Raw genomic sequence first — 144,179 nt, forward strand, 5'->3', positions numbered from 1 at the left:
CTCTATATAGTTGCTAGTTGCTATGCTTCCCTTAAAGATGTAGAATGATGGAATAGCTTGACCTGCAGCATTAACACGACATAACACAATCATCCACTCTCTAGAGTCACACGTAATTCCGTACAACTTTTGAACCCTTTCTTGCAAGAACTTTCATCCCCTTGTCCCTAGACCCTTGAAAGCGTTGTCGTGCTATGACACATACATAGTGGGAACGCATGCTACAAGATCTATCTTGTATTTTTTTAGATACATAATTATATTTCCTATAGTGTACATATGCATATTTAAGTATAATGATAATACTTCTATCTCATCCTATTATTTTTCTCAAGGGTAACATATCCTTACTTTACCATCAGAAAATACTATGGGAAAAGCATCAATAGCTCCGCCTCTTTAACTTGGGGCAAAAAGCATTGATTCTTTATTTCTACTATTTCATTATCAAGGGTAACATATCCTTACTTTACCATCAGAAAATACTATGGGAAAAGCATCAATAGCTCCGCCTCTTTAACTTGGGGCAAAAAGCATTGATTCTTTATTTCTACTATTTCATTATCATCTCACACCCTAGCTAGATCCTATATCTAGGGTAAACTCCAATATATATATATTCTATGTATTTTTTATACTTTTCTTATATATTTTTTTAAATAGCTACTAGGAGAGAATCAAATCCTAGTGGGACACTAGGTGGCATGATTTCAAAGGTACACTTATTTTAATGCATTATTGCAAGCATGATTACAAAACTTTGTCAAGGAGCAATGTCATGCTTTCATATGGCATGAGGTGTCCTTTGGAATTAAATGAAAGTTTAGGCTAAGGAGACCACATGAAGACTTTTGTTGCCATAAATGGACCCTATTTTGATGAATTTTTTACACAAGGTTCCAATCCGAATTGGAAAACGATTTTCAAATGAAAATCGTAGCTAATGAGCTGAAGTTTTTGCCCATATTTTTACTTTTTTATTTGGAGCCACGGTTGAGGAGATATGATCAAAATACTGGACCCCAGTCTGCCCACATCATGCAGGGGCGGCTCATTTCCAACTTTTCCAATTCCTGTTCACACTAGCTCCTCTCTTCTTGTGTAAACCCTTGGGGGTTCCCTTCACCTATAAAAGGGGACCTCTTCTTCCTTGGAAGGAACTCAAGCATTCAAGCCATTGATGAGAGGAATTCTTGAGGGAGTGAGTAGTAATGCTTAATTGTACTTAGCCATTAACATAAGCCCAAGCCTACACTTTCTCCTAGAGGGAGACTAGCCATTCTTGCAACAAGCTAACCTTGGAAGATCAACTCTAATCAAAGAAGGTCTTGCACTTGGTGTATCAATCAAAGTGGAATTATCCACTCTTCTTCTCTCTCCCATCAATAATGGTGCCGAAGGGTTTCAAGTAAGATGTGTTCTACATTGATGTTTTCTTGATTTCTTGTTGTTTTCATTTTCATCTCTAATCCAACATATATATATATATATATGTATGTATCTAATCTCATCTCCTTAACCAAACCTATCTCTCTCATTCTTAGTAATTCATCCTCTCTAGGTTCTCTTGCTACAGGTACATCTCTCCCCACAATATCCTTATTACCTACGGGCAAGAATAGGGCTTGGGAGGGAAACTTCTCATCTCTTCACTTCTCTCATATCTACATTTCTCACATACTATCCTAGATGAATAACCCACATGATGATCATTTCTATCGCTTTCACTCTGTACGATCTATTAGAATTAACGTATGGATTAGCCGTAAAATACACTTTCAACAACGTATAGTGTTTCTCTTCGGCCCTGAAAGGCTCAATGAAATACTTCTATCACCGGATCCCATTATACTACCTCTCATAGACTATAATTTTTCTTTTGATGTAAGCGTAGTTATCTTGCTATGAACCAAGAGGATTTGTACACACAATTAATCCCAATCACTAGACAAAATATATATATTATGGTAAGCACAAAACTACAATTCCAAAGAACAATTCGTAGCCTATTTGGTCAGCCAAGATTGAATGCCATTAACTCATCCATTAACCCTTTCATATTACCCATGATACGATATGACCATAGCCTTGATGTTTTCATCTTCGTATTGTTTTGACATTCTCTTTTGCGTTCTTTCTTTGTGTGTGTGAATGCAAGAGAGAAAGAGTGAGTCTTCTTTGATTGCACTTCTTTCCAAACCCTAGTTTTCATGGCATCTATGGTTTAACTCCTTCATATAGTTTTTGTTGAGTTCTCTCACAAACTCTCACAGTCATAAGCCCGGTGCTTTCCTGGCAAGACCGCAAATTTCTCGACAGCGTGTCTCGTCTGCATTCCAAATATTGGTTGGCAGATAGTTATGCTCGTTGTACAATTTTTGAAGATTTTCATGAAGTGACTTAACTATCTCTGGTCTAAAGCATGTTGCTCTTGATTGATCGAGCCCCTCTGAAACACGAAAAGCCAATTTTGGATGGCGTTTTCAAAAGCTATCCCACCAGCTTTTACCTGGAATTCCGTTTGAAAATAGTGTGTGCTTGGTTTGACATATTTCTGCCACTTTGAGTTTCACATCTAGAACGGATACACCATGGCCTGACTCACACTTCATGAATATCCACTTAATGCATCCTCCTCTTCTGTTGTCAATTGACTTGGGGGGGCCTTCTTCTTGGTTTGAGTTCTCCCCTCTTCCCAAATTGGAAATGGCTGTTCGACTTATGCCAAATTGAAGGGAACATTTGTTTAGGGAGAGACCATTATCCCGTGCCTTGAGAGATTTTGCCATGTCTTCCTTCGTCCATGTGAGTTGTGTGCGCTTTGTAGGCTGCTTCGATGGTGGTTTTTGTGCTTTATATGGAGGAGTACTTTCTAGTGTAGGGGTTCCGATTGTTGCAATCCTTGGCTTTGGAAACGTAGGCTTTGCCAAGAGAGCTAGTGGAGGTTGCTTGATTTTCTTGCGACTTTCTAATCTGGCCTTCGAAGATGTCTTTGTTGAAGTATCATCATTGCATTATGACTCCCTTGAGAACAACTTTGTTGGCGTTTGCATACCAAGTCTGTGACTCCTGCTTGTTCTTGTGCCTCTAGGTGACAAGATGGTTTGTTTCCTCTTTGCCATCTTGCTGTATACAATAGCAGGTCTGAATTAGAACAAGGCTTCGTCAATAAGCATGTAAGTCCGGACAAGCTGTAATTTTTAGGATGGGTTTGCTGATTAGCATACATGAGCTGAGCTGATTGAATATTATAACTCGATGAGATGGAAATAATCTCTAGATAAGATGGAAATGATGCAACCAATAAACATCTATTTTGTTGAATTACACTCTTTTGTTAATATCATATGATAGGATGCTTGAGAAATGAAACAGCTCACAATATGAAGTGGTTTTAAAAATACTTGACAAATATTTGCAAATGGTTCAAATACCTGGGAAAGCTGAGCGCACTACTTAGGTATGTCTTCGAGTAAACGTGAGTAGTCCTTCACTGATAATTTTCTTTTTGGGGTAGGCTTTTGTGGGCTGGTTTTAGGACTTGGTGCCTTTGCAGAAGTGATTGTAGTGTCTACTTTGGGGAAATGAATGGAGATTTCTTGCGAGGGATTTTGCACATAAAGCAGGTATCACATGTACTCGGCCACAACAACAAACTCGTCCACCTCCCCTGTGTAGTAAGGGAGATGTGCAAAGCAGCCCTTCAAGCATAGGATGTCGTTCTATAAGGCAAGACTTGCACTTACATGGAGGGATGTTAGCCATAAGATAGACTGGGGCATTCTTTGAGGGAAGTTGTGTAAGCTCTGTGTATCTGATGGGGGGCTGCAAGCGTAGTTGTATGCAGACCTTTGGTGTGTGAGGTTAAGTGATGACTATGGTTGTGTGCACCCTTCAGTGCAGTCTACTGTGTGATATATGCTGAGATGGGTGTTAAGATAAGCATGTGTGTAGGCATTCTTTGAGGTAAGTTATGTAAGCTCTGTGTTTCTGATGGGATACATGAGGTAAGAAGAGGATTTTGGTTGTGTGTAGACTCCTTAGTGCAGCCTACTGTGCTTTATATGTTGAGAGGGGTGTAAAGCTGAGGATAAATGCAGGCGTGCATAGATGTCTAGTTGTTTTGTGTAGGACCGGTGTTAAACTAATGCTATGACAATTGATAAGTTGTGTGGTTATGATCTGCAGCAGCTGATACTTCTTAATTGCTGAGGAATTTGTTTCTGTGCAGGAAGTGGATTGTTAATGAATAGCACACTGCCATGATGAGGATGACTCGATCTGGATATAGAGGGCGATCGTGAAGTTATTTTGAGGGGACTCCTATTGTATGATGAATTTGATGTCATTGGTTTTAGTGACGCACAAGACCCAGAAGTGTGCACTTGGGATTTGTAATTTGGAAAATTTGCCGCATTTTAGTAACCTTGTTTTGGTCTCTTAAATGTCTTGTTGTGGTCTTTATTTGTTTCTAACAAGTGTCCTTGTAGTGGTACCCTGGGCCCCTTTACCCTATTGCCTTTGCCTCTTGTGAACAAGGGCAGAGGTGACAGATTAGTGCCCGCTTTCCCGGCCCGCCACGAGACCATTTTCAAATCGCATTTGTAAGCACCAAAAGTTGTACACTTATTTTATTTTCCAAGCCGAAGCCGAGGGTTTAGAAGTGAGGTCGAAGAATGGCGGGAGGGAAGAGTACCGCAGGGGGAAACCGAAGGAAGTTGAGCGCATCAGCAGCAGCAGGAAACGAAGGGGTGCTATCCAGAGTCGGAAACACCGTTCGACAATCAGAGGTCTTCCATAAGGGCAAACGTGTTGCTTCTAACACAGCCCGCTTTAGCAAGAAGCTTCTGTGGAGCACGGGCAAAGCTGCTTGGATTGCCGGTACTACCTTCCTCATTCTCGTGGTTCCCCTTATTATTGAGATGGATCGCGAAGCACAGCTGGCTGAGCTTGAAGGTCACCAGGCCAGTCTCCTTGGAGCCCCATCTCAACCCCCTGGCCTTGCTGCGATGACGTGACTGTGTAAGTTCTCACGATTCTTGTTTATCTTACATTGAGAGAGAGAGAGAGAGAGAGAGAGAGAGAGAGAGAGAGAGAGAGAGATCAGATTGCAATCCACTATGATTATCATGCCATGTAGGTTATGTAAAAGAGGAAGGTAAAATTGACTCTCTAAAAGTGTTTATGACTTGTACGTTATATGTAGAGAGACCTTAGAGTGACTGTGTAAGTTCTCACGATTCTTGTTTATCTTACATTGAGAGAGAGAGAGAGAGAGAGAGAGAGAGAGAGAGAGAGAGAGAGAGAGAGAGAGAGAGAGAGAGAGAGAGAGAGAGAGAGAGAGAGAGAGTTAGAGAGATCAGATTGCAATCCACTATGATTATCATGCCATGTAGGTTATGTAAAAGAGGAAGGTAAAATTGACTCTCTAAAAGTGTACGTTATATGTAGAGAGACCTTATGTCAAGTAGTGATTAAAATCAATGATTCTCCATTAGGTACCTGTTTCAGAAAAAGAAAACAATCATTGATAAGAGTGTCCAGCTTTTGATCTTGTGGAAACAATGGCAAAACCAAAACTTTCCTCTCAGAGAACTCCTGCAATTCCTCGTTATGAGCAGACCTTCGCAAACGCTCCAAAGAATCATCAAATTCTTTCTTTTTCTTTGTCATCCATAGCACGAGAACTCTTTGAACATCCTTCCTTGGTGCCATTGTGAAGACACTTTAATGTCACAAGGAAATCCTCCACAGATAGGTACAAACTGGGTTCCAAGGTTGCAAGCAACCACCCTTTGAGAGAATCTCCAACCTCCTTAGCAAGTGCAATTGCATTGGTTGAAATTGAGGCCCCCTCTGTTGCACAAGAATCTCGAATTGGCTGGCTGAAAATTTGCAAAGGTATCGGACACGAATTGTTGCATTCAAGTTCCCTCTTGCTTTCAAATTGAAGACCCAATCTCTTTGTGACGGGATGGCACCATGTGCCAAGTGAAGAGAGCAGATTGAACAGACTTTAAGCACTTCAAACCAACATTAGAAATCAATAGTAACACACGCAGATAGAGTCAGAATTCAGCAGATACAAGATTTGTAGTTTTCAGCCATTAGCGTTTTCGAATTTCAGCCCGTCTCGTCGTCGTTCTCATCGTCGGCAAGTCCAAAGCATTGTAGAGATTTGTGTAATCAATAGTAGACCGCTCTCGCCATAGAGAGTGGGGCCTTCAGCGGAGGGTTTGACAACATTCTGGTGTCGTATTCTTCTCTCTCTATCTCTCAGTCTCAGCACCTTCATTCACAATGTTTAACCACTTTGTCTGTGTCCATTGAACTCTCTCACTAAAGGAACGGAAGGCTCTCCCTTCCGTAAGTAAAAGGAACCTTGAGCACAGTTTGGAGCAATCATTTTGAGCAAAGTTCCACATTCACATCCATTGCACCTTACATATCAGAGCTTTGGGAGTGTTCTGTATCACTCAAGGAAAGAACTACAAGAACCACAAGATTTCTTTTTTGCTTGTTGTGGTCACACGTAACCCAAGTCCTCTTGGGCGTGTCGATTCCTATTCGTGTTTTTGAAGAGTGGCAGGAATCCCAAGAAAGAAGGGCTTGTCCAGTCTCCCCTTGTGCCTCTTTTCACTCATGGAGAGCGGACAGTGCACTTAGCGGCCGGCCGATCGACGTCAGGTGGGAAAAAGCTACCTTGGTGTGAGCGCAAGGCCGCAAAGGGGTGCGCCCGCGGAAAAGAGAAGAACTCGGGTAAAGAGAAGATTCTTCTCTAGCACAGATTGCAAGCTAAAGAAGAACCTCAAGAACCTCAAGAACCCAAGACCCCAAGACCCCAAGACCCACAAGAACCCAAGTTCCTCGTGAACTTAAGAACCCACGACTTGAGTGTATGGTCATCACCCGAAGCGGAATGGATACTTTGCATGAAGGTGATGAGCATGAAGAAGGCGAAGAAGAATTTTCCCCACCAGGAGGTTTTTTTGACCCTCCTCCTTCCCCATCTACGCCACGGTTTGCACCAAATCCTATGGAGGCTTTGGTCAAGTCGATGATGGACATGATGGCACGACAAGAAGCGATTCGCGTTGCCTTAAGAAGCGAGCGCGATGAACGAAAAGAAAGAAAAGCAAAAAGAAAGGCAGCTATTGAGCGTGAGCGTGAGCAAGCGTGCTTGGCGATTCAAGACAGTCAGCTATTGAGCTTGAGCGTGAGCAAGCACGCTTGGCGGCCGAAGATAGACGAGCGGCCTTGGAGGCAGACCGTGAGGTGCAGAGAGACCTACGCATGCAAGAGTTGGTCCGACAGGCTCTCACCTTGAAACCCGAGCCGGCCAAAGATGTTGGTAGTTTATCAAGTGTATATTGGCCAAGGGGCCTAAAACCCCTTGAATTAGTGTCGTGTTTGAATACAAGTAGTATTAGAGTCCTTTGACTCTAATACTCGCAAAAAACATGATTTGAAGACCATTCCACCTTATTATGGCTTGATTGCATCGTGTGGTGATGCGTGGTCATAGTACATTCACAACAGACACAGTGCATGCTTGAGATAGAGAGCTTGAGAGAGGCTTCACTTCTTGAGACCATGGGAGAGAGCTTGAAGCTTTGAAAGTTGAGGGCAAGCCCAAGAGAGAGCTTGAGAGCTTGAGGTCCGAGCCCGAGGGTAGAGCTTGAGAGCAAGGAAGAGGGAGAGAGCCTTGAGGCTTGTTGCATTTGTGAAGGAAAGGGGTGAGGGGGGAGCAATTTATAAGGAAACACACACCCAAAATTTGTCCCTTTATGCTTTCTTACCATTGTTGTCGTTCCGGGACGTTCCTGCCCTGTTCCTCCCTGCCGTTCCGGTGATGCGAGGTCTGTTAGAACGCCCTGCCATTTCGGGGTGCTCCGGGCACTTGCAGTCGGCCGGAACGTCATTCCGGCGTTCCAGGCCTTGGTAGGGGCGTTCCTCGGTAACTCTGGATTAGAGGCCTTTTACAACGAAACGCTCTCCAGATTGCAGAGTGCGTCGCTTGAAGGTTCCAAGAGTACAAGTAAATGTTCTCAAGATTGCAACCATTTTTTTTTCAATACTCCTCCCAGGAAAGCCCTAGCCATGAGTAAAGCACAATTTTTTCAATCACCATATCTGTTATAGGCTTGGACACTCCAAGCGAGAAATAAATAGTAACACACGCAGAAACTGCAAAATCAGAGAGAGAGAGAGAGAGAGAGAGAGAGAGAGAGAGAGAGAGAGAGAGAGAGAGAGAGAGCACGGTGGAGTTCTGAGCCAAGACGCACAGCCCCCAAAGACTAGCGCCCCTTTTCGTATCTTTTTATTATTGCTTCGCAAAGGTACAACTCCTTGAGGGTCCACTCTCTCCCATGTCCAGATGCACTATGAAGAGTGGCCCTCTGGGCACTGATAAACTTACAAGGGATGCCCAAAAGCAGAGCTCCAAAAGCATGAGATTCAAAAGCTCTTAAACCCAAGAGCATCCACAAAAGTTGGCGTCAAAAGCTACTTTGAACAGCCAACGCAAAACACGAAAATACGCACAACAGTGCAACGTGGCAGCCAACGCGATTTACGGAAATCAGCCCGAGATGTCAAGCTTTTGAATTTTAGGTTTTAGGCTCCTCGATCGGTGCTTTATAAGTTCTTTCAAGTTGGTGGGTTAGGTTTTTAAAGTCCTAATCCCCTTTTTAGGCCCCTCAGCCACAAAAACTTCTGGTTTCAGTTTCTTCTTGTCCTCTTGACCATTTTCCTTCGAGTTGGGCATGCCACGTCCTCACTTTGTGACATTCCCCTCTCTTGAAAGTGTCACGTGCACATCTAACCTTATGTGTACGTGGACAAGCTACTTCATGGCAAGGGTTCAATTCAGTTCAGTTAGCCTAGATTAGGAAGTGTTCTGGCACTTTTGTGAGTGTTCGTAGACCGTGCATGTCCACGCACTTAGAGTAGATGCATATCCTTTGGTTGCACACAACATGATCATCAGATTTCCATTATAACCCATTAGGAGCATTTTTACAGTGCATAGACCTATTTTCCCTATTTTAGCCAATTTTTACTTATTATTTTTAAGTGACTTTTGTTGGGAAACTGGGTAGGGCAAACTGACCAAGCAAGTATATAAGTAAACCTAGTGCTAGCACTTTTGGGCAGAAGAGGTAGCAGGGACTTGATATCCAGCAGTGCACCTTCTCAAGCAAGACCCCCCCCCTTCCCCCGGCAAGAAGACCAAATTTCAGTCCGTCTCGTCGTCGTCGACATCGTCGGCAAGTCCAAATCATTGTAGAGATTTGTGTAATCAATAGTAGACCGCTCTCGCCATAGAGATTGGGGCCTTCGGAGGAGGGTTTGACAACATTCTAGTGTCGTATTCTTCTCTCTCTCTCTCTCTTAGTCTCAACACCTTCATTCACAATGTTTAACCACTTTGTTTGTGTCCATTGAACTCTCTCACTAAAGGAACAGAAGGCTCTTCCTTCCGTAAGTAAAAGGAGCCCTTGAGCACAGTTTGGAGCAATCATTTTGAGCAAAGTTCAATATTCACATCCGTTGCACCTTACATATCAGAGCTTTGGCAGTGTTCTGTATCACTCAAGGAAAGAACTACAAGAATTCTTTTTGTTGTGGTCGCACGTAACCCAAGTCCTCTTGGGCGTGTCGATTCCTAATCGTGTTTTTGAAGAGTGGCAGGAATCTTAAGAAAGAAGGGCTTGTCCAGCCTCCCCTTGTGCTTCTTTTCACTCATGGGGAGCGGACAATGTACTTAGCGGCCGGCCAATCGACGTCAGGTGGGAAAAAGCAACCTTGGTGTGAGCGCAAGGCCGCTAAGGGGTGCACCCGCGGAAAAGAGAAGAACTCGGGTGAAGATAAGATCCTTCTCTAACACAGATTGCAAGCTAAAGAAGAACCTCAAGACCCTCAAGAACCTCAAAACCCTCAAGACCCTCAAGAACCTTAAGAACCCAAGAACCCAAGACCCAAGACCCACAAGAACCCAAGTTCCTCGTGAACTTAAGAACCCACGACTTCAGTGTATGGTCATGACTCTGACTATCACCCGAAGCGGAATGGATACTTTGCATGAAGGTGATGAGCATGAAGAAGGTGAAGAAGAATTTTCCCCACCAGGAGGTTTTTTTGACCCTCCCTGTTAGGTGCAGCGGAATGAATGTTTGCGCTTTGCTCAAGATGAGTGCTCCGAACTGTGCTCAAGGTTCCTTTTTGTTCTTATGGAAGGTAGAGCCTTCCGTTCTTAATGAGAGTGTGCTATGATCACAAACAAAGTGAATGGACATTGTGCGTGCAAATGTATGAGACTGAGAGATAGAGAGAGAAGAGAGATACGACACCAGAGACGTAAAACCCTCCTCCGAAGGCCCCAATCTCGTCGGCGAGAATGGTCTACTATTGATTGCACAAAGTGGTACAATGATGATGCATGGAAACTGATGCAACTTGGGACTATGCCGATGACGACGACGGGGATGGCGACGACGACTTAAGGGCTGAAATCTGCGGTCTTCTATCTGCTGTCGATAAAAACACTATGGCTGAAATCTGGGACTGATTCGGGGCTGCTGAAAACGCTGTTTTGGCTGCGTTTTTGAAGGCTGAAAATGACAATCTCTTGCATGCATCTAGGGCTGAATCTGTTGGTTTCCTAATGACTGAAAACGCTGGTCCATCTGTTGCACATGAGGCTGAAAATGGAAAACGCTGGTAGCTCTTGATAGCGTTAGTAAAAACGCTAGGGATCTGGGCATGTGGGCGATGATTGCAAAGCTGAAAACGCCAGCTTGGGGGAGGTGGTGACGATGTCCAAAAACGCTAGGCTGATGGAAGAGGGGCTCGCCAAGGGAAGCTTGGAGAGGTCTTGTTGAGAGAGAGGGAGTGCTGCTGCCTGGGGCCTGTTGTGCTCCTTGCTCATCTGCCAAAGAGTGCTAGCTTTGATTTGCTTATATATTTTCTTAGCAGAATTGCCCTACCTACTTTTGTTGGGAAGTCACTTAAAAATAATAAGTGAAAAATGTCAAAAATAGGGAAAATAGGCTAAATGTACTGGAAAATTTTCCTAACTGATTCTAATGGATTCTGATGATCATTCTGTGTGCAACCAGAGGATATGCATCTATACCAAGTGATTGGGCATGCACGGTCTACGAATAGACTCACAAAAGTGCTAGATCACTTCTAATCTAGACTGACTGGACTTGACGGAAACCCTGTTATGGTGTAGCTTGTCCTGTTATGGTGTAGCTTGTCCACGGACACATAGGGTTGGATGTGTCACGTGACACTCCCCCTTCCCCATCTACGCCACGGTTTGCACCAAATCCTATGGAGGCTTTGGTCAAGTTGATGATGGATATGATGGCACGACAAGAAGCGGTTCGCGTTGCCTTAAGAAGCGAGCGCGATGAAGGAAAAGAAAGAAAAGCAGCTATTGAGCGTGAGCGTGAGCAAGCGCGCTTGGCGGCTTGAAACAAGACAGTCAGCTATTGAGCTTGAGCGTGAGCAAGCGTGCTTGGCGGCCGAAGACAGACGAGCGGCCTTGGAGGCAGAGCGTGAGGTGCAGAGAGACCTACGCATGCAAGAGTTGGTCTGACAGGCTCTCACCTTGAAACCCGAGCCGACCAAAGACGTTGATAGTTTATCAAGTGGCGCAAGCCGAGATTCGAACTCCAACAACCTCGTCACAGAGAAGATCACATTTAGTAAGTGTGATGGTAAGATGGATGCTACGATTATTCATTCTTGGCTGCATCAATCTAATGCTTATTTTGCGACAACTAAGAAGAGAGGAAATAACAAGGTTTTGACGGCAACTATGTATCTTGCCGGTGATGCCATTAATTGGTACCACGCATGGCAAGAGGCACAGTTGACCGCGCACCTAGAGGAAGCCGAGGAAGGCACGGCCCTTTCCTTCAATTGGATCGACTTCCAAGACAAGCTTAAGGCGCGATTTATGCCACCCCAACACCGCGCACGATTGAAGGATGATTGGCGTGGTCTCATGCAAAATGGTATACCAGTCATGTTTTTTTCTAATCGTGTTTTGCAGCTCGGCACTCAATAATGCAAATCGGATGTTGAGCGCAAAGAGGCATTCCTTTATGTATTGGACGAGTATATCAAGTTTGATGTCGAGGTACTTGATCCAATCGATCTCAACAAGGCGGTAGCGTTTTCTCTCGCATAAGAGATGAAGGACAACAAGGGAAAGCATAAGGAAAACAAGACTTCCATAAGTACCTCTCAGACTTCTCATAACCCTCAGAACGGTAAGATTGGTAAGAACGGTAACTCTTCTAACCAATTTTCCAATAGTCTCTTAGAAAAGAACTCTCCAAATGAACCTAAGGGTAAAGCTAACACAATTGCTAGACCTAAGCTCACTCCAGATGAAAAGGCAGAACAAGGCATTTTAGGAGGATACATCATGTCGGAAGAACAAAGCATTTATTCTAAGGAAGGTCGTTGTTTTCATTGTCACATCAAGGGTCACGTAAAAAGGATATGTCCTAAGCTTGAATCTAATGTGTCACGTGACACATCCAACCCTTTGTGTCTGTGGACAAGCTACATGATCAGGGTTCAATTAGTCCAATCAGTGTAGATTAGAAGTGATCTGGTACTTTTGTGAGTCTATTCGTAGACCGTGCATGCTCAATCACTTAGTATAGATGCATATCCTCTGGTTGCACACAACATGATCATCAGTATTCCCTTCAGAATCCATCAGATTCAGTCAGGGGAATTTTCCAGTGCATTTAGCCTATTTTTCCTATTTTTGGTATTTTTCACTTATTATTTTTAAGTGACTTTCCAACAAAAGTAGGTAGGGCAATTTTGCTAAGTTAATATATAAGCAAACCCAAGTTAGCACTTTCTGGCAGAAGAGGCAACAGGAGCACATGCTCAACAGACACCTTCTCAGCAGGACCCCAAGGACTTCTAGCGTTTTTGCTCCACAACAACTTGGCTAGCGTTTTTGGACAAGACACAGTAGATCAGCCAGCGTTTTGCCCTTGCAGATCCCCGGCGACAAGACCACAACAGATCAGCCTAGCGTTTTTGCATTTGCAGAACCTCGGCGACAGAAACACCATTTTCAGCCCTAGCGTTTTTGCATCTGCCAGCAACCTCAGCGTTTACAGATCTATCTCAGGCAGTTAGACTTCGCAGATCAAGTCCCGAACCTCGCAGATCTCACCTTCCCGCAGCAGTTCCTCGCCGCACGGTCAGTTTTCGCAAGGTTTACAGTTTCAGCCCGGAAAACGCAGATTTCAGCATCTGCGTTTTCAGCGCGTCATCGTCGCATCGTCGTCATCGACATAGAGTCAGAATTCAGTAGATAGAAGATTTGCAGATTTCAACCCATAGCGTTTTTGGACAGCAGTAGAAAGATTGTAGATTTCAGTCCTTAGGTTGACTTCGTCATCACCGTCGTCATCGTTGACATAGCCTAGACTTGCATCAGTCTCATGCATACCATTTGTACCAGATTGTGCAATCATAAGTAGACCACTCTTGCCGACGTGAGTGGGGCCTTCGGAGGAGGGTTTTACAATGTCTCTGGTGTCGTATCTCTCTTCTCTCTTTATCTCTCAGTCTCATACACTTGCACACACAGTGTCCATTCACTTTGTTGTGATCATAGCACTTTCCATTAAGAACGGAAGGCTCTCCCTTCCATAAGAACTAAAAGGAACCTTGAGCATAGTTCGGAGCACACATCTGGAGCAAAGCGCAAACATTCATTCCGTTGCACCTAACATAATGACTCTAAAGAACCCACATAACCCACTTCCTCTGTCAATGCAATAAATGAGAACATGAGTGTGACCCGTCTCTCATGATCCTCCCATTGATGAGTCTCATTAAGTGTTATGGTCATGTGAAGGGTCAGTGTTTTGTCATATTGTTTGACCCAGGCAATATGCATGATTTGATTAGTGACTCTCTTGTCGAAAGAGCCCGCTTTGAGGTTCGCAAGACCTCTTCTTTTGAGGTGTCAGGCTTCTCTCTTGGTATGGACTCTCTCATCACGCAAGAGTGCCTTGATGTTTTGTTCCTTGTTCCATAAGTGTCCTTCCGCAGAAAATTTGTAGTCTCTCCTCTTTAAGGACGTGATATGCTTTTGGGCATTCAATGGTTTTGTGAGCATAGCCCTCATATTGATTGGGCGGAAAATACGTTCACTTTCAATGCCAAAAGTGACTCTCTCCTTGTCATTCGTGGAGAGCAAGTTGTTCATTCTTCATCTCTCATTTCTAATGTGCAGGCGAAGATTGCAAAGAATCCGGAAAAGGAGACTCTCTAAGTCTCTTCTTTTCCAAAGCATGACACACATGATTTGCATGATAATGATAAGCATGATGATTTGCATGATCAAGATGTGATTACTCACAAGCATGATGATTTGCGAGAAAAAGATGTGATTGTTCACAAGGATGATGGTTTAGTTGATGCTTTTTCTAGCGAAGCTAACCTCGTTGCAGATTCGATCAATCACGAAGAACCGATCTTGGCTCTCGAGTCGAGGTCCAAAGAACCCCCAGAGGAAGTATTATGTGTTCGAATGATTAGTGAGCACGCATTGTTCGAGTGTTTCATTCGTGATGCTTTCTTGTATTTTAGTCATCGTCCTTATGTGATCCCTTTTAATAGGCATGACATATTGTAAGATGAACACAATTCATTCATGAATGAGCACGAATATATGCGGATTACTCATGAAAAGATGAAATGTTTGCACCCAAGGAATTCACATTCCATGTCTCTTTCCTTGGCATGACACAGTATCCGAAAGAGCACAAGAAGGATTGAACATCAAGCATCGGCATTTCCATTGTGTTTTGCCACAGTTGATTGATTTAGATTAGAAAGTCACGATTCTACCCCATCGTTTGCGTGTGTTTGATGAACGGTTTGGCACTTCGTCTGTAATTCAGCCCTAGCGTTTTTGGTTTGCAGATCAGCCTCGGCATTTTGCAGATTCATCGCGCTAGATCAGCCCATAGCCTCAGTCCATAGCCTCAGCGTTTCCAGTTTTCAGCATTCAGACACCGTACCACAGCCCCCAAACCTCGCAGATCTCACCTTTCCGCAGCAGATTCTCACCGTACGGTCAGATTCATCGAAGTTTGCAGATTCAGCCCGGAAAACGCAGATTTCAGCATCTGCGTTTTCAACGCGTCGTCGTTGCATCGTCGCCATCGCTGTCGTCACCGACATAGAGTCAGAATTCAGCAGATACAAGATTTGCAGTTTTCAGCCATTAGCGTTTTCAGATTTCAGCGTGTCTCGTCGTCGTCCTCATCGTCGTCGACATCGTCGGCAAGTCCAAAGCATTGTAGAGATTTGTGGAATCAATAGTACACCGCTCTTGCCATAGAGAGTGGGGCCTTCGGAGGAGGGTTTGACAACATTCTGGTGTTGTATTCTTCTCTCTCTATCTCTCAGTCTCAACACCTTCATTCACAGTGTTTAACCAATTTGTTTGTGTCCATTGCACTCTCTCACTAAAGGAACAGAAGGCTCTCCCTTCCGTAAGTAAAAGGAACCCTTGAGCATAGTTCGGAGCACTCATCTTGATTCTTGAGCAAAGTTCAACATTCACATCCGCTACAGTTGCAACACAGTCAATAGACAAAAACTTTTTTCAGTAGACATCGACTCTATGTACCCATGCTCTAGACTCCACACATCTAGCACTTCTACCAAGACAAACTGTTCAATCACATTTTTGTGGAGGGTTTCAGATACAAATCATGATTATTGTAACCATTTAGCAGTCACATCCAAACTGTGCAGATCTTTTCACGGATATCGTGATCTCTTAAATCAGATTTATATCCTTTCTTTTCACATTTCACTCAAGCAAACCATGGCCATGACCATTCTCAGACAGTACATCCACATTGCATGCAATTCACAAAATGACACACGTAGTTCACAGTGAACTCTATGTTTCAGTTATTTAATCTAGCCATCTCATCCCCTTCATAACTCTTGATGCACCTAGATCATTGTGTAGCCATCTCATCCTTTCGAAGCAAAATGACGCTTGTGAGTGGCAGAGGAGCAAAATGAAGCTTCCTACAAATGATTTGAACCCATGTGTTGGAGTTAAGTTATCGGTGTTTGAACCTGTGGGTTGGAGTCCAAGGCACTTGCATCAGACAAGGAACCAATCAGACGTATCTAAAGCACATGAGTGCACCAATCCATTGTTGTTGACCGGATTATGGAGAGGATGTGTTTCAAAGCTCATTGTTTGGAAAGTTTGGACGTGATGTGTTCATAGTTCATGAATGGGGATTCTTGGACATAGTGTGTCTATAGTTCAATTTTCTAGAAGGCAATTGATGCTCAAGACGGCATTCTTCCAAGGTAAAAAGTTGAGGGTAGCAATACGAAGGTGTACCCAATTGGAGGCCTCTTCTAGGGTGTCCATCGTAGCTTCTTCATCGACTTGGTCTCACTATTTATGTCCACTATAATCTGCAGAGAGGGTGTTAAAGTTACGGCATCTCAAGTGAACGGTCCTATGTGACCCCAATATTTATTTTGGCTTCATTTATTTGTTTTACTTATTTGTCACATCCGTGCTCATTCACGAGTGAATCATGTGCATCGTACAATACGGCATGCCTTTGGAAAGGGAACGCATAAAGTGTCAAAGTCGACGATGCGGAAGCGTAGAGACCAAGGGGAGTGAGCACGAGAGAGAGAGTCTCCTGAACCAATCAACCTTGGCAATGAATAACTGAATGTGTATACAATGGAGGCAAGGGGTTGCTTATATAGCACCCTCAGTAAATTGCCCTACCTTGGCAATGAATAACTGAATGTGTATACAATGGAGGCAAGGGGTTGCTTATATAGCACCCTCAGTAAATTGCCCTACCCAAGACTTTGACAAATAAGTAAAATAAATACCTAAAAGCCAAACTAAAGAATGGGATCACATCGAGCACTTCACTTGAGATGTCTAAACTTTAACACCCTCTCTGCAGCTCACAGTGGACATCAATAGTGAGACCAAGTCGATGAAGAAGCTACCATGGACACCCCAGCACTAGCCGGAATACCGGATACACCTCGGGGTTGCTCTCCTCAACTTTGTACTTGAAAGTAATGCCATCTTGAGCATCGGTTGCCTTTGTAGAAACTTTGAACTGTAGGCCATACTACATCTAATAATCCCCATTCGTGAACTGTGATCACATCACGTCCAAAATATAATAACTCCAAGATAATGAACTGTTGGAACACATCTTGTCCATAATCTTATCAACAACAATGAATTGGCTAGCCCATCCATAGTGTTTTAGACGTCTGATTGGTTCCCTACCATATGCATGTGCATTGAACTCCGACCTACGGGTCCAAACACCAATAACTTGAACTCCAACACAAGGGTCCAAATTAATTATAGGGAGCATGTGGTTGCCCCTCTTTGCCACTCACAAGCCTCTTTCTGGCTGAAGCTAGTGGTGACACCGGTTTGCATGTGACTAGAAGGCGAGAGTCCGTGCTAGTGTAGTCACCACCACACCAGCAGCCTTCTTTTTGTCCTTCCCTCAGTCGCTATCATTGCTTTCCTCCTGTTGCTTGCTTTTACCTTTGTCCTTTGTAGAATTTTTGTCTTTGACTTTGGATTTGCAATCCTTGGCCAAATGACCTCGCTTTCCACATTAGTAACAAGGGTACTTTGTCCTCTTTCTGGAATCCGAAGCAGCAAGTGCTTCACCATGTGCTTCCATTGTCTCAAAAATCTGAATTTTGCCTTGAGTTACCAACACGGCTTCCTCCTCAATGAGAAAAGAGTTAAGATCATCAAATTCCAGCTTTTCCTTCGTGACTTGTAGCTGTAGTGTCCTAGCCACTGTTTCATACTCTTGAGGCAACTTCATGAGAACCAAAGCAGCTAACTGGGTACTCGTCAGTGCACTCTTCATAGTTGATAGTTGATCATGAATAACTTTAGTCTTCATAAGAAATGATTGCTTGGAACTTCCTCGGATCAATGAGAGGATTATGCTCACAAAACCATCGAATGCCTAGAATCATATCACATCTTGAAAGAGGAGACACTACAAATTTTCAGCGGAAGGACGCTTGTTGAACAGTGGATAACACATCAAGGCTGTAAGGTGCAGCGGAATGAATGTTGAACTTTGCTCAAGATGAGTGCTCCAAACTGTGCTCAAGGTTCCTTTTACTTATGGAAGGGAGAGCCTTCCGTTCTTAATGAGAGAGTGCAATGGACACAAACAAAGTGAATGGACACTGTGAATGGAAAATGCATGACACTGAGAGATAGAGAAGAGAATACGACTATTGATTGCACAATCTGGTACAATGGCTAAATGCAAGTCTAAGGCTATGTCGATGTCGACGGAGTGGACGACGAGGACGATGCTAAGGGTGAAAACTGTGTATTTCGATAACCTGTGGTACTGCTGTCCAAAAACGCCAAGGAGGCTGAAATTTGCTGATGCAAAAACGCAGCCTGCTGTAGCATGAAAACGCTGCTTTACTGCTGTAATTCAGTGCTTTCCTGCTGCCTTGAAAACGCTGATTTGTTGGCCTTCTTAGACTTCCAAAAACGCTGATGTTGTTGGTCTAAAACGCTGATTTGCTGAAGCTTAAAATGCTGGCTGTGGAGACTATGTCTTGCTGAATTTGCTGGTTGAAAAACGTTGCAGATTGAGGCTATGGCAATGAGGCTAATGGCTGAAAACGCTAGGGGGAGTGTGGTGTAGGTCGTGGGTCTTGCTGGGGAAAATCGCCACCAAGAAGGGGGAGTCTTGCTTGAGAGAGAGAGGGGGAATCTGCTTCCCTTGGCCCGTGTTCTCCTTGCTCTCCTGCCAAATAGTGCTAGCCTAGGTTTGCTTAAATATTATCTTACCCAATTTGCCCTACTCAGTTCCCAACAAAAGTCACTTAAAATAATAAGTGAAAAATGTCAAAAATAGGGAAAATAGGTTTAATGCATTGGAAAATTCCCTTGATGGATTCTAATGGGAATGCTTATGATCATGCTGTGTGCAATCGGAGAATATGCATCTAATCTAAGTGACTGGTCATGCATGGTCTGTGAACAGACTCACAAAAGTGCCAGATCACTTCCTATTCTAGACTTGACTGATTGAACCTTGGTCATGCTGTAGCTTGTCCACGGACACATAGGGTTGGATGTGTCATGTGACAAAGGCACTCTCGTATACTGAGAGAGTCCATACCGGGAGCGAAGCCCGACACCTCGAAAGGAGATGTCTTGTGAACCTCCAAGCGGGCTCTTTCGACAAGAGAGTCTGTAAGGATTCTAGGTATTAATCCTTAATTAAGTACTTAAACTCATGATTAAGACTTAGGAAACTTAAACTGAACTCAGAAACAAGACTCAGAAGACTTTGTGTTGATTGATTGATGATCGCTTGAAACTGAGTACAATAGGCTCCTTATATAGGAGACTAAGAGACAAATGAAAAGACACCTCTCTTGGTGAAGAGACATGACTTTAGACGTAAAGACTCATCCTTTCGGCGAAGAGCTGCAACCATTGGGCGAAGAGTCGCACCCGTAAAGCGAAGGGGTGTGACCAGTCATCGAAGGAGTGTGGCTTTTGGTGAAGAGGCACGTCTCTTGGGCGAAGGGTCGTGACTATCCAAGCGCAGGGGTTCTCTTTGGCATGGCACTTTGCGTATCTGTAACTAGGAGTGTATGTAATACTGCAACAGAGCCACAATCGTGACATTTCCTCCCTCTTTAAATAAAACCTAGGGTAGTTGTAGAAACTCTGGGAGAAGGAAATGTATTGTTGTTGTGCTTCTGCATCCAAAGCTCTTTCTGTTAAGTCCCATGTCATGGCACTGTTATTGATCATGACTATTTTGCCAAATTGAAAACTGATCGTATCTGCAACTTGATAAGTCCCTTTGTCAAAGTCATTTGTAACTTCGAGCTTTGTTCAATAAAAGATTGAATCTGTATTTGCTTCGAGTGAAATTATTGGTAAATTGACTTGAGTTTTCTGTTGAGTGATGACCACCGGTTGGAAATTTGTAAGGTATTCCATTGGTTTATTTGGAATAGTAAAATCCTCGTGAAGGGATGTCGTAGATTGAGACAGAGTAGTGTTTGGAGGTATATCCATCTGTAAAGGTTTATCAATAGAACAAGTTGTGTCCAAAGATTCATTTGCAGCGACTAAAGTCGTGTTGCAAGAGTCTGTATCTGCTTTATCCTTTGCACCGCTTAAGGTAAGGACTCGAGTCTTCAAGTTTGAAGGATTATCATTCACCACTGCATTTGGTATCTGTTCAGAGAAAAAGACTTTATTTTGCAAGGGCGGTGATGAGGCGACTTTTTCTGCTTGGATCACGGCCATAAAAGGGTTTATGTGCTTGTCCGTTGTCACACAAGAACTGGAATCTTTTGAATCTTCAGCTGTTTCAGTGGGTATTAAGGCTTCCAATTGACAAGGGGGAGGTCGAGGGAGTTGTTGCCTCTTAGACCTCTGAAGGATCCTCTTGCACAAGGAAAGGATCAACAAATCTTCGATTGTACCACCATCAGATAAGAAAGACTTAAATATAGGGCATGGCTCGCGAGGGGGAACTTGTCCAGCGTCGCGGCATTCACGACCGAGTACTTGACTAGGGTCGGATATATGTGCCACTAAGTAAAGCCCATCTTGATATTGTTGATGATTCTTTGGAAGCTTCATATTGCTGCTTCTGTTGTTGACGATTCCGATAAGAAGTAGGTTGCTTAGAATTGTAACATTTCCAAGAATATTCATGTTGAGACTTTTGCTGCTCACATGAAGGTACTTTGTGTCTAGTTGTCTCTGAGAAACCATGCTTTGGGTGAGAAAATTTAAGTTTCGAAGGCTTTGATTTGAGTGGTTCTTCCAGGTCGACCATTGAAGCGTCGGAAGAAGATGGTGGAGAAGCAATATTTGTAGTTCGAGAAGTAATAATATGACTCCGGGAAGAGGTTTGCATTTGCATTTGATCCAAGCGAGTGTGAATCGATGCAAGGCTTATTGAAATTGCTGCCTGTGCGCTCCTTGCCGCACTGTCGAAGCAAGGGACTTGCCAATACACCGTGTGCGAGCCACAAACGGCTCCAAGCACACAACAAGCCTAAACTAGCAAGCTCAAGAGAGCAAAGGATGTGTCACTCACCGCTCTACGCTCGCCTTCGTGGTGGATTCCTCGCCGCGATGAAGAAGAAGCTGCAGTCGTGCCGCGCTCAACCGCTTCGCCGCCGTCGTGCCTTCGTAATGCTCGATCGCACACACACTCTCCCTCTCTCTCTCTCTCTCACACACACACACACACACGAGGAGGTGAAGAAGAAGAAGATGGAGATGGAGCAAGAGCACTCTTCTATTGCACAAATGAGAGAATGAGTAAAAATTAGGTTTAGTTGGCTTTTATATGAGTTCACCCCATTCACACTTGGGCGTCCATGCTTAACCAACTAATCCCTTGAATGTCCCAGTTAGAGTGCGCCTCTCATCGGCGATCACTCTACCTTTCCCTATTGGTCCGACAAGCCCGGTACCTGACTCTACCAAATACATAATACGCGTCCATCGTAGGTGATGGGGTGTCCGTGAGCCGTGAGGGTTAACATGCCCCCCTTCTTGATGTAGATTCCGTCCTCGGAATCTATTGAGTTGAAGCTGGTTCGTCGAGGTGGAAGAGCATTTGAGATGAATGTCCTTAGCCTTCTTCAGTCACTGCAAAATCAAACAACATTGGCACAGTAATTGCATTCTCTTAAAAAGCATATGCAGTTTAGGTAGACAAATTGATTGGTCAAAGAATTTCAAACAATTTGGTAGCAATGAACATTAAATTGCAATGTAATCAAATGCATAAACAGATGTAAAGGTAAAAAATTAAACAAGTCTGGGGTCGCTAATTTAACGGTCGAAAGGCACTAGAGATCGAATATTAATACCATGGGTAAGCTTCTTAATTTTCTGTGGTCAATTAAGTTGTTTAATCGCGAGAGCCAAGTATTCATGTTCGAGGGCTGACTAGAGGCTATATCTAGAAAACCTTGTAGTTAAGCTACCATAAAAGGAATTTCTCATGAAATCATCGCCTGACTGATTACTTTTTCTTTGACCCCCCAAGGTCTTTTCACATTGATTCAATTATGATGTGTGTGCTTATTTTGTATGCCTTGGGTTTTTTGCTTTTCAAGGAAAAGCGCCCACACTGGGAACCTCTATGGCTCTAGTACCATAGGCGATACATGTGAGTGAAGTACCAATTTAAGCAGGGATTTCTCTTCCAGCTTAAAATTTTACATTGTGGCACTTTGATTTTTTGTTTGTTCATTTTCAGCATTTTAATTTTGGAACTTTGGGGGGTCATATAACACTGTTACACTCCCCAGGCTCATCACATTAGTAAACTCCCTTTATAATACTTAAGCTAAAGGTCAATAGGGTTAAGCCCACTAGAAAGCCCTAGTACATTTCATACAATGCTGCCTAAATCGGATTAAGAACCTAAGTAACCATTGCTTATTAGGAAGGCATTCCCCATGGTATTAAGAGAAGATTTCTAATACCTAGCTTGGTCAAACTAGCTTAGTCGGACTGCTTGATTTTTAAACCTAGACAAGTGATTATGACAAAACATTACATTGAATTAAATGTTTGATACTAAGCCAATGCGCTGAGTATTATGCTACCAATCACAATCAAAGCAGACAAACATGGATGCAAAAAGATAAGGGCAATGCTAATGGACAAGAAACACCTGTTTATGTTGATGGTCGCGCTTGATTTGAAGTGTGAACGAGAGAAAGGTTCCATGAAGGTCCAAATCCTATCAATAGCAACACGCTCCTGTACACACTAGGAAACAAAAGGAATACCTCCAGGAGGCACATCAGTGGGAAAAGAGAACTTTGCTAATCACTCAACTCTAAAACAGAAACACTCCTATCGTACTAATCTTACCTACCCTCCATCACTCAAGTGATGAGGATCGAAGGTGTTTTATGGCATAGGTTTCTGTTTCACTGTACCAATTGTGACATGTGCAGGTCTGAGTCAATGTCTTGACTTTTATTGTGCATACTTATTTGCTAATTGCTCTTGCTCTTTATTTTTTTGTTTTTTGTGAGTATAAAGCTTTATATGTACATTCCCTAAGATTGGGAGATATAGAGGTCAGGAAAAAAGGTTGAGAGGGAAACAAGTGAATGATGGATATCCACAAACACTCTCCCCTTCCTTGGGTAGATCATACCGTTTGAAATGAGCTTGTCACCCTTTGAAACCAATTGTTCCAGTTGGTAATAGGTGAGGATTTTTTCCAGTAGTTTTCTATTACCCTAGGTGTCTCGTCAAGTTGCAAGGGTGGTAAGGTACTCTCCCAGGATCGAACTTGAAGTGGTTCATCAGGTGATTCTTGAACACTGGGAGGTGTGGATTCTTTTGTAGCTTCATGGAGGTCCACTACTATAGATGGAGGCTGTGTAGAAGCTTTTACCTCTATGGATGTATTACATGAGGAGCTAGAAGCTTCATGGGACTCCCCCCTTCCTGAGCTAGGTGGAACAAATCGTTCTTTCTTTGGTACCCAAACTAGCTCGGGAGCGGGTGTGTAGCATTCTGTGATTTTTTTCTTTCCACGATCATTGATTCGTTTTGGAGCTACGGGATGGGGCTCACTTGGGTCAGGTGATAGGTAAGAGCACAATCTACGTTTCGGCACCCAGATTTGATCATTTCCTTGATAGTAGCCTTGGGCTTCCAATAGTCGTTTAGGGATCCATCGCAACATTTTCTTACTTTTCTTGGAGCGAGTGGTACGTTTCTTACAAGGCTTCTGTTTTTTAGCACTAGATATGGTCACTAAAGAAGCTTTAGGGACCCCACTTGTATGTTTTCTTCGTTACATTAGGATGAGTCTTGTCAGAAGCGATATGCATTGCTTGTAGCATATTTAAGGGTATAGGCATTTCATCCCCCTCAGGTGTTACCCAGGTCGTCCCTCTATTTCCCCAAGTGTCTATGGTTGATGCTAGATGGACCCAATCCACATTGTCCGACTCAGTTATCCCAGGTAGGATATCCATATAAGGAGAATCTTGGCCAATGTCTGTATCCTTCTTACAAGTGTAACAATATTGTAGTGGGGCCGAGTGAATTGTGGTGTCAGAGCGATGATCAATAATGGTTTTACTTCCTAAGGGGTGTACCTTACCAGTCACCAAATCCACTCTAAGGACAGAGTCTTGGAATTGCAAATAGACATGATTTTTAAACCAATCATGAACCATTTGTGCTTCCCTCATGAATGGTCGTTCTAAAATCATTTCATATGACATAAGGTGTTTAGAGAAATCCATTACAATGAACGTATGTCGTACCTTGTGTCCTAGAACTTTGATCTTAAGATCCTTGAGCATCCCCATAGGTTTGGCTCTGGTACCATTTGCCATCTTTACCACAATGTTAGTAACACTGAGGCGGGGTTTTCCCATGGATTCCCAACAATCTTTTGTAACGATGCTAACTCCCGCGCCACCATCAAGAATTCCCTTTATAGTTAATCCCTTGGTAGTGATGGGTAGGGTCGCATTAGACTCGTCGCCTTCAAAATACTGCCCTAATTCGTTAATGGGTACCTCGATCACAGACTCGTGTCCATCTAAGTCAAGTGATTGCACATGATTTTCCTCATCAATCATAATCGAGTCAGGCCTATTTGGTTGCGCAAACTGCGGTAATCCCGTTCGTAGCTCTCCGTTAAGGAATGCTCGAAGTGCAAGGAATAACTTAGGATCTTCATACAGCTTTGCTATGATCGTGGTTCGGACCTCAGAAGACATGAAGTCCACTAGTTTAGCAACATTCATTGGCGTTTTGCAGGGTGTAGGTCCTTGACTAGGAACTGGTGAGGATGGAATCTCATATTCCTCAATGGGATCAGGTATTCCTTCGTTAAACATCATTTCCAACAAGAAGGATGTATGCTCACTTTCTGATGTCCCGTCCTCACTCCCTTCTTGGATGATACTAGATATGGCTAACGGTCTATGGTTCATGTGGGGTGGATGAACTTGCGTGGGAAACAGTGTCATGAATTTTGACATGCATGGGTTCTGGTTCTAGTTTCCTTTGAGTCTCCTCCACTAAACCTCTTAGATGTTTCACCTGCTTAATCTCGTCTACAGGGTTTGGGTACGTCCCAATCTTCTTTTTACGATTCTTCCCTTTTTGCCTTGCGGTTTATCTTGGGGGTCTTGGATTGGATTTGGAAACACTTGTGGTGTTTTCAGAGGCTCTTTATGATTTTCTCTTATTCGGTTTTCATTTGGTTCCATGTTACGGTTTTCTTTGTCGGTCTTTCTCTTTGTGGTATTGGTTCTAGTTTCCATTGTCTCGACTGAATCTGAATCATCCTCAAGGTCATTCATATACACGGGGTCATCTTCTGTTCCTATGTTTGTTTTGGAACTTGGCTTTGAATTTTCCGTATTCTGCGACTTCTTCCTTCGTGTCTTCTTTTTCTTTGCTTGGATAATTGACGCGGTATCTCTCTCTTCGAGTATATGGCCTGGCCCTTGAAGCATGGACCGTGTAATCGCATAAGCGGGTGCGACGGGTGGTATTGGCGATGTTACACTAGCAATTTCGACCAAATTCAAGGGTGTGATTTTAGGCGCATTTGGGTTATAGGGGCATCGGGCAATCAAGTGATCTATGCCACAACGATTACATGTGAGTATTGGCATTGCAGACGTGCTCCCTTGATTCATTTGCATCTGTGCAACATTCTTTTGCAGCCTAATAGGGCACTCCGCTGCTCGATGTGGTCCACCACACTCGTAGCATTGAAGAGGTGGCCTCCTAGCCTGGGTGTTGATATTTTGACCTCTGGATGCGAGAGCAGCAGCTTGATAAACCGGCTTGACTTGCCCCCAACAATCTTCCATGTAGTATATAGGACACTCTTCCAATGTATCAAGTCCGTAGGCAATACTAGTGTCTATTTCCTCCTCACAGCCATCTGGATAAGCATTTGATGGCTCGCAACCCACTTGGTTCATAGGGGCGACTCTTGGATGCGGGGGCTGCGGTCCTAGCACAGGAGGTGGTAGCGGTGTAGCTTGTACAACATTTTGAGATCTAGGGACCATGTGTTGCGGTAGTTGCTCAACAGGTGGAGTAGGCATCAATACAGGAGCTCGAGGCGCATCCGTCCAGGCTACAGGTGTTCTATTTGCCATCGTACGTTTGATCATTAAACAATCCTTAGCTTGGTGACCATACCTACCACATGCGTTGCAAGTTCCATTAAATTTTACTCTAAACGTAGGGCACTCACTAGTGCTATGTGGACCTAAGCAAATGGAACACCATTGTTGCTCCCTTCTTGGATACATGTGACTATTTTGAGGGGGTCGATTATCCTTAAGAGACTCTTGGATTGCCTTGGTGAGGTCTGTCAAGAATGTCTCAAATACCTTTGGCTCATTGGCAATGGGCTTTGCAGTCATGGGTTCATACTCAATGGCTTGTGAGCTAGTGGATCTCGTGTCAGTAGACACCCTCATGCCTGCTATCATCAAGTTGTCCTCTAATTGGATTGCATTGGCAGTGACATCTTCTCAGGTTGTGATACCTCTAATCACTAGTCCATTATAGATTCCTTCATTCCTCAACCCTCGAATGAATCGATCAAGCAGTTGGTTATTGTTGAAGCGCTCATTTACAGGGCAACGAGAGTTTAGGTGCTTTAAACGACTAATGAAGTCCCTTACTGACTCTCCTTCTTTACGTTCGGCCTTCTGTAGCTGAGATGCTACACCCCAAAGCACACCTTCTCGTATGTACTCCTTTAGAAACAACCTTCGAAGGGTAGGGTAGATTGTTTTCTCGTCCACCCTTAGGGTCCTATACCAATCTCCAGTCTTCCCACTTAATGTCAAGCTTAAGGCATTGCACTTATGTAGTTGGTTGCGTTCCCCTAAGGAATCACATACTTGTTCAAACACTTCAATGTGTTTCCTAGCATCTTCGTCCCCATTGAATTTTTGCGTGAGTTTGGCAATTTGTACTGCCTTACTTCTAGGCTCTCTATCAGATGCGTGACGCATATTTTCTGCGATAGATCGACCTATGGTTTGAGCAAACGTTGCCAAGTCACCTATGTGAGGAGGCAGGGCCGGTGGAGGTACTCTTGGAATCATATGTGGGAGAGGGACGGGTGCCGGTCTTGGCATATGTGTGGATGATGCAGGATATGGAACATAACCGGGCATAGGTCCACTCGGATAAGAGCTAGGGAGCGGCACTCGAGGAGCATAAGCAAGTGGTACAATTGGAGGTGTGGGGGCCATGTGTGCATAAGGGGCTAGAGGCACATATGGTCGAGGCCCCATATTAGGTACTACGACACTAGGTAGTGGCACTGCGCTAACCGTAGATGTCATCGGTACATTCTCTGTCAGGCTTATCCCTGGAGTGAGCACTGTGTTTTCCTTAATAGAGGGTTGAGCCAAGTTAGGGAAGCTAAAGTTTTCGCTCGGAGGCTCAGATTGCATAGAGACCCCAGGTGAAATGACGGAAGATGGGTCCATGGGGCTCATTAGAGGAGTCTCCATTTGTGATAGAGTACGCTGTTGAGCCTTGCTCGTATCCAGAAATCTCATGGGGCCAGTTGAGAGTATATCTACCCCTCGGTTTTGCCTTTCTGATTGAATAATGCCATGGATAACATTACAAATCATTTTCTGTTGATCTTCGATGCTCGTGGCACTAGAGGTGGATTGTACAATCTCTATCCATCCTACATGGTAGGCGTGGCCAGAGTGTAGATCCGTCAACACCTCAGTGTGGAGGTCGTATGTCCAATGATCATTAATGAACAATCCTTCTAGAGTCGACGTGTTAACGGTTTCTTGTGAGGTAGAAGCAATGTTGCTCCCCGTGGTTTTACTTGTCACCAACGGTACTCTAGAGGGAACTTCTGAAGGAGGCAGCTCAACAAGGCCTTCTTGGTAAGAAGTTGGTAGGATATCCACATGGACACTCTTTGGGGGTGTGGGGTCCACGTGCGATGTGAAAGGAGAGTCCACTTCCCCACCCCCTTCGTGTGCTTCATTTGCATCAGGTTCCGAGCGAGTAGCTCTACCTAATGTTTCCATGAAACGGCTAAACATACTAGTACTAGGCTGTGGAGCTTCGGGAGGTGCATGGCCTTCTCTCTCAGTGTTTTGGGTAGGGTATGCTTCCATGATTTCTGAGTCGGAGGAGGAATCACTAGCGGCTATTTTAGGGTCTTGGGTGGTGCTACCTTGTGTCCCCGCTGAGGGTCTAGATCCTATCGTGGATGGGTAATGGGTGTCCGTATGAACAGAGGCACCCTCAATATGCTCGTGTTCTAGCACCCGCCCAGAGCGTAAGTGCATGTGCTTTTGATACCCTAAGGTGTCAAAAAGCTGCTCTAGGAGGCCTTGTGACTAGTTTTTAGCGTGTTTTTTGTTTGTTTTTTTGCTAGATTTTTTAAAGCGTGTCGTGGAATGGGCCGTGTGATAGCTCGAAACGAGCGTATCGGTCAGAGGGTCGTGCTGTGCTTTACAGCCCTCCGTTTGGTCACTCTATGTCCTCGGAATCCCTAAAACTGTCAATTTCCAGTAGGGAACTAGGCCCCAACTAGAAAGTCTAAGGGTGCAAGTGGGAAGAGAAAGGAGGAGAGTGGAGGACTTGTCCCACATGCTCTCATTCTCTCTTGAGGGAGTAGGGTATATATATAAGAGTGAGTCTAGTATATATCATAAGACTGAGGACTGAGGCCTGGGCCTGAGCTTGGGCTTGGGGAAATGATCCCGATCCCGATCTATCTTTTATACAAACCAACCCGTCTGTTTTAAGAGTCACGTTTTTTATTTTCGAAAAATTTAACCGTCCGCTCACTCGCGTTTTTATTTTCCGAATTTTATTTTTTTTTTCAGAAAATTTTCTTTTCGGATTTTTTTTTTGCCGGAAAATACAGAAATTGAAAACGCAGAAATTGAAAATGCAGAAATGCAGAAAATTGAAAAAACGCAGAAAATTGCAAAAATTGAAAACGCAGAAATTGAAAATGCAGAAATGCAGAAATTGCAGAAATTGAAAAAACGCAAGAAATGCAGAAAATTGAAAAAAACACAGAAAACGCAGAAATTGCAGAAATTGAAACTTGACAGAACCAGAAAACGTAGAAAACGCAAAAAACAGAATTCTCCACACAACTACACACACTCCTTCCCTGCCTTTCCTATGATAGAGATTGCACCACAAGAAAGCGTAAAGTGCTAACCGAGCTTTGTGTAGGGCATATCCCCGGCAACGGCGCCAAAAATGTGCACTCCTTGCCGCACTGTCGAAGCAAGGGACTTGCCAATACACCGTGTGCGAGCCACAAACGGCTCCAAGCACACAACAAGCCTAAACTAGCAAGCTCAAGAGAGCAAAGGGTGTGTCACTCACCGCTCTACGCTCGCCTTCGTGGTGGATTCCTCGCCGCGATAAAGAAGAAGCTGCAGTCGTGCCGTGCTCAACCGCTTCGCCGCCGTCGTGCCTTCGTAATGCTCGATCGCACACACTCTCCCTCTCTCTCTCTCTCACACACACACACACACACACACATGAGGAGGTGAAGAAGAAGAAGATGGAGATGGAGCAAGAGCACTCTTCTATTGCACAAATGAGAGAATGAGTAAAAATTAGGTTTAGTTGGCTTTTATATGAGTTCACCCCATTCACACTTGGGCGCCCATGCTTAACCAACTAATCCCTTGAATGTCCCAGTTAGAGTGCGCCTCTCATCGGCGATCACTCTACCTTTCCCTATTGGTCCGACAAGCCCGGTACCTGACTCTACCAAATACATAATACGCGTCCATCGTAGGTGATGGGGTGTCCGTGAGCCGTGAGGGTTAACACTGCCATTTGCTTTTGGAAAACTGCTATTGAATCTTGGGGTAAAATATTGTCGTTGCCATCTTGTGATTCGGCCATGCTGACTGCTCAACAGAAACTGATACTTCGAGAGCGGAAACTGCATCTGGAACAGGTTTCGGCTTTGGAGTATCGGAAATGACGATTATTTCGGTTACAGGAGGATGATTTTCCGGGAAGAGTTCTTCAGGTACCTCGTCTATGTAAAAGAGATATAGAGAGTAGGTGTAGGCAATCCGTCATCAGCCATTGTGGGCACACCAAGAGAATGCCAGAAACTTCAGCGTTGGAATTTTGCAGAAGAACATTCGGCAGAGAGCACCAACGGTGGTGTTTCTTCATTGCATTGAATTGTGTGGGTTTTTTCTTTAAAATATGGGTAAGCTGTACCAAAGGGTGCCCACGTTTAGTTGTTGAGCGGCCTGCCAAACCACTTACTGGTTGGCCACTTAATAATTGAAGCGCTAGCTGAAAAAAACGCCACGTTGTTGTGTATTCCGTAAAACGTTTTAACGAAGAGTTGCCAGCGTGGGTTGCATCGCATGGGGTGCCAGGTGAAGAGGCACGCTAGGGGCACAAGCCAAGGCCGGATACCACAAGGGGGTGCGACTCTTTATCGGCAAAAGGTGCAACCCATCCACGTGAAGAGACATCACTTGATGGAGAGGCATACGTCCATAATTGCAGCCGGTATGCCTCAACACACATCTCTTGCTCTTGCTTTATTTATGTATTTAGAAGAGAAGGTTTCGGATTACCTCATACTGGTATGTGTGTATTCCATCTTTCTTCTGCTTCCATGCAACTCTCGGAAGGGGGGGAGAGGGTAGCGGTGAGGGTGAGAGGCTCACAACTTTCGGGTCTTGGGAAAAAAATTTGCTCTGATACCACTGTAAGGATTCTAGGTACTAATCCTTAATTAAGTACTTAAACTCATGATTAAGACTTAGGAAACTGAAACTGAACTCAGAAACAAGACTCAGAAGACTCTGTGTTAATTGATTGATGATTGCTTGAAACTGAGTACAATAGGCTCCTTATATAGGAGACGAAGAGACATAAAGGAAAAGACACGTCTCTTGGTGAAGAGACATGACTTTAGACGTAAAGACACATCCTTTCGGCGAAGAGCTGTAACCATTCGGCGAAGAGTCGCACTCGTAGAGCGAAGGGGTGTGATCAGTCGTCGAAGGGTGTGGCTTTTGGCGAAGAGGCACGTCTCTTGGGCGAAGGGTCATGACTGTCCAAGTGCAGGGGTTCTCTTTGGCATGGCACTTTGCGTATCTGTAACTAGGAGTGTGTAATACTACAACATAGTCACAATCGTGACAGAGTCACCAATCACATCATGCATACTACCAGAATCAAACAAGACCATGTGTTGACCATTCACATGACCATAACATTTCATGAGAGACTCATCAATGAGAGGATCATGAGAAACTTGGGACACACGAGTGTTCTCATTTATGGCATTAATAGAGAATGTGGGTTGTGTGGGTTCTTTAGATTTCTTAGATTTAATCTTAGGACATGTTTTCTTTATATGACCCTTGACATGACAGTGATAACATCGACCTTCCTTAGAATAAATGAAGTTCTTCTGCCGTTATGTATCCTCCTATGATTCCTTGTGCAACTTTTTCATATGGGGTGAGCTTAGGTTTGGCAAGTGTGTTAGCTTTACCCTTAGATTCATTTTGAGTGTTCTTTTTCAAAAGACTAGAGGAAGATTGGCAAGAAGAGTTACCATTCTTACCGTTCTGAGGAGTTTGAGAGGTACTATGAGAAGACTTGTTCTCCTTAGGCTCTCTTATTGTGCTTTATCTCCTGTGCGAGAGCAATCGCTACCGCCTTGTTGAGATCGATTGGATCGAGTACCTCGACATCATACTTGATATACTCGTCCAATCCATAAAGGAATGCCTCTTTGCGTTCATCATCCGATTTGCGTAATTGGGTGACGAGCTGCAAAATACGATTAGAGAAAGACATAATTGGCATGTAAGGTGCAGTGGAAATGAATGTTGAACTTTGCGCAAGATGAGTGCTCCAAACTGTGTTCAAGGGTTCCTTTTACTTACGGAAGGGAGAGCCTTCCGTTCCTTTAGTGAGAGAGTGCAAATGATCACAAACAAAGTGGTAAACACTGTGAATGAAGGTGTTGAGACTGAGAGATAGAGAGAGAAGAATACGACACCAGAATGTTGTCAAACCCTCCTCCAAAGGCCCCACTCTCTATGGGGAGAGCGGTCTACTATTGATTGCACAAATCTCTACAATGCAATGGACTTGCCGACGGTGAGGACGGCGACGAGACGGGTTGAAATCTGAAAACGCTAAGGGCTTAAATCTGCAAATCTTGTATCTGTTGAATTCTGACTCTATGTCGGTGACGATGGCGATGACGACGATGCGATGACAACGTGCTGAAAAAGCAGATTTCGACCTTTGCGTTTTCCGGGCTGAATCTGCAAACTTTGGCTGATCTAACCGTGCAGCGAGGATCTGCTGCGGGAAGGTGATATTTGCAAAGTTCGGGGCTGTTCTGTGGTGTCTTGATGTTGAAAATGCAAAACGCTAATGCATGCGTTGGTTCTGTCGCGGTGAATCTGCAAAACGCTAAGGGTTTTGCTGTCCAAAAACGCTAGGGCTGATCTGGGGTCTACTGCAAAAACCCGGGGGGATCTGTTGTGTCTACTGTCGCCACGCTGCTGCAAATGCAAAACGTTGAGCTGATCTGCAAATCTGAAAACGTTGGGCTTGTTCTTTGCTGAAAACGCTATATTATCTGCGGCGGGGGGGTCTTGCTGAGAAGGTGCTCTGTTGGATGTCAGGTCCCTGCTGCCTCTACTGCCAGAAAGTGCTAGCGCTAGGGTTTCTTATATACTTGCTTGTCAAAATTGCCCTATCCAGTTTCCCAACAAAGTCACTTATTGATAATAAGTGAAAAATGGCTAAAATAGGGAAAATAGGTCTGTGCATTATAAAAATGTTCCTGATGGGTTCTGATGGTAATCTAATGATCATGCTGTGTGCAACCAGAGAATACGTATCTACTCTAAGTGCCTGGACATGCACGGTTTGCGAACAGACTCACAAAAGTGCCAAAACACTTCCTAAGCTAGGCTAACTGAACTGAACTGAACCCATGTCATGAAATAGCTTGTCCACGTACACATAGGGTTAGATGTGCACGTGACATACCCTCTTTTTCAAAGTGAGGTATTGGTACCGAACTGTATGGCGTCGAGGGAGATCGCCAATAGCGTGTGGAATCCTAGAAAGGACTCTTCGGCGGCCCACTCTGATGCGTGGGTCATGCGATACTTGAACTTCATGAAAGTTTGCAATGCTTGCTTCTTTAGGCCGCGCCGAAAGCGACACAAACTCATCTGTGGCTCCTTCGATGCTTCAACTACGTTGATAGTCATGCATCTACCTTCTTCAAAAATCTCTGAGAATGAAAATTCTTGAAACCACTTTCAACACAAAAATATGAACATACCCATTCCATGTAAAGTGACTGGAAAAGTTTTAGTCGCCTCTAAAGATTGTGCATGCAATGTAGATGAACAAAGAGACGGAGTGCCAAACCATTTATCAAACACACGCAAACAGTGGGGTCGAATCTTGACTTTCTGATTTGAATCAATCAACTGTGGCAAATCACAATGGAAATGCCGATGCTTGATGCTCAATCGTTCGTGTGCTCTTTCGGATACTGTGTCATGCCAAGGAAGAGACATGGAATGTGAATTCCTTGGGTGCAAAAGTTTCTTTTTTTCAAGAGTAATCCGCATACATCCGTGCTCATTCATGAGTGAATCGTGTTCATCGTACAATATGGCATGCCTATGAAAAGGGATCACATAAAGACGATGATTAAAGTATAGGAAAACATCATGAATGAAACACTCGAACAATGCGTGTTGACTAATCATTCGAACACATAATACTTCTTGTGAGGGGTTCACAGGATTAGTTAACACGCATTGTTTGAGGGTTTTATTCGTGATCGTTTCCTATATTTTAGTCAGTGTCTTTATGTGATCTCTTTTCTTAGGCATGATGACATATTGTACGTTGAGCACGATTCACTCGTGAATGAGCACGGATGTATGCGGATGATTCATGAAAAGATGAAATGTTTGCATCCAAGGAATTCACATCCCATGTTTCTTTCTTGGCACGACACAGTTGTAGAAAGAGCACAAGAAAGTATGAGCACCAAGCATGGGCATTTCCGTTGTGAATTGCCACAGTTGATTGATTTAGGTCAGAAGAGAAAGATTCGATCTCACTGTTTGCGTGTGTATGGTGAACGGTTTGGCACTCCGTCTATTTGTTCATCTACATTGCATGCACAGTCTTTTAGGAAGACTAGAATTTTTCGAGTCACTGTACATCGAATGAGTATGTTCATGTTTTTGTGTTGGCAGTGGTTTCAGGAATTTTCATCCTCGGAGATTCTTGAAGACGGTAGATGCATGATTATCGACGAAGTTGAAGCATTGAAGGAGCCACATAAGACTTTATGTCACTTTCGGCGCGGCCCAAAGAAGCAAACGTTGCAGACCTTTATGAAGTTCAAGTATCGCACAACCCACACATCAGAGTGGGCCGGTGAAGAGTCCTTTCGAGGATTCCGGATGTTGCTGGCGATCTCCCTCGACACTATACAGTTCGGTACCAGTACCTCACTTTGAAAAGGAGGGGATGTCACGTGACACATCCAACCCTATGTGTCCGTGGACAAGGTACAGCATGACCAGGGTTCAGTTGAGTCAAGTCAGTCTAGAATAGGAAGTGATCTGGCACTTTTGTGAGTCTGTTCGTAGATCATGCATGTTCAGACACTTAGGTTAGATGCATATCCTCTGGCTGCACACAACATGATCATAAGATTTCCATCAGAACCCATCAGAAGAATTTTTACAGTGCATAGACCTATTTTCTCTATTTTTAACATTTTTCACTTATTATTTTTAAGTGACTTTTGTTGGGTACTAGGTAGGGCAAATTTGATAAGCTTGTATATATAGAAACCTAGCACTAGCACTTTCTGGCAGAAGAGGCAGCAGGAACTCAGTTCAACAGGCACCTTCTCAGCAGGACCCCAAGAGGCCTAGCGTTTTTGCATCAGAAGCAAGACCTAGTGTTTTTGTAAGGTGCAGCGGAAGTGAATGTTAAACTTTGCTCAAGATGAGTGCTCCAAACTGTGCTCAAGGGTTTCTTTTACTTACGGAAGGGAGAGCCTTCCGTTCCTTTAGTGAGAGAGTGCAATGGACACAAACAAAGTGAGTAAACACTGTGAATGAAGGTGCTGAGACTGAGAGATAGAGAGAGAAGAGAATTCGACACCAGAATGTTGTCAAACCCTCCTCCGAAGGCCCCACTCTCTTTGGCGAGAGCGGTGTACTATTGATTGCACAAATCTCTACAATGCTTGGACTTGCCGACGATGTCGACGATGATGAGGACGACGAGAGATGGGCTGAAATCTGAAAATGTCAAGCTTGAAATCTGCAAATCTTTATCTGCTGAATTTTGACTCTATGTCGGTGACGACAGCGATGATGGCGATGCAACGACGGTGCGGTGAAAACGCAGATGCTGAAATTTGCGTTTTCCGAGCTGAATCTGCAAACTTCGCAGGATCTGACCGTATGGAGAGGATCTGTTGCGGGAAGGTGAGATCTGCGAGGTTCAGGATCTTTCCTGCGGTGTGCCTATGCTGAAAACTGAAAACGCTGGTCCTCTTTATTGATCTGCCGTGGAAGAGAACTGCAAACGCTAGGTTGATATGTTGCTCCCAAAACGCTAGGCTGATCTGGGGTCAATCTGCAAAAACGCCAGGTGTCTTGCTGTGCTGATGCAAACGCTAGGTGTCTTGCTTGGTCATGTGGTCGCCGGGTTGCTCTTGATGAAAAACGCTGGGTTGCCCTTGGGTCTATTGCTGAAAATGCAAGTGTTTACCGCCGGTAGGGGGTCTTGTTGAGAAGGTGCCTGTTGAACGCGAAGTTCTTGCTGCCTCTTATGCTAGAAAGTGCTAGCGCTAGGTTTGCTTATATACAAACTTAGCAAAATTGCCCTACATACTTTCCAACAAAAGTCACTTTAAAATAATAAGTAAAAAATGTCAAAAATAGGAAAAATAGGTCTATGCATTGTAAAAATGCTCCTTCTGATGAAAATATGATGATCATGCTGTGTGCAACCGGAGGATATGCATCTAATCTAAGTGTCTGGACATGCACGGTCTGCGAACAGACTCACAATACACTTACTATTCTAGACCGACTTGATTGAACTGAACTCTGGTCATGCTGTACCCTGGTCATGCTGTAGCTTGTCCACGGACACAGGGTTGGATGTGTCACGTGACAGTTTTGCACCAAGACCAGCCAGTGTTTCCTTCAATCTGCAGATCAGCCGAGCGTTTTGCAATTGCAGTAGCATGGCGACAACAAATCAGCCCTAGCGTTAGCAGATTATTCCCGCATGACACCAAATCAGCCTAGCGTTTTTGGAGCAGCATAACAGTCAACGTTTTTGCAAGTTCCGTTGCGACAAGACAACAAGAAGACCAGCGTTTTCAGTTTTCAGGAGTCAGACTCTGTAGTAGAACCCCCGAACCTCGCAGATCTCACCTTCTTGCAGCAGATCCTCGTTGCACGGTTCGATCCAGCGTCGTTCACAGTTTCAGCCCGGAAAACACAGATTTCAGCATCTGCGTTTTCAGCGTGTCGTCGTCGCATCGTCGTCATCGACATAGAGTCAAAATTCAACAGATAAAGATTTGCAGATTTCAGCCCTTAGCGTTTTCAGATTTCAGCCCGTCTCGTCATCGTCCTCATTGTCATCGACATCGTTGGCAAGTCCAAGCATTGTAGAGATTTGTGCAATCAATAGTAGACCGCTCTCGCCAAAGAGAGTGGGGCCTTTGGAGGAGAGTCTGACAACATTTTGGTGTCGTATTCTCTTCTCTCTATCTCTCAATCTCATGCACCTTCATTCACAATGTCTACTCACTTTGTTTGTGTCCATTGCACTCTCTCACTAAAGGAATGGAAGGCTCTCCCTTCCGTAAGTAAAAGGAACCCTTGAGCACAGTTCGGAGCAGTTATCTTGAGCAAAGTTCAATATTCATTCCGTTGCACCTTACACAACCGCAACAAGCAAAAAATTTTCTGTGGTTCTTTCCATGAGTGCCACAAAACATTGCCAAAGCTCTGATACCAATGTAAGGTGCAACGGAAGTGAATGTTGAACTTTGCTCAAGATGAGTGCTCCGAATTGTGCTGAAGGGTTCCTTTTACTTACGGAAGGGAGAGCCTTCCGTTCCTTCATGAGAGAGTGCAAATGATCACAAATAAAGTGGAAAAACATTGTGAATGAAGGTACTGAGAGAGAGAGAGAGAAAGAAAGAAAGAAAGAAAGAAAGATTTTTAACGTCTATGTCAGGCCGAAATCGGCCTATGAGAGAGAGAGAGAGAGAGAGAGAGAGAGAGAGAGAGAGAGAGAGAGAGAGAGAGAGAGAGAAGAATGCGACACGAGAATGTTGTCAAACCCTCCTCCAAGGGGCTCCACTCTCTATGGCGAGAGATGTCTATGCTATTGATTGCACAAATCTGGTATAACGGTCTAGATGCAAGTTGCTGACGATGTCGACGACAATGATGACGGCAACAAGACGGGCTGAAAACTGAAAACGCTAGGGGCGGAAATTTGCAAATCTGCTATCTGCTGAATTTTGACATTGTGTTGGCGAGGACGGCGATGACGACGATGCGATGACGATGCGTTGAAAACGCAGATGTTGGAATTTGCGAACAACGGGTTGAAACTGAAAACGTTGGTTGATCTGAACGCGCGGCGAGGATCTGCTGGAAGGTGAGATCTGCAAGGTTAGGGGCTGTACGTGCGGAGTCTAAGTGCTGAAATTTGGAAATGCTGATGCTAAGGCTGATTCTATCGCCATGAATCTGCAGAACGTTGATGTTGATTTGCAATTGCAAAAACGCCAGGATGTTGTCACAAGGCTGGCACCACGTGCCAATAGAAAAGAACAGACTGAACAAACTTCAAACACTTCAATATCAATTGAACTGAAAGAGAGAGACGACACGCGACATGGAGTGGCATAATTTCACCCCAGAGAGTATTGGCCCCAAAACTTTGCGCCCCTTTCGGTATTTCTTTATATTGCATCAACACAGTACAAACCGGTACTCCAGACTCTACACCTTCTCCAGGAAGCATGCCAGAGAATGAGTCCTAGCCCCATATTTAAAGGCCCTTGGCCTAAAAAGCAATTACAGTGAAAAGCCTTTAAACTTAAAAGCATCTGGTCCAAAAGCAAAGCCAAAAAGTTTCGAGCGTAAATCACGGAAATCCGTACAGCCTGCCACGTCATCAGCTAGTGCAAAACGCGGAAATCCGTACAGCTTGCCACGTCATCATGTCATTGCAAATTTCGGAAATCTACCTACTGTCCTTAGGGTTAGGGTTAGGGTTTCCAAAATTAGGGTTTCAGCAATTAGGGTTTTTGGCAAAAATTAGGGTTAGGGTTTTTGCTCTCGGGCAACCACGTCATCACTTTGTGACACTTCTTCTGTTACTTGTTCTTCTTAGGGTTTAGGCCCCTCGGCCAGTAGCTCTGGTCTTCAGGAGGTTGACACGTCAGCAGTTTGTTACAGCTGCTCTTGTATTTGCAAAAAGGCTAGGGTGATTCTGTGATCTGCTAATGCCAAGCTCTCTGTTGCAGAAACGCCAAGGCTGATCTGTTGTAGAAAACGCTGGCTGGTCTTGATGGTTGAAAACGCTAAGGAATTCTGCCGGTCCTGCTGAGAAGGTGCACTGCAAGTGTAGGAACTTCTGCTGCCTCTTTTGCCAGAAAGTGCTAGCGCTAGGTTTCTTTTATAGAACTTAACAAATTTGCCCTACCCAGTTTCTCAACAAAGGCACTTATTAATAATAAGGGAAAAATGGATAAAATGGGAAAAATGGGTTCTGCGCACTGTAAATGCTCATGATGGATACCGACTGTAATGCTGATGATCATGCTGTGTGCAACCAGAGGATATGCAACTACTATAAGTGCTTGGACATGCACGGCGTGCGAACAGACTCACAAAGGTGCCAGAACACTTCCTGAGCTGACCTTAATCTTGGACCTGAAGTAGCTTGTCCACATGTACATAGGGTTAGATGTGCACGTGACATTCACTTGGGGACCTTAGATTGCAGCGTTTGACATACTCAAGTAGAAGCTTTACTATCATTAGATATGAGTGCGTCAAGCTTTGCCAAGTGAACTTCCACAAGGCAAACTTAACTTTGTCATAGTTTTTGTCTTTGTTCGGCAGACACAATGGTGTCGAGCTCACGTGAGGTTGCTCCACGTAGTAGGTCACTCCCAACAATGATAGGTGAGGGGGTTCTCTTGAGTGTGGCAAGGTAGAATTTGTACGTCGTACGGATCTGTATGGTATCGTATTGTTTGGTCGTATGTGTAAAACGATTCTTTTTAACAATTTTGTATTTTGGCCTTGCGGCACCGTTCAAGGGTTATAAGTGTTAGCTTTACACCACTCTGTTGCTTCACACAGGTCTAGGGCACTTCCTTGTACAACTAGTGTCTCTGAGCTGGCCACCCATAGCATAGGTTGTACCTTGTCCGGCCGCCTTAGTTTGGGGCTGGCCGTCCGCTTGAGTTCGGGGCCCACCTTGGGCACTTATATATATGGGGCCAGGGGGGTACACATTTCATTATCATCTGATCATTGTACAGGTCTTCTACTCTGGTAGTCAGTGGGGGACTGATCGCCCCCTCTTCCTTGTATCAGCGTTTTGTGTTTCTCTCTCTCTCTCTCTCTCTCTCTCTCTCTCTCTCTCTCTCTCTCTCTCTCTCTCTCTCTCTCTCTCTTCGGGGTAGTCCATGCCCCGTGTGAGCGGATACAGATGGGAGACAACTTGCAGACAAGAGACTAGATCAGAGCACAGAGGACGAGGTTCAGGAGGAGTGGTAGTCTTATTCAAGGAGGAGCTACAGTCTCTGATACATATAGCTCGGAGGGATGAGCATGCTAGGTACATGTGGGTGAGATTGAAGGCAGAGACATGCATATATCTCTACATCGCTATTTGCTATTTCCCTCCTAGTACGTCAGTATATGCATCACCTACAGAACAATCCCCCTTCTCTATTTTGGATGATGATATATGGGAGTTTTCCAAAGATGGCGACATTATTATCTTGGGGGATTTCAATGTTAAGACTGCCCATCACGAGACAGTACTCTATGATACCTTAGAGGAGTTGATGCGAGAGCTTGATATTACAGAAATGGGTCTATCTAGATTATTACAGGATGAGGAGCACACTGAGTATGGCAGATACTTGATCGATATGGTGACTGCACATGGATTGGCCATTTTGAATGGCCTACAGAGATTCCTTGCAGCAGGTGGTTTTACATGTTTTCCACATCGTCATGGCGCTAGTACAGTGGATTATGTAATGGCTCCGCCAAGACTCATTCCTTCCTTTCAGGATTTCATGGTGGGAACTAGGCCAGTTGGGGTAGCAGTCGATCATGCTATCTTGTCTTCCACTCTATCGTTCTAGTTCAACACAACTCCATTAGGAGAGGCCTCCACACATACTCGATATACTTTCACGAGGGAGACGGATCACGTGTACACTGATGAGATATACAGGCAGCTATGCACTCAGGAGCTAGGACGACCACTAGATGAGCTCACCTAGATTCTGACAGAGACGCTCCATGATGCAGCATCAGAGGCATATCCCCATAGCCAGCCTACACGCAGACGATGGGGGAGCATGCCTCAGAATAGTTGGTATTATGAGGAGTGTAGAGAGACGAGGATGAGATTACAAAGAGAGGTGCTCATGGATACTACTACACATAGACAATCACGGATTATCTTCCGCCGCCTAGTGCGACGAAAGAAAGGGGCTTACCTATCTCAATTAGAGCGTGATCTGTATGAGTTGTTTATGAGTCAGGACTCTAGTGAGGCATGGAGGCTTTTCGATGAGCACTCTCCACCGCGAGCCATCACTTCCACAGAGACGTGGGGGGAATATGCTACATCTCTCTATACAACATCTTTGCCTGACCCTCCAGAGGCATGCCCAGAAACATGTACTTTCTTTACTGCTGAGGGGGTAAGGGAAAGCCATTTACAAGATGAAGACATGAAGAGCACAGGATTATGATGGTCTGGTAGCAGAGCACTTTATCCATGCCCGAGTTATGCTTGCAGAGCCTCTTGCTATGATGTTTAATAGAGCCATGTACGAGGGTTTCCGTGAGGCTTGGAGTGTGTCTACTATTGTGCCTATCTTCAAGTTGGAAGACCCTATGTTTCCCAGGAATCACCGAACCATCATGGTTGGTCACACTCTGGCTAGGCTATACGCATCAATTCTTGAGCATGAGTTGAGTGGATGGGCAGAGAGAGAGGGCATACGGGCAACATGACAGGTAGGGTTCATGAGAGGTTTCTCCACTCTTGACCAGATTTTGACACTCAGAGCCATTATTGAGGAGGGTAGACACCATGGCAGGAGGATATATTGTAGCTTTGTGGATTTCCGCAAAGCCTTTGATACAGTGCCACGAGCCAGACTCATACGCAAATTGCAAGACATTGGGGTGCCCACAGAGCTGATCTGGGGGATCTTAGCTTTATACAGGACAGTGGTAGGACAAGTACACACTACTCAAGGCATGTCCGACATGGTTCACTCCATTGGGGTGAAGCAGGGTTGCCCCCTATCTCCGGCTCTCTTTGGGATATATGTAGATGAGTTTTCAGATTCTGTGCAGGCAGAGGGTGATAGAGGTGCTCAGCTTGCAGGGACATGGATTCCGTTGCTCTTATATGCTGATGGTATTGTGCTGATCTCAAATTCTCCAGAGGGGAAGCAGTGTCATTTGGATGCGTTGCATGTATTTGCACGAGACAATGGATTGTCTGTGAACCTTGGTAAGACCAAGGTAATGGTGTTTAACACCACAACGCAATGGGTAAGGAGGTCCGCCCCCACTTTTACATATGGTTGAGAGACTGTGGAGTATGCAGATACATACACTTACCTTGGGGCGGTTTTCAGTGGTCCAGTATTTTCCCCTGAGGCGTACATCAGATACGCGATTGACCAGAGCCTATGCAGCATTGGGGAGACTTGAGACGATTTGTTTGCAGGTTCAGTTCCAAGAACCTCGGACAAAGCTTTGGCTCTTTGACACTTTGGTCACTTCGGCCATGCTGTATGGAGTGGAGATATGGGGTCCCTCAGTTGATCATCATAGCAGAGCTGGCAATATTGATGGATGGAGATGTATGAAGAAGCCCTTGGTGTCTATGATTTCTCGGATGATTAGGGCCAAGGCCTCAATACCACATGACATTATTAGGGCGGAGCTCGCTGCTCCCCCATTGGTAGTGGAGGCACTCACTCGATCAGTTTCATTTATGCATAGCATTTGGGCTCTCCCTAGAGACAGATATGCTTGATTAGCACTAGAGTCTTCGCGACAATTGGCATTGCAGGGAGATAGATCATGTTGGTATGCAGAGATGGCATCTTGGTTTCAGTTACATGGCTTTAGTATGGATCAGCTACTCCCATTTCAGTACTCTCTGGATGCACCCTCCATCTCCCTCACTAGGGCAGAGATTACCAGGCTCATCAGACAGGACTTGATTCAATTGGATACAAAGAGGACATGGATACAACCTACGCATGAGCTAGGTACAAAGATGACTTTCTATAGAGAGCATCTTCTCCAACTCACGAAGGATGGTTTTGTGATCAAACCAGGATACATGGACACTCATCTATCCCACGGGATACGATGTGCTATTGGTCAGATACGCACATCCCCACATCAGCTAGAGATCGAGACAGACAGATTTAGAGGAGTACCCGTTGAGTCCAGGATTTGTCAGGTGTGCCATATAGAGCCAGAGACAGAGCTACATTACGTATGTCACTACCCAGTATACTATGAGATACGAGGCCGCTTTCATTGTCTATTCAGAGAGGGTTTTTGGCCACTTTCTAGAGTCATGAGATACCAGGATCAGAGATGCCTCTGATTATACTTACTGGAGACTCGCAAACACAGAGAGGACCTCTTGAAGAGGGGCACAATGAGAGATCCAGCAACAGCGGAAGATTACAGATTTCTTTCAGTCATAGACAGAGGAGTTCGAGCAGCCGCAACAACATAACAACACCAGAGGCATATTGCTTGATCGGGCGATAAGAGTTGGGGCGGTCACGTCGCCCACGGATGAGGGGGCCCTCTCGACGTCGACGTAGACTGCGACATAGGAGCCGTCCCGACAAAGTGCCTACCTTGGAGGACATTGAATCTCTATAGCCTTTTGGATACTGATGTATATGTATATCATGCCTCGACTGTCAGAGAGCTCCATTGTATCCCCCCCCCCCCCCCCCCCCTTCCTTTTGTATTCCCTTTGTACCCCACCCCTACCCACTATTTTCTTTTCAGTTCTTTGTACTTTTTGTACCCAAACCTGGTATTAGATTCACCACACGTAACCTTTTGGTCTCATAGGTCATTTTGGCCTTTTGAAGACGTTAATATTACATTTCATTTCATTCATTTTCATCTCTCTCTCTCTCTCTCTCTCTCTCTCTCTCTCTCTCCCGCACACGTGCACTCTCACATGGTATCAGAGCTCAGGCTCTTCATGTTTTAGGTGCATCACCTTTCTGCATGAGGTTCTCCTTTGGAGGATATCCATCGTGAAGACCTCATCCTTCCCCTAGTGTTGTTGTTGGAGAACACCAGATCTCTACCCTCCCCCATTAGTGCTAGCCACAGAGGCCTGTTTTATCCGCGGAACTACTTGTGCTCCATCTCTGTTTTTGGGAGTATCTGCGTTTCAGCCAGCAGCTGCGTATTCAGCAGAGGGGAGCGCTTGGCCACACCCTCTATGGATCTTGCCTACCCCACCCGGCCTTGCATCCAGTGCATTGCCGTCCCGATTCCTCTTCATCTGCTACATATTTCAGCCATATACCACTGCTGTTTTTTTTCTCTGTTTTCAGCCCTTTGACGGCTGTGGACACAAGGATAAACCCTCCCTACACCCTCTGCACCGCTCCGGACCATGCCGGGAGCATACGAGCACGCTGAAAATCGCTGGACAGCAGCGTTTTCATCACCTCGTAGTTGCGTTTTTGGGTGGACAGCAGCCTCTTGGCTTGTGTTTTTCATAGAGGATGAAGCTACCTCTTATCAGGACACCATCTGATGGTGATCCGTGCGGTCTCTCAGTGACTGCTGTAGTACACAGTATCTTTGACAATCGGCTTGATCATCTACGGGCGTATGATCCTTGGGGAGATTCATTCATTCCAGCCATCATTCGGCGGTTGCGCACTCCAGAGGGGGTGGTGATTTGTGGTTTGGCTATGGACACACCTATGCACTCATCAGAGGAGTTCACACGAGATAAGGCCATGCTCATGGCATATGGGATCATGACATTCCCAGAGAAGACACCACCATCTTGCGTGGACAGACACTTACCACTTGACCTTGACACTTCAGATCACTTGCTTACACAAAAGCTTCTACATGGACTTAGGGAGAGGATCTTGGATCTCTTCTTGGACAGGTTCATTGCTTGGATCTACAGATTGGAGTGGGGCTTTAGTGGTTTGGACTCTCTTGGAGAGTTTACCCGCAAGATGCGGGAGATCAGGCATCCTTCGACTACATCCGGAGTCACTTGGAGCTTGGCTTGGATGATAGTGCAGTTGCTCTTCTACACTCCTGATCATTTGGATTGCTACCTTTAGAGTTGCTTACACTCACCCTCGGTAACCTTACATGTAAGGTGCAAGTTGCAACGGAAGTGAATGTTGAACTTTGCTCAAGATGAGTGCTCCGAATTGTGCTCAAGGTTCCTTTTTACTTAGGGAAGGGAGAACCTTCCGTTCCTTTAGTGAGAGAGTGCAATGGACACAAACAAAGTGATGAACACTATGAATGAAGGTGCATGAGACCGAGAGATAGAGAGAGAAGAATACGACACCAAAATGTTGTCAAACCTTTCGTCGAAGGCCCCACTCTCTATGGCGAGAGCGGTCTATGGAACCGGCCCGTGGGGCGGTAGGCGTTGGCTTTCACCCGAAATTCTTTACTTTAGACACACACAGAGAGAATGTGCAAAGGAAACGTGCTACGGGAATTAACACTTGAATACACACACGCCTCGGAAGCTAGAATGCCCCGAGCAGACGCCGACAACCTGTAGGCCCCAAAATTGGCACCCCTTTCGGTATTTCTTTATTCTTTAGGAGGGTAAATTACAAAGATGAGTCCCAGGAATCTTTTACCTGTATCCCGCAAGATACTACCTGATTTGGCCAAATTTCGACAGCATAACAGCCCCAAAACTTGCACGAAATCAATTCCCCTGCTAGAACTCGCTTCTATTGGCGTATACCCTCTGATTCTTGTCTAAAAACAGTAAATTCAGCACGCTGTATTTACTGGTTTTTGCCCTGTTTTCAGCCCCAAAGAGTCTCCTAGTTGTCCTCGGCCAGTGGGGCACAATTCCCAATGGTCCTGGCGTTCGTATGGCTGAAAAAACAATCAATTTACAGCGCATACACAACGCTGATCTTGCACCTGTACGGTGAGGTTATGACCCTCACCGGTGCCTGCTTTGGAGTAGCAGTCAGCTACCCCTGTTCCTGCTCAAGGAGGCTCTTGCCTCAGCACAAAAGCATGAACCCACACAGCTGTACATCAGTCAAATGAGGAGCCCTCTTGTGGGGCATCACATAACTGCACGTAGGGGAAAGAGAGAGCAGTGTGTAGCGTGCAGGGCATCACTCCTAGCACCATACTGTGAGAATGGCGATGGAGAGAGAGAAAGTGCCAACGTTGGAATAGAGAGGGAGTGGGTAAACGGGTTCCCAATGGAACCTCTCTACTATCGTAAGTGTACAAAGATGTCAAATGCATGTGGGGTAGGCCTAGCATATATACTAGGCCCCAAGGCCCCCACGACCTCATGAGATAACAACCCACGACCCAACAATGGGATAAATACCCTAAGGTATAAAACCATCCGAAGTGGTGTGATGAATGAAAAATAAGTGACCATGTGCAATGTGCACATGTGACCCTAGGCTTTAGATGTGACATGGGTGGCCAACTCGGACCATACTAGCCGTACATAAAGTGTGTGATATGCAGTCGGAGATGTAATCTCTAACACCCCCTCTCAGCACCGGATGTTGAACAAACAGAAAGAATGCGGTGAATAGAAGCCAAAATCTACTGGGAAACAGCCTTGGTGAAGATGTCTGCAGCATTGTCCACCGTACGGACGTACTCCAATTGCAAATCTCCAGCCAGAATCCTCTCGCGTACATAGTGATACTGCACCTCGATGTGCTTGGTCCTTGCATGGAAGACCGGATTCTTGGCGATGGCGATGCAACTCTGGTTGTCGCAGGAAAGAAGTGTCGCTGCAGTTTGTGGGAACCCTAGCTCCCCCAGAAGTCTCCGTAGCCAAATGCCCTCGCACGCAGTGTAGCAAGCTGCGCGGTACTCCGCCTCTGTAGATGAGAGCGCAACGGTAGGTTGCCTCTTGCTGCTCCATGAGATAGATCCTGAGCCAAGTGTGAAAACGACTCCAGTAGTCGAGCGTCGAGTGTCGGGATTGCCAGCCCAATCCGAATCGCACCATCCACGAAGTGTGGAACTGCCTGAGCGACGATAGAAGATCCCCAGATCAACCGTGCCAGAAATGTACCTCATCGTACGAAGAGCACACTTCCAGTGTCGCTCTCGAGGCTTGGAGGAAAAAGAACCGAGTATGGAAACAGCGTAGCAGATGTCTGGGCGTGAATAGGTAAGCCACACTAAACAGCCTATGACATTGCGGTACTGTGTCTGGTCAACCCGAGCCAAGGGATCATGGATAGAAAGGTTCTCCCCGGGCTCAAGTGGAGTGCCTATAGGTTTGCACTGTCCCATTCTGTGTCGGTCAAGTGTCACGAGGACGTGGCAACTGCTAACCTTAGTTGTTGGTTTCTTTCCAATGATTTTTGTTTAATTTTTGAGACCCTCTTTTTGAAGTTGCAAATGGTCGGACATTGTATGGCCAATGTGAACGGTAGTTTCACCCGCAGACGGAAAGTTGGTCAGCACTGGAACTTGTAAAGTAAAAGGATGTCTAGGCTCAGTTCAAGATCATGTAGGTTCCCCCGTCACACTTAGCAAGTTGGTGGATACTAGGAAGTGAACTCAATAAAGGCCTAAAGTCAAGGTGTGACTACCAACAGAAAGTATCCGATAGTTGGGCCACATTGCACTTTTGGATGCGGTCCCAATGAGGATAGATGGTCATATGACCACAGGGAGCCCAACGAAATCATTTCCTAAAATTTAGGGAACTGCTATTTTGGGCCGTGAAATGTGTTCGCGTCATTACCTTCGGTATGACCAGGGGAACATTTTATTACGTTGCTGCAAAGTCAACTGATGCACCAGTTGAGAGATTTTTAAGCAGGAACCCCAATGCGGGGAAATTGCATGTATGAGTGCCAAGTGGCACTTTTTGGTCAATTTACCAAGTTTGGGAGAAGAGAATCCGTAACTGACTTTTTGGAGCAGTTTTGGAAGCTGATAATTGTGATTTTCAGCCATTTCTCTCCATTTTTTATCTTCCCATGACTTTACCTAAGACTAAGGAGCTCATTTTCAGCATTGGAAGGCATTAGATGCGTGTTTACAGGGCTGTTTTACTGCGTTTTCAGCGATACGCAGGTTTTGGCAGCCATGGAAATCTTCTCCTTTTTGCATCTATTTGTTCACAGATGCATTACAGGTCAAGGGCAGAAGAGAGGGTGCTCGATTTATGCTGGGGGGATGCTTCATTGAGAACCTGTCAGGTTAAGAGCTATGGAGTGCTTGCTTTCCTCTATGTACAATGTGGTGCTAGGAGTGATGCCCTGCACGCTACACGCTGCTCTCTCTCTCCCCTACGTGCAGTTATGTGATGCCCCATAAGAGGGCTCTTCATTTGACTAATGTACAGTTGTGTGGTTCATGCTTTCGTGCTGAGGCAAGAGCCTCCTTGAGCAGGAACAGGGGTAGCTAATTGCTACTCCAAAGCAGGCACTAGTGAGGGTCATAACCTCACTATACAGGTGCATTTTCAGCGCTGTGTATGCGTTGTAAATTGACTGTTTTTCAGCTATATGGATGCCAGAACCATTGGGAATAGTGCCCCATTGGCAGAGGACAGTTAGGGGACTGTTTGGGGCTGAAAACAGGCCAAAAACCAGTAAATACAACGTGCTGAATTTATTGTTTTTTGGCAGGAATCAGAGGGTTTATGCCAGTGGAAGTGAGTTCCAGCAGGGAAATTGGTTTCGCGCAAGTTTTGGGGTTGTTATGCTACCGAAATTTGGCCAAATCAAGTGGTATCTAGTTGGATACAGGTAAAGGATTCCGAGGACTCTACTTTTTAAATTTACCCTCTCAAAGTATAAAGAAATACCGAAAGGGGCGCCAATTTTGGGGCCTACAGGTTGTCGGCGTCTGCTCGGAGCATTCTAGCTTCCGAGCCGTGTGTGTGCTTAAGTGTTAATTCCCGTCGCAGGTTCTCTTTGCAAAGTGCTCTGTGTGTGTGTCTAAAGTAAAGAATTTTGGGTGAAAGCCAACGTTTACCGCTCCTCCACGGGCTGGTTTCATCAAGTATATCCGTAGCATACTTCCGCTGAGAGAAGAAGATGTCGTGAGGTGTCTGGTAAATCTCAAAACCCAGGAAGAAGTGTAGCAAGCCCAGATCCGTCATCTCAAATGTCTTTTCCAAAGACTGTATGATGGAGCGGATCCTAACTGTCCAAGAACCTGAAAAGATCAAGTCATCAACATATACAATAACAATAGCAACCAAACCGCCCTCTGATGCTACATAGCAGTTCGCGTTACCATGTGTACGCTTCAAACCGAGACTAATGAAAAACTCATCAATCCTCTGATACCAGGCCCTGGAAGCCTGCTTCAGGCCGTATAGCACTTTGTACAGTCGACAGACGTAGTCCTCGAAGCCAGGTTTCGCAAAACCCGGCGGCTGCTCAACATAAATCTCCCCTGTAAGAGTACCGTTGAGGAAGGCACTCTTGACGTCCATCTGATAGATAGGCCAGCTGTAGTGGGCTGCTAATGAGAGTAACATCCGTATAGTAGTCATCCGAGCGGTCGGAGCGAAAGTCTCGTCGAAGTCAACGCCAGGGCGCTGTGCATAGCCCTTGGCCACAAGTCTCGCCTTGTGCTTCTCGATGGAACCGTCAGCTTTGAACTTCGTCTTGAAGATCCAACGCGTCCCAACAATCTTCCGCTTCGTAGGTCGAGGAACAATCTTCCAAGTACCATGCCGCTCAATAGCGTCGAGCTCCATAAGCATCGCACGCTTCTAAGAGTTAGACTCAAGGGCCTCTTTCACTGGAGAGGGCTCTGGGGCCGCAGAAGAAATCCGCGTCATGAGAGCAAAGTTCTCGAACTCGTTGCCCTCGTATACCTGCCTTCGCTGCTGAAGGCGTGCTGAGCGTCTAGGTTGTCCAGGCTCCTGCGGCTGTGGTAACTCCGTCAATCCAGAAGAAGAAACTGTCGAATAAAGCCAACCAGGTACAAGTCGCTCCCGAGGTGCTGCCGCTACGTCCTCTGGAGGGTCCTCAGCACCATCTGCAGACTGGATAGAGTCGGTGTCAGAATCAGCATGATCCAAGGTAGGTACTGGCTGCTGTGGTAGAGGTCTAGGTAGTGGTGGAGGTGGAGGTGGAGGCCCGATTGGTGCGGGAAGGGAGAGAGGTGTCGATGTAGAAGGCTCCGATGTAGACGCCCCCTCTGAAAAGCCGATGAACTGCTCATCAAAGACAACATCACGACTCACTGTAGTGGCCCTGGTGACCGGATCATGAAGGTGAAATCCACTGGACTCTTGATTGTATCCAACGAAGATCATCTTCTTGGACTTAGGATCTAGCTTCGTTCGCTTCTCCTTCGGCACATGCACGAAGGCCGGACACCCAAACACGCGTAGGTGTGCCACAGAGGGCTTGCGCCCATAGTAAGCCTGATAAGGGGTCATAGATGCTACTACTGATGTAGGCGACCTGTTCTGAAGGTAGACCGCCGTGGAACAAGCTTCTGCCCAGAAAACCCGAGCCAGAGAAGCATGCTCGAGCATCGTCCGAGCCATCTCAACAATAGTCCGATTCTTCCGCTCGACCACTCCATTCTGAGATGGAGTGTAAGGAGTAGTCAGCTTGCGCTGTATGCCCTCCGACTTGCAGAACTGCGCGAACTCCTTGGAAGTGAACTCACCTCCGTTGTCTGAGCGAAGAGAGACAATCTTTAAGTCCTCCTTCTCCACCATAGTCTTCCAATCCTTGAAGTAGGATAGGCACTCCGACTTGAGTTTCAAGAAGTAAACCCAAGTGTATCTCGTAAAATCATCCACTAGCACCAACATGTAGAGGGGTCCGCTGAAGGAAGGAGTGGCTTGAGGGCCACAAATGTCGGTGTGGATCAAGGCTAGTGGTCTCGAAGCTCTGGTTTCGGCCTGCTTCGGAAAGGCGTCACGATGTTGCTTGCCCATTTGGCAAGCTGTGCAAACACCCGTAGGAGAGCGAATGCTAGGAAGCCCATCAACCAAGGACTCCCTGGATGCCTGTTGCATGTAGGAATAGTTCAAGTGGCCATATCTGGCGTGCCACAATGAAGAAGATACCGAGCCATGTGATAGTAGTGCTGTGAGCTTGAAGAGGGCGCCGTCTCGCTCACAATGGGCTAGCACTGTGCCAATAGCAGAGTCGGAGATAACAACCTTACCTCCTCCAAATAGTACTTGTGCCCCCTGTGAATCAAGTGAAGCCACTGAAAGAAGGTTGAAGGCTAAGTCAGGTACATACAAAGCCTCCAAAGCACTGTATCGTGGGTCAGTCGAAGATCTGAAAATGGGTATGTGGCCTGTACCAGAGACCGGTACCGTGTGGGAATCACCAAGAGTGATAGTCTGATCTGACGTAGCTGTAAGGAAAGTGAACCAATCCCTCATAGGAGTCATGTGGGCGGTAGCACCGCTGTCCACAATCCATGCTCCAGACTGAGTAGAAGTCAATGCCGCACCGGTAGCAGCAACAAGAGAAATCCCCTCAGATGGCTTGGCAGTCGTCACCGCCGTGGAAGCTATGTTCTTCTTAGCTTTGTCAGCCTCGTCCCGCTTCTTCTTCCGACACTCTGCTTGCTTGTGCCCTTTTTTCTTGCAATAATGGCACTCGATGTCTTTGTTGTTGTTGTTGTTCTTCTTCTTGTCGTTTGACGTAGAAGGTTCGCCCGAATCTGATGTCTGGGCCTTCTTTCCCTTGTCCTTGCCCTTAGCCAGCAATGCACCATCCGCGCCAACAGCTCCTCCTGCCCGAAACTCGGAGTGGCTCTGAGCTCGGGAAGAACCTCTTCCCAGGTAGGCGGGGCTGCAGGGCGTGAGCGTATGATCCCCTGGTAGTAGGAATCAAATCGAAGAGGGAGTTTGAAGAGCAAGTGCTTGGCCATCTGTTGTGTGGTCATGCTGCCTCCAGAGGCGACGAGGTCGTCCCAGATCTCCCGCATCTTGCGAGTCAACCCCAGAAGTGAGTTGAACTGGCTGAACTGTAGGAGGTAAAGCTCCTGCTCTAGCCGAAGACACCTGGCGACAGATTTGTCCTCAAACAATTCCGTAATGCGTTGCCAAAGCTTGTGTGCGTGCTCCTCCGCTTTAACTTCCTGTAGAACCGTGTCAGAGAGGTTCATAAGAAGAAAAGTGTACACCCGACGATCATTGTCGACCCATGAATCAATATCTGCCTGTGAAACAAATCCTGGAGTAAGAACTGGCTTCGTAGCCAATGTGCTGTCCTGAAGCCAATCCTAGAATCCATTGTAGGTGATCAGGGTCTTCACCTTCGTCTTCCAAACACTGTAGTTGGAATTATCCATCTTGGAGGTCTCTGTGAAGACCGTAAAACCATATGCTGCAGGGGCAGCCATGTCTCGTCAATCTCCGTGCAGAAGCGTATGCCCCAAAAAGCAGAGAGATCAAGTCGATGTGAGGGTACCGTGATCAACTGTGCTAGGGATAAGTGCCAGGCAAGCTGTCTACCCAAGAGCAACTGCTAAGGTGCTGAAAATCACTGCTGAACAGTAAAAAACAGCAAGCTTGTACGTCTCCGAACAAGATGGAAACGCTGCAGAAGCGGATGTTGAGTAACTCTGTGTATCTCAGCCTATGAAGGCGCTGAAATGAGAGAAAAAAACAGCAAGGAAACTGGTCCAGGAACTGCACCGGAAGAGGGGTAAAAACACCCGAAGTAGAGGGTACCGGGGAACCAACAAGATCGCTGAACCTCACCTCGTGTGTGCGAAAAAACGCAGCAAACCTGTAAAAAATAGCAGGCTGAAAATCGCTGAAACAGGGAGGTAAATGCCCGGCTAGAATAGGGCAATGAGGGTAAGTGGTAGGGATAGAGAGGGAACTCTGCTGCAAGGTCAACAGACGATTGGGCCTCTCCACTGTGTAACAAGTAAACACAAGCACCGTTAGCAAAGTAGGGAATAGGATAAAAAACTCTGTAGTTAATCCTGTGTGGAGTGGACCAAGGAGGAAAAAAAACGCTGAATGGTAATCCCCCTGTAAGTGTAGATGGCCTGAGGCCTCAAAAACCGAATAGCCTCTGAAAACGCAGATGCTTTAGCACAAAACGCAATGTGTCCAGATTCTGAAAACGCTGGTCTAACTGAAACGCAGCAACTTCAAAAAAACGCAGCCTCTTAAATGGTGTTTCCTCGCGATGGAATGTTGAAGGAAGAAGAGCGCTGCTGCCAGATCCCTGAATTCGCTGTTGGAAGGTAAATGGGCTCTGATACCATGTGAGAATATGGCGATGGAGAGAGAGAGAAAGTGCCAACGCTGGAATAGAGAGAGAGTGGGTAAACGGGTTCCCAATGGAACCTCTCTACTATCATAAATGTACAAAGATGTCAAATACATGTGGGGTGGGCCTAGCATATATACTAGGCCCCAAGGCCCCCACGACCTCATGAGATAACAACCCACGACCCAACAATGGGATAAATACCCTAAGATATAAAACCATCCAAAGTGGGTGTGATGAATGAAAAAGAAGTGACCATGTGCAATGTGCACATGTGACCCTAGGCTCTAGATGTGACATGGGTGGCCAACCCGGACCATACTAGCCGTACATAAAGTGTGTGATATGCAGCCGGAGATGTAATCTCTAACACATACTGTACATAAGAGGGAAAGGAAGCACTCCGTAGCTCTTAACCTGTGACAAAATGCAAATGAAGCCCTCTCCAAGCTTAAAATTCAGCGCATTTTTTCCTGTAGGAGGCAAGTCCATGAAAAACTGACACGGCCCATTTACAAGCATTTGCCCGTTTCGGGTTTGCCGCTTAAAAATATCTCAACTGACGCGTCAATTGACTTCGCGGCAGAGTTGTAAAATGTTCCCCTAGTCATACCGGAGGTAATGAAGCGAACACATTTCACGGCCCAAAATAGCAGTTCCCTAAATTTTAGGAAATGATTCCGTTGGGCTCCCTGTGGTCATCTGACCATCTATCCTCATTGGGATCACATCCAAAAGTGCAATGTGGCCCAATTGTCGGATACTTTCTGTTGGTAGTCACACCTTGACTTTAGGCCTTTATTGAGTTCACTTCCTAGTATCCACCAACTTGCTAAGTGCGACGGGGGGACCTATATGATCTTGCTCTGAGCCTAGACATCCTCTTACCATACGGATTCCAGTGCGGACCACTACTCATCTGCGGGTGAAACTACCGTTCACATTGGCCATGCAATGTCCGACCGTTTGCTACTTCAAGAAGAGGGTCTCAAAAATAAAACAAAACCCCTTGGAAAGAAACCAACAGCTGAAGTTAGCAGTTGCCACGTCCTCGTGACATAGTTAACAGTTGCCACGTCCCCGTGATAGTCTACTTATGATTGCACAAATCTCTACAATGCTTGGACTTGCCGACGATGTTGACGATGATGAGGAGGACGACGAGACGGGCTGAAATCTGAAACTGCTAATGGCTGAAATCTGCAAATCTTTATCTGTCGAATTCTGACTCTATGTCGGTGACGATGTCGATGGCGACGATGCGACGACGACACGCTGAAAACGCAGATGCTGAAATCTGCGTTTTTCGTGCTGAATCTGCAAACTATGTGGGATCTGACCATGCGGCGAGGATCTACTGTGGGAAGGTGAGATCTGCGAGGTTCGGGGGTTCTACTGCGGGTACTGACAGCTGAAAACTGAAAATGCTGATGTTCTTGATGTCCTTGTCGTGAAGGTTTGCAAAAACGCTAGGGCTGAAAATGGTCAGGTTGTGGAGAATCTGCTAACGCTGGTGTTTTCGCTTGGTCTGCTCATTGTTAGCCTGTGGAGAAGCTGCTAACGCTGGGGTTTCTGCTTGGTTTGCTATCGCCAGAAATCTGCAAGGACAAAAACGTTGGTTGATCTGGTCCAAAATGGCCATCTTTCTGCTGTGAAGTAAAAACGCTAGGCCTCTTGGGGGTTCTGCTGAGAATTTACCTGTTGAGTGAGTGCTCCTGCTGCCTCTTCTGCCAGAAAGTGCTAACTCTGGTTTGCTTATATATTATCTTAGCAAAATTACCCTACCTAGTTCCCAACAAAAGTCACTTAATAAATAAGTGAAAAATGTCAAAAATAGGGAAAATAGGTTTAATGCATTGGAAAATTCCCTTGATGGATTCTGATGGGAATGTTGATGATCATGCTGTGTGCAACCGGAGGATATGTATCTAATCTAAGTGCCTGGACATGCACGTTCTACGAACAGACTCACAAAAGTGCCAGATCACTTCCTATTTTAGACTGACTTGACTGAATTGAACCCTTGTCATGCTGTAGCTTGTCCACGGACTCACGTGACATTACAAAAGACTTATCCCCCGACCTGGGCAGTAAGCCACTCCCTGCTCATTCACATTGAGAGCCACACCAAGTTGCGGCTCGGTGCTGTTGTTGACGTGGATTTTGTTTTGGTTGACACCAAAGAATTGGAGGCAAGAGATACAGGCAAGACGGCGTAGACAGATTGGTTTGGCCTTTCCTCTTCTCAAAGGATATTCACAACGTAGATTGCTCAGTCTGGCTTCCCTACTTCTACAAGATGATTACGGTGCAGACAGTTTGGTCTGACGACACCTCTTCTCAGATGCCCTTCACAGTGCAGAGTGTTGAGTCTGGCCTTCCCCTCATCTTGGATTACCCTACCTATTGACATGACACCATCCGGTGGTTGTCCTTGTGGTCTCTCGGTGACTGTTGCAGCTTACGGTAGCTTCTACAACTCAGACTGTTTAGTCTGGCTTTCCTTGTTTCAGAGGACGTTTATGATGCAGATTGCTACATCTGGCCTTCCTGGAGTTTTACACAGCTTAGCCACCTGGCCACCTTGGGTTGCAGTCTCATGCACTGACAGGCTTCCGGTCATTCTCATGACGGTTCTTGGGCTTCCCTGTTTTCTCCGGACGGTTTGACTACAGACACCACATATCCTATTGGGCAGGACAAACACATCAGTGTGATGGGGAAGCGGCTGGCATCTGAAGAGATAGGGAGGGAGCTCTGTTGCTTAAGGTACTACCTTAAAGGTGACAAAGTGCACCACCACCCTGGTGGTGCTATTACTATAAATGACCTCTTGTGCTTTTAATTTCTAATGGAGGGAGGGGAAGGGGGCCTGTTGCATGAGAGGTGACTAAATACTGAAAAGGTCGAAGAGGAGGAGAATATCGTTTCCCGTGTTATGTATTGTGGTTTTCGACTTGGGACAGGGAAACTGCTGCGTAGCATGTTAAGAGTGTCCAATCATCGCACAACCCAAATGCGACATCGGTGATTCTTCCTCAGTTTGCAGGGTTACAAGTGGAGCTCCTCAGGAAGTCTATTGATTATTTTGTCCTTTCTTTTTGGGGGGGTGGGGGTGTGTGTGTAGTGGGGATGGAAAACCGTGGCTGCTTAGCATGCTGGATGAACTAACCTTTATGCTTAGTCTCAAATATGATGTAATGGTTTAAGTTTGTCGGTTGAACTTTTAGTTCAGTTTTTACCAAGTAGTGTGTGTCTTTGTAGCTGCTGGACATGCCAATTTGATAGTTTTATTGAAGATACCATTAGACAAAGAAACAATCTGATTGGTAGTATTTAGTTCTCTTAGTCTGCCTATTAACAATGATATTAATTGGGATTTCAGGTGTCATGGTCATTGGCAAAAGCTCCAGTTTCAAGGATGCGGTTCATGTAAAGAAGATGGGTGTAGTTGTGATGGCCAAGTGTTGAAGGCTATCATGATTTTATCTAGGATTAGGATGAGCTTTTCTAAAACTGTTTGCAAAGTGTTTCGGACAAGCATGGCATGTACAGCTCGAGGCTTGATTATCCTGCATAAATTTTGAAAGTCGAGCTAATTTCAACTTCTTTTAGAGGTAGGCCCTCCATGGGAGTTTGTTGGGAGTAGGACTGTTTCTTTTTACGTCTGTAATGCAGACATGTCTTTTCCCACTCAAAACCCAGCTTAAAGCGAGAAATTCAAGAGTGCAAGTTGGGCGCGGGAATTTGCTCAGGTTGGACTTTTCATAAAGCTAGTTGCGATAAAAATTATGCGCTTGAAAAAAATACATTTTTTGAGGATATCAAAATGAAGATTTGAATGTGCTGAAGGCAACATGAAGGACCTTTGAAAGGTCAAAGACTGGTATTTTTTTCGCATCATTTTAAAGTGATAGATGTTGCTCTATTAATAGTAGTTTATCCACCTGCTCAATGTTAGAAGTATTTTTGCCATCAATTGTTTTGAATGTGACTCATGCACCTACTGTGAATTTGATGATGGTACGACTTATTAGAGGAAGTGCACAAAAAGTGAAGCACAGTTTTAACGAGAGTCCTAGTGTCTGAACATGTGCATTGGTTTGGGTGTCTTTAAGAGAATGTAAAACTGTGAAGATTCTGTTTTTGTGAAAAATTTTAATGCAGTATTTTGTATTATATTTGCAGAATATTGTCATTTGTGAAATGTATGTGATTTCTTGAGGATGCATTTCTACTCAACTCACAAGGAATCTTTGATAGCCAGCGTCTAGCGGAAACCTTTCATTGCTGCCATATAGTCGAGTATATAAATGTCGAGTTTCATGGCTCTCAAGTTGGGCCTTTCTTGTGATTATGGCAAACTTCTCGCTGGGGTGATAACATAGGGTTCGGGGCCCTATTAAGGTTTGGGAATTTGAAGGTGACCCTAGAGCAATTACAGATTCAGAGGTTGAGTTCTTACACAAGGTTATGAGCTGAAATTTTGGGGTCATTGTCTTGGATGGTTTTGGCCATATGAAAGTTTCACAAGTATTGCGAGAGAGCAGGCAAGTGAACCCTTGCAAGGGCATGCTGTCTGTTGATCTTTTGCTAAACATTATTCAGCAAGATATTGTTTAGAACTATTGCTTTAGGGAAAAAAAGGGTTGCAAAGATACCGTTATGGTCTTGGATGGTAAGACATTATTTTTTGGTAAAAGAGGGCTTCCATGGATAATTTGATGTTTGTGGACAACAAAAGAAAGGTTTTAACTTAGTTTGTAAGCAACTATCACCTTGCAATCTTTTTTGAGCATGGCAGTGAACTTTGGAAACAATTTTTACCATTCCTCGCCAGTGTTCCCATTTGCACCTGCATGCTTTCTTCACAACATAAGATTGTTTTCGCTAAGCACACCAGCCTCTTTACTGGTAAACTTAGTGGTGTACTAAGTTTACCAACCTCTCCACTGGTAAATAGCCTTTCAAGTTTTAATTTGAGGAACACTTATCCTGGCAAATTTTGTTAGTATTCAGTGTTCATGTTGCATCATGTTGGTCTAGGGCGTACTTGTATGGTTAGTGTCTCATGGGCATATCTAATCTTTATATATGTAGGGCACATGGGAGGCTAGGGATAACCGCATCAATTGTATCTATTTTCCTTTGGAGGTATGAGGTTCATGGTGGTTATGGGGGGTTGTTCAAGCCCCCTCTCACATCCCTCTCTCTCTCTCTCTCTCTCTCTCTCTCTCTCTCACTCACACACACACACACACACACACACACACACACACACACAAAGTAATTGAGTTGTATTACTTGAGAAACCCCTCAAAACGGTGAAATGGTGCCGATTTCGAGGGCAAGTACAAGATCGAAGTACAAAGCATGCTTGAAGGCAACATTTAAGAAAACCATATACGGCTAGCCACATGGGCATAAGTGAAAACCGGAAGACTAGCGGGGAAAAACATCTCTTGAAGAAACTACAAAGTACCTTGGGTAGCTAAGGAAGAGAGAGGACGACTTGCTTCGACAAGATTGGTGCTCCCCACCAAAATCAAGCTCTTTAATTGCACACCAAAGACCAAGATGACTACAAAGTCATTAGGGGTTGTTGAGAGAGAGAGAAGGAGAGAGCTTGAGCTCTTGCAAGTGTTACACACACCTTTTTCTTCACTAATTCAAGATAAGAACTCTACAATGCGTAAAAGAAAAATACAACACAAGGGAAAATTCGAATAACGATCTAGTGTAAACCACATTAGACACATGCAAAAAGTGATTTGCATTAGACATCCAAAAGCGCAAAGAGATGAAGAATGCCAAAATCCACTCATACCAAGCTCTAAGTGCTTGCTTCACCTCATATAATACTTTTTTTTTGAATCTGCATACAAGGTCACGCAAACACATGTTCACATAACTCTTGGGCTGTATAATATACACAACTTTCTTTAGGTCTTCATTCAAGAAGGCATTCTTTACATCTATTTGTTTCAGCACCCATCCTAAAATTGCAGCCATTGCAATAAACACATGAACGATAACCACCTTGGCTAGTAAACTTGGCCAAAGGTGTGGGGCCATTTGTGGCCAATGTAAAATATTCCCACACCTTTAAAATATACATTAAAAGGGGCCATTTGGGGCTTTAACCCAACAGCTTTCCCTTCATCAGTTTGTAGCCGACTGTGGCATGGTCCATAAGTTCTTGCATGGTGGAGACTTGCTTGGATAGACAATATTCCTGCAATGGTGATGGTAGTCCAATGGTGTATCGCTCGCATAGGGCCTCCAAGAGAACAGATTTAAAGGACACCGGAAGGTACACGTCGAGAAACCTTTGGTTATATTCGTCCATGGTTTCGGTGGCAAGCATTTTCAAGTTGCCCAACTCTGCCAAAATCCGGACTTCAAACATAGAAGTCGAAAGCTAGGAGGAAGGAAGGGAAGAAAAGAAGACGACGAGCTAGGAGGACAGAGGCTCCAAAGCTTGTGTATAGAAGAAGAGAAATCGCTTCTCCTCTCTCCTCGGATACTACTTCTCCACCAGCTCTTCATGATCCGCCAATCTTTCTTGCAGCAAAAGTCTTCTTGTGATCCCCTTAGCGTATACTTTGATTTGATTCCAATGAACACTTCATGCAATATGAAAGCATGACATTGCTCTTTGATAAAGTTTTGTAAGCATCCTTTCAATAATGCATTAAAATAGAAGTAACTTTGAAAATCAGGCAAGCTAGTGTCCCACTAAGATTTGATTCCTTTTTAGTAGCTATTAAAAAAATAAAATAAAAAATAAAAAATATATATATATAGGAAATCACACTAGCTATATGATCTACTAGAGTGTGAGGTAATAATGGGATAGTAGAAAAAAGAAACCAATGCTTTTTTTCCAAAGCTAAAGAGGCACGTCTATTAACTTTTAGTTCCACAATACTTTGTAACGATAAAGTAAGAATATAATACCCTTCAGATAAATACTAGGATGAGATAGAAAACTTATTAATATACTTAGATATGCATATATACATTATGGAAAAATATACTTATGTATTTAAAAAGTCAAAATAAATCTCTTAGCATTCGTTCCCACTATGTACGTGTGGATATGCCTAGTTGTGTCTGAGGAGCTTGTAGTAGCAAGCAGGAGTGGAAGAAGCCGTATCAAGATTCTCGAGAGCCATCTTCAAACGATCTTCGATTGAAGTGTTTCCTTTTAGAGATTGTGCATCTTGGGCTTGTGTATAGGCCTTTGTAATGAACTTTGCAGGTAGATTTTTATTTTGAGCGCGTTTTGATCCCTATTTTGGAGTTAGAGTGCGTTCACATGCAGCAACACTAAAGGTTTGGCTTTCTGCAAATCTACATTTTGGTGGTGCAAAAAGTTCCATTTTGACTGTGATGTTCACAGCTACTGTTTAGTATTGTGAAACATGTGTATGTATGCATAGTCACAGGTGGTTACTGACTTTTTTAGCACACTGCTGAGAGACTTGGTAAAGCGTTGAAAACATATTGTCCAATAATGATTGACTTAACCAGATTTTTAGTGAGAAGCTAAACAAGAACCACTTCCATGTTTGAAAGTTTAGAATTACCAATTTTGTGATGGGAAATGTTATTGGGAATACATTGATGAAGAGCATTAGAAAACACTAATGTTACAAAGGAAGGTCAACTGTAGTGCAAATAAAGGTATTTAAAGATCGGAACGAGTGAGCTCAAACATTCAAGTATTGGATTTTCATAGTGAGTGTGCAGGACACTATGATTGTGCACATACAAGATTCTCACAACCCTAAGAAGGCGCATGACACTTTACTATTGTTGATGGATATGACCAATACAAAAGCGAGGAAGATACAGTTGAAAATTGAGATGAGTACAATGCAAATGAAAAACCTATTTATCAATGACTATTCATTCAAGATAAAGAATGTACGTGAGTCCCTTGCATAAAACGGTGTTACAGTTGATGACAATGATAGGGTGGAAGTATGCTTGTGAGGATTGGGTCCAAAATACAAACATTTCAAAACTAGTATCCATCTTTGAGAGAGTTTTCCTACAATTTGGTGTCCTTACTGATTGCGAAAGAAAAGGATCTTGAGGAAGACTCGTCTATGCAGAACATGAAAAATTCTTAACAGGTCATTTTAGTAATAGAGGAAGAGGAAGAGGACGCGGTATAGGTCATGGAAGTGGTCGAGGAAGAGGCAACCACAAGAACATCAACCAAATAATTCCCAGAGATAGAACCAAGCTGGTTGCAGAAATTATCAAGGCAGAGGGAGTCCAAGAGGTTGTGGTAATGTGCAACGTAACATGTCAACTTTGTTAGGGTAAGCCCAACTTATGGCACAATATGGGAAAAGCCCTCTAGCCACCTGGGAAAAGATAAATGATGAAATGGTCCAATAGCAAGAGGGTGCAACTTCTCTAGCCAATGGTTGTAAGGGACTAAGCCTATATTAGATGGCTATTCTCTAATCAACTAATCGCACTTTGTGCTAACATCATCGTGTCTATACTCTTTCTCTATGCTCTTGCTCTTGGTGTAAACCTAACCCTAATAACACCATAGTGAGATAAAGGATTCATCCACCATAGCCTAGATCATTAATGAAGCTTAGGGTTACCACACACAGCCTCTACAAGTGGTATCAGAGCTGACGGTTCGCACCCATGCCCAATTAATTCCTCTGTTTTGTTTCTCTCTCCCTCATCACTTATCCCATTGATTAAGATTGGGCACGTTCTTGGAAATACTAATGAGCCACTACCCTTCTTAATCAATTAGTCGATGATTAGTGACATTCAATAATTGCTTTTGTGCGTGCAATTTCACAGTCTTTGTGGATTCTTGTATTCAATTTTATCTCATTTTACAGTACCGTTTCTCTCATTGTAGGCATCATTTCCTTGTGAAGTTCAGGTGTGTGCTATGTGCTTCCCGACACCATTCCATTGTATCAATTTATCAATTTTGGCCCTCCTATCAATCTATCAAAAGCTATGCAAATTTTTTTTGATCTTCAAAACCAATCCTTAGTTCCTGCATTTGGACATCATTAGCCCTTTTTTTATTTCTTGCTTTTTTTAGGTGCATGAAGGCCTGCTATGCCGATAATAAGAAAACTTTTTTTAAAGAAAGATTCCACATTGTGGGCCACTTGGCTAAGTGAATAGGTCATTATTGGTTGAGGATTTCTCCGAGAGGTTGAGGCTCGTACCTTAGCAGCCTATTTTGGCTCGTGGAAAGTTGGGCGGATGTAAGCCTCAGATTTCAAATCTCCTTATGCAGGGGAGGCATGTCCGGTCGGACTTTCGAAATTAAAGATCTATACCTGATGCCACCCGTCGCCCACAACTGGCTGCCGCCAAAACCATGGTTGCTGAATCCACTAAGAATCACCACGATATATCAAATTGAGAACTGTAAAGTGTTAATCCAACCAGAACGTCCATGATGTATCGACGAGTAGATGAATCATGTTAGCCTAGGAGTACACCATGACATGATAAAAACACATGAATTCCTTCTAAACCCCAAGTTTGGATTAAGGGGGCAATTGTTAGGGTAAGCTCAACTTGTGGCACCATATGGGAAAGCCCTTTAGCCACCTAGGAAAAGAAAAATGATGAGATGACCCAATAGCAAGAGGGTGTATCTGCTGTAGCCGATGGTTGTAGAGCACAAAACCTATATTTAGAGGTTATTCTCTAATCAATCAATCATACTTTGAGCTAGCATCATTGTGTCTATACTCTCTCTCTATGCTCTTGGCATAACCCTAACACGAAATTGCATTACTTTCACCCTAATAGCACCATGGTGAGCTTAAGGCTTCATCCACCATAGCATAGCTCACTAATGACGCATAGTGCTAGTACACACAACCTCTACAACCATGAGAATGTTGTATGCTGGGGTTGTGTGGAGACATGGTAATTGTGAACGTGGCTGCCTAGACAAGAGGAAGCAAAATAATTATGCAACTACTAGTAGGAATTTAGATGAAGTCAAGAGGTTACTTGTGGTGCAACGCATGTTAAATACTATGTCTACTATGTTAATTTAGATGAAGTCGAGAGGTTACTTGTGGTGCAACGCATGTTAAATACTATGTCTACAAATGTGGAAAAATTTAGTAATAATGTTTGGTATGTGGATTTGGGTCTCCCAATCACATTACCAGTCACGGTGGTGCATCCAAAGTTGGTCGATGCTAGGAGATACGTTGTGCAGTGCTATGGATGCTAACATGTGTAGGCTAAAGGGCTAAAGCAAGTACCATAGACCTAGGTAGGCAGGTAGCAATGGTTGTGTATGTCTAATGTGGTTTTATAAGTTGAAAGGGCTAAATGGGATGGAATATGAAGTGTTGGTTTTTTGCTTGAGGATGAAGAGCTTGAAGCGCTGAGGGAGTTGGTCTAGACGGCTCGTCAAACAGAGCTACAAAGTAAGAGATATGGCCATATGTATGTTTGCCAGGGATTGGTTCTCAGCCAATTTGGTCGCATTGGGAAATGGTGACATCTAATGGTTTTTGAAGCTCAACAAGGTTTGTAGTGGTAGAGGGTAGCATACTAGGCTAACAAGAAGTGTCTGCTTGTTAATCTGATTCCTAGTCAATTAGATGCGGGTAGTTGAAGTTTGTGCCAGTTGGTGGCAATGCAATGCCGGGTGTTTTTTTGCAGTTTTTGGTAGTTGTTTTGAGGGCCTGACAAAGTTGACATGTGGCGGGATTTGTAGAAATCAACGCTGGGAACCTGGTCTCTTGACGAGAGTTTACGGCTCAATCAGTGGGTTGGTGAGCATCAAATGACAGGAGGTGGAAGTTGGGAGGAAATAAAAAGCTTTTTTATGGAGTTTGAGGAGGTTTGAGGGGTCAGTCACCCAGAGATTGATACGTGCAAGAAATTGAACCCATATGCGCTGCCATGAACAAGGAGCATGGGGTATCAGGAGCTTTACTTGAGCAACAAGTTGAGAGGGAGGGCCTTGAGCTTGGCTATGGTGATGAATGTTGGGCGGTGCTCCTAGCGCTTCTGGGACACTGTCACGAGGAGTAGCGAGTGTGAGGGAGATGGCGGTGATGTGGTGCCTTGGTGCCGTTGGGTGTTGCTACGATAGTGGCCGAAGATCATTGACAATTGATGACGTGGCTCCTGCATGGGGTCTGTTCCCGTGGCTATCCATGGCCAATTATTCTTATTGAAGATAAGGGGTCTCCCTTGGGGTTGTCACGGCACCCGACAACCAATTTGGGCACTTGAGGTGCTTCACATGCAATTGGGATTGGAGTGGTTGATCGAGGAGGCAGAGCAAGAAAAAAATATGCTAAATAGGGTGTGCCCATGTGTATACAACATACAAAAAATGCCTAAAGGAGGTGCTGAAGAGGTGCACGAGCCAAGTGAAACCATTTTTTATTCTTGGAAAGTGTAAGACTATTGAGAAGAGTCATTTTTGTAAAAATGAAAGGGGCCAAGGAAGCTGTGGTTTTTTGAAGCCAAGGTTGGGGAGACTCTTAAATGTGGAGAAGAAGAGGTGCAGGAGGAGCGTGCCATGCTCAACACGATGGAGCTCTTGTACATGATTTTTGAACGAGAAGCTCACCATTTCCCCCCTTTTGTGTATGGTTCCCCACTCCTTTCTTGTTTCTGTTGTGCTTTGCTGAGTGTTGTCAGTGTCGGTGTGGTTGGGTGCAACCCCAAACCGAGGTTCGTGTATGCAAAGTGTGTGAGAGAGAGATATAGAGAGAGGTAGGCGTGTGCTTGCAGTGTGGAACAAGGGTTTTACGGGTGTGGAATGTGTTGAGATTTTTGAGAAGTGATAAAACCCTTGGAGTGCTTGATCTTTGCTCTACAAGTAGCACCCTTCGCTGTAGATACATCATGGTTAGAAGCCATATCCTCTACTAAATTTTGCATTCCTCCCTTCCCAAAGTTAGCTCTCAAGGGTAGACCTATATCCCTTGATCGGATCTTACCATCCTTAAAGAACACAACATATTTTCTTAAAGAATCATTAAAATTATCACAATCCCTTCTTACATGATCAATGCTATCAGACCATATACATCTGTGAACAAACCCTTCTTTGGTTTGTTGTCTTTGCCGTGAAGGCAGTGCTGATGGTTGCCCCTTTTCTTCAAGCTTTGCAAGTTTTAGCTTTAATTCACACATGCCTTTCACAATCTCATTCAACACATATTCATCAACTTTTGGAGATACAGTAGAAGGTTTTACCATGTTTTCAGGAGCTAAGGACGTCGATGTAGAAGTATTGATTACCATCTTGTCTCTTCTTCTTTGATGCTTTGCAAGCGGTGAGATTGCATCTTCAACATCATTCCAGTTAGTCTTTAGCCCTTGCTCAGCAATTATTGTCTTCAAGTAGAAGCTCCAAGTTTTCTTGAAGTTCTTTTCCTACTGCTACTGCTTGTAGGAAAAGCTCTGTCTTCTCTAATTCTAGTGTGGCCTTTTCTTTCCTTGTTAATTGAGAATAGCGTCGCTCAAATTCCTTGAACAACTCTATTGGAGAGAGTCCCTCCTTTGGCTTGGCTATCCATTCCAAAAATGTTCTTTTTGTAACTTGCTCTGAATCTTCCATGAAATACTCTTCCTTTAAGCCCAATTTTAATGTTTCCAAGCTTTCCCCATGCCCTTCTCTAATTGATCTTACATATTCCCTAATCTTAGGAGTCACAACCAACTCAAAGCTTTGTATCATCTCACCTTCTGGTACTTGATATAGTTCCATCTCCTTCACATATGTGCGAAGGTACTGTGTCACATCTTTCCCATCAAGCTGATCCATTTTGTTGACAACGGCTTAAATAGTTTTGGTTGTTGAGACCTCCCGTATTTTTGTAGCATGTTGATGTTTCATGAATGAGGAAAATGCTTGAAAAATTTGCATTGTAGCTGGATCAAATTGCACACCATGCTGCCCTATGTGATCACCCATTACTCCCACAGACTCTCACCTTGGCAGTTTCGTGTTGAGTTCACAAAAACTATGTCAAGAATTTGGCGTGCTTGCTAGGAAGGTACCGGACCTCTGGTTGTGAGAGCTTGTGAGGAGGTAGCAAAGGATTCACTCCATGAAGTGTGGTGTTTGGTGGGGTGAATACCTAAAGTGCAGCCATAGAAGACTCTCTCTCACACTCTCATGTACACATAGAACTCTCAAAATAAGACAAAGATAAAAACATCCAATCTTTGATCATATCTAATCAAGGGTAGGGAAAGGATTTATTGATACATTTATAGAGGCTAAGGAGATAAAGTTAGAGATATATATTGGAGTAGAGATGAAAAAAAACAACACATTTTACTTGACAAACCCTTCGGGAGTTATTTGCCATGTTGATGGAGAGAGAAGAAAAGGGAAGACTTCAAGCCTTGATTGATGCACCAAGTTCAAGTCCTTCTTGATTAGAGTTGATCTTCCAAAGATTGCTTACAAGATTGGCTAATCTTCCTCAAGAAACAAGTGTAGACTTAAGATTATGCTTATGGCTAAGTACAATTAGGCATTAATCCTCACACTCCCTAATGAATGGTTTGCAAGGAAGAAGAGGTTCCCTTTTATAGGTGAAAGGAACCCGCAAGGGTTACACAAGAAAGAGAGCAGCCAGTATGAACAAGAACTGGCAAAGTTTAAAATGGGTTGTCCTTGCATGATGTGGGCAGGCTGGGGTCCACCTTTTTGAGCATATCTCCTCAATCGTGGCTCAAAAAAAAAGGGGCAAAAAATTCAGCTCATAAATATAATCCCTATTTTATATACTTTTTCTAATTCGCATTGGAACCATATGTAAAAAAATCATCAAAATAGGGTATCTTTCTTGCAACAAAAGTCTTCTTCTGGTCCCCTTAGCGTAGACTTTCATTTGATTCCATTGGACACCTCATGCAATATGAAAACATGGCAATGCTCTTTGATAAAGTTTTGTAAGCAAGAGGACAAGTCAAGATGTGGTTGAACATGGATCATGATCCATGTACCTCAACCTCAGAATTTGATAAAAATTGGTATATAGCTTGCATATGACCTTGTCTATACATAGTCAAAATTTGGAAAAATTTGAAAAAAAAAAAGATAGGAACATGGATTGCAATCCATGTACCTCTCAGGATGGTGGGGGTATCTGACTTGGTGATCTTGTAGACATACTTGAGAACATCCCAAATCTCAAGTTTGAGCTAAAAATACCTTCGGGAGGCCAAGATACAAGCCAAAGTTCCTGTGTTCTGGTCCTGAGACTATTTTGAGTGTTGTTTCAAGTGCAGTTCACTAAAATTGCTCTAACTTTTGATAGACAACTCCAAATTGAGTCAGGTATAGCTAGGAAGAAAGCTTGCGGGCAATAGCACACACCTAGACCTGAATTTTAGAGCTGAATTTTACTAGGTTTCCTAGATCCAAATTTTTAGGGTACCCCAAGACTAGTTTCCAAAAACCAAAAAAGTCACAAATTCCTGACTTTTGAGAGACCTGATCAGGGGCAGCAAGGGATAAGTTGCACTTACCCAAAGTGGGGTGGACTCACAAGCAGTGATGCCAATTCCTGAAGTGGAAGAACAATGGCCACAGGATCTATGGGAATCGATTAGAAACCAAAAAGATGGTAGTGCTACCTTACAGTCATCACCTATTCCTGAGATAAACATGGATCACAAATTTTTCCCGAGGGATATAAGATCTCTATATGGGGATGCTGGGTCTGTCACATCTAAAGAGATTAAACCACACTCCCTAAAGACGTTGCCATCTTTCATAGGAGAACTTGAAACAAGATCAAAGGTTAAAATGGTACCTTCTCAGTGGAAAGCCACACCAAAAATGATGGATACCAAGAGCTTGCATGAATTGATGTCTTCTCCTATACAATGCACAATTTATCTCTCAGAGCAACTCAAAATTAGACCGCATCTATGGGGCCAAATGGGCAAACACCTAGAAAAAATGGGGCTGAAAAATCCCTTCACATGACCAACTTGCATATGAAAACATGGATGACACCTTGCCTAAGAAACCACAGACAAAGCCAGTACCAGTAAATAAGGTGGGTGACTATTGTGAAGGAGAAGAAGGAAACACCACCTTTCCACTTGACTACAAAGGAGTAAAGACAGTTGCTATATTAGATAGTGGGGTAGGAATTTCCATTGCAACCAAAGGGATATGGAAAAAATGGGGAAAGCCCGCTCTTAGGAAAACTTGAATGAAACTGCAATTAGCGGATGGATACACGGAGAAACCGATTGGAATATTAGAACAAATCATTGTATCCTTGTGTGGCATAGAGTATGAGCACACCTTTGCCATAATGAATTTTGACAAGAGCAACAATTTTGACATCATATTGGGCAGATCATTCATGAGTCAGCTCAAAATGATACAAGATTGGGGCTATGAATATATCTACTTGAGACACAAAGAGGTTACAACAAAAATCAGTGTCAAAGATCATAGTTATAGAGATGTTGTGCGAACCCCGGGGGAAGACTTAAACTCCACAATTGATTTGGAAATCAAAGTGCATATTTGGATGTACGGAGCTCCTAAGAGTGGAAGTCTTAGAAAGCAAGATTGCATCCTAGAGCGTTTAGTAGAAGATGAGGCATATGTACCAGAACCTTTTCTAGAGGAGTTATTTCAACCCTTTGGATGGGATCAAATATTGGCGACTCTTGATGTGTGTGTGAATGAGGCGACCCTGACTAAATTTTGCGATGAAGATGGGTATGAGATAACTCTCTTATTCACGATATTAAAGGTATTGAAGGAAGCTAATGAAGTTTGTGAGTGTGAAAGCAGAAAAGTTGAGACAGACTGCTACATCATGGAGCATGGTTCCAAGGTGCAAATGAAGGAAGCATAGAAACCACAAGAACATTAGGGAAAATTTGGACTCACAAATTAAGGAGTTTGACTTTCTCTTTCATGTCCAAAACGGGCGTGCGGTAAATTTTTTGCAAATCAACTCTAAACTTGGCAGAGATTTGATAGTTAGAATCTACTTTTCAATCTCTTTCTATTGATATATAGCACGCCATGAGATTCCTCATATTTTGAAAGATTCTCTAGATTCTAAACTGAGTTGTCACATCACTAGAGAATTAAAAATAGAATCTTTCAAAATATGAGGAATCTTGTGGCGTGCTATATATCAATAGAAATAGCTTAAAGAGTAGATTCTAACTGTCAAATCTCCACCAAGTTTAGAGTTGACTTGCAAACATTTTATCGCATGCCCATTTTAGACATGAGAGAGGAAGTCAAACTCCTTATAAGGCCCCTTTGTGAGTCCAAATTTTCCCTAATGTATGTCATCATTGACATACCTGAAGAATTGACAAAAGATATTTCAAAGAAGCCAACTCCAGAAAAAGTGCAAATGAAAGCAAATGAAGGAAAAAAGTTTCCAAATTCAACATCAAAGTTCAAAAAATGCAAGATCAAAAGAAGAACAAGGACAAGGAAGAAGATCGATTGTCTCCTACGATGATCAAATTTAGCATATGCGGAGAACCAGGACACAAAATCACATGTTCAACTGTGATAGATCCAGAAGCAACAAAGAATATAATGACTTATGGAACGTGGATCATGATGGGAAAGCCGCCAATCACCGAGCTAGAGGACATCGTGTACACAAGTTCAAAAATGCCAATTCCTAGCTTCGGAGTGGTAGAAGCTATACTCAAGTTGAGTACTGGGGAGTACAAGGATACTTTCCACATAATTGACTCCCATCATATCAAAGAGAGTCTGATCCTGACAGAAAGCTGGAGGAACATCTTCTTTCAACCACAAAGAAAAACTTCAGCAATGACACCATCAAAAATCCCTAAAGCACCTCAATTCAATGCCAAAAAGGAGCAACCAACCATCACAGAAAAAGATAAAGCAAAGGTAAACACTGAAGTATATCAACCTCGCAAGACGACTTTACCTTCAATGAGATTCCATCAAACTTCTCGTGAAGACTCTACATCAAGAGCCAAACCATCGACAATGCAATGGAAACTGAAACAAAAAGTCTATCAACCAAAGTTTCCATCACATCAAAGCATTAGGAAGAAGCCTAATAATGTCAACCAAGTGTTGGTATCCAAAGAGCACATCAAAGTCAAAGACCCAGTTTGGATACATGAAGCACAAGTTCAACATCAACAAAAGGTGATAGGGTGGGCAGCATCAAATGAGTCAATCACTGCTCAAGGCTCCTTCCAAGGAAACACTAATGTTTGGGCCAAAAAGCCTAAAGTAATCGCCTGGACCTACCAACCTCAACCAACGTGTTCTACAAAGGACAAGATGCGCTATAAACGCAAGACAAACAACTCAAATAGGAGAAAGAAAAACCACAAAAGGCAGAAGAAAAGACCTTCCAAGTAAGAAATGCGACAAGTTTGGGTATGAAAGTCAGATGCTAGTCAAATTACCCAAGAAAGACAGGTGAAGCAGTGGATGATTCTAGTTAAGCTACTCAAAGCACAAGGATTTTATGAAGGTAACACACAAAGATGGTTATCAAAAATTGTAGCTCAATTTGGAACAACAAAGAGAAATCAGGCAGCACAATCTTCTACCCAAAATCAAGCAATGACAACCAAAAACCAACAGAAGCCAATTACAACCAAGCCTACTGTAATCTATAGATGGATACCTCGTCATCAACTCCAGAATCAAGGCTTCTACAAAGGAAATAATCAGTTATGGCTACGGAAGCCTAGTGTCCATCAGATTATAGAAGAAGATAAAATGCCAAAGACGGTCACACACGGACCAAAGTCAAGGTGGGTTCCAAAATCTCTTGTGGAAACTCAATCTCAGAGAGCCCATACATCTCTACAACCGCTTCTCATGGAAATTAATGCAAAGGCTACATCAAACCCTACAAGAGCTGAAGGATCACTTGTTTCACAAAGCAGTGTGAACATACAACAAGCAAGTCAAGAGGAGCCAAAATATGCCAACCTACTCGACAAAATGGTGGCATCCAATGACCAAAACAATGGAAGAGCCTTAAACTTCAAGAAATTATGGAATTGGGTTTCTGGACTTGAACAAGTAAGTCCAGGTCGCCATTAAAAATATATGGCATAAAAGTCAGAGTCGGGCAGCTAAGCGACTAAGTGAGCGAGGCGTTAGTCCCAAACCTTCATGTAATATTCTCTCTGGTCTAAGCGTCTTAGTTATTCTAGGTACTGCTCAAGCTGGAAGAGTTGAGTATAATTACGTTGTGTCACTCATGCTGGTATATGTGAGCATAAGAGTTGAAGTTATTGTAGTTATAGTGGTAAGTGAAGGAGGAAGTCCAAAAGACACTCATGCACTTAGCACAATGAGGAATGAGTGGAGAAGCTTCTACATCGAAAACACTTCTTGGAAACATGGAAGCTATTGAGACATCCTTTGATGTCACATGTGCTACATTTGTTCCTTGAAGCACCCATCATCTCCATCTCTTACACTGCATGCTTTTGTTCGATAAATTTTCATATGCATATAGAGTGTCCCATAATTGGCACTTGCATTAGGCACTCTTCCTTTGTTTCTCCCAAGCACTCACCTTGCATGACAGGTACTTCAAGTGGATTTGCTCAACTCCAATAAGAGCGTATACCAAAGACACTTTTTTACCACCGTGTTTTTTCCCTTTGATCATCCAAGTTTTAGACCCTAATCTAGAATCACATCATCTTCTTGTATATATTCCTTGTACATCAGCAATAAGGAAATGTCTACCCAAATCAATCGACAACAACTTGGAGCAAAAATTGCAGGTCTTCGTATGCTTATCAGGAGCATCTTTTATCTTCAAGGGCGACAACAAAGCTCCATCAAACAATGGCAAGTCAAAGAATGGCCTACAACACCAAGCAATGAAAAATTCATAAAGCGAGCTATCCACAACAATCATATGTAGCTCACTCAGTGTTTCCACATTGTGGCTATCTATTGTGGAAAACTCAAATTTCCGTGGACCTTGAAAGAAAATCCATTAGAAAGTACACGCCCCAAAGAGGTTCAGTTCTACAAGCTCAGACACATCAACATCCACCTTTACGGGGGCTAAGATTGGCAACAAAGAGGCGAATTCGCAAAAAGAAGAAAAGTTGCCTCAGAAATCAAAGATCAAATCACGTATCAACATGAAAGATATGAATCACTCAAGGAAGAGGGGAGTGTCATCAATGCCAAAGCTCTTCCAAAGCTAAAGAACAACCTTGAAGACAAAGATTCAATGATCAATGGAAAGACGAAGAATGTCATACAAAGACGTTATCATGCAAATGATGATAACTTCAGCACAAAATCTCCCAACAACAAAACATAAGGAGTTCCATAGTGCTAAACCTAGTGAAGTATTGCAAGTCAATGACAAAGACAGAAATATAAAAAGAATTCTTCATAGAAGATATGAATCACTCAAGGAAGGGGGGAGCGTCATAAACAACAAAGCACTTCCCAAGCTGAAGTCCAACCTTGAAGACAAAGCTGAAGACAACCCTATGAAAAGACTACACAAGGTCGTGTCAAGGGATGACACGAATTAGGAAGGGGGGAATGTTTGAGGACAAAACGAAATGGTTCCCACGTGGATGGACACATAGCCGGACACCACATTTGTACTCTATTAGTTTTCCGAGCTAGTGTAGTATTACTTTGTGTAATCCTGATTCCAGAGTAGTGAGTCAATTCCTTGAGTTATAATGTTGTCATGACATTTGTAAAAGTCCATGTGAACCAGCCCCACTGGCCATTTAGAAAGCCCTAGGTATAAAGGTCAATAATTGTAATGTGAAAGGAGGCTTATCTTTAAAAGAAGTGGGCAAAAAACGTACGCTCAAGCTACGAGCTGCTCCAACCTTGTAACCATCGTAGCTAATGAATGGGTAATCAATTTTTAAATCCAAAACTTGCATTGTGTTCCTCTCTCTTTGCTCTTTAGTTTAAGTGTAAGAATTGTCAGTTTTGTTGAGGCTCGCGACTACGTGTCTGTGAGCTATAAATGCAGATTTGAGTGCTTAAATCACTGTTTTTAGTCGTTTTGACCATAGGAGAGTGTTCTTAGACCATAGGGCAACCTTTCTGGATAGTTTTGTTACAATTTTTAGGACCTTTTTCATGATGGATCGTGATTTTGGTACCTTGTCGGATTGCGAACAAACTTGCTAGGATAGTGCCCCTAGGTGTCCTAGACCTCCTCCTAAGGTTTCATTGCATTTCGAGTCTGTTTGAGTGCCGAAATGGCGTGATGACCTAGAGCTGTGAGAAAGGAAATAGGCAGATTTTGCCTGATCATTGAGTGTTGGTTTGCTTGTTGAGCTAGTGTGTTTGCTTGTTAAGGTTCACTTGGTGAGATTGACGATCTCATAGAGTCTTCGTGCCCCATATTCCGAGTCACTTTCCTTGAGTATTGACATTATGTTAGTGCCAAAAAGCTATGCTACAGACGTCCGTCGCGGCGACCCGCTAACAATAAGGTACCAAGATATAAATCTCAAATACCCTTTACTTAGCAAGTTGTATCATCAACACAATAAACAACACGCTTAACTGGTAGAGAATGATAGAACATTGTATAGAAACTTAGATTGATATGTCATATTTTTTATGCCACCACAATCAATAATGAAAAGAAAAATATCACGTCATTGAAGTAATCTCTTTGGAGGAACCGAACATAAAACACAGCTTGTTTTCGGTACAATGTTATTATGATGTTACCTCTAGAGGAACCAAACATAAAACTTATCTTGTTTTTGGTACAATGTTATCATGATGTTCATCAGTATATACTCTATTTTGATCTACATACATCAAATTAACATGTAAAGCATGTGAAAGAGAAATGATCAGAATTTCCACAATAATTACAACAATAAGAAGAAAAATCTCTAGATAAACGTGGTTGTTTTGTTGTAATGTTGTGCTCTTGTTCATATTGATGTACACAATAATCATCTTTAGTATGACTAGTTCTATTTTAATAAGAACAATGATTTCCAAGGAATTTGAGACGAGAGGAACTACTAGTGCAATGAACACCTTTGCGACTTGTTCATTGAAATAGATGCCTTCAAATATAAAAATTCTATGCCAATTGTTGTGAGGCATACTCCTCTTATGAAACCATAGCTGCATCATGACTATTAGATATGTACGTTTATGGTCATCCAAACCGTCCTTGTTAGAAAGACTTGTAACAATGTTGCCATAAGAAGAATCCTCGTTGCCTTCACAAAGCTCTATTTGACTCAAACAAATAAGCCAAGTGGTATAAATGACGCTATGCCACAAGTGAGATGAATGTATGCAGTAGCTGTTTTATGTTTTCGGCAAGCCGTGTGCAAAGTTTGGTGAAGGCCTTGAGAAAGCCCAACAAATGTGCTTTAGTCAGTAGATAATTGATGTAATGTCACCCCATTTTGGATATGGAAATCATTTCAAATATGATTTCTCCAAAGAGAGAGAGAGAGAGAGAGAGAGAGAGAGAGAGAGAGAGAGAGAGAGAGAGAGAGAGAGATCTATTGTCTCTCCGAAAGCCTGAAGGGCTAGCAAATGAGAGTCGCTCTATCTGAAGGCTGGGGCTTCATTAAGAGAAAATCTTTGGTGCTCTTCTAGGACTCATTAAGAGCACTTTAGCACATGCAACAATATCGTCATCAACTCTGTATTGAAATCAATGAGAGAGAGAGAGAGAGAGAGAGAGAGAGAGAGAGAGAGAGAGAGAGAGAGAGAGAGAGAGAGAGAGAGAGAGAGAGAGAGAGAGAGAGAGAGAGAGAGAGAGAGAGAGAGAGAGGTCCACACGCGTAGGATGACTTGAAGGGGACGGTGCTACAAAGTCTGTTTGGTTGCCTTCTCAACATGCAATGGTGATGGTGAGCTTGCCATTGATGCAAATGGTTTTTTTGAGTGGGTGAAGAAAGGAATGGATGTTGCTGTATTACTCTCTCTCTCTCTCTCTCTCTCTCTGTCTCTCTCTCTCTCTCTCTCTCTCTCTCCACCTTGATTAGGATCCCCCTTTCTTTTTTGGCCGTGCCCCTCCTGCGAGCTGCTCTACCTCTCTCGTCACGTTGTCAAGCACATACAGTGGCACACATACGCAATGACCAGTCTCTCTCTAGTCATGCAGATCATCCTTTAGTGGTAAAGGAAAACGTTTGGCCTCTAGCCAGTCATTGATTGGTTTGTAATTAATGACTAGCCTTTTCTTCCCTCTCTTTTGCTCTGAATGATTATTTACATAAAATGCTTGACAAGCAAAAGCATTATTAGAGGGGACAATTAAACTAGTTTGCAGTAGCTGATCAATTTCTTCCTTGCATAGCTTTGTGTCTTCCAAAGACATTCCAGGGTGAGTAGCCTTTAAACCTGCGGGTTGTGGCGTACCGGGTAGTGAGACCCAGTATTCTTCCTTGTCCTAGAAGGCTAAGGGGTTTTCCCTAGTTTGCTTAGCCAACTGATTAGCAAGTGATTGGAGCTCAGCATGATGTTTTAGTTATTCGACCTCAAACCATGCCAAAAAGCGTTCATTTCTATGAGGATTAGGGAGTGTGGGAATTACCCCCCCCCCCCCCCCCCCCAACAAAAGAGCTCCACGAGCTTTAGTAAGCACAGTATAGGGCCCCTCTTCAAATCAAAACCTTAAATGATACAAATTTTTTTATGATCCGGATCAATAGACTGAGATGGACATATATACTTTCCAAGAAGAACATCTAAGAGATCATCACCTTCAAGAATTAACATCATTTTTGCTTTTTGGCTAGTAAATCCTTATCCTTTAAAAGTAGAAACAGAACGTTAGCAAAAAACAGAACCATAAAAAAGAATAGTCATATCCATATCCAGTTGCAAGAAGACGTATGAGATAAGATTGCAAAATCTACATACCATATATGATGAAGACCGCAAGAGATGAGAGATATAAACTAAGAAGTATTGTTGTCATACTTTGCTAAAGTAAGCAGAAAAGGATGCTCGACTAAATCTCAAAGAGGATGAGATACAACACCTTCAACGGTAGGTAAAATGAGACATAAAAAATAAAAAGAGCTCTCAAAATAAAACGAGTTCCCAAAATAGAGATATGTGAAAATGATGATAAAAGTGTCCTCAAAATAGAGATACATCAGACTGAAGATTGGTGAATACACTATGCACCTATTTTTTTGGAGAAGATTGATGCTAAACATAAAAAAGCGATGACAGATGCTTCACAAAGACGAAATATATGACAAGCTCAATTGTACTAAGAATACCATAGCTTATAACTACGAACTCCATTTTTTGCAACTCAAGACTCAAAACCAAGAGCGTGAGCAACCCTCAAAAATTAATCCAAAGTTGAGGGTATCCAAACAAGATACTAACCAAATCGCCTCCTAGTCGTACAACTATTAAGTGTAAGTGGATATATAAGACAAAAGTCAAAGCAGTTAGATCTTTTGATAATTTCAAGGCACCAAAGGTTACTCTCAAATTGTTGGCGTAGAGGAAGGTTATGTAATTTGTAGTTTTTGAAAATGTCAAAATATTCAACAAATATAACTTTGAGACTACGAGCATCAAGCTTTGTTCATGTTTCTTTGGGAGCACAAATATAAGAAATACATCTAAAGGTTTAAAAATGAGATATAGAAGGGATTCTACCTATCCATGCTATGATAAGCGTCTTAGAAGAAGGAGCAACACTAGGAAAATGATTTTGAACAATTACTAATGCCAAGATAGCTTTAGTCCAAAAAGAACGAGGTATCTTAGAATGAATCAACATACATCTTATAACATTAAGAACAGTGCGATTCTTTCGTTCAATAATATCATTTTGTTGAGGCGAATATGGAATAGTACTTTCATGATAAATACCTTTCTCAGTATAATAATCTTGAAACTCACGAGAAACATATTCTCCACCATTATCAGTGCAAACTTTCTTGGGATGATAATTGATTTGAACTTTTGCAACCTTATAAAATCTTTTGAAAACTAATAACACCTTGTATGTTTGTCTAAGTATGAAAATGACTATATATCATGAATAATCTTCATCAAAAATAATGAAATAAAAATGTTGGAATCTCGATGAAGGTAAGGGTCCACAAAATTCAGTATGAACAAAATCTAGAAGATCATGAGAATGAGCTGCACTTGAGAGAGAAACGGGTGTACGATTGTGTTTACCCCCAAGAGCACATAAATCACACATTATTGTATGAGGACAAGCTTTGAGATCCATGCCATGTACAAGATCAGGATGATGAAGATCAAGAAGTTTTGAGAAATCATCATTACTAAAGCGGTGATGCCATACTTGCAATCACGATCACCCAGAGCAATGATAACATTTGATACAACATCATTAAGAGAGAGCTCAAACAAACTATTGTTGTGAGAAGCAATTGTAGTATTCTTTCTACATTCCTCAATGCAGTATCTAGTATGATCAAAACCCACAAATAGACCTAGTTCAACGAGTCTTTCAATTGAAAGAAGATTATGTTGAAGATCATGAACATGTAAAACCCCTCACAAAACTGAAGTTGAAGAAGATAATATACCAACATATAATTATCCAGAGCAATGATAACATTTGATACAACATCATTAAGAGAGAGCTCAAACAAACTATTGTTGTGAGAAGCAATTGTAGTATTCTTTCTACATTCCTCAATGCAGTATCTAGTATGATCAAAACCCACAAATAGACCTAGTTCAACGAGTCTTTCAATTGAAAGAAGATTATGTTGAAGATCATGAACATGTAAAACCCCTCACAAAACTGAAGTTGAAGAAGATAATATACCAACATATAATTATCCAATACTCTTTACTTAACAAGTTGTATCATCAACAAGATAAATAGTACCCCTAACTAGTAGAGAAGGATAATTGCGCAGCCACTTAGAGTGACATGTCATATTTCCTATGGCACCACAATCAATAATGAAAAGCAAACCATCATGTACATGAAATATTCTATCTAGACAAACATAAAACACAGCTTGATTTTGGTACGATGTTATCATCATGTTATCTCTGGAAGAACCAAACATAAAACACATCTTATTTTTGGTACAATGTTATCGAGTGTTTATTTTTTGCAAGCTTCTAATTTAGAGCTTTTTAGGAGAACTTATAGCTTTTTCTTTGTGATGCTTATTTACCATTATAACACCCATTAACTTTTGAGCTTTCACTTGCAAAAAAAGCAAACCTTCATAGAATCCATTTTAGACCATGTATAGACAATTAGTTGCATTCATAAGGAATGCTATTCAAAATAGAAAATTTCATGGCAAATAAGTTCTTATGATACCTAAAAAAATTTGCACTCAATGGAGTTTTCATCATTATACACAGATACAATTGGATTCAAGTCAAAAAACCTACTCTAGTCTTTATTATTATTCTTATAACAAAAACTTTTATAGTCAACTTTGATCATACAAGGATTGGCACCAGGCATGTGTTATAATTAGCAATTAAATGTCATAAACCATTGTTGTAAGTGCTTATCAAGAGGTTTGTGTTGTACACTCTATTAGATTAGTATTCACGTGACCATGATACTACCTTTGTAGTAAGCAAGGGAAAATTACTAAGATGCAATTGTAACTACACGTGCATCTACCAGGCTTAGAAGGAGAACACCTTGGACTAGTAGTAGTCTAAACATCACCTCTATTGTGTCATTCACAACCAAGATATCCCTTCTTTTTTACCATGGAAGTTCACTTTATGTTCTCCATGCTATGCACTATGTTGTGAGTGTACAAAATAAAGCTAAATTGTTGGGAACTTCGGAGATAGGACACAAAATTGAGAGATGGGAGCGAGTTTTGTTTACTATAAAAGATAATGTTCATGCAATATTTTGGGGTGTTTACACTCTTTATTTCTCTTGACTCATATCCCCTCTAGCAAGATGCACAAATGTGAGCTCTCTCCTCTCAACAACAAGTCTTACCCAAACATGGCATGTGGGACATGTCTTGGTGCTACAAAGTGGTGAACACACAGAGGAAAAATCACAACACTTATAAAAAATGGGAACCCCTTTATTGTTTACTACTTTTATTTGTTCATTTTATTCCATCTCTCATTTATGACTCAACATTCATTTCAATAAGGATATTAGGCACTTTTGACACCATTATCCTAGGGAGGCACACCAAATTGATAGTGATTTATTTTAGCCTATTTTAGGATGTAGAGAAAGACATTACCTGTATGATATGATCAAAATGATTGAACAACATATATTTTCCTTAAAACCATATGGATTCAAAAGAGCACATAGAGAACATGGTTTGGAAAGTAAAATCTTATGAAATCACTAATTTTTTACTACTGTCCGATCATTCACATAGTCTATTGATGCTCCTTAGTACATGTGGTATCAACAAGCTTTGTATTTTTCCATGTGATGTAGCAGTAGCCCAAGCATTGAATAAATAAACATTGTGAATATATGTTGCAGAAATATACAATAGAAATGTACTATCATCAAGCACATGATCTTGGGGGTCGAGTGTAGGGTTTTGACTATTGGCAAGTGTGCACCTGGGGGTTGAGCAAGCTCCTCTTTACATACAACAAAATCAAAATAAATACAAGAATATTTTACTAAATGTGGAGTGTATATAAAGGTCACGAGTTGGGATATTTATACATTTAGAAATACATTGTATATCTGCTACCTTAGCTCTAAAAAATAAATCCGAGTTTAGCTACACCTCCTAGTGCATACCTTACACATGTAATGCATTCTAAAAAACAACATTGTAATAACAACAAGATTCTTCTAAGGTACTAGAGGCATTAAAAAAGGTACACCTATATATATGAGTAGTATCTAGTGTCGCACCTAATTTAAAGCATTACCTAGTGTGACCTTAGTGGGTCCACTGTATATTCATGTTAGTCTACAAAGTGATTTCGATAGAAAGGGTAATCTATTTTTCAAATTTCAAAAAATTTGGAAAAGATACTATAGCAACTTGGTGTTAATAGTGGATCCCTTGAGAGTGTGACACATGCTATCAACATAGTTTGATGCATTATAGACCTCATCGCATTGTTTACAATAGGATATTTGGGCATGCTTGAAATGCACATATTGAGCAAACATAAGAATAGATTTCTTATAGGAAAGTGTAGAGAAATTTGGTCAAAACAATCCTAAAATCTTTTAAATACAAATCAAGTGGTCTCTATAGAGCAAGTGCTCTTAGAAAAAGAACAATTTTTACATTGTAGGAGCACTCCCAAGATACCTCAAAAATATATTGCATAGTTGTTGAACAATAAATAATAGTAAAGACTTGGGTCAAAATGTTTCGAGTCTATGAGTCTATGTTCCGAGTCTATGAGTCAAGACGTAATATTGAAGGTTTTGATTACAATGAAAGTATGCTAGCTAGGAGCCTCTGCATTTGTGTTCATTCACAATGTCATTGGCTACTCATTTAGGGATGCATCCAAACCTACCATGGTTGTGATAGATTCTTTGCTATTGTGCAGCTTAATCAGATTCACTTGTCTATGAGTTGTGTATCACCAACTCCATACTCAATTGCTTCTCACTATCTTGGCTTCCAAACCTATTTTCCAACTTCAAATCCTTCCACTCACGAGTAGCAACACCTTTCCTAAAGGTTTTTAAAGTCAAAACAATAGGATCATCCTAACTTTGGTCAAATCAATATCTAACATACTAGGCTTATAATTGTAAGAGAAGAGATCACACACCGATGCGGGCTATCATTATCTAAAATATCAACCTTAAAGTTGTAGGAGAAGAGCTCAACATGCAAACTGACCAACATTATCTAATATATCAACCATAAAATTATAGGGGAAGAGCTCGCAGTTCGTCCGTGTGCGCATGGACAAGATGCAAGCTCTCAAAGACATAATGAGTAAAAAAATTATTGTTGTGTGGGCTTTACTACAAGAGGACACAATTAGTGAAACTGTTTTTTTTCCAAAACTGTGGGGCTTATTGCAATGGAAATAGATATAAATAGTGCAAAGTCAAAATTATGTTGATGTCTTCAGGAGGCCACATTCCATCAACGCACACACATACGAACTGTGGGCTCTTGAAGACATCAACAATGAGAGGTTAAATTAGCCAAACATGTATCTTGCTAGCATGATATGCCGCACACATAGGGCGACGGTCCTTAATTTTTCACTTAAGAAAAATATCTAAAAAAAGAGCCGATGAGAGCACGCAGAAGGTCTACGAGCTCTTGATTTCAATCTTTGAAGTAGTGTAGGCTTAGAATTGTAAGAAAAATGACTTTTTGCTAAGTAATAGTAAAGCCCATAACGTCAGCTCGGTGATCGTTTGCGCACGCGCGGACGGTCAACGAGCTCCCCAGAGTACGATGAGGATTCAAGGATTTGGGGAGAGAGAGAGAGAGAGAGAGAGAGAGAGAGAGAGAGAGAGAGGATGACTTGAAGGGGACGGTGCTACAAGGTCTCTTTGGTTGCCTTTTGAACATGCGATGGTGATGGTGAGCCTGCCATTGATGCAAGCGGTTTTTTTGAGTGGGTGAAGAAAGGAATGGATGTTGCTGTATTACTCTCTCTCTCTCTCCACCTTGATTAGGATCCCCCTTTCTTTTTTGGCTGTGCCCCTCCTGCGAGCTGCTCTACCTCTCTCGTCACGTTGTCAAGCACATACAGTGGCACACATACGCAATGAACAGTCTCTCTCTAGTCATGCAAAGCAGCTGGCAACAAGAAAGCTGGAACCAGAACGCAGATGGAGATATACAGGATAGTCGTGGACCGTATCTAGAGAGAGAGAGAGAGAGAGAGAGAGAGAAGACATCTGTGATTACTCTCGAAGGTCTTAGAAATTAGTAGGGTTCAATCTCCAAAATGTAGAGCTTGCGAGTGAACTTTCTTCGTCAAATATGTGTTCCTGTGAAAGGTGCATTGTGGCGCTTCTCCTCGGTGGCCCCTCACCCCGATATGGAGGAAGTTACTGATCGCGTTCTCAGTATCGTGAAAAGCTTCCCTAAGGTTGATCCCTCCAAGGTGACTCCCTCATCACATTTTGAAAATGATATTGGCCTTGATAGTCTAGACATAGTGGAGGTGGTTATGGCAATTGAAGAGGAGTTTGCTCTCAAACTTTTAGATAGGGAGGCAGATAAAATAAACTCTTGTATTGCAGCCATTAATTATGTAGTGCCCATCCCATGGCAAAATATACTCGTGGTTCATTGTTCTTGCGTGTACACACATGAAAAATGTTTTTGTTTTGTGCCTTCTTTTTGTTATTACAGCCTTCACAAAGCTCTATTTGACTCAAACAAATAAGCCAAGTGGTATGAATGACGCTATGCCACAAGTGAGATGAATGTATGCAGTAGTAGCTGTTTTATGTTTTCGACAAGCCGTGTGCAAAGCTTGGCGAAGGCCTTGAGAAAGCCCAACAAATGTGCTTTAGTTAGTAGATAATTGATGTAATGTCACCCCATTTTGGATATGGAAATCATTTCAAATATGATTTCTCCACAGAGAGAGAGAGAGAGAGAGAGAGAGAGAGAGAGAGAGAGAGAGAGAGAGAGAGAGAGAGGGAGAGATCTATTGTCTCTCGGGAAGCCTGAAGGGCTAGCAAATGAGAGGTGCTCTATCTGAAGGCTGGGGCTTCATTAAGAGAAAATCATTGGTACTCTTCTAGGACTCATTAAGAGCACTTTAGCACATGGAACAATATCGCCATCAACTCTGTATTGAAATCAATGAGAGAGAGAGAGAGAGAGAGAGAGAGAGAGAGAGAGAGAGAGAGAGGTCCACGCGCGTAGGATGACTTGAAGGGTACGGTGCTACAAAGTCTGTTTGTTTGCCTTCTCAACATGCGATGGGGATGGTGAGCTTGCCATTGATGCAAATGGTTTTTTTGAGTGGGTGCAGAAAGGAATGGATATTGCTGTATTACTCTCTCTCTCTCTCTCTCTCTCTCTCCACCTTGATTTGGATCCCCCTTTCTGTTTTGGCTGTGCCCCTCCTGCGAGCTGCTCTACCTCTCTCGTCACGTTGTCAAGCACATACAGTGGCACACATACGCAATGAACAGTCTCTCTCTAGTCATGTACATCAGCTGGCAACAAGAAAGCTGGAACCAGAACGCAGATGGAGATATACAGGATAGTCGTGGACCGTATCGAGAGAGAGAGAGAGAGAGAGAGAGAGAGAGAGAGAGAGAGAGAGAGAGAGAAAGAGAGAGATAGATAGATAGATAGATTTTATTATCGTCCTTGGAGGTCAAATATGACCTATGGGACCAAAGTTACATGTGATGTAGTATGTGTATGGCTGATGAGTGACTCTCGATGCTCCAAAATTGTAGTGATGAGAGTCGCAATGGAGAGCCCACACTTTGGCTGGGAGAGGAAAGTGTGTAGGTCTAAGTTATGGCTGAAAATGTGAGAGAAGCAAGTTCGGATGTGATCAAAACCTGAGCACTCTAGTAGTGTGTGGTACTCAGACTCTCGAACTTGCAGTGAGCATAATGTGCACAATCGATTTGACTCTTCTCCATTGCCCCAACGCCCTATCTCGCATCGAAGGAAATGGGAGCTAAGCCGAATTGCTGCGATAGTGCGTATCGCGGACAAGGGAATAGGCTCAAGCATGTAAGTGTGAGTACGGTTTCCTCTCTCAGCGAAGAACATGGTTTTGTAGTTGGGGGCAATATAGGTGGTGTAATGTATGAAGCGTGACCCACCGGATTTCTCCCAAGCTGTAATACATTGGCGTTGTAGAAAAGCTTCATTCACTTGAGAGTCAATTGAAGCATCATGTAGCAAGTGTAATGCATCCCATCTCCCAAACCACTTCTTTATGTCTTGCATCCATCCCGTGCTCAAGATCTTGCTTTTATGCGTCTTTTGAACTTTTTTGCTTGCTTCCCATGCAATTGTAGGAAGTCGATGTGAGGGGTTTTGACGCATCTTTATCATGTACTCCACAACCCTTTCCATGCCCATAACCTCAATTGGAAGAGATCCCGACTCAAGAAGTAAGAGCATATATGGTGTTTGTGTCTTAACTTGGAGAAAGTTTGTAAGAAAACGATTTTGGACATTCTCAAACTCTTTCCAAGTAGACTTTGATATGCTCCCGCCCCACACTTCAACTCCATAAAGAAGAACCGGTGTCACCAATGCATCAAAAAGATACTTCTTGAGAACCCAACACTTGATGTTTCCCGCATTACACATGTTCTCAAATGCATAATATGCTCTCTTTCCCGCTTCCAAATGACGCATAGCACATTCATGCCACTTGTGATTGGATGGAACCTCAAGGCCAAGGTACTTAAAGCTCTCAACAACTTCAAGTGTCTCGTTGTTGTACACAATGCATGGCTTCTCCTTATGGTTGGTTTTCACAAGCATAACCTTTGTTTTGGATTCATTTACAATCAGCCCACTATGCAAGCAAAAGTTCTCAAGGACAACCATAAGCTTTTGTGCATCTTCTAAAGTGTGTGCTAGAAGCACTACATCATCCGCATACAACAAAAGCATGATTACCGCATTGCAAATAGTGACCTCTTCAATGCCTTCTTCTTGCATAAAGTCAAGTACCATTTGTTCCAATTGATCGATACATAGACCAAAGAGAGTTGGTGACAATGGACATCCTTGTTTAACCCCAATAGTGCTTACAAAAATTTCTGAAATTTCTCTTCCCATGCGCAATTGACAAATCACCTTCTCATAGATTCGAGAAACCGCAAGCATAAACTCACTTGGCACTTGGAGTTCTTCCATCCTTCTCCACAAATTGTTACGTGGAATCATATCAAAGGCTTTCTTAAAGTCCACAAAACAACAATACAATCGCTTGCCTTTCAGCCGACTTTCCTCCATGAGAACACGAAGAGTGACAAGATGATCAATGGTGCTATGGCATCGACGAAAACCCGCTTGTCCCTTTGCACGCTTGTCATTCTCTTCAGCCCAATCACTCAATTTCATCTCCATTATGCACCCAAACAACTTTGCCATAAGAGACCCAATCATTATAGTCCGGTAGTTGCTTACATTCTTTACATCCCCTCCTTTATGCAAAGGCTTAACCCAATTAGTACTCCAATCATAAGGCATACCATGTTGAAGTGCAAGGTTGAACATATCACACATCCACTCATGGGTAAAATCTCCCGTCCATTTGATCATCTCCGGCTTGATACCTTGAAGATCTCCCGCTTTGCGAGTGGCCAACTTTTCAAGCCCACCGCATACATCCTCAATAGTAAAAAAAGACGGCATACATGGGAGTGAACCATAAAATGGCATTTTTTCAGTATTTTCTTGCTCATATAATTGCCTACAATATGTGTACATATCCACTAGACTCAAGTTACCAAAATTCTCAACCGCTTGCCTCTCAAGTTTCTCCAAAATCTTCCACATGCATGTGCCTTTTCTTGGACTTGAAATTCTTGTTGCTTTACTTCCCATCTTCTTCTCTTCTTTTGAATCAATGCCTTGTATGTACGCAAATGACTTTGATAGTTGTCTTTGTCCATAGTTGCATCAAGCTTTATCAAGGACTTTCGAGCATCTTGACATTCTTTATCAAACCACCTTTTGCGTGATCTATCTTTGTGGATACCATGGAGATGCTTTATGGCAAAGCATTCTTCCGCACAAGAACAAATAGCTTTCTTGAAAGCTTCCCATTTAGTTTCCAATGGTGCATCACATTGAAGCTTTGTCATCCATAATTTTTGCTCAACCATTTCAATGTACATTGGTGCCCGTTTGAAATCCATACATAGTGATAACTTCTCTTTCCTTTGGCTGAGATTATCATGCTTAGTTGCTTCTCCACATGAAAGGTCAATACATAAGGTGCGATGGTCGGATTCCGGGGTCCATTGACCAAACATAAAACTCTTTATGCGATACATGATGGCTTCAGAGAGTAGCATATAGTCAATCACACTATCCCCATTATGTCTTCTACATGTAAATCCATTGGTTCCACTCCACAAAGATACACCATTGGCAATGAGCATACCCGTGCTATTACACATGTGTAAAAGTAACTTTCCATAGTGATCCGGCTCTTTCTCATCCATTGAAGTACGATCATACAAGTGAACTTCCTCCAACTCCCTTGAAATGTATGGCATATCAAATTGTTGAGTATCATGTTGCAATGTTTTTGTGCGAGCATTCATATCCCCAAATACAATAACATCACCTTCACCTTTGAAATAAGCAATGTCCTCTTCCAAATCAGAAAATGGTTGATCTCTATCCATGCAAGCATAAAAGGGAGAATCATGATGAGGAATGTAGCAACCGGCTACAAAAATGGGTGCTCTTTTTGGTGTCATAATTTTCAGCCATACATAACGTTTGTACTTGTCATCTTTCACAATTGATACAAAATCTTCCAATCCTTTCTTAACCATACATGCTAACCCTCCTTGTCCTCTTCGTTGCTTGAGATTCTTTGACCACATCAATGAATGTACATTGTAATCCTCCAAGCCGTTAATCCTTTGTGTATCATGCTCCCAAGTTTCAACAAGAAGTACAACATCGGCTTTGCTTGTTAGTTCATCAATGCCAACCCCCGCATTCCATGGGTATCCATTACAATTCCAAAAGCATATTTTCAATTGTAACTCGGTCTCATAGGTCACGCATCCCTATTTGCTTGAGAGACTTGCCTCCTCCTTGGGCACATTTTCTTCATGAGAGATCTCCTTGTTTTTATTATTCTTTTCCTCATATGCCTTGCGACGCATATTTTGTTGCTTAATAGTGCGATCTTCACATACAAAACATTTTGTATCCCTCAAATAGATCCAACTATTATCAAGGATAATCTTTCGCTTGGTCTCATCCGGCATGGTGCATACAATTGGCCGTTCTCCCGAGCGAGGAGCTCCTTGCTTCCCCACTCTATGTGCTCCATATACCATAACTCCGGACATGCCAAAGTGGGTTTTGAAGAAATCTTCAATAACAATGGCAAGAGAAGGAGGTGTCTCTAACTTCTCTTCGGGAATTCCACGAATAACAATGTTCTTGGAACGTCGCTCCCGTTCCTTCAACTCCTCCACATCCACATTCTCAACATTCTTTGTTTGAACCATAGCTTGCATGAGTGAGGAATTAGAAACCACATTACTACCACATACATCAGCCCAAGACTTGTTTGTGCATACATTTTTCATGTCGCATACATCCCGGCTCATAGTGTCAAATTTCTCCTCTTTCAATACATGGTCATGCTCTACTTTGCTCATCCGCTCCTTCAAAGCATTCAAGTCCACAAGAGAGCGTTTACATTCCTTGACTTCCTCTTCAAGTTGCATCAAACGTGTTGTTTGCATCTCAAGTGTCCTCTTGAGATTCTCATTCTCAACCACAAGTACCCTTAGTGTGCCATTCTCCATTGCAAGTGCTCGTAAGTCTTCGCCTTGTTTGTTTACAGTCTCTTGCAATGATACCAAGTACGCCATGATCATGGTTTCCGATGTCGTTGGTTGGGTGGTTGTGTTGCTATCTCCATACTTAGGAGATTTTGGATCATTTTCCACAATGGTTGTGGACCTTGTTGAAGAAGAAGAACCCTTGCGAGTGCCGGAAGACATTGTATGTAAAATAGGAGATGAGAATCAATTTTGTTGAACCTGTTCACTTCGGAAATGCTGCTACAGAAATGCCTTCCATAACTCTGAAAATTTCTGTCTGTACATCAATGCGTAGAGGACTTCGTGCTCTTCGATTGAGGCTATAGATCACCCAAATCGGAGTTCGGATGAAGAAGTTATGATCAAAAGAGTGAACTGCTGTCTACTAGGTCAAAAAACGGCTGCACTGAGAGAGAGAGAGAGAGAGAGAGAGAGAGAGAGAGAGAGAGAGAGAGAGATCTATTGTCTCTCCTCACTCCTATGGAAGCCTGAAGGGCTAGCAAATGAGAGTATTTCTATCTGAAGGCTGGGGCTTCATTAAGAGCAAATCATTGGTGCTCTTCTAGGACTCATTAAGAGCACTTTAGCACATGCAACAATACTGTCATCAACTCTGTATTGAAATCAAAGAGAGAGAGAGAGAGAGAGAGAGAGAGAGAGAGAGAGAGCATCATTTTGCCATAAAGATGCAACATGATCTCTGATTCGTCATCAACTCTACACCACGAGAGAGAGAGAGAGAGAGAGAGAGAGAGAGAGAGAGAGAGAGAGAGAGAGAGAGAGAGAGAAGGTTGGACAACAACGTTGTAGTTAAAAGACATGGTACCGTTGTCGATCTTGGAAGCAAATACCTTGCCATGCATGCACGCATACATAATCTAGGCCAGTTGGACCTATCCCCATTCAATCCCCACAACCTGTCAATTAGTACAATGCCCCTTACTCTTGTATTGACCCTTATGTAGTTGGTCCCCAACTCTCTTGATCGGTCCTAGATTTACCTCTAGCTAGCTATCAGAAACCCATTGCTATCCACTTCTAGAAAATCTCTTAGATACGAGATGGTCTTTAGTCCTATAGTGACTTCTAATATCATTTTTAAGAGCTCCATCATGATTATTCTCAAATTATACCTAACTAATGGGTATGGCCTTTACATCATTGCTCAATCTTCATCACCAATAAAAATGGGCAATAACTTCCCCTCAATGTAAATAGTGAAAATATTGAGAATGAATCTTTTTACAATTGCATGTGGAGCAATTAAAGAAAGTTTAGAGCGCAAGGTATTGAAAATTTAAAAATTCTACTTTTGTTTGAAGACTAAAACCTTCAAAATTCCACTCAGTTTTGTCTTTTTAAATTATGCAATGAGCTTCTTGTTGTAACATGAACTTAAGTTTATCTATAGACATTGAGATCAAAGAGACTATAATTGTATCTTACAAGATCAAACCGCATTAGCTATAATCCATGCCACCATTTGTAGTATGACATGGTTCAATTGTCTTGGATAAAATTTGTATGTCTCTCTATCAAATTTTTTTAAACATAAACAAATACACATGTAGCTACATGAATTAATGTTATCGGAAATTAATACTTTCCACGCGTTAAAAAGTGAATGGAATCTTGAAATCAAAAGTTGTTTTTATGGAAGAAAAATACTTTACATAGGTAAAAAAAGTAAAATAAAGCTTGCAATCAAAATAGCTCTAAATTTCTAACAAAAATATCTAAATGGAAAGCTCACAATTTTATCATCCCCAATGTTATCATGATGTTCGGAAGCATATGCTCTACATTAGGAAGGGGATGGGGTTTAGGAGGGCCTCTTTATTTGCCATGAGCTTATGGAGGTGATTAACATTTTGACAAATAGGTGTATGCCATGTGTGCAAGAATGGTGGGTGTGTAAGAGATGTGTAAGAGTGGTCAAAGGATGCACGTTTTCTCCCAAAAAGGGGGTGGACAATTTTCTGATTTTTGGCCTTCCATAACTTCCACATATAATCTCTAATTTGAGCGGAGATCATAGATTTGGAATCTATACGTTGAGCTCTTTCCTTAGATATGCTACATGATATGGTTTTACCCGCTAGATTTTTTATTCCATTTTGGGGGAAAATTTTGAATTCAAATAAACTAGCCATTTTGCTTGTTTGAGTTCAAAAATTGTCCTTTGATTGCTTTCTTCATACTAAAGGTTTGACTTCCTTAAACTTCCAAATAAAGAGGCCCTCCTAGACCCCATTCTCTTCCTAAAGTTTTGATCTGCATCAAATCAAAACTTAAATTACATATACGAGGGATACTCAGATCTTATACAATAATCACAACAACAAGAAGAAGAATCTCTAGATAAACATGGTTGTTTTGCTATAATGTTGGATATGTCCAACTATCATCTTTTGTATGAACATTTCTATTGTAATAAGAACAATGATTGATTGGAAATTTGAAACGAGAGAAAGTACCACCACAAAGACCACCTTTGTGGCTTGCTCATTGAAACAAATGCCTTTGAACATAAAAACTCTATGCTAATTGTTGTGATGTAGACTCCTCTTATGAACACATAGTTGTATTGTGACTAGTATTACACTGTTCTTGGTGTTGAGAGTATTTAATTAAAGATATGTACCGCTGGTCAAAATCAAGACCGTCGTTGTTAGAAATAATTGTAACAATATTGTCATAAGAAAAATCCTTTGTCACGTTGGAGAGGGGGAATAGGGAACACACCAAGCACACAAAATATCTGCCTCTCTATAGCCTAGGGATTCCGCAACACCCCTAACCTCTCAAATAACACCTTCAAATTGGCTAATTTGCACTAACAACTCCACTTTAGCACACAGAACAACTGTCTCACACCTTGCAAAAAACACCTTGCAACACAAATGCATCCACACTGCTCAACTCACCCTTTCCGACTCACAAAACACCCCGATTCTGCCCTCTTGGTAGCACCCTTCACGCAGCAGGCAAACCTTCTGCAAGCACCGGTCAATACACAAAAAGCGAGAGAAAAGGAGGGGAATGGGGAGAAGCAACACAAGAGATAGGGGCAAATATGTGGTATTATTGCATAGGAGAATAGTACAATCAAGTATGAAGCTTCAATGGCAAGCTTAACACTACACTGGATTGCAACTTTCAATCACCCACTCAGGCAAAAAAGCCAACCTTGGTCCAAAGACCCCAAAAAATGAACGTCTATCTCCTTTTATAAGGGTGTGTTTAGGAGACTTAAAAAAGAAATAAGAGGTGATCTTCCATGTCGTGCACTTCACTTGTAGCTCCATTTAGAATTTCCTTGCATTGCCACCACTTGTTATAGTTCATTTTTGGAAACAATTGCATGCTTCACTTCTTCCTAATGTCCGCCCAACTCGGCCGTCTGACTTGCTCTTCTCGGGCCTTTGAGTTCTCTCTTTGGCTTTGCTTGATCCCCCTTGCTAGACCTTTGAACGGCCTTGGCCTTGCTCTCTCTCCTTTGTGGGACCAATTCCTTTCATGAGGTGGGGAGGCAATAGCGAGGTTGCTATTGCCCTCCCTCATTGCCTTCAAAAATTTGGGCTCCAACGGAGCCGTGGGATCAACCTTTAGCGCGGATGACACGTCATCATCCACTCCACGTGGGTGCAAGCGCCCCAGTGGCACCGCCACGGGCCAAAACCACCACAATGCGCCATTGCCCAGTTGCGCCCGCCTACGCAGCGCCTGCGGCACCCGGCGCCATAGCCCACGAGAGAGCTCCCCTCTCTCTTCCCTTGTGTCCATTTAGGAGCTCACGGCCCAGTACTTATAGTGCGGCCCCCGGACCTTCCATTGTGCATATGGGTTTATTACCCACCACGTGGCATCCCGTGAGGCAATAGCCCTTGGGGCTCCACAAACTTCCAAGAAACTTCACATTTTAATTAAAAACCCTCTTTTTTCCTTGAATTGGGTACCCTGTTTGGTCCTTCCTAGGAGGCCTATGCCCCGGCTTTGAAGCCTGACCTGAAGCCCACCATTTTCATCATCAAGTCCTCTTTCTCTTGCCCCACTTTGAGATCTCCAAGGCTACCATCCGAGACCGCCAAAAAACGGGAAATGCATCTGCATGCACTCAACCGCCAACTGCTCCATTTTTCTCCGCACTGTAACTCAATGCTCAAGGCTCAGAATCACCAGCCGTGACTTTGTGCTAACTCCCCATGATGTACACTACCACAAAGAACTTTGGCGAGGCCCAAAAGATGCCCGATCGCACATCCTCCAATGCAGCCAAGTGGGCTCACAGCCTCGGCCCCCGAAAAAAATTCAACAAGCCATAAAACGCAAACCATAGCTCTGATCCGCAATCTAAAAAGACGAGTAGGCTCCATGAATTGAGCTCTACACACCTGTACCGCAACTTCCAGTTGGATCACCTGTCTCCAGCTACCCTATTTGGCAAGAATCTGCCATTCATTGAAACCTCAACCTTCAATAACTTGGGCTCCGTAGCTCGGTTTGGTGAGCCGTCTGGACCGACTCCTTCAGCACTTCAAGCTCTTCATTCCTGGACCAAAAAGCTACACTTTGGATCTCCTTCATCTACTACCCAAACTAGCCCCTCATGGAGCCTTCTTTGGCCTATAAGCCGCATCAGGCATACACCTCCGCTGCTACTTGTCATCCCAAGATTTTCCTAGCTGCTCCAGCCCTTTGCCATACTTCTGCTAGCCTGCATACATCTACCCAAGCCACCTTCTAGACTCGACACACTTTGGTTGCACCAACGTGAAGAATAAGAATAATTCTTTGCTTTGGTCGAATAGAATCACCGATAGTAGCAAGTTTATGAATAATAGATTTCAAGGACTCAATATATCCCATCATAACAGTACCAACTTCATATTGTATCTTGGTAAGAGAACCTTTCAAATAATGTATTTCTATGATAGACTTCTTCTGAAATTTTTCTCTAAGATACTCCCATACATCGTGGGGGGTAAAAAGTTCATTTACATCAAGCAAAAGAGAGTTATTAGAAGAAGAATGAATGTGCTAGCGAGTTGCTTTATAACATCATCGCCAATCCATATAGTAAAATGCCACTCTTTAAAAACAAAATCTTCAACCATAAGAACATTGTTATAATCCGGATTAATAGGCTGAGATGGATATATATACTTTCCAAGAACAACATTTGAGAATTCATCACGTTCAAGAATTAACATCATCTATTCTTTCCAGCCAGGAAACCCTTGGCCTTGAAAAGGAGGAATAGAACGTTGGCGAAAAGGTGAACCATTGACGAGCATAGTCATGTCCATATCCACTTGCAAGAAGACATATAAAATAAGATTGCAAGACTACATACCATATACAATGAAGGCCGCAAGAGAGGAGAGACATCAACTGAGAAGTATTGTTGTCGTACTTTGCTAAAGTGAGCAAAAAAGGATGCTCAACAAAAGCTCAAAGAGGACAAGACACAACGCCTTAAACGGTAGGTAAGAAGAGACATTAAAAAAAAAAAGTTATCAAAATAGAGATACGTGAAAATGACAATAAAAGATGTTACCATATACATGTGGTAGTGATGTGTGTGAACACACTTAGGACCACCGGGGCATTTTTTCCCTCACTACGAGGTTTTTCCCGCAGTGCATCGTACATACGCCCATCATTCTAGGGCTAACTTATCTTTCCAATGTGCACTAATAAATAATACCCCCTATTGTGTGCCTTGAGCTTATTTACCTTCTCCAAGACGTGCCCGTTTCCTTGCAACCCCATTTTCAACAATTGGTATCAGAGTAGGTTGCATCCTCTTGAGCATAGTCGCCAGCATTGCCATCACACACCCTACTCACTTTCTTTGATTTGAGGTGAGCTTTGGTGAGTGTTAGCAGGTCAACAAATCCTTTGGGTAACCTTGCATCCTCTTGAGCATAGTCGCCAGCATTTCCATCACACACTTGCTCACTTTCTTTGATTTGAGGTGAGCTTTGGTGAGTGTTAGCAGGTCAACAAATCCTTTGGATAACCTTGTAGACCTTGGTCTCCTCAAAATTTTCATTTGGGATCATTTAGGCCTCCGTTTTCACTAAAGATAGCAATAAGCATGCAATTTCATTCTTTTGAGCAAAATTTTTGTCACTACTATTTTTTGCATAATAGGTCCCTTGGAGTCTTCATCAATTTGTGTATATAGCACGTTAGTCCCGCTTCATTTTTCCTCTTTTCTCATAGTTTTCACATGAGGTGCAGATACTCACTATGACTGACAACAACATATATGTGCTCAAGAAATTTGTTGATGAGGATAAATTAAACAAGGACAATTATCCAATGTGGAGTTACATGTTGCAACATGTTCTTGTATCAAAGAGTGTTTAGAATGTTGTGCAGGGCATTGATGTACGTCTTGATTTTGTGGATGTAAGCACTATTGAGGATGTTGCAGGTTTTGGTGGTAGGATTGCTGTTGCTAGAGAAAATGAGCAGGCTCGTTGGGATTTTAGAGATGTGCAGGCTTATGCATTGACTACATTAACTATGAGGCATACTATTACTCCTCACATTTGCTCGGCTAAATCAACTAAACCGGCTTGGGATATTCTGGATAGTCTTTTTGCAAGTTGCAATGATGCTAAAATTGCATTGCTACGTAAAGAGCTGGAATAAAAATTATGCATGAGGAAGATGACATGAAAATTTTCTTGCTGGTATCAAGGATATAAATAACAAACTCATTTTTGCAGGCGAAGTCATTTTAGACATCTCCCTTGTGCAGATTGTGCTTGATGCATTTTAAAATTCTTACCAGATTTCTAGTAGTACTTGGAGACTTAAGACCCAGGAAATCTTGATGTTGTCAAGTTTGATGCATTATGCACATTGTTGTTGTTGCTCAAAGAAAAGGTGGTAACAACAATGTAGCCACTTCTCATGGTTCTTCAATGAGTGGCAAATCACATGTTTCTAATGCTTCTATTGGTATCACTTTGTCTGGAAATTCTGGTGAAAAGGGAAAAAAGAAGATGCATCGCTATTATTGTAAGACAAATGATCACTTGATTAAGTAGTGTTGTGAATTGAAGGCAAAAGAAACCAATAAGAAAGAGGCTGATTCCATTACAAGTGCAACTATTTCACAATCTTTTATGAAAGAAGATTGTGATGCTAATCTAAATACAGAGTGGGCATTTAGTGTAGAGTGCACTTATGATCCTTTTGTCTATGATGCGTGTATGTCAGTTTTGCTACAAATTTTCATGTGCGATACTTTGACAGCACTTGGTGCTACAAAACACATTACATCACATTGTGACTTGTTTACCTCTCTCAAGGCTATCCCTCATGAGAATACAATCACTTGTGCCAACAATGCCTCTTCTCCGGTCAAGAGAGTTAGAAAGACTGTGCTGACTGCTGTTGCAAATGAAAGTCGTTTCATACTTGTTGATACGCATCATGTACCTGGAATAAAAAAGAATCTTTTTTCTATATTTGCACTTTCTAGACTTGGTCTTGTTGTGAAATTTATGGATGACAAATGTACAATTCATGATCTTAGTTTTGGTGACAAAATTAAGTTACATTTGACATTTTATGCTGTGGGCTCTATAAGCTCACTTTGTATGACAAGTGTGGGATAATTTTTGCAAATGTGATTGTGGATTCAAAGATTTCTTCAAATCCAAATCTTTTGCATGCATGTTTTGGACATCTAAATTTTACTAGTTTGCTATGTTTACAAAAATATAATATGGTTGCTTCTTTGCCACCTCTTGAAGCACCATCGAAGCATGTTTGTGAAGGCTGTATTTTGGGTAAAATGCAGTGTTTGAAGTTTCCAAAGGATGGTTCAATAAGGGCCACATATTGCAACTTGTCTATAGTGATGTTTGTGGGCCTATGCAAACTCCGTCCTTGGGCAATTACCTTTACTCCGTGACTTTCATTGATGATTAATCTAGGTATGGATGGGTGTATCCATTTAAATCTAAGTCCGAAGTGTTTATGTGCTTCAAGAAAAATTTGGCGATGGCTAAAAATGTCTCTAAATGTACTATGAGAACCCTCGGTTCAAATTAAGGGGGGAAGTTATGTCTCATGAGTTTAATGCATTTCTGGCTAGTCGTGGGATAAAACAACAATGTACAATGCCATATACACCTCAAAAAAATGGTGTTGCTCAAAGAAAAATAGGTATCTTACGGAAATGGCACAATGTATGGTTAAAAGTCAAGCTTGGCCACATTCGTTTTGGCTTGAGGCTATCATGTATGCCACTCATGTACTTAACATGCTTCCTAATAAAGATTTGCAGTCTATACAACTCCTCATGGAGCATAGAATGATAAAAAACCATCTATTGATCACATGCACATTTTTGGTTGTTTGGCTTATGCTTCGGTACCACAAATGCAACTTAGAAAATTGGATGATAAGGCTATTCAATGCATTTTTTGTTGGTTACAATACTAAAAGAAAAGGTTTTAGGTAGTACCATCCGTAAAAAAGCATATCTTGGTTTCACAAGATGTTGTATTTGTGGAGGATTGTGTTGAGTCCTTGCTGTCATGCACTAGAGACAATAATGTAAGCTCACATGACATTTATGATAACTGTTCAAGCTTCACCTCTTGTTGTGAAAGACCTTAGCACAATACTTTGGAGGTGCCACAAAGCTGGTTCCAAAAGTTACTAAATTTAGAACTTCTAAATTTAGACTATCTATGGCAAGTTAAAAATTTACTTTAAGGCTCTAGAAACTTCAAACCTCGAGTTTAATAAGTAATTTTGATTTTTTGAAATTAACACAACTAGTTTCTATGTTTAGACTCCTATAATCTCTTTAGGTAAGCTCCTATGTCCTGTACCTTTGATCAAGGATGCTCCATATAGATTCATCCTTGACCAGTACTTATGGTTCAAATAAATTAACAACATTTATCCTTACTCTTTTATGGACGTCTCTCCTTTTGGTCCGAAGCCTTTCATCGAGATCGTCCATATCAACTTCACTTGTTTTCTTTTATTTTTCCCGGAATTAAATGGACAAATTAAGATGGGAAATACTTTTAAAAGGTTAGAAATTAATTCTAATGAGACTCTATATGTGTGTGTGTGTGTGTGTGTGGAAGAAGGAAATTGAACTTTGTTCCATCGCTACTACACGCTTCTTCCTTGTCGGCATGGTTATTGAAACCAGCCCGTAGGGCGGTAGGCTTTGGCTTTCACCTAAAAATATTTACTTTAGACACACACAGAGAGAACTTTAGAAAGGTAACGTGTGACAGGGATTAACACTTAAGCACACACACAGCTCGGAAGCTGGAATGCTCCGAGTGTATGCCGACAACTTGTAGGCCCCAAAATTGGTGCCCGTTTCGGTATTTCTTTATTCTTTTATAGGAGGGTAAATTACAAAGAAGAGTTCTAGGAATCCTTTAATTGTATCCCTCTAGATACCACCTGTTTTGGAAAAAATTTGGTAGCATAACAACCCCAAAACTCAACTCCCTTGCGGGAACTCGCTTCTACTAGCATAAACCCTCCAATTCCTGCCCAAAAATAGTAAATTTAGCACACTGTATTTACTGGTCTTTCATTTTTTTTCAGTTCTAAACAGCCCTTGAACTGTTGTCTAACAGTGGGGCACGTTTCCCAATGATTCTGGCGTCATTGTGGCTGCAAAATAGTCCAAAAATAGCGTGTACACAGTGCTGAAATGTGCCTGTTTGGTGAGGTTACATGACCCTCACCGGTGCCTGCTTTGGAGTAGCAATTAGCTACTCCTGCTCCTGCTCAATGAGGCTCTTGCGTCAGCACAAAAGCATGAAACCACACAGCTGTACATCATTCAAATGAAGAGCCCACTTGTGGGGAATCACATAACTGCATGTAGGGGAGAGAGAGAGCAGTGTGTAGTGTGCAGGTCATCACTCTAGCACCACATTGTACATAGAGAGGAAAGCAAGCTCTCCATAGCTCTTAACATGTGACAGAAGACTGCAAATGAGCCTCCCAGCTATAAATTTAGTGCCACTTCTTCGTGCATGAGGAAAGTGCACATAAATGTGCCACTTGGTGTGTTTACAGGCCATTTCCCATTCTGGGGTTGCCACCTAAAAATCTCCCGACTGGTTGCCCAGTTGACTTTTCAGCAAAGTTCTAAATGCTCACCTTGTCATTCCAAAGGTAATGACACAAACGCATTTGATGGCCCAAAATAGCAGTTCCCTAATTTTTAGGAGATGCTTCCATTGGGCTCCCACTGGTCTTCTGACATCCTATCCCCATTGGGACCGCATCCAAAAATGCAATGTTGCCCAACTACCGGGTACTTTCCTTTGGTGACCCACCTTGGCTTTATGCCTTTATTGAGTTCACTTCCTAGTATCCACCAACTTTCTAAGTGCGACGAGGGGACCTTTATGATCTTGAATTGAGCCTAGGCATCCACTTACTATATAGATTCAAGTGCCAACTAACTTCCCGTCTACACGTGAAACTATTGTTCACATTGGCCATACAATGTCCGATCATTTGCAACTTAAAAAAGTGGGTTTAAAAAATAAAACAAAAATCATCGGAAAGAACCAACAACTAAGGTTAGCAGTTACCACGTCCTCGTGACATAGTTAACAGTTGCCACCTTCTCGTGACATACCCCTCTCTTGAAATTGCAAACGTCCTCAATTGCATACCATAAATACATGTCACTGATGATCTTGTGTTGTTAGCACTCTTTTATCATTGCATGTATCCGGAAGAAAGGTCGTAACACATAGATACAAATTACTTAATGAGACCTTCATAATTTTGTCATTTCCATCTATTACACTAAATTCATATGTACATTTGATGTGCTAGCTCTATCATTACCCCTCCTTCACACATGTTGGGTTGGGGCATAAGTAGGTTGTAACCTAAAGGCTTCAAGGTAAAGCTGCAATTCATTTGGTGACTCTGATACTTAATGCCTTCCATCCACTTTGCATCCATAGTTGGATAATTCTTGAACTTCACCAATTAGCATCTTGCAACCTGTCCTTTAACTTTTCTAGCCTTATGTGCCAAAACTTGCTCAAGTACCAGGATCTCATCAAGTTCCTCAACTTCTGGCTGATCCCCATCTGGCATATCTTCTGGCACATCACCCACGAAGGGTCTTAGGAGACTCACATGGAACGCATTATGAAGCTTCCATGCATCAGGAAATTTGAGCCTGTAAGCCACATCACTGATCTTGTCAAGCACTTGAAAAGGCCCATAGTAACACATGCTAAGCTTAGGAATTAACCATTCATTACCCTTCATCTTCTTTAACCTTGCCTTCTTGAATCTTAACAGAACCCAATCACCGGGTGATAACAGTAATTCACGACGGTGACGATCAACATCCTTTTTTTGCTTTGATTGACTCTTCTCCAAGGCAACTTTAATTTTCTTACACATTTCATCCATGTTCTCAACATATTGATCTGCCTCAAAGATCTTGTCCTTTGTATGAAAAATGGGAGGAACTTTTTTTCCGCCTTCAACAAAAGGTGCTTTTCCAGTCGACGAATGCATGGTATTATTGTACGCATACTCAAGCATAGGCGAATACTATTCTCACTTGCCTTTATTATGTGACACATAGAATTTCAACAGATCTAAGACAGTAGAATTAGCCTCTTTTGACTGTCCATCAGTTTGTGGATGAAACGAAGACGAGAACTTGAGCGTAGTGCCCATCTTCTCAAACAATCCTCTAGTCCAAAACAAACTTGTCATGCAAGGATCACGATCACTGACAATCGATTGTGGCATACCATGGTACTTAACACTAGAATGGTAACCTAACAGGACATAAAAGTGTCCTTTTAGGGTTTTGGGAAAAAATTCCAAAACCATAGTAGATCCACTCATTTTGAAAAATCCTTTCATGAGCTTATAGTTCAATAACTACTACATATGGAAAAAATGAGAAACTTGTAATTTTTCTCATCCCTTGGCCACTACAAGCCTCCAAAGTTGATGGACCAGTGCATTTGCCCAAAACAGTATTTCTTACGGTTGATTGCATATAAATAAGAGTGGAGATTTTTGTAGGACATGAGATAAAATGACCCGTTAACTTCAATGGGTTGGTGACCAAAACATATGGTTGCTTTTACCTCACTATTTTTTTTTTGGGCAAAAAAAATAGGTACAAAAAAGTTGCATTTTTGCCATTATGCGGACCTATCATCAAAGTTTCTATAGTCACGCTCAATACAGATACTATATACATGTTTTCTTAGTTCCCTTTGGGCCTCTGGATTCAAAAGGAGCCATGGAGCATGTCAAAAGGAGAATGGATCTCTTACAATTGGAACCTTGGGGGCAATGATAAAGTGCTAAATACAGCAAACATGAAAAAACTGGGTTTAGCATTATGACCTCTAGAAACCCATAGAAACTACTCAATATCTAGCCAAGTTTGTAGTCTATGATTAGATATGGTTACTACCTAAAAAATACACACAATTGGCCTAAGAAACTAGCAATATTGAGAAAGTTATACCTGCTACTCTAAAATGTATCGTATTCTTCAGCACCAATCAAAAAACTCAACCATCATCATATACTATGCTATATATCATATTAGGTCCCCCAAAACTCAAGGAAGATTAGCTTTATGTTATACATTACACTTACACAATCAAAATTGAATTTGGATATCAAGAAAGCCACCAAAAAAATCATAAAAGTGCTAATTTTGCCCAAAAACAGGATTATGCAATTCTTGTAAATTGGTCATAACTTTCAATTTTAACACTTATCTCTCCCTACAAGCATCAAAACATGTTAAGAACTATGAAGGCCTAACCTCTAGCCATCTAAACCTCACAAACATGAAGTTTAGAGTGGTATAGTTGCCAAAAATTGAAAAAAAGCCAAAAACAGGACCCGTTTTTTCACACAGTTTAGGTTCAAAAATGTTGTGCAAGAGTAAGGTTAATGGTGAGATCGATACTAAAAAAAAATGCTAAGTTTTTTTCAGGTCATAAGGCATCTTTGTGGATATATATCTTCTAAAAATTCATTTTCATACTCTTCAAATAATTCAAGCAAAATGGTCACTTAACAGGACACAAAAGTGTCCAAGGACATAAAAGTGTCCTGTTACCATTCTAGTGTTAAACACATTGTACATGAACAAGCGTTCCATCTAATTAGATTTTATCTTCTTCTTGATGGGGATAAAATGGGCCTGCTTGCTGAACCTGCAGATAATGGTCCATATACCATCATTCCCTATTGGCGTTCTTGGAAGATCAAAGATAAAGTTCATAGCAATGCTTTCTCATGGCTTATCTGGGATCGGCAGTGGTTGTGACAACCTTGGTGCGTCTTGCCTATCAAACCTGACCTTTTGGAAAATTAGGCATGCATGCGCAAAGGCATCCACATCTCTCCTCAAGGTAGGCCAATAGAAGAATGTATCTATCGCATTAACTATCGCATCAATACCATGATGCCCTGTATACAGTGGGACATGATTCTCTTCCATGACCTCATCGCAATGGCCTATTGACACAAAGTCTTCCATGCATCATCATAAAATCATCTCTGAGGAGGTAGTGCTCATGATGGCACCCCTCTTGTAAATATTCAAAGATCCTTGAAAAATCTTCATCAATAGTACACTGTTCCTTCCTGTCATCTAGCTCATGATGATAGGGATTTGACACAGCTAAAATTTGTGGCTTTCTTGATAACGCATCAACCAAAATATTCTTCTTGCCTTCCACATGCATAATCTGGAAGTGGAACATAGAAAGAATGTTTGCCCATTGCAAATGCTTTTTGGATAACTTTGACTGTGTCAAGAAGTATTGCAAGGTCTCATGATCTGTTTGGACAACAAAATACAAAATCAGCACCTAAGAGGTAGTGCTTCCAGCTAGAAAGTGCATGAATCATGGCCAAGAGCTCTTTCTCATAGACTTGCATAGTCTTCTCTGGCCTTTACAAAAGTTGGCCTTCATAAGCTACTACTCATCCATCTTGCAGTAGCACTGCTCCAATGCTACTGTCACATGTGTCACACTGGACCAAAAATGACTTCCTGAGATCTGGAAAAACAATTACTAGATTTGAAGTCAATTTTTTCTTTAAGAGACTAAAAGCTGAAATCTCTTTCTGGGTCCATCTGGAAGTGACCTCTTTCTTTTGCAAAGTGTGAAGAGGTGATGCTATCTCTGCAAAATTCATGATAAAACTTCTTTAGTACGAACACAATCCCAAGAAGCTTCTAACATCGTGCACAGTCTTCAAGTCTGGCCATGTTTTGATAGCTTTGACCTTTGCGGGATCCATTCTAACACCATCCTTTGAGACTATGTGGCCAAGAAAGTGCATCTCTTATACGAAGAATTCACTTTTCTTAGGATTGAAAAGTAGCATGTCAGTGCACAGATCTTTGAACACAAAGGTCAAGTGACGCATATGCTCCTCTTCATTTTTTAAATATACTATCATGTCATCAAAGAATGTCCCAACAAACTGTTGTTGCGAGCGGAAAATTCGGTCCATCATTTTGTTGAACGTGGAAGGAGCATTTGTTAGCCCAAACGACATCACTAGAAACTCATAAAGACCAAATGGCATTCTAAATGCGGTCTTGTGCACATCCTCTGGTCTTATACGAATCTGATGGTACCCACTCTTAAGGTCTATCCTACTGAAAATTACAGCACCCTCTAAACGATCAAGAATATCATCAATCCTAGGAATAGGAAACCTATTCTTGATGGCATTCTTATTCAACACATGGTAATCAATACACATGCGCCATGATCCATCATATCTAATTTGTACTAGGAGCACTAAGGAGCAAAAGGGTGAAGAACCAGGCTAGATCATCCCCTTCTCTAATAACTCCTCAACCTGGCCCATAATCTCTTTCTGCTGCACCGTGCTAATTCTGTAGGGAGATCTATTTGGTGGGCTACACCCTAGCTCCAAATCTCTTTGATGGTCCTCAGGTCTGTTTGGTGGTAATTGCGACGGTAATGCTATCAGAAAAAGAGTCACTAAAATTTTGCAAAAATGCTGGCCTTTCTTTATCTAACACAGATAAATTTGATTGACAATTATCTGAGACATCACATGCCAAAATCAAGTACACAGAAAGACGATTCTTTATTACATAAGTGATAGCAGAAGCATATACAATAGGGACATACTCCCCTTTGAGCTTTACATCTAAAACATGAGTTTTGCTCCTATGCTAAAGGGTGATCGTCTTGCTGAAGACATCCCGCACGCCATGTACTCTGAACATCCAGGGAATTCTAAGTAGCACGTCGCACCCTTTCAATGGCATGATATAAAATTCTTCTGTGTCTACATATGACTGGATATGTAGATGCGGCTTTCCAATGATGGGAATATCACACTATGAGTGGCCAAGACATGCCAACCCTGCCTCTGCCATGTACCCCATCTCTTCAGCTTTGATGCCCATCTTCATAGCTAACTATGGTGAGATAAAGTTCGCTTCAACACCTAGATCAAAGAAGATGAGTGTCATCTGATCTCTAACTTTACCCCATGCTCTGCATAACTCGCTAGCATCTATACTGGGCCTATCACCCACCATATCTGGAACCAAACTTGCCATGGGTTTAGGCTTCTTGCCTTTCTGGTCCTCTTTATCATCTGAGTCAGTTGGTCTTTTCATTTGTGGAGAGTTGATAGCAAAGTGACGAGGATGCTAGCATATAAAGCATAAGTTTTCAGCCATTAGGACCTTATTTTCCTCGAGCGACTTATGCACAAGAGGCTTCCTTTTTTGTTTCTTTGGCTGCGCTTCAAAAGTCTTGGTTGATCCTTATCTTTGGTGGCCTTTTCTAACCCCTATGACACTTTAGGAGCCGTTGTCACAAAGGGCTTCTTTTCTGAAATTTTCTTTTGGTGCCCTCCTTTCTTCTTGCTCGGAAACCCACCGTCCTCTCCTTTCAACAAGGAAAGACCAATGTTAGCAACTTCCATGAGTTGTGTGAAGGTAGCTAATCTGTTCTTGGTACAATATTCTTGAAGCCCTTTAGGCAGCCCACAATAACACTTCTCTATCTGCTCTGTCAATGGCACAAATGTGCAGGAGATCATTGAGAGTAACACTTTACAAAACCTCCAATTATACTCAGCAAGCTCTTGCATGTAGCCGAAGTAAGTTGGTGCCAATCTGTCATGACGTCGGCTTCAAATTCATTTGACAGCCAAGCAGATGCAAACATTTGTTTGAAGTAGACCCAAGTGGCGGGTGCCTGTCCTTGCATGAACAATATTTTCCACCACGTAAGCGCATTATCCTTCAAGAAAGTGGCAACTTTATTGACTTTAGAGGCCTCTATAAAATTCCCTCCTGCCTAGTCTGTATCAAACTGTTGGAGGAAAGTGAGAGCCTCTGCATTATCCTCGAAGCCACTAAAAGTGCTAAACTCTACAACTGAACCACCTTCTTTGTAAGCTTTTGACTTTTTTAGTGCCCCCAAATTGTCATAAGGAATAGTTTGCAACATGGGCACTATAGTAGGCATATCGGCACATCTTGGCCATTAACATTTTGCAATAGAGGTGACATATTCGGCTGCTATCCAGAAATAAAGCCATGCCAAATGAGCTTGTGGGACCCCAAACTAGCCCTGGTTGCTCTGAAAACCTTGCTGCATGCTGATGCTACCATACACATGGGGTTTGGCATCATGCCTTGCATACCCCCAAACACTATTCGTGGCATGTACGGCTAACTTCTAGGCACATAACTAGCCATACTCTAGAACACAGATCCACCCTTGAAATACCCAGGATGTACCGTGGGTGGTGAAGAAATTGGGTGCATTGCCTGGTAAGCAGTTCCCTATCCATTCAAGACAGCATGCGAGCTCTAAAAGGTGGCAGGCTCAACTGGCAAAGCCTGTAGAATAGGCGTCCTAACCACTTGTTCAAGGACAGGAGGAACCTGTTTTTGAGCCCTAGACTCCGCAACATGCGAGTGTTCCCTATCCTGCTAAGAGACATGAAGTACTTGTGCTTGAGCCTCAACAAGCTCTGTTCGTGGTTTAGGTTACCTATTTTGCTGTGGCACTAGTGACACTTGCAAGAACTCCATAAACCTTGGGTTCTACACCAGTTGCAAAAAGACATTCACCGTGGCAACTAACTGAGTCCTAAGCGCATCATCCTCAAGTTGCCCAATCATAAAGCCCTGTGCTGGAGGGACATTCACATTAGAGGAGGTACAGACTGACGTGACCGTGAGCTCTCGCCAATCTCGAACATCATAGGAGTTTCCTATCTATCCTTTGAAGAGGAACCGTCTTCCATAATGCCCTTCCCTTTTTTGGCCATAGTGTAATCCCGCGTTCCTTTACTCTATGTCTTTACCCAAAAGAACCGAGGCTCACTTCTTGAGGAAAAAGTGATTGATATCCCAGCAATGGAACCATGAAACCGGCCTGTAGTGTGGTAGGCTTTGGCTTTCACCCGAAATTCTTTACTTTAGACACACACACACAGAGCACTTTAGAAAGGTAACCTATGACAGGAATTAACACTTAAACACACACACACACACACGGCTCGTAAGCTAGAATGCTCCGAGCGTACGCCGACAACCTGTAGGCCCCAAAATTGGTGCCGCTTTCGGTACATCTTTATTGTTTGGGATGGTAAATTACAAAGAAGTGTCCTAGGAATCCTTTAATTGCATCCCGCTAGATACCACCTGTTTTGGAAGCATAACAGTCCCAAAACTTGTCCAAAACCAATTTCCCTGTTGGAACTCGCTTCTACTGGCATAAACCCTTTGATTCTTGCCCAAAAACAATAAATTTAGTACGGTGTATTTATTGGTTTTCATCTATTTTCAGTCCTAAACATCCCCTGAACTGTCATCTAACTGTGGGGCACGGTTCCGAATTCTTCTAGCGTTATTGTGGCTGCAAAACAATTCAAAAATAGCATGCACAACGCTCAAAACGCACCTATTTGGTGAGGTTATGACCCTCACCGGTGCTTGCGTTGGAGTAGCAATTAGCTACTCCTGTTCTTGCTCAAGGAGGCTCTTGCCTTGGCACAAAAGCATGAAACCATACAACTGTACATGAGTCAAATGAAGAGCCCTCTTGTGGGGCATCACATAACTGCACATAGGGGAGAGAGAGAGCAGTGTGTACTGTGCAGGTCATCACTCTTAGCACCACACTGTACATAGAGAGGAAAGCAAGCACTTCATAGCTCTTAACCTGTGAGATAGAAGACTGCAAATGAGCCTTCTAGATAGAAATTCAGCACCACTTCTTCTGGCATGAGGAAAGTGCATAGAAATGTGCCACTTGGCGCATTTACATGCCGTTTCCCGTTTCGAGCTTGGCGCCTAAAAATCTCCCGATTGGTTGCCCAGTTGACTTTTTGGTAGAGCTCTAAAATGTTCCCCTTGTCATTCCGAAGGTAATGATGCGAACAAATTTCATGGCCCAAAATAGCAGTTTTCTAATTTCTAGGAGATGCTTCCATTGGGCTCCCACTGGTCTTCTGACCATCTATCTCCATTGGGACCGCATCCAAAAATGCAATGTGGCCCAACTGTCGGGTACTTTCCTTTGGTGATCCACCTTGGCTTTATGCCTTTATTGTGTTCACTTCCTAGTATCCACCAACTTTGTAAGTGCAACGGGGGGACCTATGTGATCTTGAACCGAGCCTAGACATCCTCTTACTATACGAATTCCAGTGCCGACCAACTTCCCGTCTGCGCGTGAAACTACCATTCACATTGGCCATACAATGTCCGACCATTTGCAACTTCAAAAAGAGGGTCTCAAAACAAAACAAAAATCATTGGAAAGAAACCAACAACTAGGATTAGCAGTTGCCACATCCTCGTGACATAATTAACAGTGGCCACATCCTCGTGACAGTTATGAGCAATGCCATCATCTTCATCGTTGTCATTAAAAGCATCCTAGTTCTCTATGTGATCTATATTTTCATCCATTGTTTCATTTGATTTGTCTTGATAGGCCAACGAACCAAATCAAAACTAGCAACTTCCATCATCTGTAGATTTGATGGATGCAAAGATCCCTTGATGTTGACATCCAAGCTACTCTTCTTGATTTTCTTATAGTTTATGGACTCATATGGATGGACCAACAATATCACACATTCACCGGCTTCAATGGATATAATTTTATTCCATAACATGACTTTGTTACATTACGTCTCCAACATCTATGATGCCATATCTTGCTCAATCACAGGTTCTCTAGAAACCTCTTCAGTTGTACTGTCGATGCTATCTTTTTCTACAATACTTTTATCATTATCCACTTGATTATGCTTCCAACTAAGTGAGACATATTTCCATGCATCCATGATCTCAAATGGTATCATCAACATATCATCAAAACTCTTGAGTATATATATGACCACACATATTTCACCAATTGCTTCAAACCCACATCTTACAAATGGCTTGGTTGAGTGCCCAATTCCACGTGCTCTTCTTGTAAAGCTAATAAGAAAAAATGTTTCACCTTTCTTTGGTCCTTCAAAGATCTATAAAAATGAAACAACAATGAGTAATATGACACTATATCCACAAAAATTTTACAACCAATCATACTGGGAAGTTCATCTTGAGGCTCCAAAATTTAGGCTCCAACTGAAGTTTAAGATCGTTGTATTGAGACTAGATACATTGTTGTGAGCCTTAAACTTAATTTTGAGATCATCAATTTATATCTTCTATTTGTAGCTCAGCCTTTAGACACCAAGAATGTGCCCAAACCCAAAACAATCCAAATCGATTGTTAAAAATGTGTCAAGATCCACAACAATCTAGATCAATCATTAAGAATCCAAATCGGTTATTAGAATGTGGATTGAACTGGTCTACAAATATCCAAAATGGGTTCATCCTTAATAATTCACACTAGGCAATTTAAATCTACATTGAATTGAAACAGTCTGCAAGAATTTGGAGCACATCTATAGACATATTTTGAAACGATCATCCACACTCGTCCACTACAATAAACATGGGCCACCTGATACTAATGCAAGCCGATCATTTAAAATCCAAACCGATTGTTAGAAATATGGATTGAATTGGTTTGAAAATCGCTGGAATAGGTCCCTTGTTAACAATTCCAACCGGTCATCAAAAAATTAAAATGTTCGTTTTGAAAGTACTTTGGGAGATGCATGGTTGTACTTTAAAATGAAGCTAGCCATGTTGTTGGAAGGTCCAAACTTAAGTTCAACCTCATCAATTTACATCTTCTATTTGTGGCTTAACCCTTAGAATGCAAGAATGTGTCTGTACCAATAATAATGTGAATTGATCTTAAAAGTTTAGATCAATCATAAAAAATCTAGAAGGGTGATTAAAAATTTGGACTGAAACGATCTGCAAAAATTCAAAACAAATCCATTAACAATCGAGCCATTATTTTCAAATCCAAATTGAAATGTTCCATAAGAATCTCCAATACATCCACATGTATAATTCTAATCTCTTTCCAAAATTCAAACCAGTTTGTAAGAATCTAGGTGAAGCTTGTATAATTTGAATTTATGTCAGCTCTGTATTTAAAGTCCAGATTGATCAATAAAAGTTTGGGATTGGACTATAAAAATCTACAACAAATATGTTCTTACCAATCTAGAATGTTCAATTAAAGACGAGTCATTTATCAAAACTCCATATTTTTGTAATCCACTCGTTGAAAATTTGGACATGTTTGCAAGAATTTAAATTTGTCTAGTTTTGTGAGAATCGCTCATTAAAAGTCAAGGTTGGTCTAGATTTGTGTAAACCACTTGTTAAAAATACAGACCACTCTGTTACAATTAAAATGAGTCGTTTAAAATCCAAACCACTAGTTAAAGCTAAGACCGGTTGCTAAAAATCTAGACCAATTTAGAACAATATCGACTTGTCTAGATTTATATGGATTGCTCAATAAAAATCTAAACCAATTCATGATATCTAGATCGGGTTTAAAATTTCCAAATAGATTTTAAAGATTGAGACCTAATTTGAAAAGAACTTTGCATAATGGTTGAAAGTTAGAACTCTTTTGCTTTATAATAGGTAAACAATGCTCAATTGTTTCCACAAGCCTTGAGGCAACACTCAATCATATCAAGACAAGAATTTTGAAATAGTAATGGTATACATAAGGTAGCAAATCTCTTCAATGATATCAATGGCTATGAGGCTCCAATGAAAACTGGGACCAAAGGTAATTAGTTGTGAAAGATAAGAACCATGAAATGTAGAAAACCTTAGACTACCACCTCATCTCTCATGATAAGGAAAAAATATGAGCTCACAAGTCCCAAGTCAATATTTGCAACCCATTTATGATAGTCAGTTACTCTTATTTTCATCCTCCATTTATGAGAGAGGGTAAAATCAACCACCTCTACCTTTTGTTGGATTCTTATATCAATATATTCATGCATATTCAATAGTTGGTACATATCATCGATGACCACATAATTTTTCCTCTTATGGATATCAATTTTTGAAAAGCATAAGTAACTACCATGAAGGACCACTTTTATCATCCAAGATCATCACATAGTTTTTCCTCTTAAGACATCATTTTTAGAAAACCCCTTTGGGTTGAAATTTCTCAATCATCAGAGTAGTTGGGTTCCTATCTACCTCTTTCCTCTCAATCTTTCCCTCTTCATATTCCTTCTTTATCTTCTCCTCATCCTTGCCTCTAAAATCTTACAGTTTGAATACTTCAGCTTCGGGCCTTCTAGTAGAAGTGGTGTTGATGATATTCTCATCATGAAATGGAACTTGTATTAGTATCTCATTAAAATTACACCTCAACCTCCTAACGATAATCATTTGTGTGTCTAGAAGAATCATTCTGTCAATATAAATTACTTATCAATGCTAACTACCACTAGCCATACCAATGTTCAATTGCAAAATATGTACCGTCAAATCAAGGTATATATGATGGGCTAGTTCAAATCAATTCTCTTTGCTATACCTATGAATAATCCACTTTAAGAATGAAATATTATCATTTTCAATTATGCTTGATGGGAGGTGAAACTAATCACCACAATTTTCCACATTAACTACTTAACAAGGATCACTCTGTGACAAAGTGTGATGAAAAAAAGCCACATCACATATCGATGCATGAACAACAACTTTGTTTTGTAAAGATAAAGAGGGGATTTGACTTGTCTATGCTTCAATGGATATCTAACCTGAAGAAGCAATCTAAGAAAGACGATTCTGAACAAATACTATTGTCAAGATAGCTTCAGTCCAAAAACCACGGAGATAAACTAGAATAAATTAGCATACATCTTATAACATTAAGAATAGTGCAATTCTTTCATTCAATGACACCATCTCAGGGGGTGCACCTCTTAGACAAGTAAGTTGCCACGTGTAATTGCCTAAATTTTTAAATCTTAACAGGATTATATTAATAGAAGGAGTTTCTAAATTGATTTTAAAGAAAAATACATAAAATTTTGAGGAAAAGGTAAGTAAAGGGATTTTTTAGAATACCCTTTGAATGAATGTTATAAGAATAGTTTCTTAAAGGTGCACCCTAGCTCAGTCCCAAGGCCTCAAACACCTTCAAAGGTGGAGAGAGCTAGTGGGAATGAGGGTAGGGAAGAGGAAGAAGAAACATTCATAGGAGAAAAGAAATAATTCCTCACTTATCATCACTCTTCTTGCTAGCATACATAATAGCATAGTAATGAAGATGGAGAACATGGAAAGATTAAGCATTGAAGCATGGATCTTGGTTGGATTTGCATTCCATAGCCAAGAGTGTTGGTGTAGGCTCTCCACTTCTCTACTAGCTTGGAGAAGGAGATGGAGCTCTTGCACTTTGCACTTCACACAATGAGAGAGTGTGTGAGTGTTTATGGGAGAGTATACCCCTCCAAGCGACCCCCCTTCTTGCTTTGGTAGACCCCCCCTTGTATCTCATGCTTGAAGCTCATTGGACACCTCCAAGCCTAGCCAATCACATGCAAGAGGTATATCAAGCAACAAGGGTAGGCTTGGGACAAGTGTCCCCCTTTCCCCTTTGAGAGAGAGGACTTGATAAATGCAAAAAAATAATAATTGAATTAAATAATTTATCATTGGACCCCTTGGGAGGCCAGCCAATAGGCTTTAGACACACCATGAGGGAAACATGAGGAGGAGCTTGAAAAGTGTCCTATTTGCCTTCTTGGTACCAAGATTTCCTTGTGTGTGTGCGTGTGTGTTCTCTCTCTAGCCCCTACAATTAGGGCTCACCCCCTCATGAGTAGGGATTAGATTTGACTTTTTGAACACCTTACCCTCAAGCACCTTAGTCATGGAGCACCTTATCACCTTAGTCATTAAGCACCTCAAGAACCTTAGTCATCAAGCATGACAAGCACGTCTAGCACCTTAGTCGGAAAGCACGATAAGCACCTTAGTTAGCAAGCACGACAAGCACCTCAGGCTTGTGCCGGGTTCCCACCTCAAGCACAACACTAGCTTACCTAAGGTCAAAGAACTTTTAACACTAGACATTGTAGGTATTTAATGAAGCTAACCCTAAGGTATTTAAGCTCCATTAGCTAAAATTCTCTCTGACATATCATCTCTCATTTGGGCCCCTTTACCATTAGCCCAGTGTTGAGATAGAACCGAAAGCAAATGTCTATATTCTAACCCTTGTTCCCCTCTATTCTCCCACATTAAATGATCAATTTAATATGAGAAACCATTTAGTTTGGTTAGATATTAGATTTTATGACATGCACTTATGAAAAAATCCTTTGGGTTGGTTAGATATTAGATTTTATGACATGCACATATTTCCATCCTCCAGTTGTGAGAGAGGGTGAAATCAACCACCTTTACCTTTTGTTGGATTTTTAGATCAATATATTCATGCATATTCAATAGATGGCATTGAGATACAAGGATGCTCAAACTTTTATCATCAATGACCACATAATATTTCTTCCTAAGGATATCATTTTAGAAAGGCATAAGTAACTACCATGAAGGACCTCTTTTATCATCCATGACCATATAATGTTTCCTCTTAAGATCATACCATTTTTAGAAAACCCCTTTGGGTTGGAATTTCTCAATCATGAGAGCACTTGGGTTCCTATCTACCACTTTCAACTCTCAATATTTCCCTCTTCATTTTCCTTCTTTATCTTCTCCTCGTCCTTGCCTCTGAAATCTTATAGTTTGACTACTTCGGCTTTGGAGCTTCTAGTAGGAGGGATGTTGATGATATTCTCACCATGAAATGGAACTTGTTTTAGTATGTAGAAATCTAGAAGAATCATTTATGTATCTAGAAGAATAATTTTTTCAATATAAATTACTTATCAATGCTAATTACCACTATCCATACCAATGTTCAATTGAAAAGCATGTACCATCAAATCAAAGTATAGATGATGGACTAGTTCAAATAGATTCTCTTTGCTATACCTGTGAATAATCCACTTATTATCGTTTTTAGTTGTGTTTGATGGGGGGTGTAACCAACCACTACAATTTTCCACATAAACTACTGAACAAGGAACACTCTGTGACAAAGTGTACTGTTGAAGAAAAAGCCACGTCAAATAACGATGCATGAACAACAACTTTGTTTTGTAAATATACAGAGGGGATTTTACTTGTCTATGCTTCACTGGATATCTTACCAGAAGAAGAGGTAGCAGGAAAAACCAATAAGTTTTTGAGAAAAAGGGGTAAGTTTATTACCTTAAGCATGTCAGTAAAGGGGTTTTTTAAAAATACACTTTGAAAGCACGTTATATGAATAGTTTCTTAAAGGTGCACCCCACGAGGACACCATTTTGTTGAGACAAATATGAAATAGTACTCTCATGAGAAATAAATTGCTCAATACAATATCTTAAAACTCACAGAAAACATATTCTCGACCATTATCAATGCGAAGTTTCTTGAGACGACGACCGGTTTGAACTTTTGCAACCTTGTGAAATCTTTAAAGCCGTAGATTTTTGTCTAAGCATGAAAACAACTGTACACCATGAATAATCATCAATGAACTTAATGTAATAGTGATGTTGTGATCTCGATGAAGGTAAGGATCGACAAATATCAAAATGAAAAAAAATGTATAAAATGAGTTGCACTCGAGAGAGAAAAGGGTGTACGATTGTCTTTGCCCCCAACAACACATAACATGCAGATTCCCATATGAAGGCAAGATTTGAGATCCATCCCATGTACAAGATTAAGATGATAAAAGTCAAGAAATTGTGGAAAATCACCATGAACAAAGTAGTGATTCTATACCTTGCATTCAGGCTCACCTAGAGCAATGATAACATTTGATACATCACTAAGAGAGAACTCAAACAAATTGATGTTGTGAGAAACAAATTCCAAGCATATGGTATATTTTACAGGTATCACACAAAAAAGTGAGACCTTCACAAGGGTTAAAGTAGTGAGTTTCGTAGACTACAAAGAAACATGGCGCATAATCCTAGCTAGTCAAGTGTATCTTTTGTTGTAACGAGCTCACGACCCGGGTCTTGTTCTCTCTTACCAAGGGGTATATAAATGTATGTATGTGTGTGTGTGGGTGTGTGGCCTCCCCCCCCACACACACACACACTTGGGTACCATTTTAAATGTTTTTATGGATGTACCAATGATTAGTATTTTCTTGCTATATTCTACTACAGATTGTGGAAATATGGGTGGCACACATCCTATCAAAAGAGCACATATCAAGTCATTTTGTTAAATATGCACTATTTCACCCTTCTCCGCCAATGCTTGGTATCTTTAATGCATTCTGCAAGATCACCCATAGGTATATCCCAAGAAAGGAGGGTATGAAGCCCCTAACCTCTCTATGTATGCACATGATTCCCTCATCCTTGCCCATCATCCTTTTGGGCTCTGGGCGAAGACAATGAGAGTTATCACATGGGATACCAACTTTGCCATCTCTCTTACATTATTGTAAGAAATACGGCGATATCAACATGCAGACTTTGGCATGGAATGGGTAAGAGAGGTCGATGAATTCCATGGGGCAGCTTATGTTTTCATAACCAAAAGTTGTAGAGTAGCTTCCAAGCTAGGTAGGGAGGGATAGAGAAAGAGAGCTCTACATCTTTCTCAAAAGAGATAGAGAAAGAGAGCCTTGCAAGTTAATATGCACTTGGCATGTTAGAGAGAGAGAGAGAGAGAGAGAGAGAGAGAGAGAGAGAGAGAGAGAGAGAGAGAGAGAGAGAGAGAGAGAGAGAGAGAGAGAGAGAGAGAGAGAGAGAGAGACTGGAATCTTGAGACGAAGAGCCGCCAAAATTCAGGCAGAACACGTGGCTGGTGGAGAAAGTGAGTCAAAAGGGTGCCGAGACCCAAGAGCTTGGAGGGTCGATGGGAGGCGAGCAAGCAACTAGAGGCTTCGTGGAAGACGGAGAGAGAGAGAGAGAGAGAGAGAGAGAGAGAGAGAGAGAGAGAGAGAGAGAGAGAGAGAGAGAGAGAGAGAGAGAGAGAGAGAGAGAGAGAGAGAGAGAGAGAGAGAGAGGCATGTTCTTGCTCACACGTGCACTACTTCTCTGTCCCGGTGCATGTACTCTCTCTCTCTCTCTCACACACACACACATTTTACATTAGGTAATTTAGGAGGTCATATCATGGGCCTTGCCCTTGTAAGAAGAGTGTTGTCAATTGGATCCAGCTACTGTTAGTCTCCGCCATGTTGACTTCCAAGTTCCTGTCTCTTGTTCACTATTAGGGAAAAGTGTGCCTCAGTGTAGCCTTGCGCTGGATGAAATATCAAAGGCAAAATTACCAAAATACCCCTTCAATTTGTGGAAATTCCCAAAATGCCCCTCAAATGTAAAAAAATCCCAAAATACCCTTGTATCTATTTTTCTTGGAATGTTTAAGATTTTATAATATTTATTCCTTTTTGACAATTGAGTTCCGGTTTTGAGTGCTCATCATGTAATTTGCCGATTACTTTGAAAATCTACACTAAAGGGAATTTTGTAATTTTGTGATCCCCCCCCCCCCCCCCCCCCCCCCCCCCGTGCAAGCTCTTCTTGCTTCCCTCTCATGTGTCATTCCTTGAAGACTCCCGCCTCTCTCTCTCTCTCTCTCTCTCTCTCTCACACACACACACACACACACACACACACACACACACACACACACACACACACATAACTCTCATTCTATTTCTCTCTCTGCATTTGCATACTGTGCCTGAGCCTAGAAAATTTTCGCTCATTCTCTCTAAGACTCTCTCTCTCCCCGTTCACAGTGCGCACGTCTTGCTGCCTTGGCTAGCCCTCCCTATCCCATCTAGGAAAATGACTCACAACGCCTAGGGTAGCCCCAGCCCGAGACGATCCGGCTCCCCTCTGTCAATTTTTGGCTCAGGATGTTTTCATAACCAAAAGTTGTAGAGTAGCTGCCAAGCTAGGTAGGGAGGGATAGAGAAAGAGAGCTCTACATCTTGCTCAAAAGAGATAGAAAAAGAGAGCCTTGCAAGTTAATATGCACTTGGCATGCTAGAGAGAGAGAGAGAGAGAGAGAGAGAGAGAGAGAGAGAGAGAGAGAGAGAGAGAGAGAGAGAGAGAGAGACAGAGATAGATAGATAGATAGATAGTTCTATTATCGTCCTGAGAGGTCAAATATGACCTATGGGACCAAATGAACATGTCACGTGGTGTGAGTGGAGTTCATAAGTGACTCTCGATGCTCAAAAATGGCTGAAATGAGCGTAGCAATAGAGAGTCCACATCGTGGTTGGGAGAGGAAGGTATGTAGGGAGAGCTCATGGCTGAATATATGGGGAAAAGAGGACCTAATGTGGTCAAAAGCTGAGCACTCAAGTAGTGTGTGGTACTCACTCTCTCGCACTTGACGAGGGCATAAGGTGCAAAGTCGATGACACTCCTCGCCAGTGCCCCAACGTCCTGTCTCGCAGCGTAGAGAATGGGAGCTAAGACGAATGGAGGCAATGGTGCGGATCGCACTCAACGGGATGGGCTCAAGGATGTAGGAATGGGTTCGGTTACCTCGTTCCGAGAAGAAGAGAGATTTGTAGTTTGGGGCAACGTGTGTGGTGTAATGGCTGAAGCGAGAACCTCCGGATTTCTCCCAAGCCATGATACATTGGCGTTGTAAGAAGGCCTCATTAACTTGGGAGTCGATCGACGCATCCTTGACCAAGTGACATGCATCCCATCTTCCAAACCATTTCTTGATATCAAGCATCCACCCCGAACTTAGTATTTTGCTCTTGCATGTCTTTTGAACCTTTTGACTTGCTTCATATGCGATTCTAGGAAGTCGATGCAAAGGGCTACGTTGTGTCTTACGCATGTACTCCACAACCCTTTCCATGCCCAAGACCTCAATGGGAAGCGATCCGGACTCAAGAAGTAAGAGCATGTAGGGTGTTTGTGTCTTGACTTGGAGAAAGTTGGTGAGAAAACGCTTTTGGACATTCTCAAACTCTTTCCAAGTAGACTTCCCGATGCTTCCACCCCACACCTCCACTCCATAAAGAAGCACCGGTGTCACCAATGTGTCAAAGAGGTACTTTTTGAGAGCCCAACACTTGATCTCTCCTGCATTGCACATGTTCTCAAATGCATAATAAGCCCTCTTTCCGGCTTCCAAGCGACGCATTGCACAATCCTTCCATTTATGATTGGATGGAACCTCAAGGCCAAGGTACTTGAAGTGATCTACCACTTCAAGTTTCTCATTGTTGTATACAATGCATAGATTTTCGTCATTGAGGGTCTTTACAAGCATAACCTTGGTTTTGGATCCATTCACGATCAGCCCGCTATGTAGGCAAACGTGTTCCAAGACACTCATAAGCTTTTGTGCATCTTCTAAGGTATGTGCCAAGAGCACTACATCATCGGCATAAAGCAAAAGCATGATCACCGCATTTCCAATCTTAACCTCTTCTATGCCTTCTTGCTGCATAGAAGAGAGAGAGAGAGAGAGAGAGAGAGAGAGAGAGAGAGAGATCCTAGTTGAAAGCCCCTCAGGCTCCATCAATAGCACCACCTCAATCCTTGAGGCCATTGTCAAAAGCTTTGTCTTTGCCTCAACACCACTATTAGCTTACAAATCTGAATGTCTGTAATTGTCTTATCAATGATTACTTTTCATCCAGCACTACCGGCGTCGCATATGGAGATGTCACCAACAATCAACTTGTCTTTGTTGTAATGTTGAACACATAGACACTGGCCTGGTTGAATTTTGCTTAGCCTGCAGTCCGCAGCTGCAAAGCAAGCTATACTTTAGTGTACTTCTGAAACCAAAATCCAAGTTCCTGGGCAAGGAGGTTGGAGTTGTGAATTGGTTATGGGAAGGCCTACTCATAGACGGGCGGGCCTCATATGTGGCATGTCTATGTGGAGAGAGAGAGTTGCACCAGACCTCTTTCATGTAATGATGTGAGTGCCTACCTCACCTCTCTCTCTCTCTCTCTCTCTCTCTCTCTCTCTCTCTCTCTCTCTCTCTATATATATATATATATATATATATATATATATATTGGCCTCTTTGTCTAAAGCCTCTAGTCTCTCTCTCTCTCTCTCTCTCCCCCCTCTCTCTTCTCTCTCTCTCTCTCTCTCTCTCTTTCTCTCTCTCTCTCTCTCTCTCTCTCTCTCTCTCTCTCTCTCTCTCTTCTCTCTCTCTCTCTCTCTCTCTCTCTCTCTCTCTCTCTCTCTCTCCCTCTCTCTCTCTCTATCTATCTGAGCTGGGGCATAGGGGAAGGTCCGCTCTCATAACCTGAATTATAATCGCACATTGGGCCATTAATTTATAGCTCTTCGTTTAAAAAGTCTCTTCTAAACAACAACTTAGCTCACAAAACTGGTAATAGAAAAGAAATAGCAAAGGCCTTGTGTGCATGAGTAATTTTGTGTACCAAGGGTCTATTTATCTATGTTGGTGGACAACCCTTGGGAACGTGTATATGCAATTTTCAATCAGCATGAGAAAAATATGTACATGAGAACGATGACAATGACTTTCAGATATAAGCTGCATTGCTCTCTTGAAGTGGAAGCCATATTGCAATAGCTTTCGTTGAGGTGCAACTTGGTCCTAGGATGTGTGCAACCTTATACTCCAGAGTAGCAGACGGGCCCATGGGGACGCGGGGGGGGGGGGGGGGAGAGAGAGAGAGAGAGAGAGAGAGAGAGAGAGAGAGAGAGAGAGAGAGAGAGAGAGAGAGAGAGTTCTATTATCGTCCTCCGAGGTCAAATATGACCTATGGGACCAAATGAACATGTCACGTGGTGTCAGTGGAGGTCATAAGTGACTCTCGATGCTCAAAAATGCCTGAAATGAGCGTCGCAATAGAGAGTCCACATCGTGGTTGGGAGAGGAAGGTATGTAGGGAGAGCTCAAGAGAACCTAATGTGGTCAAAAGCTGAGCAATCAAGTAGTGTATGGTACTCACTCTCTTGCACTTCACGAGGGCATAAGGTGCAAAGTCGATGAGACTCCTTGCCAGTGCCCCAACATCCTGTCTCGCAGCGTAGATAATGGGAGCTAAGACAAATGGAGGCAATGGCATGGATTGCACTCAACGGGATGGGATCAAGGATGTAGGGATGGGTTCGGTTACCTCGTTCAGAGAAGAAGAGAGATTTGTATTTTGGGGCAATGTGTGTGGTGTAATGGCTGAAGCGAGAACCTCCAGATTTCTCCCAAGCCGTGATACATTGGCGTTGTAAGAAGGCCTCATTAACTTGGGAGTTGATTGAAGCATCCTTGACCGAGTGACATGCATCCCATCTTCCAAATTATTTCTTGATGTCAAGCATCCACCCCGAACTTAGCATTTTGCTCTTGCATGTCTTTTGGACCTTTTGACTTGCTTCATATGCGATTCTAGGAAGTCGATACAAAGGGCTATGTTGTATCTTAAGCATGTACTCCACAACCCTTTGCATGTCCAAGATCTCAATGAGAAGAAATCCGGACTCAAGAAGTAAGAGCATGTAGGGTGTTTGTGTCTTGACTTGGATAAAGTTGGTGAGAAAACACTGTTGGACATTCTCAAACTCTTTCCAAGTAGACTTCCCAATGCTACCACCCCATGTCTCCACTCCATAAAGAAGCATCAGTGTCACCAATGTGTCAAAGAAGTAATTTTTAAGAGCCCAACACTTGATCTCTCCAGCATTGCACATGTTCTCAAATGCATAATAAGCCTTATTTTCGGCTTCCAAGCTACGCATTGCGCAATCCTTCCATTTATGATTGGATGGAACCTCAAGGCCAAGGTACTTGAAGCTATCTACCACTTCAAGTTGCTCATTGTTGTATACAATGCATGGATGTTTGTCATTGAGGGTATTTACAAACATAACCTTGGTTTTGGATCCATTCACAATCAGCCCGCTATGTAGGCAAAACCGTTCCAAGACACTCATAAGCTTTTGTGCAGCTTCTAAGGTATGTGCCAAGAGCAGTACATCATCAGCATAAAGCAAAAGCATGATCACCGCATTTCCCATCTTATCCTCTTCTATGCCTTCTTGTTGCATAAAATCAAGAACCATGCATTCCAATCATCAATGAGTAGCCAAAGAGGGTTGGGGAAAGTGGGCATCCTTGTTTGACACCAATGGTGCTTGCAAAAAATTCTGAAATTCCATCTCCCATACGTAGTCGACATATTACTTTTTGGTAGATGCAAAAGACTGCATGCATAAATTCTCTCGGCACTGGAAGGCTTTGCTCACGTCTCCAAAGATTTCCTCACAATGCCATGTCAAAAGCTTTCTTGAAATCCACAAAGCAACAATACAACTTTTTTCCTTTCAATCGAGACGCTTCCATAAGCACTCAAAGAGTGACAAGGTAATCAATAGTGCTATGATTCTTTTAAAAACCTGCTTGGCCAAGCGCACGTTTGTCGTTCTTTTCATCCCATTCACTTATCTTTATCTCCATGATACATCCAATTAACTTTGCCATCAATGAGACAACCATTATAGTGCGATACTTGTTTAAATCTCCTCCTTTGTGCAAAGGTTTGATCCAATTTGCACTCCAATCATGAGGCATGCCATGCTGATGTTTACATTGTTTAAATCTCCTCCTTTGTGCAAAGGTTTGATCCAATTTGCACTCCAATCATGAGGCATGCCATGCTGAAGTGAAAGGTTAAACATATCGCATATCCAATATCGTGTTTTCTTGCTTGTACATGTAATCATTTCAGCCTTGACACCTTGAAGGTCCCATGCCTTGCCAGTAGCAAGTTTCTCAAGCGCGCGACATACATCTTCAATGGTAAAGAAGGGAGGCATAAATGAAAGGGAGCTACAATACTCCATCTTATCAACATTGGGTTGTTCATAGAGGTTCTTGTAATGCGTATATATATCGTCAAGAGTCAAGTCACCAAAGCTCTCAACACGCTTGCCTTTTAGATTTTGCCAGAACTTGCCATATGCATGTGCTTTCTCTTGCGCTAAAAGAAGTTGTTTTTTTACTTCCCACATTCTCCTGTTTTTTTGAACAAGTGCTTTGTATGTGTGTGAACGTTCCAAGTAAACTTCCTTGTCTTTGCTTGCATCCAACCTTAGCAAGTGTTTTTGGCATGTCAAACCATTACTTCTTGGTGCTACCCTTCTTAGACCTTTTGCAAGACATGTGTTTCATAAAAAAGCATTTCTTCGCACAAGAGAAAATTACTTCTTTGAAAACTTTCCACTTGCATTCTAATGTTGGGCTCTCTTGATGCTGTGTCATGATTAACATTTGGTCTACCATATCATCATATATAAATGCTTGTTTGAAGTCTAGATGTAGGTACGAATGATTCACATCATGATTGGAGGCTACATGCTCGGTCTTTTACCACACTTGAGGTCAATACATAACATCCTATGATCCAATTCCGGATTCCATTCACCAAGTGTAAAGCGTTGTATGCATTCTAGCATGGCTTCCTAAAACAACACATAGTCAATCACGCCATCACCATTGTGCTTTCTACATGTAAAGTCATTATTGCCTTGCCATAGAGATACACCATTTTCAATGAGCATTCCGGTACTATTGCACATATGTAGAAGTGACTTTCCATAGTGATCTAGTTCTTTTGCATCATTAGAACTTTGATTATACATGTATGAGTCATACATTCTTCTTGAGACATGCGGCATGCGACTTGTTGTGTCTCGTGTTGAAACATATTTATGCGAGCATTCATGTCTCCAAAGACAATGACTTCACCATGGTCCTTGTAATGAGCAATGTCTTTGTCTAGTTCAATAAAGGGCTGATCTCTATCCATATCTAAGCGAGCATAAAAGTTGGAGTCATAGTGAGGAATGTAGCAACCAGCCACAAACATGACTTGACTATTTGGTGGGTTGATTTTCAGTCATAAATAGATTTTATATTTATATTTTTTGACAATGGAAACATCTTTCAAACCCTTTTTGGTCATACATGCTATGCCTCCTTGGCCTCTACGTTGCTTTGCATTTTTGGCCCACATCAAAGAATGCACATCGTATTTGTCAAATCCAAGAACTCGTTGTGCATCATGCTCCCATGTTTCGACAAGAAGTATCACATCGGAGTCATTGATAAGCTCATCAATGCAATTTCTCACATTCCATGGATACCCGTTACAATTCCAAAAGCTTATTCGCAAGCGTGAGTTGGTCTCATAGATCATTTGTCCCTATTTGCTGGGTGGACTTGCATCCTCTTCAAGTGAATTTTCTTCTTGAGATGACATCTTAACCTTCTTGATTCTTTTCTCATATTCTTTGCGACGTACATTTGTTGCATAAGAGTGCGATCCTTATATACATTACAACCTGTTCCTTTGAGGTAGATCCAACTATTGTCAAGGATGATCTTTCTCTTTACCTCATCAGCCATGGTACATACAATATGTCTTTCTCCCAGGTGAGGGACTCCTTGTTTTCCAACTTAATGTGCGCCATAAGCCATGATTCTAGACATGCCTAAGTGTGTAGCAAAAAACTCTTCAATAGAATCCGCAAGAGATGGGGGTGTTTCCATGCTTTTCTCCTTGATTCCACGAATGATAATGTTCTTTGAGCATTTTTGCCGCTCTTGTAATTCTTGAGTGTCCACATTCTCTACATTCTTTGCTTGGACAACGGGTTGCGTGATCGGAGATGTAGAAACCACATTATCCTTACATATATCAGCCCATGATTTGGATGCATTTCTCATCTCACATACATCACGTCGTATTGTATCTATCGTTTTCTCTTTCAATACATGATCACTCTCAACTTTGCTCAAACGCTCTTTCAATACATTCATGTACAGAAGAGAGCGCTTACATTCTTGAACTTCATTCTCAACATACATCAAGCATGCTGTTTGCATTTCAAGTAACTTCTTGAGGTGCTCATTCTCCACAATGAGAACTCTTAAAGTGCCCTTCTCCATTGCAAGTGTGCGCAGCTCTTCACTTTGCTTGTTGACGGTTTCTTGTAATGAGACCAAGTAAGCCATGATCATGGCTTCCGTTGTTGTAGACGATGTGGTTGGATTAGCATCCAAATTCTTTGGAGATCTTGCATCATTCTCCATGGCGAGTGTGGATTTTCCACCCTTGCGAGTTTTGTCCGCCGTTGCCTTCAAATCGGCAACAAAAACGCAAAGTTTTTGACAATTTTTTTCAATTCTGAGATGCTGTTATAGAAAAGCCCTCCATTGCTCAAAAAAATACTGTCTTTCCATCGATGCGTAGAGGGATTCGTGCTCTTCGATTGAAGCTATAGATCACCTAAATCGGAGTTCAAATGAGGGAGTTATGATCAAAAGAGTGAACTGTTGTCTACTAGGTCAAAAAACGGCTGAGAGAGAGAGAGAGAGAGAGAGAGAGAGAGAGAGAGAGAGAGAGGTGAGGCAGGCTGTTGCTCACACATCCACTACTTCTCTGTCCCAATACACCTTCATGTACGGCAGGTTGTTGCTCACACATGCACTACTTCTCTGTCCCAATACACCTTCATGTACTCTCTCTCTCTCTCTCTCTCTCTCTCTCTCTCTCTCTCTCTCTCTCTCTCTCTCTCTCTTTATTCGTCTTCCATGAAGCCTCGGGTTGCCTGACATCTTCGGGTCATGTTCTCCACCAGCCACGTGTCCTGCCTAAATTTTGGCTTCCATAATAGCACAGAGTAGATGAGCCACTATAAGCAGAATAGTTAATGACCATGCAATGATATCTTGCAGACATAGTACCTCAACAAAGGTCTCCAAGTATGGCCATACATCAAATTGTGAAATCCAATGTTGCAAAATGTCTTTCTCACTTCTGAATAGAACTCATATAATTTCCGAGTAATGTGTTCCACTAATCTTGTCAATATGTTGGTTGCAAGTTGTCCCTCTGACTTCAGGTATCAAGCGAGTCACCTTAGAAGATAGGTAATTTGGTTAAAAAGATCAAACCATTCAGGAGGTTTAGAACTAAGATGAAGGGCAAACCGATAATGCTTACCACCAAGATTTGAGGGATTTTTTCTATAGCCCTGCTTCAAATGTTGCTTACAATTTCATTTTCAAGTCCAAGATATAAACAATCTACATCATTTCCAGCATGTGGTTTGTAGTATCTGCCCATCCCTTTCCAAGCCTAGCTCCTGCAACCTACAATACATCAATTACATATCCTAAATCACAATGTTGGCTTTCTGCATCTATGCTTTCATGTGCAATCATAAAGTAGCTACACATAGTACCTTCCTTGTTTAAGTCCACATGGAAGCAATGTGAATGACAGTAACCAAAGGATTAAAACCTGAAAAGAGTGGGCTTGTGAGAGGGATAACCTCTAGACTATCTATCTTTTTTTTCATACGGAGTCTCCCCTAGAAGCAGGTGCAGATGCTCCTCTGCTTTGAGAAGTGCTGCATGAAGCTTTGAGAAGTGTTGCACGATGCTTTTGTAGGTCAGCCATTTTGCCATTCACCATGAGCTTCTGAAGTGGCATGGCGAAGTCTTTGCCAGACAATACAACAATAGAAAAATATACCCCTTCTCTCTCTCTCTCTCCCCCTACTTTTACATTCTCTCTCTAGCTTTATATTTCCCTCAATGTCTCTCTCTCTCTCTCTCTCTCTCTGATCTCTCTCTCATTATCTCAATCTCTCATTATCCTCCCATTTTCTCTATCTACTGGCTTATCTCTATGTGCATACACGGGCACGTGTGTGTCTACATATTTGCTAATATCTCTTTAGCTATAGATGCCCTCTAGTTCCCCCCCTCCCCCCAATGTAAAGTACTTGCGCTTGATGTGAATCATATTTTACATTGGGTAATGCAAGAGGTGATACTGTGGGTCATGCCCTTGTAAGAAGAGTGTCGTTAACTTGATTCAAGTGTTATTACTCTCCGTCATCCTAGTATCGTCTTGCCTTCCAAGTTCCTGCCTCTTGTAACTCCTGTTTCATCGCTCAACTCTCCTCGCTTCCCTCTTCTGTGTCGTTCCCCGTGAGGACTCGCATCTGACTCTCTCTCTCTCTCTCTCTCTCTCACACACACACACACACACACACACACACACACACACACACACACACACACACACACACACACACACACACACACACACACACACACACACACACACACACACACACACACACACTTTACATTAGGTAATTTAGGAGGTGATATCATGGGTCTTACCCTTGTAAGAATATTTTCAATTCGATGTTGACTTCCAAGTTGTTGCCTTTTGTTTAGTGTTAGGGAAAAGTGTGCCTCAGCATAGCCTTGCACTGGATGAAAAATCAAAGGCAAAATTACCATAATACCCCTTTATAAATTTGTGGAAATTCCCAAAATTCCCCTCAAATGTAATAAAATCCCAAAATACCCTTGTATCTATTTTGGTTGGAATGTTCAAGATTTTATAATCTTTATTCCTTTTTGACAATTGAGATCTGTTTTTGAGTGCAAATCATGTATTTTATCAATTATTTTGAAAATCTACACTAATGAGATTTTTGTAATTTTGTGATTCCCTCCCCTCCCCCGTGCAAGCTCTTCTCGCTTCCCTCTCATGTGTCGTTCCCAGAAGACTCCAACCTCTCTCTCTCTCTCTCTCTCTCTCTCTCTCTCTCTCTCTACTATACCTGTGAATGATCCTCTTTGAGAATGGCATATTATCATTTTCAATTGTGTTTGATGGGGGGTGTAACCATCAATTGTGTTTGATGGGGGGTGTAACCAACCACTAGAATTTCCCACATAAACTACTGAACAAGGAACACTGTGGGACAAAGTGTGTTGAAGAAAAAGCCACTTCAAATAACGATCCATGAACAACAACTTTGTTTTGTAATAATATAGAGAGGATTTGACTTGTCTATGCTTCAATGGAAGGAAAAACCAATAAGTTTTTGAGAAAAAGGGGTCATTTTATTACCTTAAGCATCTAAGTAAAGGGTTTTCTTTTTAAAATACCCTTTCAACGCACATTATATGAATAGTTTCTTAAAGGTGCACCCCACGTGGACACCGACCAATATTTTGTTGAGGAAAATATGAAATAGTACGCTCATGATAAATACATTGCTCATACAATACCTTTAAACTCACAGAAAACATATTCTCGACCATTATCAATGCGAAGTCTCTTGAGATGACGATTGGTTTGAACTTCTGTAACCTTGTGAAATCGTTTGAAAATAGATTACGCCTTAGATTTTTGTTTAAGCATGAAAACAACTGTACACCATGAATAATCATGAATGAACGTAATGTAATAGTGATGTTGTGATCTTGATGAAGGTAAGGATCGACAAATATCAGTATGAAAAAAATGTATAAGATTATGAGAATGAGTGGCACTCGAGAGAGAAAAGGGTGCACGATTGTCTTTGCCCCCTAGAGCACATAACTCACAGATTCCCATATGAAGACGAGATTTGAGATACATCCCATGTACAAGATTAAGACGATGAAAGTAAAGAAATTGTGGAAAATTAGCATGACCAAATTAGCATGACCAAAGCACTGATGCTATACCTTGCAGTCATGCTCACCTAGAGCAATGATAACATTTGATACATCATTAAGAGAGAACTCAAACAAATTAATGTTGTGAGAAACAAATGCCAAGCATATGGTATATTTTACACGTATCACACAAAAAAGTAGACCTTCACGAGGGTTTCGTAGACTACAAAGAAACATGGCGCATAATCCTAGCTAGTCAAGTGTATCCTTTGTGGCAATGAAGGAGTGAACGCAAACTGAAATATCTATATTATCCGACCATCTCAAAAAATACGCTACAAATTAAGCAATGCGCTTCCCTTTCAGGGCCGTGCAACCAATATGTTAGTGAATCAAATTAGGAAGGTAGTCCCTCAGCAGGATGAAGATACCATGCCCACAAGGTCAACCGGAAGACCACACGCAGGGCAGATTGCGAGAGGGAAGACTGTAGTACTATAATAAAACTAGCTGTGATATAAAAGGGAATTTATTCATGAGCGACGACGTGGCTGGTGAAGAAGGGGCTTGATGATACATTCTAAGGTGTAGTCGTGATATAATTGAGAGTGGGTAGACGAAGACGAGGTGGTGCAGCAGCTTGTCTCCAGCTGCTGGCTGTAGGAGCTTATTAAGGAGCCTGCAATCAACCCATCATCATGAGCATCGTCCTCTGCAGACTGCTCATGACGTTCGACGATAGATGGGCTAAAGCAAGTCGCGCTACCCAAATTCTCGGCATCCAGCTTCAAGAGAGAGACCGATTCCCCACCGAGTAAAGCGAGAGGATCAGCGAAGCTGCTGCTGGCTGAGGGTTTATTACATTGGACTGAAGGGAGCTCTGGTCGCTGGATTGTATGCTCATGATGGCAACTGATCTCATTATGTTGCGAAATGCTGTGAAATTGGCCTAGCACTGCGTGTTCTGCCTGCTGCAGGCTGGGAAGCTGGAAAGCCGAGGAGCTAGTTATCGTAAAACTAGGTGAGGGACTGATGCCGGCCCTAATTATACTGTTGCCAGCAGCAGCAGCTATATTAACATTATTACAAGTAGAAATATATGGTCTGATGGAAGGTAGTTGCTGTAATCGATCAATCAAGGGGCTGTACAGCGCCGCCTCATCATGAGCGGCAGGAAGCTGATCATCAATTGCAAGTGAGTCAAACTGTTGATCAGACGTCCCACCTACACCTGCTGATACAGCTATATTTGTAGCTGCTGGATAAACGTCATTGGCGGCCGCTGAAAGCATAGCGATCAAGTCATCCGGCACATGACCCTGACCCATTACTGGCTGCATGGCCTCTGATGCCACTAGATCAGTCCGTAGAAGGAAGCTACTGGTGGTCGTGCCTCTTGAGCTGGCAGCCCTCGCCACCGTACTCTCCAAGGGCCAACTGAGTACAGTACTAGTACTGCCAGGCGCCGCTACATGATTCATGCGGTTGTTGGCGGCCATCATCAGTGCATGATAGGATGATGAGTAATTTGGATGAGCCCTTGAGCTGCAGCAAGCCACGGTGGAAGATGAATTAGCTGAAGCCGCCTGCGAGCCTGTGAACGACGTGGAGGAAATGTTGGGTGCTGAGGCTCGCGTAGACAATATAGTAGCAGGAGCTGCTGCTTGCCGTTTCTGTCGCTTTGCTCGTGTGTTCATAAAATTCTTGATGGAGTTGTCTGTCCGTCCTGGGAGCTGCACTAGAGTTTCGGAAAGTCAGAGATCGGAGAGCGGAGGGGGAGAGAGAGTTGAGACTCAATAGAATTACGGTGGTTATACGACTTACCTGAGCAGAGATCTTAGCCCATTTGTTTCCGTGGATGGAGTGGAGAAGCAGGATGGTGGCCTCCTCGGAGGGACTGAAGCGGTCCTTGCGGAGGTGGGGGCGCAGCTGATTGGTCCAGCGCAGGCGGCAGCTCTTGCCACAGCGGCGAAGGCCGGAGCGCTGCGCCACCTCCTTCCAGTTGCCTTCGCCATGCTTCATCACATACTCCACAAGCACATCGTCCTCCCACGGGCTCCAGGGCCCTTTCTTCATCGACATCCTCATCGACATATTCATCCCCATCCTCTGCGCCTGAGGCGCCCCCGCGCCTGCGCCTTCATCACCGCTACCACCAGGGGGGCCAGCGCTGCCACCATCCCTTCTAATTTTAGCTGCCGTACTGCTAGTGATCCCGACCCCTCTTCTAGTCTGACAATTATCGTCTGCCCCTTGAGGGTAATTTGGCTTCACCATGCACGCTTCGCCTACAGGCTGCTAGTTTGAAAACATGAGCCTCCCTCCAAATCGCCCCCGCCCCCCACCTTTGACAGAACATACGCGTCTTCAATGCTCCATATCATCTCGTATCGTGCTCATTGAATTTATCTACTTCTCACAAGCTTCGGTAACTAACCATATTGGGTCTTTTTTTTAAACAAGTGATAAAATCACGAGGCCCGCCAATGAAAAGGGCACATCAATGTGAGGTAGCTTTACCAAAAAGAATTACACTGAGATTAAGGTGTCTTAATTCTCACAAAACTATTTTCGTTGTACAATGAAAACAAGGATTGATGAGATGATAGAGCAACCCATGGGTTGATGTTTGGATGAATCAAGGCCGTTCAAAAACTAATCTTTGTTTAATGTTCTCCATTGGAGACTATGGAGCTCTAGATCACGCATCATGTTGCGAGCATGTATAATTCAATGTGCTGCTACGATTTATTAGAATTAAGCAAAGTCTTTTGCAAAAGAGTGGTGATGAGTTTTGATCTCTGTTTTGCAAGTGTGTGCATGGGTAGACCATATTGACCAATTGATGGCTTGAAAGCCAAATAACAAATCATGCATCATATGAACGTATTTGATAGCTTGTTGAACCAAATATCGCTGCTTCATGTTTTACAACCACCGAAGTTTTTAGTAGCAGCCGTGCTCATCCCCATACACTTACTTGGAAAATTAAGAAAGATGTTCTTGCATGGTTGCCTCCTCCATGATCCTCACATTGTAACTGTAACTCCCTTGAGCATATAGACTACTAGTCGCATCGTGGGTGACTTGGAAGGAAGTCCATGAACACAATCTCACAAGCTTCGATAACTAGCCATACTATGTCTCTTTTAAAGAAATACATGAGCTTGTATATTCGCTACCTACTATTTGTACAATCATTAGTGGTTTCTAAGGCTCCTATGATTGTGAGTAGGCATGCATCATGGAGATGAAGATAGTGTTGGGCAGCAACAATGTGTGCAAAGAAGAGGGCAACGCCTAGAGATGGTTGAGTTGAAGGTTACTACATATATAGTGTCACGAGGATGTGGCAGCTTCTAATTACTATCACGAGGACTGCTAACATTAGTTGTTGGTTTCTTTTTTATGATTTTTATTTAATTTTTGGGACCCACTTTTTGAAGTCACAAATGGCCGAACATTGTATGGCTAGTGTGAAATGGCCGATGGCCGAGAGTTTTACTCGCAGATAGGAAGAGTTGGTCGGGCCGATCGGCACTAGAATCCGAGAAACAAAAGGATGTCTAGGATCAATTCAAAGTCATTTAGGCCCCCTTGCTACACTAAAATTAACTTAAAGAGGTATAGTCGACACATGGCAACACCAAAAGATGCAGGAGACTTTCCATTGAGATGGTGAAAGTGTGTATGTGGCGTGTGTTAAGAGAGAAAGAGAGAGACTTTTTCCTTGCCCCTTCTTGGGCTGCCGACACAGGAAGAGAGAGAGAGAGAGAGAGAGAGAGAGAGAGAGAGAGAGAGAGAGAGAGAGAGAGAGAGAGAGAGAGAGAGAGAGAGAGAGAGAGAGAGAGAGAGAGAGAGAGAGAGAGAGAGAGAGAGAGAGAGAGAGAGAGAGCTTGCTTGATAATGGATGAGGGAGAGTGAGAGCTATGGAATGCCGGCCCCTCTACCTGGTGACGAACAAGAGAGAGAGAGAGAGAGAGAGAGAGAGAGAGAGAGAGAGAGAGAGAGAGAGAGAGAGAGAGAGATAAAAGAGGAGAGGGACAAGATGATGCCTTCGTTTCATCCACAAACTGATGGACAGTCTAGAAGAGGCTATTTTCCTATGCTTGAGTGTGCGTACAACAATACGGTGCATTTGTCTAGAGGCAAGGCACCTTTTGAGATTGTTGAAGGTGGAAAAAATATTCCTCCCATTTTGCATACAAAGGACAAGATCTTTGAGGCAGATGGATAGATGAAATGTATAAGTAGATTAAGCTTGCCTTGGAGAAGACTCAGGAAAAGCGGAAAAGGGCTGGTGATCATCACCGTCATGAATTACTATTTTCACTTGGTGATTGGGTACTTTTACAGTTTGAAAAGGCAAGGTTAAAGAAGATGAAGGGCAAGGAAAGGTTGTTTTCAAATCTTAGCATGCGTTACTATGGGTCTTTTCAAGTGATTGATAAGGATCAACGATGTTGCTTATAGGCCGAAATTGTCTGACACTTGGAAAATTTATAATGTGTTTCACGTGAGTCTTCTAAGACCCTTTGTGGGTGATGTGCCAGAAGATATGCCATAGGAGGATCAACCAAAAGTTGATGAGCTTGATGAGACCTTGGTACTTGAGCAAATTCTGGCACATAAAGAAAGAAAATTTTAGGGACAGGTTGCAAGACACTATTTGGTGAAGTTTAAGAACTATCCACCTATGGATGCAAAGTGGACGGAAGAGCATGAACTATTAGAGTCACCAAGTGTATTGCAGCTTTATCTTGAGGCCTTTGGGTTAGAACCTACGTATGCCCCAACCCAACGTGTGCAAAGGAGGGGTAATGATGGAGCTAGCACGTCAAATTTACATATGGATTCAGTGCAATAGAAGTTTTCATAGCTCTTTAAGGGTTAAAGGTATTACGCTCACTTCTATCATAGATGGAAATGACAAGAGTATGAAGGTCTCATTAAGTCATTTGTATCTATGTGTTATGAACTTTCTTGCGGGTACATGTGATGATAAAAGAATGCTAATAACACACGATCATCAATGGCATGTATATATGGCATGCAATCGAGGAAGTTTGCGATTTCAGAGGGGGGTATGGCACGAGGACGTGGAAACTGCTAATAATAATGTCACAAGGACATGAAAACTGCTAACCTTAGTTGTTGGTTTCTTTTTTATGAAATCTATTTAATTTTTGGGACCCTCTTTTTAGAGTCACAAATGACCGAACATTGTATGGCTAGTGTGAAACGATTGATGGCCAAGAATTTTACCCACGGACGAGAAGGTCTTGTCGCCACAAGTTGGTTGGGATGATTGGTACTGGAATCCGAGAAGTAAAAGGGTATCTAGGCTTAGTTCAAAGTCATTTAGGACCACTCACTCCACTTATAAGTCGGTGGGTATTAGAAAACTAACTTAAAGAGGCCTAGTGGACACATGGAAACACCAAAAGATGCAGGAGACTTTCCATTTCCACCTCAGCCAAAAATTGGTGCAAAAATCAATTTGGGGCTGCCTCTCTCGCTCATTGTGACAGGACTGTGACCTACAATGTGTGTGTGAGTAGTTGGTGATGAAGCTTTAATGGAAAGCTTGCCTTCTCCCTTGAACTATGTAGCACAATGCCAATTCCACTCTCGTGCACCTCTCTCCCCCTTTGAATATAGAAATGTGATGCCCTTCTCATGGGCTATTCATTTATATGTACAATTATGTGGGTTTATGTGCGTATGCCAAGGAAAGAGCCTCTTGTCCAGGTATTGGATTAGTTAATTGCTTGCTAATCCCCCACAGATACATGTGAATTTGGAGTGGTTTCACGCAAGTAATCTCGTTTGATTCAAACGGCAAGTATCCTAGAAGGTGCGAGAGTATGAGGCCTCACAATGGATGCGTTTGGCTCGCAAAACGGAGCCAAAAACAAGAAAATACAGCCCGTTGTGTATTTTGTAGGTTTAGAGTTTCGACCCTAAACGGTCCCTAATACCCCACAAGGTCCGAGGACGCAAGGAGACCATTGTGCGCATGATCTGACACATTTTCAAGGTAGAAAATCGAGAATTCAACGTGTTGCTGATTCTCCCCAGGTTTTGTAAAGTGTCTGTAGCACCCAAAAAGTCACTCAGTGCATGGGGATTTTATCTGTGAAGCTTCCTAGTAATATAGTTATCCTGACAAAATCTGGCCAGAATAGGTCATTTTCAGCCCAGATTTATGCGGGACAACTCGTAGGAAATCGTAGTTTTAATTCCCTCTTTGAATACAATAAAGAAATACCGAAAGGGGTGCCAGTCTTTGTGGCCAGCAGGTTGTCAGGGTCTACTTGGGAGCACTCTAGCTTCCAAGCCGTGTGTGTTTGAAGTGCTAATTCCAGCAAGAAGTTTTTATTTGCAAAGTTTCTATGTGTCCTAAAGTCTAAAGTAAAGTTTTAGGTGAAAGACAAAGTCTACCTCCCTACGGGCCGGTTTTATATAGCAGCAAGCACATGTTTGTCATGGCACCCTCCCCCTCCCTCTTCCTCTTATCTGTCTTCTAGTTCTAGCTCTTGTATATATAGCTACCTCACCATTTACAATTGTATTTGGGATAGCCCTTTGTTGAATCCAATTTTGGCACTGACAACAATGGCTCTATGGCAATTTGAGGTGGTATGGGAAAGTATGGTTGACAATGGTGTGATGGAGTGGCAATTGTGTGTCGTTGCATGTGTTTCTTCCTCATGCACTCATGCTTATTCACATTGTAGTTCAAATGGATAGAGAAACTCAGTGAGGGTAGAGAGAGAGAGAGAGAGAGAGAGAGAGAGAGAGAGAGAGAGAGAGAGAGAGAGAGAGAGAGAGAGAGAGAGAGAGAGAGAGAGAGAGAGAGAGAGAGAGAGAGAGAGAGAGAGAGAGAGAGAGAGAGAGAGAGAGAGAGAGAGAGAGAGAGAGAGAGAGAGAGAGAGAGAGAGAGAGATGGAAGCCCTTTCTCGCTAGGGTTCAACATGCAAGGAGTCGTAAGTCTGCATTGCAGAGGCCCCATCTCATTGATGACCATAGCTTCGGAGCAGGACTCACCTACCTAAACACCACGTCAGCCTTTTGATTGATTGATCATGACTTTCCCCTCTGCATTTTAGTTGAATCCTTGTGTTGAGGCAGGGCACAAGGTTTTAGGACAATGCTTTGTAAAATATGGCCTTGTGGTCGTGGCCACTTTCCTGAAAGATGCTCTTACCCCTGATATTGAGGTCAAAGGTGATCATAATGTTACCCTAAGTTTGTTGATGATCTAGTCTCAACTGGCAATCTTCAACGACTAGGTCGTAGTGATGTTCTTTGCAAACAAGATGCCTCACATGCTTGACATTGTTGCTGAAAATTTTGATAGGGGTTTTCATGACTGAGTGGTAGATAAAATCTTTTACTTTAGTTCTCGCCTCTTCAAAATCCTGTTCTTCAAACCCGAGGACAAAATGGCGTTCCTCACTGTAATATGACTAATTTTTGAAGTTCTTAAAGTTGGAAAGAACGTAATAGGTTATAACTCTTTGTTAAATATGGTTTAAAAGATTGTTGGATAGTTTATAAGATAGCGAGTATTAGTCATACACAAATGAGTTTGAGATATTGAGGGACAAATTACATTCTCTTCACAATACATTGAAGATGTTTTTAATAATAAATATTGAATAAAAGATAATCTGACTATAGACTATAAAGTAAAAATGTAGTTTCCACTAATAAACTGGAGACCATCTTCTACCCTCTTCCACCTCCTACTTTGGATGCGAGGGAGAACGAGATCGATGATTCAAGTCCCACGACTGCAAGTCTTAACAAGAATGATTGCCATGATGATGACAATGACAAGGGGATGAAGAACTCAAAGATGATGAAGGGAACACATCCACAAATGACAATTCTATTTCTCTTTTTATTAATTTAGGAGCCATGGGCTTAGAATTGGATGAAGCTTCTTGTAGAGATCTTGGGGAAGATGATTTATAAGAAAAAATTATAATTTAAGTTATGAATTTCTTTTGTCCTTCCGTCCATTCATCTCTCTCTCTTCCCTCTTTCTCTCTCTTATTTCTGAAGCATGCTAAATTATGCTAATCAAGTGGTAGTGATTAATTTAATTGATAACAAAAGTGTAGGCCATATGCACATTGTTGCAAGATAGAGCTCGAAGGAACTAACATAGGTGCTACCATCCGGTAAAATGTGGGCACACTTCACTCTATCATGCCCATGCCCCTCGACAGAAGATGTCATCCATATGTAGCTTCTCATCTCTGGCAGTGCTTGCTTTGCATGGAGGCCCATGCATAACTTTAGGATAGAGCAAGCACTTTGTAGTTTCATATTATCCACATAGCTAGCTATTGTTCCATGTTTTAATATCATTTTTTTTCATTTTATATAATGTTCTTTAATTTATATTAACAAGAAAAACAATGGGAAACACCAAAATTTGAATGTTCAAGCTCTAAAGCGGGATTCAATAATAGAGGCGGTAGTTTTTGTGACAATAATGTGATAATACTGGCACTAATAAGTATGGATATACCCGCGGTACTATTTGAAATGCACCCCCCCCTTTCCGCTCTCCTCTCTCTTCTCTACCCAACCCATTTTGGACTCTCTCTTTACAACATGCGATAAAAGGCCGCGGTAAACAATTTGAGATTTGCATAGTGTGTCCACACATATAACTTGATCGTGTTGATGATCAACAAATAATTAACCTTGTCAAGCTGTATGCCCATGGCAGAAGCATAAAAGAAGGTGCAATTAATTACTATAATACACTAACAAAGCATACCTCTAATTTTCCAATGCTGAGAGCAAATATTTAAAGATAATTTGCGGCCATGCTTTGCCTGGCCGCAAAATCTCATTTAACATAAGAAAATTTTGCTTATCTTGCTTGTATTGTGGAAAGATCTACAAGATTCAATGAGGTCATAATGGAAAACTTGAAATTCAACTTGGTTACTGAGTCGCACAAGCCCTCTTATCAAGACTTTTGAACTTCCAAGATAAAATCCGTGGCCTTGCCCTTGCCGATTGTCTAGGAAAGTTCTGATCCTAGACATTCTTGAATCTTTGCTCGAAGACAAGGAAATATTAGCCTTGTCTAAATAAGCATGCTTGACTTTCGTGTCACTGTTCTTATGGAGATTTTGAAAACAAGGCCGTAGTCTTTGTTAAAAAACACCTTGATGCTATGCCAATTTTGTTTCGAGAACTTGCCAAAATCACTTGGAGGATGTGATAACTTTGTGTGAGCAAATTGCTTTGATGCATGATTATGACATCCAACCTTGTCTAAATCAAGTCCCTTCTTGAGTGTGGAGGAGGTTCGAAATGAAGTCTTTAAAAAATGGTTGAAAAGAAACAAGGTAGAGTAGGCCTTAAAATTAGGAGGTAAAAAGTTTCAAGCTGCATAAATTTTTTGTGGTTTCGAGAGAGCCAAAGAATGTTCCCAAAATATGGCACCTTGTTGAGCTTCTTTGAACTCTACGTATGCGGGCTATGTGTCAAGGGTGGACATACACCCTAGAGTAATCAAGTGGGTCACTTGAGGCACTATGGCCGGCCAAAATGTGAGAATCCCCAAGCCAAGCAATGGCGGAAACGTCTACAGAGTTCACCGAGAGAGAGAGAGAGAGAGAGAGAGAGAGAGAGAGAGAGAGAGAGAGAGAGAGAGAGAGAGAGAGAGAGAGAGAGAGAGAGAGAGAGAGAGAGAGAGAGAGAGAGAGAGAGATAGATAGATAGATAGATTTTATTATCGTCCTCGGAGGTCAAATATGACCTATGGGACCAAAGTTACATGTGATGTAGTATGTGTATGGCTGATGAGTGACTCTCGATGCTCCAAAATTGTAGTGATGAGAGTCGCAATGGAGAGCCCACACTTTGGCTGGGAGAGGAAAGTGTGTAGGTCTACGTTATGGCTGAAAATGTGAGAGAAGCAAGTTCGGATGTGATCAAAACCTGAGCACTCTAGTAGTGTGTGGTACTCAGACTCTCGAACTTGCAATGAGCATAATGTGCACAATCGACTTGACTCTTCTCCATTGCCCCAACGCCCTATCTCGCATCGAAGGAAATGGGAGCTAAGCCGAATTGCTGCGATAGTGCGTATCGCGGACAAGGGAATAGGCTCAATCATGTAAGTGTGAGTACGGTTTCCTCTCTCAGCGAAGAACATGGTTTTGTAGTTGGGGGCAATATAGGTGGTGTAATGTATGAAGCGTGACCCACCGGATTTCTCCCAAGCCGTAATACATTGGCGTTGTAGAAAAGCTTCATTCACTTGAGAGTCAATTGAAGCATCATGTAGCAAGTGTAATGCATCCCATCTCCCAAACCACTTCTTTATGTCTTGCATCCATCCCGTGCTCAAGATCTTGCTTTTATGCGTCTTTTGAACTTTTTTGCTTGCTTCCCATGCAATTGTAGGAAGTCGATGTGAGGGGTTTTGACGCATCTTTATCATGTACTCCACAACCCTTTCCATGCCCATAACCTCAATTGGAAGAGATCCCGACTCAAGAAGTAGGAGCATATATGGTGTTTGTGTCTTAACTTGGAGAAAGTTTGTAAGAAAACGCTTTTGGACATTCTCAAACTCTTTCCAAGTAGACTTTGAGATGCTCCCGCCCCACACTTCAACTCCATAAAGAAGAACCGGTGTCACCAATGCATCAAAAAGATACTTCTTGAGAACCCAACACTTGATGTTTCCCGCATTACACATGTTCTCAAATGCATAATATGCTCTCTTTCCCGCTTCCAAACGACGCATAGCACATTCATGCCACTTGTGATTGGATGGAACCTCAAGGCCAAGGTACTTAAAGCTCTCAACAACTTCAAGTGTCTCCTTGTTGTACACAATGCATGGCTTCTCCTTATGGTTGGTTTTCACAAGCATAACCTTTGTTTTGGATTCATTTACAATCAGCCCACTATGCAAGCAAAAGTTCTCAAGGACAACCATAAGCTTTTGTGCATCTTCTAAAGTGTGTGCTAGAAGCACTACATCATCCGCATACAACAAAAGCATGATTACCGCATTGCAAATAGTGACCTCTTCAATGCCTTCTTCTTGCATAAAGTCAAGTACCATTTGTTCCAATTGATCGATGCATAGACCAAAGAGAGTTGGTGACAATGGACATCCTTGTTTAACCCCAATAGTGCTTACAAAAATTTCTGAAATTTCTCTTCCCATGCGCAATTGACAAATCACCTTCTCATAGATTCGAGAAACCGCAAGCATAAACTCACTTGGCACTTGGAGTTCTTCCATCCTTCTCCACAAATTGTTACGTGGAATCATATCAAAGGCTTTCTTAAAGTCCACAAAACAACAATACAATCGCTTGCCTTTTAACCGACTTTCCTCCATGAGAACACGAAGAGTGACAAGATGATCAATGGTGCTATGGCATCGACGAAAACCCGCTTGTCCCTTTGCACGCTTGTCATTATCTTCAGCCCAATCACTCAATTTCATCTCCATTATGCACCCAAACAACTTTGCCATAAGAGACCCAATCATTATAGTCCGGTAGTTGCTTACATTCTTTACATCCCCTCCTTTATGCAAAGGCTTAACCCAATTAGTACTCCAATCATAAGGCATACCATGTTGAAGTGCAAGGTTGAACATATCACACATCCACTCATGGGTAAAATCTCCCGTCCATTTGATCATCTCCGGCTTGATACCTTGAAGATCTCCCGCTTTGCGAGTGGCCAACTTTTCAAGCCCACCGCATACATCCTCAATAGTAAAAAAAGACGGCATACATGGGAGTGAACCATAAAATGGCATTTTTTCAGTATTTTCTTGCTCATATAATTGCCTACAATGTGTGTACATATCCACTAGACTCAAGTTACCAAAATTCTCAACCCGCTTGCCTCTCAAGTTTCTCCAAAATCTTCCACATGCATGTGCCTTTTCTTGGACTTGAAATTCTTGTTGCTTTACTTCCCATCTTCTTCTCTTCTTTTGAATCAATGCCTTGTATGTATGCAAATGACTTTGATAGTTGTCTTTGTCCATAGTTGCATCAAGCTTTATCAAGGACTTTCGAGCATCTTGACATTCTTTATCAAACCACCTTTTGCGTGATCTATCTTTGTTCATACCATGGAGATGCTTTATGGCAAAGCATTCTTCCGCACAAGAACAAATAGCTTTCTTGAAAGCTTCCCATTTAGTTTCCAATGGTGCATCATATTGAAGCTTTGTCATCCATAATTTTTGCTCAACCATTTCAATGTACATTGGTGCCCGTTTGAAATCCATACATAGTGATAACTTCTCTTTCCTTTGGCTGAGATTATCATGCTTAGTTGCTTCTCCACATGAAAGGTCAATACATAAGGTGCGATGGTCGGACTCCGGGGTCCATTGACCAAACATAAAACTCTTTATGCGATACATGATGGCTTCAGAGAGTAGCATATAGTCAATCACACTATCCCCATTATGTCTTCTACATGTAAATCCATTGGTTCCACTCCACAAAGATACACCATTGGCAATGAGCATACCGGTGCTATTACACATGTGTAAAAGTAACTTTCCATAGTGATCCGGCTCTTTCTCATCCATTGAAGTACGATCATACAAGTGAACTTCCTCCAACTCCCTTGAAATGTATGGCATATCAAATTGTTGAGTATCATGTTGCAATGTTTTTGTACGAGCATTCATATCCCCAAATACAATAACATCACCTTCACCTTTGAAATAAGCAATGTCCTCTTCCAAATCAGAAAATGGTTGATCTCTATCCATGCAAGCATAAAAGGGAGAATCATGATGAGGAATGTAGCAACCGGCTACAAAAATGGGTGCTCTTTTTGGTGTCATAATTTTCAGCCATACATAACGTTTGTACTTGTCATCTTTCACAATTGATACAAAATCTTCCAATCCTTTCTTAACCATACATGCTAACCCTCCTTGTCCTCTTCGTTGCTTGAGATTCTTTGACCACATCAATGAATGTACATTGTAATCCTCCAAGCCGTTAATCCTTTGTGTATCATGCTCCCAAGTTTCAACAAGAAGTACAACAAGAGAGAGAGAGAGAGAGAGAGAGAGAGAGAGAGAGAGAGAGAGAGAGAGAGAGAGAGAGAGATAGATTTTATTATCGTCCTCGGAGGTCAAATATGACCTATGGGACCAAAGTTACATGTGATGTAGTATGTGTATGGGTGATGAGTGACTCTCGATGCTCCAAAATTGTAGTGATGAGAGTCGCAATGGAGAGCCCACACTTTGGCTGGGAGAGGAAAGTGTGTAGGTCTAAGTTATGGCTGAAAATGTGAGAGAAGCAAGTTCGGATGTGATCAAAACCTGAGCACTCTAGTAGTGTGTGGTACTCAGACTCTCGAACTTGCAGTGAGCATAATGTGCACAATCGATTTGACTCTTCTCCATTGCCCCAACGCCCTATCTCGCAACGAAGGAAATGGGAGCTAAGACGAATTGCTGCGATAGTGCGTATCGCGGACAAGGGAATAGGCTCAAGCATGTAAGTGTGAGTACGGTTTCCTCTCTCAGCGAAGAACATGGTTTTGTAGTTGGGGGCAATATAGGTGGTGTAATGTATGAAGCGTGACCCACCGGATTTCTCCCAAGCTGTAATACATTGGCGTTGTAGAAAAGCTTCATTCACTTGAGAGTCAATTGAAGCATCATGTAGCAAGTGTAATGCATCCCATCTCCCAAACCACTTCTTTATGTCTTGCATCCATCCCGTGCTCAAGATCTTGCTTTTATGCGTCTTTTGAACTTTTTTGCTTGCTTCCCATGCAATTGTAGGAAGTCGATGTGAGGGGTTTTGACGCATCTTTATCATGTACTCCACAACCCTTTCCATGCCCATAACCTCAATTGGAAGAGATCCCGACTCAAGAAGTAGGAGCATATATGGTGTTTGTGTCTTAACTTGGAGAAAGTTTGTAAGAAAACGCTTTTGGACATTCTCAAACTCTTTCCAAGTAGACTTTGAGATGCTCCCGCCCCACACTTCAACTCCATAAAGAAGAACCGGTGTCACCAATGCATCAAAAAGATACTTCTTGAGAACCCAACACTTGATGTTTCCCGCATTACACATGTTCTCAAATGCATAATATGCTCTCTTTCCCGCTTCCAAACGACGCATAGCACATTCATGCCACTTGTGATTGGATGGAACCTCAAGGCCAAGGTACTTAAAGCTCTCAACAACTTCAAGTGTCTCGTTGTTGTACACAATGCATGGATTCTCCTTATGGTTGGTTTTCACAAGCATAACCTTTGTTTTGGATTCATTTACAATCAGCCCACTATGCAAGCAAAAGTTCTCAAGGACAACCATAAGCTTTTGTGCATCTTCTAAAGTGTGTGCTAGAAGCACTACATCATCCGCATACAACAAAATCATGATTACCGCATTGCAAATAGTGACCTCTTCAATGCCTTCTTCTTGCATAAAGTCAAGTACCATTTGTTCCAATTGATCGATGCATAGACCAAAGAGAGTTGGTGACAATGGACATCCTTGTTTAACCCCAATAGTGCTTACAAATTTTTTTGAAATTTCTCTTCCCATGCGCAATTGACAAATCACCTTCTCATAGATTCGAGAAGCCGCAAGCATAAAATCACTTGGCACTTGGAGTTCTTCCATCCTTCTCCACAAATTGTTACATGGAATCATATCAAAGGCTTTCTTAAAGTCCACAAAACAACAATACAATCGCTTGCCTTTCAGCCGACTTTCCTCCATGAGAACACGAAGAGTGACAAGATGATCAATGGTGCTATGGCATCGACCGAAAACCGCTTGTCCCTTTGCACGCTTGTCATTGTCTTCAGCCCAATCACTCAATTTCATCTCCATTATGCACCCAAATAACTTTGCCATAAGAGACCCAATCATTAAAGTCCGGTAGTTGCTTACATTCTTTACATCCCCTCCTTTATGCAAAGGCTTAACCCAATTAGTACTCCAATCATAAGGCATACCATGTTGAAGTGCAAGGTTGAACATATCACACATCCACTCATGGCTAAAATCTCCCATCCATTTGATCATCTCCAGCTTGATACCTTGAAGATCTCCCGCTTTGCGAGTGGCCAACTTTTCAAGCCCACCGCATACATCCTCAATAGTAAAAAAAGACTGCATACATGGGAGCGAACCATAAAATGACATTTTTTCAGTATTTGATTACTCATATAATTGCCTACAATGTGCGTACATATCCACTAGACTCAAGTTACCAAAATTCTCAACCCGCTTGCCTCTCAAGTTTCTCCAAAATCTTCCACATGCATGTGCCTTTTCTTGGACTTGAAATTCTTGTTGCTTTACTTCCCATCTTCTTCTCTTCTTTTGAATCAATGCCTTGTATGTATGCAAATGACTTTGATAGTTGTTTGTCCATAGTTGCATCAAGATTTATCAAGGACTTTCGAGCATCTTGACATTCTTTATCAAACCACCTTTTGCGTGATCTATCTTTGTTGATACCATGGAGATGCTTTATGGCAAAGCATTCTTCCGCACAAGAACAAATAGCTTTCTTGAAAGCTTCCCATTTAGTTTCCAATGGTGCATCACATTGAAGCTTTGTCATCCATAATTTTTGCTCAACCATTTCAATGTACATTGGTGCCCGTTTGAAATCCATACATAGTGATAAATTCTCTTTCCTTTGGCTGAGATTATCATGCTTAGTTGTTTCTCCACATGAAAGGTCAATACATAAGGTGCGATGGTCGGATTCCGGGTCCATTGACCAAACATAAAACTCTTTATGCGATACATGATGGCTTCAGAGAGTAGCATATAGTCAATCACACTATCCCCATTATGTCTCCTACATGTAAATCCATTGGTTCCACTCCCCAAAGATACACCATTGGCAATGAGCATACCCGTGCTATTACACATGTGTAAAAGTAACTTTCCATAGTGATCTGGCTCTTTCTCATCCATTAAAGTACGATCATACAAGTGAACTTCCTCCAACTCCCTTGAAATGTATGGCATATCAAATTGTTGAGTATCATGTTGCAATGTTTTTGTGCGAGCATTCATATCCCCAAATACAATAACATCACCTTCACCTTTGAAATAAGCAATGTCCTCTTCCAAATCAGAAAATGGTTGATCTCTATCCATGCAAGCATAAAAGGGAGAATCATGATGAGGAATGTAGCAACCGGCTACAAAAATGGGTGCTCTTTTTGGTGTCATAATTTTCAGCCATACATAACGTTTGTACTTGTCATCTTTCACAATTGATACAAAATCTTCCAATCCTTTCTTAACCATACATGCTAACCCTCCTTGTCCTCTTCGTTGCTTGAGATTCTTTGACCACATCAATGAATGTACATTGTAATCCTCCAAGCCGTTAATCCTTTGTGTATCATGCACCCAAGTTTCAACAAGAAGTACAACATCGTCTTTGCTTGTTAGTTCATCAATGCCAACCCCCGCATTCCATGGGTATCCATTACAATTCCAAAAGCATATTTTCAATTGTAACTCGGTCTCATAGGTCACGCATCCCTATTTGCTTGAGAGATTTGCCTCCTCCTTGGGCACATTTCCTTCATGAGAGATCTCCTTGTTTTTATTATTCTTTTCCTCATATGCCTTGCGACGCATATTTTGTTGCTTAATAGTGCAATCTTCACATACAAAACATTTTGTATCCCTCAAATAGATCCAACTATTATCAAGGATAATCTTTCGTTTGGTCTCATCCGGCATGGTGCATACAATTGGCCGTTCTCCCGAGCGAGGAGCTCCTTGCTTCCCCACTCTATGTGCTCCATAGACTATAACTCCGGACATGCCAAAGTGGGTTTTGAAGAAATCTTCAATAACAATGGCAAGAGAAGGAGGTGTCTCTAACTTCTCTTCGGGAATTCCACGAATAACAATGTTCTTGGAACGTCGCTTCCGTTCCTTCAACTCCTCCACATCCACATTCTCAACATTCTTTGTTTGAACCATAGCTTGCATGAGTGAGGAATTAGAAACCACATTGCTACCACATACATCAGCCCAAGACTTGTTTGTGCATACATTTTTCATGTCGCATACATCCCGGCTCATAGTGTCAAATTTCTCCTCTTTCAATACATGGTCATGCTCTACTTTGCTCATCCGCTCCTTCAAAGCATTCAAGTCCACAAGAGAGCGTTTACATTCCTTGACTTCCTCTTCAAGTTGCATCAAACGTGTTGTTTGCATCTCAAGTACTGTCCTCTTGAGATTCTCATTCTCAACCACAAGTACCCTTAGTGTGCCATTCTCCAATGCAAGTGCTCGTAAGTCTTCGCCTTGTTTGCTTACGGTCTCTTGCAATGATACCAAGTACACCATGATCATGGTTTCCGATGTCGTTGGTTGGGTGGTTGTGTTGCTATCTCCACACTTAGGAGATTTTGGATCATTTTCCACAATGGTTGTGGACCTTGTTGAATAAGAATAACCCTTGCAAGTGCCGGAAGACATTGTATGTAAAATAGGAGATGAGAATCAATTTTGTTGAACCTGTTCACTTTGGAAATGCTACTACAGAAATGCCTTCCAAAACTCTGAAAATTTCTGTCTTTACATCAATGCGTAGAGGACTTTGTGCTCTTCGATTGAGGCTATAGATCACCCAAATCGGAGTTCGGATGAAGAAGTTATGATCAAGAGAGAGAGAGAGAGAGAGAGAGAGAGAGAGAGAGAGAGAGAGAGAGAGAGAGAGAGAGAGAGAGAGAGAGAGAGAGAGAGAGAGAGAGAGCTAGCCTACTAGCTATGGACCTTGTCGGGCTTTATGCATGTAGGAAAAATTGGTCCTCTCCCCCCTGCTAGCCCAATGAGCCAACCCTCCTTGGCTATGGTGCGGGTCAACCTCACCCTCTTCCTCGCTCCAAGGGTGTTTGCACACGGCCTCAGCTTTCCTTCACCACTCTATTGCATGATGATGCAAAAGATGCAATTTTCACGCCTTGTTGATAGGATAAGGGTTAAGGGGGGTATTTACTAGTACCGCTCATGAGTGATTATAATAATCTAATTAATCACAAGTTGAATAATGAGTGAGAACAATGTAAATGAAAATGCAAAGTAGCAATGCATTACATTCACAATGAACAATGTTAACACTAGGTTGGTAATGGGACACTTTTATGTCCTGGGACACTTTTATGTCCTGTTAAGTGACCATTTTCCTTGAATTATGTCAAGAGTTTCAAAATGGATTTTGAGGTGCTATCTATCTAGAAAGTTGTCTCATGAGCTGAAAAAAACTCGACATTTTTTTGGAATATCAATTCCATCTTTAACCTTGTCCTTGCACAACATTTCACAACCTAAACTGTGTGAAAAAACGGGTCCTGTTTTTGGCTTTTTTCAACTTTTTGCAACTATACCACTCTAGAATTCATTTTTGTGAGGTCTATAATGCTAGAGATCTATCTTTAGTAGTCATCAACATGTCTTGATGCTTCTAGGGAGAAATAAATATTAAAGTTGTAAGTTATGACCAAATTACAAAAATTGTCAAATCCTGTTTTCTAGCCAATTTTAGCCCTTCTATGATTTTTTTGGTGGA

The 144,179-nt window shown here is 42.3% G+C and overlaps 2 protein-coding genes across 2 annotated transcripts; one reads left to right on the forward strand and one right to left on the reverse strand.

The window, feature by feature from the left end:
* Window positions 1-4,630: 4,630 nt before the first annotated feature.
* On the forward strand, window positions 4,631-56,617 carry LOC147440130 (mitochondrial import receptor subunit TOM9-2-like). Its single transcript, XM_086484490.1, has 2 exons — window positions 4,631-5,022; window positions 56,404-56,617. Exon 1 carries the CDS (start codon window positions 4,677-4,679, stop codon window positions 5,016-5,018), a length of 342 nt encoding a protein of 113 aa, XP_086340616.1. The 5' UTR covers window positions 4,631-4,676; the 3' UTR covers window positions 5,019-5,022; window positions 56,404-56,617.
* A 69,474-nt stretch (window positions 56,618-126,091) lies between these two features.
* On the reverse strand, window positions 126,092-127,722 carry LOC147440131 (uncharacterized). Its single transcript, XM_086484491.1, has 2 exons — window positions 127,383-127,722; window positions 126,092-127,291 (listed from the first exon to the last, which is right to left on the reverse strand). The coding sequence occupies exons 1-2, from the start codon at window positions 127,662-127,664 to the stop codon at window positions 126,092-126,094; spliced, it is 1,482 nt and encodes a 493-aa protein (XP_086340617.1). The 5' UTR covers window positions 127,665-127,722.
* Window positions 127,723-144,179: the final 16,457 nt, after the last annotated feature.

Source organism: Adiantum capillus-veneris, chromosome 16 (assembly GCF_014529385.1).
Source record: "Adiantum capillus-veneris isolate H3 chromosome 16, ASM1452938v2, whole genome shotgun sequence".
In the NCBI taxonomy this organism is placed as follows: Eukaryota; Viridiplantae; Streptophyta; class Polypodiopsida; order Polypodiales; family Pteridaceae; genus Adiantum; species Adiantum capillus-veneris.

Coding starts and splice junctions, on each gene's coding strand:
- LOC147440130 (XM_086484490.1), top strand. CDS start 4,677: ATGGCGGGAGGGAAGAGTACCGCAGGGGGAAACCGAAGGAAGTTGAGC.
- LOC147440131 (XM_086484491.1), bottom strand. CDS start 127,664: ATGGGGATGAATATGTCGATGAGGATGTCGATGAAGAAAGGGCCCTGG. Junction 127,292..127,382: donor GGGCTAAGATCTCTGCTCAG/GTAAGTCGTATA, acceptor ACTCTAGTGCAG/CTCCCAGGACGGACAGACAA.